This window comes from Quercus suber, unplaced genomic scaffold, assembly GCF_002906115.3.
Source record: "Quercus suber isolate HL8 unplaced genomic scaffold, Cork oak 2.0 scaffold_891, whole genome shotgun sequence".
Classification (NCBI taxonomy): Eukaryota; Viridiplantae; Streptophyta; class Magnoliopsida; order Fagales; family Fagaceae; genus Quercus; species Quercus suber.
The window spans coordinates 53,732-197,910 of NW_027070317.1; the positions used below are offsets into that span (position 1 = coordinate 53,732).

At 35.1% G+C, this 144,179-nt stretch overlaps 6 protein-coding genes, 2 long non-coding RNA genes and 1 pseudogene across 11 annotated transcripts; 5 read left to right on the plus strand and 4 right to left on the minus strand.

Annotated features, from left to right (window-relative positions):
* Positions 1 to 6,164: 6,164 nt before the first annotated feature.
* Positions 6,165 to 30,117, plus strand: LOC112018314 (putative pentatricopeptide repeat-containing protein At3g13770, mitochondrial; annotated as a pseudogene).
* A 1,291-nt stretch (positions 30,118 to 31,408) lies between these two features.
* LOC112018335 (NADPH-dependent pterin aldehyde reductase) lies at positions 31,409 to 42,746 on the plus strand. Its single transcript, XM_024050853.2, has 5 exons — positions 31,409 to 31,836; positions 32,232 to 32,301; positions 35,657 to 35,850; positions 39,930 to 40,102; positions 42,269 to 42,746. The coding sequence occupies exons 1-5, from the start codon at positions 31,600 to 31,602 to the stop codon at positions 42,336 to 42,338; spliced, it is 744 nt and encodes a 247-aa protein (XP_023906621.1). The 5' UTR covers positions 31,409 to 31,599; the 3' UTR covers positions 42,339 to 42,746.
* Positions 42,747 to 43,673: 927 nt separating this feature from the next.
* Positions 43,674 to 44,373, minus strand: LOC136065228 (uncharacterized). Its single transcript, XR_010626858.1, has 3 exons — positions 44,266 to 44,373; positions 43,915 to 44,106; positions 43,674 to 43,781 (listed from the first exon to the last, which is right to left on the minus strand). It is a non-coding gene; the product is annotated as an uncharacterized LOC136065228 (long non-coding RNA).
* A 20,127-nt stretch (positions 44,374 to 64,500) lies between these two features.
* On the plus strand, positions 64,501 to 66,588 carry LOC111992493 (L-type lectin-domain containing receptor kinase S.4). Its single transcript, XM_024024347.2, has one exon. The coding sequence runs from the start codon at positions 64,501 to 64,503 to the stop codon at positions 66,469 to 66,471; it is 1,971 nt and encodes a 656-aa protein (XP_023880115.1). The 3' UTR covers positions 66,472 to 66,588.
* Positions 66,589 to 77,139: 10,551 nt separating this feature from the next.
* LOC111992497 (uncharacterized) lies at positions 77,140 to 83,383 on the plus strand. The gene is made up of 3 exons (XR_002880850.2): positions 77,140 to 77,205; positions 77,293 to 77,465; positions 83,087 to 83,383. It is a non-coding gene; the product is annotated as an uncharacterized LOC111992497 (long non-coding RNA).
* A 1,558-nt stretch (positions 83,384 to 84,941) lies between these two features.
* Positions 84,942 to 95,439, minus strand: LOC111992492 (putative disease resistance protein RGA1). 4 transcript variants are annotated; one of them, XM_065768142.1, is made up of 6 exons: positions 92,084 to 95,439; positions 88,714 to 88,846; positions 88,530 to 88,621; positions 87,689 to 87,802; positions 85,737 to 85,824; positions 84,942 to 85,401 (listed from the first exon to the last, which is right to left on the minus strand). In XM_065768142.1, the coding sequence occupies exon 1, from the start codon at positions 95,351 to 95,353 to the stop codon at positions 92,087 to 92,089; it is 3,267 nt and encodes a 1,088-aa protein (XP_065624214.1). In that variant the 5' UTR covers positions 95,354 to 95,439; the 3' UTR covers positions 84,942 to 85,401; positions 85,737 to 85,824; positions 87,689 to 87,802; positions 88,530 to 88,621; positions 88,714 to 88,846; positions 92,084 to 92,086. The 4 variants fall into 4 exon arrangements, with proteins under 4 accessions (XP_065624214.1, XP_065624216.1, XP_065624215.1 ...); XM_065768144.1 differs by lacking the exon at positions 85,737 to 85,824 and having other exon boundaries at positions 88,795 to 88,846; XM_065768143.1 differs by lacking the exon at positions 85,737 to 85,824 and having other exon boundaries at positions 88,718 to 88,846.
* An 8,268-nt stretch (positions 95,440 to 103,707) lies between these two features.
* LOC111992523 (uncharacterized) lies at positions 103,708 to 112,040 on the plus strand. Its single transcript, XM_024024395.2, has 12 exons — positions 103,708 to 103,836; positions 104,355 to 104,504; positions 104,600 to 104,782; positions 105,462 to 105,544; positions 105,665 to 105,863; positions 107,577 to 107,698; positions 108,401 to 108,467; positions 109,177 to 109,227; positions 110,051 to 110,103; positions 110,271 to 110,481; positions 110,880 to 111,050; positions 111,652 to 112,040. Exons 1-12 carry the CDS (start codon positions 103,774 to 103,776, stop codon positions 111,736 to 111,738), a joined length of 1,440 nt encoding a protein of 479 aa, XP_023880163.1. The 5' UTR covers positions 103,708 to 103,773; the 3' UTR covers positions 111,739 to 112,040.
* A 1,500-nt stretch (positions 112,041 to 113,540) lies between these two features.
* LOC111992521 (dynamin-2A) lies at positions 113,541 to 130,609 on the minus strand. Its single transcript, XM_024024393.2, has 22 exons — positions 130,099 to 130,609; positions 128,822 to 128,872; positions 128,579 to 128,699; positions 128,295 to 128,387; positions 127,100 to 127,161; positions 126,784 to 126,901; positions 126,294 to 126,633; positions 125,143 to 125,290; positions 124,559 to 124,660; positions 124,337 to 124,456; positions 122,841 to 122,924; positions 122,597 to 122,724; positions 121,066 to 121,150; positions 120,775 to 120,910; positions 119,766 to 119,842; positions 117,990 to 118,046; positions 116,526 to 116,670; positions 116,252 to 116,403; positions 115,727 to 115,840; positions 115,569 to 115,636; positions 114,974 to 115,149; positions 113,541 to 114,298 (listed from the first exon to the last, which is right to left on the minus strand). Exons 1-22 carry the CDS (start codon positions 130,255 to 130,257, stop codon positions 114,060 to 114,062), a joined length of 2,775 nt encoding a protein of 924 aa, XP_023880161.1. The 5' UTR covers positions 130,258 to 130,609; the 3' UTR covers positions 113,541 to 114,059.
* A 3,257-nt stretch (positions 130,610 to 133,866) lies between these two features.
* LOC111992491 (chloride channel protein CLC-c) lies at positions 133,867 to 141,838 on the minus strand. Its single transcript, XM_024024345.2, has 7 exons — positions 141,461 to 141,838; positions 139,387 to 139,587; positions 138,177 to 138,354; positions 137,595 to 137,857; positions 136,547 to 136,816; positions 135,076 to 136,204; positions 133,867 to 134,281 (listed from the first exon to the last, which is right to left on the minus strand). Exons 1-7 carry the CDS (start codon positions 141,691 to 141,693, stop codon positions 134,192 to 134,194), a joined length of 2,364 nt encoding a protein of 787 aa, XP_023880113.1. The 5' UTR covers positions 141,694 to 141,838; the 3' UTR covers positions 133,867 to 134,191.
* Between the last annotated feature and the right edge of the window lie 2,341 nt (positions 141,839 to 144,179).

A 144,179-nucleotide genomic window follows, 5' to 3' on the forward strand; every position in this document is an offset into this window, starting at 1 on the left:
AAGCCATTTAGGGATTTTGTTCTGCCACTTCTTATGCTTCAAAGTATTACATCCCATTACTATATTGTTGTATATATAGGTATATACATAGATAGGTTGTAATAATGTTGTTTGAGTTTGAAGAATATTGTTTCATAAAGTTGTTAAAGTGAAAGTTCAAGTTCTGGAATTTTTTAAGTGAAAATTTGAAATTTAGCATTTTTGATTGGTCAAAACTTTGGCTCAATCGATCGAAATGGTAAGAAAATAATCCTGGAGCCTCAAGATTAGGGCTGTCCAGATTGATCTGGTAACCCGACCCACTATAAGAACCAACCGGAACCGACCTGAATTCGGCCGACCCAACTGCTCTGGCGGATCTTCACCACCAAAAACTGATTCTAGCGGGTCGGTTTCGGTTTTCCTCTCCTAGAACCTGAAAAACCAGAACCGACCGAATGTTTCCAGATCTCGGCAAAAAATTTCCAGAATTCGGCAATAATTTTCCAGAATCCGGTGAAAAATCTCAGATTCCGGCGGTATTTCCCTTAGATCCGGTGAGATTTTCGCCGAATCTGGTGAAAGCTCTTCGGATCTAAGGGAAATATCGCCGGAATATGAGATTTTTAGCCGGATTCTGGAAAATTATCGTAGGATTTTGGGAAAATATCGGCGGAATCTGGGTTTCTTTGCCGGATCTGTGTTTTTTTCATCGTTTTCTCGCCGTCTTCTCAGATCTAGGACTCGGACCGACCCGCCCGCCACCCGTTGATGGTCTGAACCGACCAACCCGATTACTTTAGCGAGTCGGCAGCGGGTGCATTTTTTTCCCACCTGATTCCGGCGAGTCGGTTTCAGGTTGGGCACAAACACGACCCGGACCGACCCGTGGACAGCCCTACTCAAGATGAATCAATCGCTATTCAATTCCTATTCGATCGATCGAAAGGAATTTTCGACTAATCGAAAGTCGTAAAACAGGATTTTTGTAGAATTTTCCGGTAACTATTCTGAATGTTTGAAGAGATATTAAGCTTTGTGAACAGTTTTATGAAACATTTTGACTCTCCATACTTGTCTTTTGATGAAATATAATCCTATGGGAATAAATAGAGGCTTATGTTCACTTGAAAAATAACAACTCCATAAAATAGTAAGTTAGAGAGAAACACAAAAAATTCTGTGGTCATTCTCCAGAGTTGCTATCTGTAGAACCCAACATCTTGGTTGTATTCTGGGAAAAAAATTGTGATAACTCTTTAGCAACAATAGTGTGGGGGAAAATATTGTCTAAGAAAAACGATATTATGCCTCCAAGTTATCTATTTTTTGTTTGTCTTTTGTGTTAACCTTGTTCTTTCATTATTATTTTGTGTAATATCTTCGACATATATTACACTCTTGTAGTCCCATTACTATATAACACTCTTGTAGTCTTGTAGACATACTCCCCTCCTCACATAAACTTCCATACAAAGATTAAATTTAGGGAAAAAGAAGTTTGAATGGATATGTTAATGGCAATGACTTCCTTGACAAAGAATGGGGATAAAAGAGAAGAAAAATATTAAATCTTTAAACCCCACAATCAAACCCCCAAATTGTACTCAAAAAGACTAAGTTTAAACTTTAAAGTGATATGAGTTTAAAAGTTCAAGTTAAATTTGAAACCAATAAAATTGTAAGGTTTAATTTGTAACAGTTTTAAACTTCACTCATAAATTTGAAACTTTTGAAATTAAAGGGTTTAATTTGAAACCACAATTATGGGTTTGATTTGAAACCAACCCAAAAATATATGCTTTAAAATTTAATTTACCCTAATCCTTTCTTTGTGACTTAAATTATTGAGTTGCGATTGCCACAATTTATGCGGTTGCCTATGAATTTTGCCCTTGTATTGATGTTATTAATTCAAGCTGGTGCTACATTTGTTCTTTGTAGTCTTGCTTTTAATTGACTTTCTTTTATCATAAAACAAGATCGAGATTAAGCTAACCTTCAAATGGTTGGAATATTGGAAATTAAGGTGAATAAATAGAGTTCTCGGTTAGGTGAGTGGCTTCCTCTCCTTGCTGTAGCATAGTGTTTCCCTCCTCGGTTTAGGGAGGAAGGTAAGGTTCCCTTTAGTAACGTAGCTTACTAGTAGGGATTGAGTTTCCAAACTGGTATGGTAGTATGGAGGATCTCACTCAGAGCTGGAAGAAATTGTCTCCATTAGAGGAAGAGGGTAGAAACGTGGACTTGACGAGCAATAAGAAGGTAGGGAAGTGTGTTTTGGCAGCGAAGTTCTTAACTCGACGAACCGTAAATATCGAAGTAGTGGCTTGTACCTTTTGACCATTGTGGAGAACTAAACGAGAATTTGAAGTCAATGATGCCGGGAATAATATAGTTTTATTTGATTTCATGCTTGAAGTAGACGTGGAGAAAGTTTTGATGGGTGAACCTTGGTCATTTGATAGATATTTGGTTGTGCTGGAGCGGTATGATGGGTCCATCCAGAAGCACATTTTTTAGGGTTCAAATCCATGGTCACCTTTATTCCCACTTGAACGTTGAAACTGCTCTCAGGCTCAGTGATTCTTTAGGTGTAATATCTAAACCTAAAGATATTAATGAGATGAAAGGGGGTACATTTATGCGAGTGAGAGTGGAGGTGGACGTTACAAAGCCAATATGCAGGGGGTGGCGTGTTACCTAGGACAAATCATCGGAGGGTTGGATTTATTTCAAATATGAGAGGCTGCCTAACATATGCTATTGGTGTGGTCATTTGTCACATGATGACAAAAATTGCATGCTTTGGCTTCAGAGTAAAGGATCTCTATTGATGGACAAGCAATAGTTTGGTGCATGGCTCAGGGCGAACCAATATAACCGAGGAAAGCTTCAGTCAGAGTGCAAGGTTATGAACCTTCCAGATCGGGCACACGTGATAGTAGGAGTCCGGTTAGTTCACTTCCATCTCTGGTGATGCCAGTATCTGATGGGAAGGCAACAACGATTTGCCCGAGTCATCTCGGCGTAGTGGAGGATAGCGGAATGGAGGCCAAGGACTCAGGTCTAGTAAGGACTTCGATGGCGGTGACGGTACCAAATTTTTTTGAAAATCAAACCAGGTCGGTTTTTGAGGAGGTTATCTAGGAGTTAGACAATGCTATCAACAAAGTTCTGATAGTTTTAAATTCAAATTCAAAGTTATCTCTAGCAGTAGGTGTGTTGGATGGATTGGTTGATAGATTGGATAACTTCAAAAACTTGGATAAGGTGTATTTGTTTAAAGAAGTGATAAGTGCAGAGAGGATTAAGATGGGAGATTCGGATTCTCAGCAAAGAAGTAACAACCCGTGTATCTTGGAGACCGGTTTTTCAATGGGTCTATCACCGTGTCCTTCGGGTAGAAAAGTTGGTGGCAGAAACAAAGGTAAATTTAAAGAGGTAAAAGAAGTCAAAGACTGGAGTGTGGACCTGAGTATTGGATTGGCCAATGAGTTCAATTTCCTTGAACCCACCTGTGGAAGCTTGTGGCCCAAAAAGGAAGAATAACGTATTAAGTACATAAGAATCTGAAGGAGAGCAGGTGAAGAAATCCAAAATGGAAGAGGAAATAAGAAAACTTAGTCATTTAATGGCTGCTCACCTTGGATTGGTGGAGGTTATGGAGCAACCCTACTAGTTGCAATGAGTCTTTTAAGTTGGAATTGTCGAGGGTTTGGGAACCTTCAAACAGTTCAAGCTTTGAAAAAGGTGACATAAACAGAAGAGCCCACAATTGTCTTCCTCATGGAGACAAAATCAGATTTGGATTGGATGGTCACGGTTCGTGATAAATGTGGCTTCAAGAATGGTTTAATGGTTCCAAGTAGAGGTAAAAGTGGAGGTTTAGCTATGTTTTGGAAGGAGGAGATTAAATCAGACGTCTAGACTTACTCACATCTGCATATTGATGCTTTAGTAGATGGTGGCCTAGAGATAGGGTGGTGGCACTTGACAGGGTTTTATGGGGAGCCAGATACAGCAAAACGAGGCAAAGCTTCAACACTTACATTGTACATCTTCTCTCCCTTGGTTAGTTATTGAGGACTTCAATGAACTCGTGGGGATCTCAGAAAAGGAAGGGGTAGTCTTTGGCCTAGACAACAAATGGAGGGTTTTATTGATACAATCAATTGGTGTGGTCTTTGAGATATTGGTTTTAGCGAGCCTAAGTTCACCTGGATATATCAGAAATCCGATGGCACTCAGATACGAGAAAGGTTGGATAGAGCCCTAGCTTCTGCAGATTGGTGTTCGAGATTTCCTACAGCAAAGCTCGTCCATCTAACTTCAATAGCTTTGAACCATTCTCCACTGTCTCTTAGTATGAATCCAAGATCTAGAAAAAGGAAGATGGGGAAAGTTTTATGCTTTGAATCAATGTGGTTGAAGGACCCACGTTGTGAAGATGTTGTTAGGGATGCATGAGAGGAAGGTTAAGCAGCCAATCAAGAGTATGTGTTGGGTAAGTGCTTAGAGAGTGGCAAAGCTAGGCTGGAAACTTGGAATAAAAAAGAATTTGGCGATGTAGGTAGGAAGATAGCTGAATTGCAAAAATATTTGAAATGGTTAGAGCTTCAACCAGCTTTTCCAATAAGAATCTAAGACATGAAAGCTACTAGAACTGAGTTGAATGGGTGGCTGGAAAAAGAGGATGCTATGTGGTTACAAAGATCTCGCATAGATTGGTTCCAATCTGGTAATAGAAACACTAGATATTTCCATGCTAGGGCATCAGCTCATTTGAAGAAAAACCTCATTGAGGGTTTGTTGGATTCTAATGATGTGTGGCAAGAGGAGGATAATCGAATTGAGGAGATTGTGGTGGATTATTATCGGAATCTTTTTACCTCCAATAACCCTGTGGAGTTTGATGAAATTTTACAAGCTATCCACCTGAAAGTTACCCCTGCAATGAATCGTGCTTTGTCCCAGTACTTCACAGCCAATGAGGTACGGAAGGCGCTCAAGCAGATGTATTCGCTAAAATCTCAAAGTCCAGATGGCATGCCTCCTCTTCTTCCAGCACTTTTGGTCTACCATGTGGGATGTGGTAACAAAAACTGTCCTTGATTTTCTAAATTCAGGTATTTCTCCTCCTGATTTTAATGATACACATATTGTGTTTATTTCAAAGTGTAAAGAGCCCAAAAGAAGAACCAATTACAGGCTTATAAGCTTATGTAATGTGATATACAAGTTAGCATCTAAATCTATTGCCAATCGGTTAAAAAAAAAGTTTCTACCTTCTATTATTAGTGATACCCAAAGTACATTTGTACATGGAAGGTTGATTACTGATAATATTCTTGTTGCTTTTGAGACTATGCATCATATCGGTCTGAAGAAGGCAGGAAGAACAGGTGAAATGGCTTTGAAGCTTTATAGTTGTAACATATAGAGATTTATCCTCAATTTTCTAGGAAACTTGCCCGATGCGTTATTGAACGAGGTTAACTTCTCCTTTTAAATTCCAAGAACTAATCAGCACGCCTAACTCTTTATGTTTTAAATAAGGCACTACCACCTTATCACCACACTTTAAATATATTTATAAAATTTTAATATTTTTTTACATGTGTTTAGAATAGTTCCTCCCTTTAAATGACTTTGCCCTTAAAATTAGTGCCTAATACATTAGGAAAAAGAATTCAATTCATACTGGTTTGGTGGAAATTGTTTTGCAAATATAATAGACCTTGTTTGGTCATCTAATTTTTGTTTTCCAAAATTATAAAACATTTTTTTCTTTCTAAATATTATATATAAATTTTTAGAACCAAAGACACACAAAAAGATAGGAATCAATGAGGTTTTAAATATGTATTCGAAACCAGTTTTTAAAAAATAATTTTGACATAATTTGTGTCTTTCTCCTATTTTTGAAAACACAAAATAAAATAAAGACTAAAATCCAAATTACATCATTTATATTTGACTGAAAATTATTTTAGTTCTCTAACTTTACTTTTGTTTAATTGAGTCATAGAAGTTTCAAATTTATTAAATTCATTTATTCCATCCAATTTCGTTAAAAAATTTTCATTAAATTTTTTTACATTAAAAAAATCTATTTTATTAATAAAAATATTTTATATTAAATTTTTTTTTTCATTAGTTAATTACATTCACAATTTGCATTTTAGCCCTAAAACAAATGTGGATCAAAATTTTATCTCACGGGGCGAGTGTGGATCCGAGTTGTTCCGGAATTGTCCTGATTCCTAATAAATCCACACCACGATTTCCAGGACACGTATATATATATTGGCCTCCACTCAAAACTTTGCAGTTTCCAAAAATACTCTGCGTTGTGTACATTTTATCTTACATAGAGAGAGATAGAGAAACAGAGAGAGAGAGGCTGTGTGTGTATGAATAGGAGGAGCAGTACGACGTCGTATAAGGGAATGAACGCGGTGAACGGAGCGAGCTCTCGAACCGTACTGATAACCGGAGTGGGCAGAGGGCTGGGGAGAGCCCTGGCCTTAGAGCTCGCCAAGCGAGGCCACACCGTAATCGGCTGCGCCCGCACCCAGGATAGGCTTAATTCTCTCCAATCAGACCTCCCTGACCCCTCCGACAAGCACTTGCTCCTCAATGCTGACGTGGTCAGTCCCTCTCTCTCTCTCTATTTTGTCATGTTGTTAAATGAGTGCTTTAGATTTTGACATTGAATGGATAGGATTTTCAGAAAATTATGTATGTAACTATGTATCTATGTATTGGTAACTAGTTTACATTTTATTTGTAGGTAATAAGGTAATTAAATTACATTTAATTTTGGCATTTTGGAAATTGTGGTATTTGGTGAATATCTATAACTGCCTCTTATGATGATGATTCTTGCTTGGCATGGCCAAACAGGACTCTCAATTGATTTTACACCTTGCGCGATGATCTTGAAACAATTTCATGGGATGGACATTCCCAGTGTTATGTAATACTAGCTTAATAGCCAAAATGACATTCTAAATTAACAAAATTTTGTGTTTATACTTTGTAGAGATCTAATAGTAGCATTGAAGAGCTGGCGCGCATTGTGATGGAGAAAAAGGGTGTTCCAGACATCATAGGTATATTTTTACTTCTCCTATTGCTGGTTAAATTCTTTCTTGACTGTGCTTAAACTTCACCCCATCAGTAGATTTTCCAGTTAAAGTTTCTCAGAAAATAGTTACACATATTTTTGCCATTCTGACTTGTCACTAGCAAAAAGATTTATTCTTGTATTATTTTTTGGATAAATAATGAATTTTATTGAGTCCCGAAGAAAATTAGAGTCACACAAGTATACAGGTATACAGGATGTATACAACTGGGGACAATACAATCAAGCACGAAAATTACAATGATATATCAAATCATAAACCGAACATGTAAAAATACTCCCCACAACAGACATCCAATCTAACAAGGTTTTTAAGAAAAATAGGCTAAATAGTTTTAGATTTGATAAAGACCACTCAGAATCCTCAAAGCATTGGTCATTTCTCTCCCTCCAAAGGGGCACCACATCAAACAATGGGGAGTAGCTATCCAAATGACACCATTTCGATGTTGACCAAACCTACCTTGCCAACAGGCTTGTAAGTCAATAACCATCCTTGGCATTGCCCAAAGAACTCCAAACGATCTGAACACCATAGCAATAGGATAATGAAGCAGCAAATGATCCACTATTTTCCCATTACATTTGCATGTATAACAATAATCCAATATCCAAATATTCCTTTTATGCAAGTCGCCAATTGTCAAGATTTTTCCCAAGGCTGCAGTCCAAACAAAGAAAGCAACTCTAGAACGGATCTTTGACTTCCATTTGCTTTTCCAAGGAAACAGTTGATCACTGGTGCGAATCAAGACCCGGCAATAGTCTTTAACCTCAAAGCCCCTCTTCTTAGATGGTTTCCAACACATCTTATCATCCCCACCCCCATGCAAAGATACACCATAAATAATATCTATAGAGTTTGACTTCCCAATCCTGTACAGCATGTGAAAGTTAATTCCCATTGAAGAATTCCATTGGAAAACTTAATAAGATCTGCCTCAGAAGCCTCCTTATCACAATTAATTCTGAATAACTCTGGGAGACACACCTGTAGAGAGCTCTCCCCACATTACAAATCCTACCAAAATTGCACTTTAGACCCATCATCTAAATGACTTCAAGTGTTGGAACAACCCCATTCTATGAGTGTGGTGTGTGATTTCAACTGCCTTTCACAATTTTATTTTATATTTTACCCATCCCATTGTTTTCATAATTCATGTGCTGTATTGTTTGTCTTTGGAGATACCAAGGTATTTTAATTGATTTAATACTTGCAAGTGATGGAACTTCAGGCTTCAACTTTGTAAAATGTGGTTTTGGAGATGACCGTCATTGCAGCATCACCTTTCATGTCAACTTTCAATATATGTATCACGCACATGCATACATTGAATTTGGAGCATTTTATGTCCATGGTCAAGATATTATGTTATGCTCTTTAGTTAGCCCTGCTCAATGCAAAAGTGTTTTTTTTTTAGAACCTTGGTCATTTGATAGATATTTGGTTGTGCTGGAGCGGTATGATGGGTCCATCCAGAAGCACATTTTTTAGGGTTCAAATCCATGGTCACCTTTATTCCCACTTGAACGTTGAAACTGCTCTCAGGCTCAGTGATTCTTTAGGTGTAATATCTAAACCTAAAGATATTAATGAGATGAAAGGGGGTACATTTATGCGAGTGAGAGTGGAGGTGGACGTTACAAAGCCAATATGCAGGGGGTGGCGTGTTACCTAGGACAAATCATCGGAGGGTTGGATTTATTTCAAATATGAGAGGCTGCTTAACATATGCTATTGGTGTGGTCATTTGTCACATGATGACAAAAATTGCATGCTTTGGCTTCAGAGTAAAGGATCTCTATTGATGGACAAGCAATAGTTTGGTGCATGGCTCTGGGCGAACCAATATAACCGAGGAAAGCTTCAGTCAGAGTGCAAGGTTATGAACCTTCCAGATCGGGCACACGTGATAGTAGGAGTCCAGTTAGTTCACTTCCATCTCTGGTGATGCCAGTATCTGATGGGAAGGCAACGACGATTTGCCCGAGTCATCTCGGCGTAGTGGAGGATAGCGGAATGGAGGCCAAGGACTCAGGTCTAGTAAGGACTTCGATGGCGGTGGCGGTACCAAATTTTTTTGAAAATCAAACCAGGTCGGTTTTTGAGGAGGTTATCTAGGAGTTAGACAATGCTATCAACAAAGTTCTGATAGTTTTAAATTCAAATTCAAAGTTATCTCTAGCAGTAGGTGTGTTGGATGGATTGGTTGATAGATTGGATAACTTCAAAAACTTGGATAAGGTGTATTTGTTTAAAGAAGTGATAAGTGCAGAGAGGATTAAGATGGGAGATTCGGATTCTCAGCAAAGAAGTAACAACCCATGTATCTTGGAGACCGGTTTTTCAATGGGTCTATCACCGTGTCCTTCGGGTAGAAAAGTTGGTGGCAGAAACAAAGGTAAATTTAAAGAAGTAAAAGAAGTCAAAGACTGGAGTGTGGACCTGAGTATTGGATTGGCCAATGAGTCCAATTTCCTTGAACCCACCTGTGGAAGCTTGTGGCCCAAAAAGGAAGAATAACGTATTAAGTACATAAGAATCTGAAGGAGAGCAGGTGAAGAAATCCAAAATGGAAGAGGAAATAAGAAAACTTAGTCATTTAATGGTTGCACACCTTGGATTGTCGGAGGTTATGGAGCAACCCTACTAGTTGCAATGAGTCTTTTAAGTTGGAATTATCGAGGGCTTGGGAACCTTCAAACAGTTCAAGCCTTGAAAAGGTGACATAAACAGAAGAGCCCACAATTGTCTTCCTCATGGAGACAAAATCAGATTTGGATTGGATGGTCACGGTTCGTGATAAATGTGGCTTCAAGAATGGTTTAATGGTTCCAAGTAAAGGTAAAAGTGGAGGTTTAGCTATGTTTTGGAAGGAGGAGATTAAATTAGACGTCTAGACTTACTCACATCTGCATATTGATGCTTTAGTAGATGGTGGCCTAGAGATAGGGTGGTGGCACTTGACAGGGTTTTATGGGGAGCCAGATACAGCAAAACGGATAGAATCTTAGGCAAAGCTTCAACACTTACATTGTACATCTTCTCTCCCTTGGTTAGTTATTGAGGACTTTAATGAACTCGTGGGGATCTCAGAAAAGGAAGGGGGTAGTCTTTGGCCTAGACAACAAATGGAGGGTTTTATTGATACAATCAATTGGTGTGGTCTTCGAGATATTGGTTTTAGCGAGCCTAAGTTCACCTGGATATATCAGAAATCCGATGGCACTCAGATACGAGAAAGGTTGGATAGAGCCCTAGCTTCTACAGATTGGTGTTCGAGATTTCCTACAGCAAAGCTCGCCCATCTAACTTCAATAGCTTTGAACCATTCTCCACTGTCTCTTAGTATGAATCCAAGATCTAGAAAAAGGAAGATGGGGAAAGTTTTATGCTTTGAATCAATGTGGTTGAAGGACCCACGTTGTGAAGATGTTGTTAGGGATGCATGAGAGGAAGGTCAAGCAGCCAATCAAGAGTATGTGTTGGGTAAGTGCTTAGAGAGTGGCAAAGCTAGGCTGGAAACTTGGAATAAAAAAAAGTTTGGCCATGTAGGTAGGAAGATAGCCGAATTGCAAAAATATTTGAAATGGTTAGAGCTTCAACCAGCTTTTCCAATAAGAATCTAAGACATGAAAGCTACTAGAACTGAGTTGAATGGGTGGCTGGAAAAAGAGGATGATATGTGGTTACAAAGATCTCGCATAGATTGGTTCCAATCTGGTGATAGAAACACTAGATATTTCCATGCTAGGGCATCAGCTCATTTGAAGAAAAAACTCATTGAGGGTTTGTTGGATTCTAATGATGTGTGGCAAGAGGAGGATAATCGAATTGAGGAGATTGTGGTGGATTATTATCGGAATCTTTTTACCTCCAATAACCCTGTGGAGTTTGATGAAATTTTACAAGCTATCCACCTGAAAGTTACCCCTGCAATGAATTGTGCTTTGTCCCAATACTTCACAGCCAATGAGGTACGGAAGGCGCTCAAGCAGATGTATTCGCTAAAATCTCAAAGTCCAGATGGCATGCCTCCTCTTCTTCCAGCACTTTTGGTCTACCATGTGGGATGTGGTAACAAAAACTGTCATTGATTTTCTAAATTCAGGTATTTCTCCTCCTGATTTTAATGATACACATATTGTGCTTATTTCAAAGTGTAAAGAGCCCAAAAGAAGAACCAATTACAGGCTTATAAGCTTATGTAATGTGATATACAAGTTAGCATCTAAATCTATTGCCAATCGGTTAAAAAAAAAGTTTCTACCTTCTATTATTAGTGATACCCAAAGTACATTTGTACATGGAAGGTTGATTACTGATAATATTCTTGTTGCTTTTGAGACTATGCACCATATCAGTCTGAAGAAGGCAGGAAGAACAGGTGAAATGGCTTTGAAGCTGGATATGAGTAAGGCGTATGATAGTGTGGAGTGGGGGTGCTTGGAGAAAATTATGGATAGACTGGGTTTTGTAGCAAAATGGAGGAACTTACTGATGCACTGTGTTACTTCTGTGACTTATTCAGTGAGAATAAATGGGAAGCCAAGGGGACATTGTTCAAACTAGAGGGTTATGTCAAGGAGACCCTCTGTCCCCTTACCCATTTTTGTTATGTGCGGAAGGCCTCTCAGCATTGATAAAGTCAGCTGTAGCTACTAGTCGAATGGGGGATTTGCGGTGTGTAGGAATGGACCTAAATTATCTCACCTATTCTTTGCAGTTAATAGTCTAATTTTTTGCAGAGCCACTATTGAGGAATGTGATGCCTTGCAGAGAGTCTTGCAGGTTTATAAGAATGCTTCTGGACAGCAGCTGAATCAAGCGAAAACATCCTTATTTTTAACAGCAACACCTCAAGGGAAATCAGAGAGGTGATTAAAAGTAAATTTGGAGCCCAAATGATTAAATAGCATGAAAAGTATTTGGGGCTACCCTCTTTGGTCGGACGGAGGAAACGAAATACTTTTAATAACATTAAGGAGAAGTTGGGTAAAAAATTAGTGCTTTGTAAATCGAAGTCTAAGGGTGGGATGGGTTTCAAACAGCTGAAGGAGTTCAATTTGGCTTTATTGGAAAAGTAGGGGTGGCCACTTCAAATGAGATATGATTCTTTGGTTTACAGTGTTCTTAAAGCCAAATACTTCCCACAGTGTGATTTTATACAGGCCCCTCTAGGGAATAATCCTTCTTTCACTTGGAGAAGCATATGGGCAGCACAAGACTTCGTGAAGTTTGGGCTATGGTGGAGAATAGGCAATGGTGACTTTGTACGAGTTTGGGGGGACAAATGGTTACCAACTCCATCGAATTTTAAGGTTTACTCGCCTAGATTATTTAAGCACCCAGATACAAAGGTGGGAGAGCTAATTAATAAGGAGGATGCTGGCTAGAAGTCTGAGGCCATCAACACTCTGTATTTGCTGCATGAAGCAGAGGTCATTCGAAGTATACCAATCAGTACGCGCCTGCCTGAGGATAAAATAATTTGGGCTCTTAATCCCAAAGGTTTGTTCACGGTGAAAAGTGCATACCATCGGGCTCTTGAATTAGCTTGATGTCAAAAGGATGGTAGCTGCTCTGATGGAAACTGAGAGAATCGGTTTTGGAGTTTTCTGTGGAGCCTTCATGTTCCTCATAAAATCAGACACTTCGCATGGAGAGTGTGTTGAGACATTCTGCCCATGAAGTCCATGTTGTTGCGGCGAAAGGTGGTACAGGATAGTAAGTGTGAGGGATGCGGCTTGGAAGCAAAAACGCCAAGTCACCTATTCTGATCTTGTCGTCGGGCTCGTGAGTTTTAGGGTTGTTCGAAACTAACCTTGCTGTTTGAATGGGACCAAAGCTACTCCTTTAAAGACTTGCTATGGAAACTGGCTATGCAGGAAGACACACGGACTGAAACAATAGTGAGGTTCGTAATAGGGGCTTGGTGTTTGTGGTCTCACCATAACGAAGTTCATGTTGGAGGCGATCGGAAGGAAGGAGCAGTGTTGATGAACTGGGCCATGCAGTATCTGGAAGAGTATAATGCAGTGTTGGAGCAAGTAAAGCCCGCTTCTGTACCAACTACACAAGAATTATCGTGGTGCCCGCCAATAGCACCCAAACTCAAAGTGAATGTTGATGGAGCTACATTCTCGGCACAAGAGTAGCAGGTATTGGAGTGATCGTATGGGATGACCAGGGTGAAGTGCTTGTTGCTTTAAGCAGGAGACTAAGTGAGCCATTGGGGGTGGTTGAAGCTGAAGTGAAAGCTTTCGAAGCTGGGGTGCAATTCGCAAAGGATATAGGCATTCAAGATTTTATCCTGGATGGTGATTCGATTATTATCCATTGTGCCCTGTTTGAACTCTCCCCGCCCCGTTCATCTGTTGACTTAGTGGTTCAAGGGATACTGGCTGCTTGTGGAGAGTTTTGCCAAGTGTCTTTCTCACATGTGCGTCGTCAAGGGAATAGGCCAGCTCACCTTCTAGCTAAACATGCCAAGGGCATTGAGGATTATTGTACTTAGATGGAAGAGAACCCTTGTTTCTTAGAACAGACTCTTTTCCATGATGTAACTTTTAATCATTCTTAATAAAATTAGTAGTCTTCCTATCAAAAAAAAAAAAAAAAAGATAGAGATTAAGAAAAGATGAAATATATTTGTGTAATTTACCAATTGACTTATTAAAAAAAAAGTTCTCAGAACATAAATATCATAAACTCAATCATACATTTTGTTAAGTAAATGAAATCTAGCTATGCATGTCATCTAGGCTTGTCACTTAACACACTCACCTGTCTCAACAGAACAAGCGGGTAACATGTCTTTGAACATGGTTGCCATACACTCCATTCCCATATTAGTCACAAGAAAGTAAATTTCATGGCTCATGAAACCCGTCAAACCCTTACAAGAAATTCTAAAGAGGAGAAAAATTCGAAGTCCTTGTTTATTGTGCATGTGGAACCCACCTACTCTTGGATTTTTTTTTTCCAAACTGATAAGTTACTGTCAAAACGAAAATTGAATATTCTTCATTTGATCTTAACAAACACAATGGGTGGACAAGTTAAAATCCAAGCTTCAAAGTTGGAAGCAAGACTGCTATCCCAAGTAGGTAGAGGTACTCTTATTACCTCTGTTCTCCAAACCTTACCCCTTTATACTTTCTCTTGCTTCATAGTCCCTAAAACTATTTGCAAGAGATTAGACTTAGTCATTAGAAACTTTTGGTGGGGCATGAGTAGGGTGTTAATAACTACACCTGGTCCATTGGGATAAAATGTGCCAAAATAGAAAAGAGGGTGGCATTGGTTATAAAAAATTCAACCTCATGACCAAGCAATGCTTGCAAAGCAATTTTGGAGGATAAGCCAAAACTCGCAATCCCTAGTTGCTAAAACCTTCAAAGCTAAGTACTTTCCAAGATGTTCTATTCATGAATGTGAGCCTAAATCTCACTACTCTTGATTTTGGAGAAACTTAATTAAACATGACAACCAAAAGTTGAAGGAAGGTAGATGTTGGATAGGGAAAGGAAGAGACATCCCTATACAACACTCAGATTGGTTTCAATGCCCTGCCCAAAATTTGCAAAACCTAAATCTGGTCACTGGCACTGTTGCTGTTCTCATTGATCACAATACTGGTATGTGGAAAGCTGACTTGGTTAGATCCATTTACGCAGCACCTCAATGTTCTAAAATTTTGAGTATTCCTATATCAAAGACTAGTGTTGTTTCAGATAAGCTTCTTTGGAAGCACTCAACCCTAGAAGAGTATGAAGTCAGGACTGCTTACAATATACTTCTCAAGGAAGATGTCTCAAAATCACCCATTCAACTCAGACCACATCAGATTCCAACAGAGGCATGGCAGCTAATTTGGAAGGTGAAAACTCCCCACAAAGTGAATCTCTTTGTGTGGAAGCTCATGCAGGACAACATTCCTACCTTTCTTACTCTAAAAAACAGAGGTATTAGTACTTATAGCACATGCCCTTTTTGCAATGAAGAGTATGAATCTACTTCCCATTTGTTTCTCCACTGTACATTCACTAGAGCTTGCTAGCATGGATCTTCCCTTGCCATACACACTTCAGACTTTAGCAACATATATGTTCAATCTTGGCTGAGCAACATTATGCTAAGATTCAGACAGATGGACCAAGGGAGGATGAATTATCTTTGTTCCATTTTCACATTCCTTTGGACAATATGGAACCACAGGAACATGGTGACTCATGATGGCAAAACCCCTAATGCCACTGAAGTCATTCTAACTGCTCAAACTTTGACTTACAAGTTTAAGGAAGCTTTTGAAAAGAAGGACAACGATGTCAGACATTGCAAAGGAAACCATACTATATACCAGAATATTGGAGGAAGCGAGGATCTACTTATCAAAATAGCAGGAGCTAGGAAGAATAGACCAAGGAGGACTGCTTTTGCTTATGAAACAACAAATCTGCAAGGAAGGATCATGTTTTCAGGTAGTGCCAGCAGTGGAGCTTCAACAACTACTGCAGCAACTCAAGAAGCTTTAGTAGAGGCTGCTGTTAAAGCTAAGAATCTTGGTTTCTACGGAATTTTGATCATGTGTTGTAGTAAAAGAACAGTTCATGTTTATAATATGCATTGTAATCCTAATTGGCAGGAAAAAGCTATGCTCTCTGACATGTTAAACTTACAGCAACAAGGCTTGTGTTGCAAAGCCCTTTTTGTTCCCAGGGCTATCTTATATACAGTCTGTAACACAGCTAAGATTGCTGTTAGAGTCCCTGGCCCTTGTAGCTGGGTTCACCTAGCCATTGTATAGTTTGTTTCCTTCCTTTCTGGTATCCAAAAAAAAAAAAAAAAAACAAACAAACAAACACAATGGGAAAAATTCTTAAGTTGGTGGCTGAAGACAACCCATTTGAAAACGAAATAAAAGAAATTACAACAGAAGAAGAAAAATCAAGTCTATTAAGGCCACTCATTCTCAAGTAAAAGATAGGGTGAAAAAACAAATAAAAAGCCATCAATATATTTTTCTCATTAATTTGCAATCCTCCCTCTCCATTTGGAAATCTTTATCACCTTTATAATTTTAAACTCTTCTTGTAAGCTCTCGAAGGGTGCAATTCTTCTGAAGAAATATTAAAGTAAGTTTTTTTTTTTTTTTAATATTTAAAAGCACATATTAATATTAGCAATTGGTTCTGTATTTAATAATTTGTTCTTTTGGACCTCCTGTGTTCGTAGTCAGGATTTATACTATTAGGTGCCATCATCTTAAGCAACAACTTGCTGAACCTTATTTATCAATCTGTTAACTTGTAGCAAAATATCAATATGATTGAATAATATTTCAATATGGTGAATTGATTTGTGAAGTTACACTCCGCTACAATTTTCCATTTGATAGCTAACAAAATCACCACAAAAGGAGTAATTTTATACAATAAAGCTAAAAAATTACACCATCTTTTGCAATTCTCAATTTCTCATCATCCAGAGAGAGAGAGAGAGAGTTCCATTAACACTTTTCTATATCATTCTATTGTGTCTACACGTTTCTTGAATAACACTATGCATTATTTGTATATTTCCAAGTTTGAAATAGTGACTTACTATTTCCTTGTAGATTACTAAATTGTGATGTGCGGTATAACGTTGAGAACAAGAGCATCAGTGGGATATAAACGCTGTCGTATTTAAAGGACTAAAGAATAGGAAATTAACTCAGCCTGCTCTCTTCACACGATTAGCACGTGTTGTATTTAAATAGTTAGCTTTTAGCTGTAGTACTATAAATATCTGTAGCCTATTGCAATTGCAATTTTACTTAACGCAATATACAATCAAATTTTCACTCATTCCCTCTTAGATTTTCTCTCTAGAATGCCAGTCCAGATTACTCTGTTTTGCTCTTTCTTTTTCAACACAGAGTAATTATCCATTCTTTTTTTCAAGATTTGAAGGTCTTCTAAATCTGTAGCTTGATCAATACAATAAACTTTGCTTCCTTCTTTACAAGGAGCGACAGTGGCTTTTTTCAAACCGCCATAAAATCTTGATCCATGGCGTTGAAAACTGAGTTTGTTTAAAACAAGTTGTTTTAGCCACCATCTTGTCATAAACACATCAAATTCCTTAGAAATAAAACAAATCAGTTTTTGGGTCAGACTCAAAATGCTGTGTTTGTATGTATTTAGGTGTGTATGCATGCATGAATGTGTGGTTTGTATGTGGGTAAGTCAAGCTTACCATATGTTTGAGGAAAGTCCTCCATGGACTTTGCTGGATTTTTTCATTATGCGTCTTTCACGCGTGTCGATTATCTAAGCTTGCATGTGATTTTCAATTGTATGTACATAGTTTTCTTAGATTTGATTTGGATATGATGTCTTATTTGTGGTTTAGAACATGTGTTTGTCTGTTGTAATTTATTTATAAATATATGTGTTTTCCACTTCTAAATTTCTAATTGCTTACTTTGCTTCTTGAATCAATCAGCATGAAAAGAGTTGTGACTAATAAGAGCAATTGGTCACAATATCTCACATTGGTCGAAGTTTCACATGATGATTAATTCTCAAATTAAAACAAAATTAAAGCGTGTTTTTTTTTTTTTTTTTTTTTTTTATACTTTCAACCAAAATTAAAGTGTGCTTTAGAACCTATGAACTCTTCAATATATGAACGCCACACTTTTTTGATACATGAATCTCAGTATGTGACTAACCAAAGATGCACGGCTCCCAGTACGTGACTAACACACTAACTTGAAGAAGATTGTTGGTTGAAAGTTCTTCACTTTCATCAATAATGAAGATCAAGAAGCACTGTGGTTACAAAACCCAAAGGTGCAAAAACACAGTAGCTTCTTTCAGAGAGAATATGGCATCGGTCACTTTTTGCATATGTTCTCCTTGTATTCTCTTATGTGACGGCCTCTAAAATAAGCTTTATATATGTCTAGGGTTGTGAAAAAAGAACCCTACACAATATACATAAGCATGGGCCGATCAGATCTGAAAATCTGAATTTTGTAATTCTCGATCGATCGAGAGGTGTCGAGGAGGTGTCGAACCTATCTGTTGCTAACTATCGAGAGCTATCGAGGAGTTATTGAGGGACAGAAAATTGCTCGATCAATTGACCTACCTATTGAGAGGTATTAAGATTGTGATAAAAAAGAAGCTAAAGAGCTCGATAGATAGCCTAGCTATCAAGAGGTATCGAGCAGCTATCGAGTTTTAAAAAATCAGCATTTCTTCACTTGTTTCTTAGAAATATTTGCATGGCTTCAATACTAGACTTGAACTCTTGTTCCTTGAAGTATTAAATACATCCTAGATCTACCCAATTACAAGTAAAGTGCGTTTTGTCAAAAGATTAGCCAACAACATAAAATATTGACATATGTTCCTAACATGATCCACATATGTCCTAACAATAAAGAAGAGTTTGGCCATGTAGGTAGGAAGATAGTCGAATTACAAAATATTTGAAATGGCTAGAGCTTTAACTAGCTTCTCCAATAAGAATCCAAGACATGAAAGCTACTAGAACTGAGTTAAAATGGGTGGTTGGAAAAAGAGGATGCTATGTGGTTACAAAGATCTCGCATAGATTGGTTCCAATTTAGTGATAGAAACACTAGATATTTCCATGTTAGGGCATCAACTTGTCTGAAGAAAAACTCATTGAGGTTTGTTGGATTCTAATGATGTTGTGGCAAGAGGAGGATAATCGAATTGAGGAGATTGTGGTGGATTATTATCAGAATCTTTTTACCTCTTTTAACCCTGTGGAGTTTGATGAAATTTTACAAGCTATCTAGCCAAAAGTTACCCCTGCAATGAATCATGCTTTTCCTAGTACTTCACAGCCAATGAGGTACGGAAGGCGCTCAAGCAGATGTATCCACTAAAAGCTCAAAGTCCAGATGGCATGCCTCCTCTTCTTCTAGCACTTTTGGTCTACCATAGGGGATGTGGTAAGAGAAACTGTCCTTGATTTTATAAATTCAGGTATTTCTCCTTCTAATTTTAATGATACCCATATTGTGCTTATTTCAAAGTGTAAAGAGCCCAACAGAATAACCGATTACAGGCCTATAAGCTTATGTAATGTGATCTACAAGTTAGCATCTAAACCTATTGCCAATCGGTTAAAAAAGTTTCTACCTTCAAAAATTAGTGATACCCAAAATGCCTTTGTGCACGGAAGGTTGATTACTGATAATATTCTTGTCACTTTTGAGACTATGCACCACATCAGTCTGAAGAAGGCAGGAAGAACAGGTGAAATGGCTTTGAAGCTGAATATAAGTAAGGCGTATGATAGAGTGAAGTGGGGGTGCTTGGAGAAAATTATGGATAGACTAGGTTTTGTAGCAAAATGGAGGAACTTACTGATGCACTGTGTTACTTCTGTGACTTATTCAGTGAGAATAAATGGGAAGCCAAGGGGACATATTGTTCCAACTAGAGGGTTACGTCAAGGAGACCCTCTGTCCCCTAACCTGTTTTTGCTATGTGCGGAAGGCCTTTTAGCATTGATAAAGTCAGCAATAGCTACTAGTCAGATGGGGGGACTTGCGGTGTGTAGGAATGGACCTAAATTATCTCACCCATTCTTTGCAGATGATAGTCTAAATGTTTATAGAGCCACTATTGAGGAATGTGATACCTTGCAAAGAGTCTTGCAGGTTTATGAGAATGATTCTAGACAGCAGCTGAATTGGGTGAAAACATCCTTATTTTTTAGTAGCAACACCTCAAGGAAAATCAGAAAGGAGATTAAAAGTAGATTTGGAGCCCAAGTGATTAAATAGCAAGAAAAGTATTTGGGGCTACCATCTTTGGTCAGAAAGAGGAAACGGAATACTTTTAATGACATTAAGGAGAAGTTGGGTAAAAAATTAGTGCTTTATGAACTGAAGTCTAAGGGTGCGATGGGTTTCAAACAGCTGAAGGAGTTCAATTTGGCTTTATTGGAAAAGCAGGGGTGGCCACTTCAAATGAGATATGATTCTTTGGTTTACAGAGTTCTTAAAGCCAAATACTTCCCACGGTGTGATTTTATACAAGCCCCTCCAGGGAATAATCCTTCTTTCACTTGGAGAAGCATATGGGTAGCACAAGACTTTGTGAAGTTTGGGCTACGGTGGAGAATAGGTAATGGTGACTCTGTATGAGTTTGGGGGGACAAATGGTTACCAACTCCATCGACTTTTAAGGTTTCCTTGCCTAGATTATTTATGCACCCAGATACAAAGGTGGGAGAGTTAATTAACAAGGAAGATGCTTGCTGGAAGTATGAGGCCATCAACACTTTGTTTTTGCTGCATGAAGTAGAGGTCATTCGAAGTATAACAATCAGTATGCGCCTGCTTAAGGATAAAAAAATTTGGGCTCTCAGTCCCAAAGGTTTGTTCATGGTGAAAAGTGCATACCATGGGGCTTTTGAATTAGCTCTATGTCAAAAGGATGGTAGTTGCTTTGATGGAAACTGAGAGAATTGGTTTTGGAGTTTTCTGTGGAGCCTTCCTATTCCTCAATGCAGTGAACGGAGCTCGCTCTAGGATCATACTGATAACCGGGGTAGGCAAAGGGCTTCAGAGAGCCCTAGCCTTAAAGCTCGCTGAGAGAGGCCACATCGTAATTGGGTGCGCCCGCACCCACGACCACTTGCTCCTCAATGCTGACATGGTTAATCCCTCTCTCATTGGCACATGAATCATTTGATTATTATTATTATTATTGTTATTATTTTTTGATAAAATGTGTTATCATTTGAATCTTACTAGTTAAATGTGCTAATTTTGTGGAGGCAAAGAATTTTAGAATTTCAAAATTCTCTTCCTATTCTTTGCTCATTTGTCTTCCTTAGTGAGATTTGTGCTTTGCAATCTGTAGGGTTTTATGATTCCAATAAAAAAAAGAGGTTTTATTTTACATTTTGAACAAATATAATGCAGGATTTTGGTTCATAAAATTTCATAGCTCCTCATATTAGTGTCTTTGAAAAAGACTAAATAGGACCAGAGTGGATTGAATAAGACTGAATGAACTGAATAGAACTAAAGTAGACAGAATAGATCAACTAGAGCCAAAATGAACCGAATAGAACTAAATTGGACCTAATAAGATCGAAGTGGACAGAATGGACCGAAGTAAACCCAAAAAGACCAAATAGGACTAAAGTGGACATAATGGACCGAAGTGGATTGAATAAGACCTAATGGACTGAATAGGACCAAAGTGGATAGAATGGACCAAATGGAGCCAAAATAAACTGAATAGAACTAAGAAGACCGAAGTGAATAGAATGGACCCAATTAGACCGAATTATATTGGAAAAGACCAAATAGGACCAAAGTGGACAAAATGGACCGAATAGAACCAAAGTGGACATAATGGACCGAATAGGACCTATGTAGACTAAATAGAATCAATGTGGACCGAATAAAACCAAAGTGGACCGAATAGAACCTAATAGGATGTAAGTGGACTAAATAGAACTGACGTAGACCAAAGTAGACAAAATGAACCGAATAAGAGTGAATGGACCAAACTGGGACCGAATAGGACCAAAGTGGATTGAAGTACACAACATAAATATAAGAGAAACATGTTTGTAGTGGTAAATTTTGGTTTAAAAATCGAATAAATAAAATAACAATGTCGTGAAACCTTCAAAGTAAGGTAGCAAATATAGATATAGAGTATATATGATATTAAGTTTTATTTATTAGTTTTTATTTAAACGCGCAATTCATGCATCATAAATAAATGTAGGACATTTAATGTTTGGCACTTTTTTGTCAATTTGGGTTTTGATATATTTGGCATCATAAAAAGAGTGCACATAATTATTATTGTAGCTGAATTTTTGTTTGATTGCATGGGCTCTACGCATATTTGGCATGTGAAGATTGGATGATCCTCCAGTACTTGGTCATGATGTGTTTCTTCTTCTATATGTTTCGCTGATGTTTTCCAAGGTGGGTTTCTTATGGCTTGAAAGTTGACTACAACTAAAATGTTGTTTAATTTTTTTTTTATGAGAGTTCTTGCTTCTTATATTGATGTATGGGTCAAGCTTAGCCTAATTCTTTTAATTGTATATGATATTTAGGAAACTAAGTCGACAACACATCATTTACTGTGAAGGAATTTGCGTTGCATACAACCATGTTTTGGAAGCAAGTCCAAAACTTGCACGTCACTCTAAGAAAAACAATTCCTAATAGAGTCTAAATACAAGCTACATATTGGGTATTAAAGGAAATGGTTGACATTTGATTAGTTTTTGTCAAATAAATAAGGAATTATAAAAATAAAAACTATGAGTCAAATAAATATAGAATTAAAAAAAATTATGTGAAAAATTGTGAGTCTACCAAAACTTATATGACATAATATAGAAGAGTCCAAAAACTAATATATGATTCGAAGCCAAGACATAAAACTTATATATGATTAACAAATAGTTGAAATTTTATTTTATATTATAGAAAGTGTAAAAATCCAAATTATAATGGCATTATATTTGCACTTTAAAATTAATTTCAAGTGATCATAAAATTTCATAGCTTCTCATTTTATTTGCACTTTAAAATTAATTTCAAGTGATCATAAAATTTCATAGCTCCTCACATTAGCCTGTTTGAAAAAGGTTGCTAATATCAATTTCTTAATATTAATCTATGATTAAAGACATTTTTTCAATTATTTAAGGCCCGTTTGGTAAGAGATTTCTAGTAACGTTGTTTAAGTTTTGTGGAAATACGTGTGAGAAAAGAATGTGTGTAAATAAGTATTATGGTGTTTAAATAATAATTTTCTTTATTTAAACACCGTTGCCAAACGGGGCCTCAAGAGTTTGTTTAGTTAGAGATTTCTAATATCGTTTTTTAGTTTTTAATATTGTGGAAATATGCGTTTGAGTGTCATACAAATGTGTTAAAAGTGTTATTGTTGTTTAGGCCCGTTTGGTAGAGAAATTTGAGTAATGTTATTTATATTTTTTAAAAATATATATAAGTAAAAAAGTATGTAAAAATACGTGTAATATTATTTAAAAATGAAAAACATGTACTTTAATACCCTACCAAACGGCCTAAACACTGAAAATTGTTGTTAAACATTGGTCACTTGTATTTTTTTAAAACAAACACAGATATAAAAAGAGAGGGAATGCGCAGAGAGAGAGAGGCTGTGTGTTTTTCTGTGTATGACTAGTAGTACTACGACGCCGTATAAGGGAATGAACGCGGTGAACGGAGCGAGCTCTCGAACCGTACTGATAACCGGAGTGGGCAAAGGGCTCGGAAGAGCTCTGGCCTTAGAGCTCGCCGAGAGAGGCCACACCGTAATCGGGTGCGCCCGCACCCAAGATAGGCTCAATTCCCTCCAATCAAATCAGACCTCCCTGACTCCTCCCACAACCACTAGCTCCTCAATGCTGACGTGATCAGTCCCTCTCTCATTGGCACATGAATCATTTGATTATTATTATTATTTTTGATAAATGTGTTCTCATTTGAATCTTACTAGTTAAGATGTGCTAACTTTGTAGAGGCAAAGAATTTCAAGTTTCTCTTCCCATTCTTTGCTCATTTTTCTTCCTTTTTTTATGATTCCAACAAAAGATAGAGGGTTTTATTACATTTTGAACAAATACAATGCTAGGTGGAAATTTGTTGGCTAGTGCAGCATTTTGGTTCATTCCAGTCATCATATCTTGATGCCGAGGTTTTACTATGCTTCTGGTTTTGGTTGTTACCCGTAATTTATTCTGAATTTTTCGTATATGCAGCGGACTAATATAAAGGTAGTTCCACTAAAAAATGCAGGTACCGTCAATGAAAACAACAAGATATGTCAATATGTAAAAGGAATAGCAAATATGTTGCGTCACTTCATCGCTCTGATGCTTACGAGGAATCGAGGAATTATTGTCAATATGTCTTCCGGGTGGGGAAGATCTGGCGCGGCAATGCCGCAATGGTATATTGCTTTTTAGCTTTATTAGACGGATGTAAACCTTTTATTTTTGTTAAATTACCGATTGTTCCAAAAGTTTAAGCTAATGGGAAATTGTGAATTTAATCATTTAACTATAGTTCTAACACTTCTTATTAAATATTATAACGTGATTTTTAAATCTGCTACTAGAGACATAGGCATTTCTTCTCAGAGAACTAGCATGAGTTTTAGTTAATCTTCTCAATAAAATGTGAAAATGCTTTAAAGAGAGAAAGGTCATTATTTTAATGGTGCCAAAACTCTTGGGCCAGTTGGCTTTGCTTTTGTAGTCTTTCAGAATGTGTCTTTCATTACCCTTGTTCCAAAGATTTCTGTGGCTTGGAACATATGAGATTCTAAACCAATTCGTTTGGTTAGAAGTATGTATAAATTGCTGGCAAAGGTTTTCCGTAATAGGTTTAAAAGAATGTTCGGGAAGATTATTTCTGAATTGTAGAATCTCTCTGTTGAAGGCAGTCAAGTTTTAGATTCTGCCCCCGGGTCGATTGAATGTCTGGAGTCTAGAATAAGAAGTCAAATTCCTGGAGTTATCTGCTGCATGTTGATACTGAAATGGTTTGTGATCATGTAAATTGGATTTTTTGCCAGAAGATTGACTTTGGTGAAAGATGTAGGAACTAGGTTTAATTTTTGCATATCCACTGTGAAGTTCTCAATTTTGGTTAATGGTTGCCCATCCAGCTTTGATAGTAATTCTAGAGGATAGAGGCAAGGAGATTCAATTGCATCAATATCCTCTTCAATGAAACTCTCAACAAAATGCCAAAGAGGGTGATGGGAGGAAGCTTCTTATTTGGTTTTAGAGCTCAGTGGAGTTGTGAGTTTTGAGTATTTCTCATCTTCTTTTTTTAAACAACACCATCATTTCCTATGATGTTAATACTGATCATCTTTTAGCTATCAAGTCAGTTCTTTTATATTTTAAATTAGATATGGGGTTAAGGGCTAATCTTAGTGAAAGTGAAATAGTTCTTGTAGGGATGGTGGAAGGAGTCAATGAACCGGTTGCAATTATGCGTTGTAAGGTTTATTCTTCACTTAATGAGTTATTTGGGCATGCCGTTAGGATCATCATACAAGGAAGTGGCAGTTTGAAATTTTGAGGGTCTGACCAGATCTGTAGCAAAGGAGTTGCCTGATGGAATGGAAGTTACTGCACTTAATTCAGGTGTAATAAAAATTGACATGATTGATTCATGCTCTAAGCTCCTCTCACAATGCACTGCTTCCAAATCTGTGACTTCAGGCATGGAAGTCCATGCTCACGTGATCAGATTTGGATTATCTGAGGACCCCAATCTTCAGAATCATTTGATTAATTTGTACTCAAAGTGTCGGTGTTTTGGGTATGCATGGAAACTGGTTGAGGAAAGTACTGAACCAGATTTGGTTTCTTGGTCTTCTTTGATATCTGGGTATCACAAAATGGGCTTGGTGAGGAAGCCCTTTTGGCCTTTCATGAGATGCATTTGTTGGGAGTTTAGTTCAATCAGTTTACGCTTCCGAGCGTTCTTAAGGCATGCTCGATGACAAAGGAGTTAGATCTGGGGAGGCAGGTTCATGGCATTGCAGTGGCAACAGGGTTTGAGTCTGATGTGTTTGTTGCGAATACCTTGGTTGTTATGTATGCAAAATGTAGGGAGTTTGGGAGTTCGAGGAGACTGTTTGATACAATTCCGGAGCTGAACTTTGTTTCATGGAATGCTTTGTTTTCTTGTTATGTGCAGGGTGATTTCTGTGGAGAAGCAGTGGATTTGTTTCAGGAAATGATTTTGAACGGAATAAGACCCAATGAGTTTAGTTTGTCCAGTATTCTGAATGCGTGCTCAGGTATGGGGGATGATAGTCAAGGAAAGAAAACTCATGGGTATTTGATTAAGCTTGGGTATGATTCTGATCCTATCTCAGAAAATGCACTTGTTGATATGTATGCAAAAGTAGGAGACATTGAAGATCCAATTGCTGTTTGTGAGGAAATAGCAAGACCTGATATTGTTTCCTAGAATGCTGTTATTGCTGGCTGTGTTCTTCATGAGTACCATGGTTGGGCTCTAAACATTTTTGCACAAATGAAAAGGTCAGAAATATGTCCAAATATGTTTACCTTCTCTTGTGCTCTTAAAGCTTGTGCTGGCTTGGGGCTCAAGGCATTGGGTAGACAGTTGCACTCTAGATTGATAACGATGGATATAGAATCAGATTCGTTTGTGGGTGTAGGACTGATAGATATGTACTAAGTGTGATATGATGGATGAAGCGAGGATGGTTTTTTATTTGATGCCAAAAAATGACTTGATTGCATGGAATGCTGTTATCTCTGGACATTCACACAATGGGGAAGACATGGAGGCTGTATCCCTTTTCACTGAGATGTTCAAGGAGGGAATTGGATTCAACCAGATTAAAGCTGGCTATGTTCCCATGGGAGAGATTGACCTCCATGATCTAGAACATAGTGAAAAGGAGCAGCTTTTATTCCACCATAGTGAAAGGCTTGCATTGGCTTTTGGCTTGATTGCTACTCCACCAGGAACTCCCATTAGGGTGAAGAAGAATCTTCGAATCTGTGTGGATTGCCATGCCGCCTTCAAGTTCATCTGTAAAATTGTCTCAAGGGAGATTATCGTGAGAGATGTCAACAGATTCCACCATTTTAAAGATAGTTTGTGTTCTTGTGGAGACTATTGGTGATTTCTGTGGGGGAGAAGTGATACCTTTCTATTCAACTAAGTATATCCCCTATGTATACAATTCCCTATTTTTATCTGACAGAGCATATTGGAGGCCTATCATGAACCTAAGGCCTTTTCTTACTGTGATTTGTGTTTTGATGTCTAGGTGACTCATCTTTTGGCGGTTCAAAAACAAACGCAAATGATGATAATGAGCTCTAGCTCAAAATTCAAATGGTGCATCCTACTTCCTTAGGCTTCGTTTGGTGAGGGGATGGAAAACTGGAGAGATAGAAAATGGTGGGAGATGAAAAAGTGGAGGGATAGAAGAGATTTTAGTTTTCATTCAACAAGTGTGTTTGGTTGGGACCCTCTAAAATCTCTCCCCATTTCCCTCTTAACCAATCACTCAAAAATACCATTTTCTCTTCCCTATTTTCCATCCCCCAATGATCTCCCCAACCAAATGCACCCTTAATGATGGGATAGAGGGTAAGGTTGCAGTTCCAGACCCATATGTTGTGTTTGTAACTTAAAAAAAATAAAAATAAAAATAAAAACAGAAAAATGCAAATGTCAAAAACTGGGATTTAAGATAATGTGATATGTGTAATTGCTGTTTTGATTCATAGAAAGCATTATATGCACCATTCCCTTATGTGATTTATTTTTTTGTTAATTTATCTTTGTCAGGTCCCCAAGATTTTTCCTATGTATATTGCTTGTTCTATGTGACTTTTGTTCCTCTTCGGTGGATATACTATCAGTTCAAGAAATGGCATTACTATCTTTTGGTAAGCTTTACAATATTGAGAATTTGTTATATTCCATAATTGCATGAGTTCATTTATTTATTGATTTATAAAACTTAATTGGTTTTTTTGGCAGTGGGGTATTGACTATTGAGTTCTGGTGGTGACTTTTTGTTTTTGTTTATGTTGTTACTAACCCTAGGTCCATGTGTCATTTCTGTTAGATATTTGTGTGAATTTGGAGGGTTGGAACCATATAAGAAGATAGAAAGGGGATAGGAAAATGAGTGGTAATTATGAGGGCTGTGTGATGTGGCAAAAAATTTCCTATTTCTATTTATATATATTTTGTTAATGCATCCCATTGAAATCTTGAGGGATTTTTACATTAGTTTTCAATTTTAATTTTGCCCCCATTGATTTGGAGACCATGACACGTGATCATTTTACATTGTTATATATATATTTCATTGTTGGAGTAACCTAAGATGAAAAATGAGGAAGTGACATAACTCTTCTTGTGTCCCAGCATGTTTACTACTATGCATATATAATCTTCTTGGTCAAACTTCTTTTGTATCCTAGGAATGAAAAGCTTTTTATGGTTTGCTTCTCATTTGCTGAGGTGAACGAGTACTCCTAGGGTGCTCTGCAGTCTGCACCTCTATTGGGAAATGATTCACGTCCAATATTTTGGCTCTATGTTACTGCAGGGAACATTAGCATGGGCATTAATTGCTTGGCGCTGTAGCTTGGTTTTCAGTTCTGTTGGCAAAATTGTTAGTGTTCTTATACGTCTTTTACCTGGTAGTTGGACCTTCTTTGTTTAGGTCACGTGCTTTATAAAGTACCTTTAAACAATGGTCTAATGCTTTCCTGTGGAAGGAAAAAGAAGTATGGTTTAAAAGTGAATAATTAAAAATTGTCAAAAACGAGTCAATTTCTTCATGGATGTTTGCACTCTATGTTAAAATATTTATAAATTTATAAAATACAATATAATAAATTTTAAATTGCCAATGAGCTTTAACTCAGATGGTACCTCCTCTCTTTATAAAAGTATGGTGGAAGTTGAGGTAGTGGGTTCAAGACCAACCTGTGCATGCGTGACTTACCAATCCACACATTTGGCTTTGAATGCTATCTTATATTTGTTAATCTGAATCTTTTAGGGTTCTTGAATCCTTTCATATTTCAGATTACAGTTGTTACATACACATTTTCTGGTTAGATAGAACTGAACCTTTTTTCACATGCAAGAATTTCATGCTAGCTTGACCCCAGGGTGGGAGTCTAGTGGTCAAGCACCTCGTCTTAGTGCTTGGATTCGAGTCATGTGGGACACATTAGCACCGGGGTTGGTGGGGCCATTTAGCCTGGGGGTTTAACTTGTTACGGTGGAAAATGGCTTACTCCCAAGATTTTTCCATTTTTTATTCCCAAAAAAAAAAAAAAAAAAAAAAAAAATTCATGCTAGCTTAGGCCATCTTAAGTTTTGACTGGCTTTAACAAAATGTAGAATTGTATGGGTTTCTTTGAGTAGGTTTGGTCATTGATACCCTGCTTTTTAGTTTATTGGTCTAAAACCCATGTCAACTATCAAGATGCCTAGACTTATTGATTGCTGAAATTCGACTTTGTTGAATTACTATATTTAGGTTTCAAAAAATTTGCATTGGTGATTGGTCATTGTTGCCTTTAAAGTCTCAAACAATATAATCGGTAACATTTAGACCTATGATTCTTTACAAATTACTTTGGAGGGTGAAAAAGTAGTGCACTTGTTGGCCTGAAGATTGTCCTAGTTTTTCATTTTGCAGTATTAATATATTTAGTCGTGTTAGTATTTACACCTGTGCAGATAGTTAGAGAGATCTTCCATAATGACAGTTAGAGAGTTCAAAGGATTTTGTATGTATATCCCTGTCTGATAATAGGCTTTAAACCCTTAACCCTTGACCAACCAACTAAAGCATCATAGGTTACTCATAGTCCAACCTTAGTGCTAACAATATTTTGGTAGGGAACTCTCAAAAAAGGCACAGAAAGCTAACAATATTTGGTGGTGCTTAAGTGGTTTTCTCGGGGATCAAAATTGCTTATTCATGTACATTGTGTGCCAATCCTTGTTTACTGTAGCACCCATGGCACTTACAGTCCCCATCTTGTCATATGAATTGCATGTGATTTTCCAAATACTAAGTGTATCTGCATCTGTATGGAATGGTGGAAGCTTTCTGCTAGATGTAATGCCTAGGCAGGTGATTCTCCAGGAGAAGAAGAAATCAGAAAACAAACTCAGCAAGATCAATCCTCAGGTGTGATGGAAGATAACACGATGACGAAACTCTACTGAGACAGACAGGTAGAGCTTTTTTTAGTCATACTCTGTAGAGGTTTTTTAATAGTATCAAGTGTTTCTTTAGCACATCAATGCTAACGATTTGTTTGTTAAGTTGGATCTTAGGGCTTTGTGAATAATTCTCATTTGCTATATGCACCTTTACAGATTGAAATTTTGTAGAATTCAGATTGGAATCTGATCATGGCAGTGTTTCAACTTTCAAGACAACAATGTCCCGCTGTGTATTGAGATAAAGTGCACCCCTGTATTACTATTTTTTTAGGTAGGTGAAGTTACTGCATTTTGAGCAGCAAACTTTGTTGGCTATAAATTCTTCCATTTTGCAAGCTAACGATAAGTTCATAATGGTAACTTTGTTAACTACATTACATTGATTATAGAGATAAGTACTAAGCAATAACTAAATTGATGGAGATGATATCTTGATCAAGCTACAATGCGCTTAAGAAAACATAACCACTTCAGTGATTTGGTAATAAAACTACAACTTATCCTACTTATTTACATTAAATAGATAACAAGACTTTATAGAACCCTAAACTAGTGAATTAGAATTTAGAGGTCAAACAACAAGAGAAGTCAATATGGAATTTATCTTTAATTGGGATGCGAGCCTTTGTTTATATTTTAGGTCTCGATGGTTATCAACGGTTACTTGTAACATATAGAGATTTATCCTCAATTTTCTAGGAAACTTGCCCGATGCGTTATCGAACGAGGTTAACTTCTCCTTTTAAATTCCAAGAACTAATCAGCACGCCTAACTCTTTATGTTTTAAATAAGGCACTACCACCTTATCACCACACTTTAAATATATTTATAAAATTTTAATATTTTTTTACATGTGTTTAGTATAGTTCCTCCCTTTAAATGACTTTGCCCTTAAAATTAGTGCCTAATACATTAGGAAAAAGAATTCAATTCATACTGGTTTGGTGGAAATTGTTTTGCAAATATAATAGACCTTGTTTGGTCATCTAATTTTTGTTTTCCAAAATTATAAAACATTTTTTTCTTTCTAAATATTATATATAAATTTTTAGAACCAAAGACACACAAAAAGATAGGAATCAATGAGGTTTTAAATATGTATTCGAAACCAGTTTTTAAAAAATAATTTTGACATAATTTGTGTCTTTCTCCTATTTTTGAAAACACAAAATAAAATAAAGACTAAAATCCAAATTACATCATTTATATTTGACTGAAAATTATTTTAGTTCTCTAACTTTACTTTTGTTTAATTGAGTCATAGAAGTTTCAAATTTATTAAATTCATTTATTCCATCCAATTTCGTTAAAAAATTTTCATTAAATTTTTTTACATTAAAAAAATCTATTTTATTAATAAAAATATTTTATATTAAATTTTTTTTTTCATTAGTTAATTACATTCACAATTTGCATTTTAGCCCTAAAACAAATGTGGATCAAAATTTTATCTCACGGGGCGAGTGTGGATCCGAGTTGTTCCGGAATTGTCCTGATTCCTAATAAATCCACACCACGATTTCCAGGACACGTATATATATATTGGCCTCCACTCAAAACTTTGCAGTTTCCAAAAATACTCTGCGTTGTGTACATTTTATCTTACATAGAGAGAGATAGAGAAACAGAGAGAGAGAGGCTGTGTGTGTATGAATAGGAGGAGCAGTACGACGTCGTATAAGGGAATGAACGCGGTGAACGGAGCGAGCTCTCGAACCGTACTGATAACCGGAGTGGGCAGAGGGCTGGGGAGAGCCCTGGCCTTAGAGCTCGCCAAGCGAGGCCACACCGTAATCGGCTGCGCCCGCACCCAGGATAGGCTTAATTCTCTCCAATCAGACCTCCCTGACCCCTCCGACAAGCACTTGCTCCTCAATGCTGACGTGGTCAGTCCCTCTCTCTCTCTCTATTTTGTCATGTTGTTAAATGAGTGCTTTAGATTTTGACATTGAATGGATAGGATTTTCAGAAAATTATGTATGTAACTATGTATCTATGTATTGGTAACTAGTTTACATTTTATTTGTAGGTAATAAGGTAATTAAATTACATTTAATTTTGGCATTTTGGAAATTGTGGTATTTGGTGAATATCTATAACTGCCTCTTATGATGATGATTCTTGCTTGGCATGGCCAAACAGGACTCTCAATTGATTTTACACCTTGCGCGATGATCTTGAAACAATTTCATGGGATGGACATTCCCAGTGTTATGTAATACTAGCTTAATAGCCAAAATGACATTCTAAATTAACAAAATTTTGTGTTTATACTTTGTAGAGATCTAATAGTAGCATTGAAGAGCTGGCGCGCATTGTGATGGAGAAAAAGGGTGTTCCAGACATCATAGGTATATTTTTACTTCTCCTATTGCTGGTTAAATTCTTTCTTGACTGTGCTTAAACTTCACCCCATCAGTAGATTTTCCAGTTAAAGTTTCTCAGAAAATAGTTACACATATTTTTGCCATTCTGACTTGTCACTAGCAAAAAGATTTATTCTTGTATTATTTTTTGGATAAATAATGAATTTTATTGAGTCCCGAAGAAAATTAGAGTCACACAAGTATACAGGTATACAGGATGTATACAACTGGGGACAATACAATCAAGCACGAAAATTACAATGATATATCAAATCATAAACCGAACATGTAAAAATACTCCCCACAACAGACATCCAATCTAACAAGGTTTTTAAGAAAAATAGGCTAAATAGTTTTAGATTTGATAAAGACCACTCAGAATCCTCAAAGCATTGGTCATTTCTCTCCCTCCAAAGGGGCACCACATCAAACAATGGGGAGTAGCTATCCAAATGACACCATTTCGATGTTGACCAAACCTACCTTGCCAACAGGCTTGTAAGTCAATAACCATCCTTGGCATTGCCCAAAGAACTCCAAACGATCTGAACACCATAGCAATAGGATAATGAAGCAGCAAATGATCCACTATTTTCCCATTACATTTGCATGTATAACAATAATCCAATATCCAAATATTCCTTTTATGCAAGTCGCCAATTGTCAAGATTTTTCCCAAGGCTGCAGTCCAAACAAAGAAAGCAACTCTAGAACGGATCTTTGACTTCCATTTGCTTTTCCAAGGAAACAGTTGATCACTGGTGCGAATCAAGACCCGGCAATAGTCTTTAACCTCAAAGCCCCTCTTCTTAGATGGTTTCCAACACATCTTATCATCCCCACCCCCATGCAAAGATACACCATAAATAATATCTATAGAGTTTGACTTCCCAATCCTGTACAGCATGTGAAAGTTAATTCCCATTGAAGAATTCCATTGGAAAACTTAATAAGATCTGCCTCAGAAGCCTCCTTATCACAATTAATTCTGAATAACTCTGGGAGACACACCTGTAGAGAGCTCTCCCCACATTACAAATCCTACCAAAATTGCACTTTAGACCCATCATCTAAATGACTTCAAGTGTTGGAACAACCCCATTCTATGAGTGTGGTGTGTGATTTCAACTGCCTTTCACAATTTTATTTTATATTTTACCCATCCCATTGTTTTCATAATTCATGTGCTGTATTGTTTGTCTTTGGAGATACCAAGGTATTTTAATTGATTTAATACTTGCAAGTGATGGAACTTCAGGCTTCAACTTTGTAAAATGTGGTTTTGGAGATGACCGTCATTGCAGCATCACCTTTCATGTCAACTTTCAATATATGTATCACGCACATGCATACATTGAATTTGGAGCATTTTATGTCCATGGTCAAGATATTATGTTATGCTCTTTAGTTAGCCCTGCTCAATGCAAAAGTGTTTTTTTTTTAAAAAAAAAAAAAAAAAAAAAAATCCTCATTGGTACATGAATCATTTGAATATTGATTGAATTTGGAGCATTTTATGTCCATGGTCAAGATATTATGTTATGCTCTTTAGTTAGCCCTGCTCAATGCAAAAGTGTTTTTTTTTTAANTTTTGGATAAATAATGAATTTTATTGAGTCCCGAAGAAAATTAGAGTCACACAAGTATACAGGTATACAGGATGTATACAACTGGGGACAATACAATCAAGCACGAAAATTACAATGATATATCAAATCATAAACCGAACATGTAAAAATACTCCCCACAACAGACATCCAATCTAACAAGGTTTTTAAGAAAAATAGGCTAAATAGTTTTAGATTTGATAAAGACCACTCAGAATCCTCAAAGCATTGGTCATTTCTCTCCCTCCAAAGGGGCACCACATCAAACAATGGGGAGTAGCTATCCAAATGACACCATTTCGATGTTGACCAAACCTACCTTGCCAACAGGCTTGTAAGTCAATAACCATCCTTGGCATTGCCCAAAGAACTCCAAACGATCTGAACACCATAGCAATAGGATAATGAAGCAGCAAATGATCCACTATTTTCCCATTACATTTGCATGTATAACAATAATCCAATATCCAAATATTCCTTTTATGCAAGTCGCCAATTGTCAAGATTTTTCCCAAGGCTGCAGTCCAAACAAAGAAAGCAACTCTAGAACGGATCTTTGACTTCCATTTGCTTTTCCAAGGAAACAGTTGATCACTGGTGCGAATCAAGACCCGGCAATAGTCTTTAACCTCAAAGCCCCTCTTCTTAGATGGTTTCCAACACATCTTATCATCCCCACCCCCATGCAAAGATACACCATAAATAATATCTATAGAGTTTGACTTCCCAATCCTGTACAGCATGTGAAAGTTAATTCCCATTGAAGAATTCCATTGGAAAACTTAATAAGATCTGCCTCAGAAGCCTCCTTATCACAATTAATTCTGAATAACTCTGGGAGACACACCTGTAGAGAGCTCTCCCCACATTACAAATCCTACCAAAATTGCACTTTAGACCCATCATCTAAATGACTTCAAGTGTTGGAACAACCCCATTCTATGAGTGTGGTGTGTGATTTCAACTGCCTTTCACAATTTTATTTTATATTTTACCCATCCCATTGTTTTCATAATTCATGTGCTGTATTGTTTGTCTTTGGAGATACCAAGGTATTTTAATTGATTTAATACTTGCAAGTGATGGAACTTCAGGCTTCAACTTTGTAAAATGTGGTTTTGGAGATGACCGTCATTGCAGCATCACCTTTCATGTCAACTTTCAATATATGTATCACGCACATGCATACATTGAATTTGGAGCATTTTATGTCCATGGTCAAGATATTATGTTATGCTCTTTAGTTAGCCCTGCTCAATGCAAAAGTGTTTTTTTTTTAAAAAAAAAAAAAAAAAAAAAAATCCTCATTGGTACATGAATCATTTGAATATTGTTATTATGATTTTTTATAAATGCGTTATCATTTGAATCTTACTAGTTAAATTTGCTAATTTTGTAGAGGCAAAGAATTTCAAGTTTTTCTTCCCATTCTTAACTCATTTTTCTTCTTTAGTGAGATTTGTGCTTTGCACAATGTAGGGTTTTATGATTCCAATAAAAGAAAAGAGGGTTTTATTACATTTTGAACGAATATAATGCTAGGTGGAGATTTGTTGGCTAGTGCAGCATTTTTTTGATAAATAATGAATTTTATTGATGGCTAGTGCAGCATTTTGGTTCATTGCAGTCATCATGTTTTGATGTGAGGTTTTACTATGCTCTTGGTATTGGTTGTTGCCTGTCATTTATTCTGAATTGTCGTATATGCAGGGCTAATATAAAGGTAGTTCCAGTAAACAATGCAGGTACCATCAATAAAAACAACAAGATATGGGAGGTTCCTGAAGAAGATTTTGATACTGTTATTGATACAAATGTAAAAGGAGTAGCAAATATGTTGCGTCACTTCATCCCTTTGATGCTTACGAGGAATCAAGGAATTATTGTCAATATGTCTTCCGGGTGGGGAAGATCTGGCGCAGCACTGGTATAATGACATGATTCTCTTAATACTTCTGTTGTAAATATTATTACTTCTTTCATTAGACGGATGTAAACCTTTTCTTTTTGTTAAATTATTAATTGTCCCAAAATCTTAAGCTAATAGGAAATAGTGAATTTAATTATTTAACCATAGTTCTAACACTCTCCTTTAAGTGTGGGCCTAAACTCTCCCTTAATAAGTGGGGCCTAGCATGTGTGATTTTTAACATTTTTATGGGATGTAGGGTAAAGCTAGGGATTGAACTCATGGTCTCTTGTTCTTATACTATGTTAAATTACTAATTGTTCAAAAAGCTTAAGCTAATAGGAAATGATGAATTTAATCATTTAACCATAGTTCTAACACTTTTTATTAAATATTACGATAATAATGTAATTTTTAAATCTGCTACTAGACATAGGCATTTCTTCTGAAAGCACTAGCATGAGTTTTAGTAAATATTCTCAATAAAATGTGAGGATGTTTTAAAGAGAGAAAGATCATTATTTCAATGGTGCCAAAGCTCTTGGGCCAGTTGGCTATGCCTTTGTAGTCTTTAGCATTGTTGGAATGTGGTGGAGGCAGATGTTATGAGCTTCTTTCAATAATTTTAGGAGACATGTAAGTTTGAGAAGTTTGAATGCGTCTTTCATTACCCTTGTTCTAAATATTTCTGTGGCTTGGAACATAAGATATTCTAAACCAATTCATTTGGTTAGAAGTGTGTATAAGTTTCTGGCAAAGGTTTTACCTAATAGGTTTAAAAGAATGTTCAGGAAGATTATTTCTGAATCGTAGAATCTCTTTGTTGAAAGCAGTCAAATTTTAGATTCTTCCTGTGTTGATTGAATGTCTAGAGTCTAGAATCAGGAGTCAAATTCCTGGAGTTATCTGCTGCAAGCTTGATACTGAAATGGTTTGTGATCTTGTACGTTGGATTGTTTGCCGGAAGATTGGCTTTGGTGAAAAATGGAAGAACTAGGTTTATTTTTTGCATATCCACTATCAAGTTCTCAATTATGGTTAATGGTTGCCCATCCAGCTTTAATAGAAATTCTAGAGGATAGAGGCAAGGAGATTCAATTGCATCGTTATCCTCTTCAATGAAACTCTCAACAAAATGCCGAAGAGGGTTATGGGACGAAGCTTCTTATTTGGTTTCAAAGCTCAGGGGAGTTGTGGATTTTGAGTATTTCTCATCTTCTTTTTTAAACAACATATTTTTCTATGATGCTAATACTGATCATCTTGTAGCTTTTCTTTTTTTTGATAAGTAACTAAAAAGTTTATTGAAAAAAACACAGCCCCATACATAGGAAATGTACGAAAGAGGCAAGAACATCAAGAAAAAAAAGTACAATGATCAAGCAACCCAGAAAGGGAAAAACAAGAAAAAAAAGGTAAAACCAAACACCATTCGAGAAGAGTAGAGAATAAAAAAGACTTAAACTCAAGAATGGACAGCTCACGATCCTCAAAGCTTCTCGAATTCCGTTCCCGCCAGATACACCACATCAAACAGTGCGGCACAATCCTCCAAATAACTAAATTACGATGTCGCCTGAAGTTGCAAGACCAGCAATCCAACAAATCCGCAACCCTTTGCGGCATCACCCAACAAATACCAAACAAGCAGAAGATCATACTCCACATTTCAAAAGCAAAAGGACAGTGAAGGAGGAGATGATCTACAGATTCCCCACACCCTTTGCACATAAAGCACCACTCAAGAACAACAAAGAGTCTCTTCCGTAGATTATCAATAGTTAAAATCTTGCCTAAAGCCGCAGTCCAAGAGAAAAAAGCAACCTGAGGAGGAACCTTCAATCGTCACACCATTTTCCAAGGGAAGGGAAAGACCGTAGATGGGGATAGAAAATGATAATACCCACTCACCTTGAAACCTCGACTGCAGGCAGGCTTCCAACAAAGTTTGTCAGCACCAACACCCCGGACCTTTGTGGAATAGATCAAGACCAAAAACGAATCCAAAGAAAGTGACTCTTGATCGTTCACTAAGCGACGAAACTGAATGTCCCAAGAAACTCTCCCATCTGCGTAGCACATAACCTCAGAGACCGACGCCTCCCTTGTCCTACTAATACTATATAAGTCTGGGAACTCCTCCTTAAGAGGACGATTCGTACACCACACGTCATCCCAAAACTTCACACGAGTACCATCACCCACATCATACCGAAGGCACTTGGAAAAAATCAACTAGCCACTTCTAATGCACTTCCACAAACACACACCATAAGCCCCCGACACAGATTTTGTGCGCCAACCACCCCACTCATTCCCATACTTCGCCCCAATGACCCTTCTCCAAAGGGCATCATTCTCCCAACCATAACGCCACAACCATTTGGCTAACAAGGCAGAATTAAACCTTCTTACGCACCGGATGCCTAACCCTCCATTCTTCACTGGCCTACAAACCTTAGACCAATTAACTAAATGAATTTTACGATCATCCCCAATACTAGCCCAAAGAAAATCTCTTTGTAATTTCTCCATCCTCTTAGCCACCTTAACAGGAATAGGGAGAAGAGAAAGGAAATACGTAGGTAAGCTAGAGAGTGTACTCTTAATAAGGGTAACTTTACTCCCCTTGGATAAATACAACCTCTTCCAACTAGCTAACCTATGCTCCATCTTCTCCAAGACAGGATTCCAAATAGTCTTATCTTTATAAGAAGCACCCAACAGGAGACCTAAATATTTCAACGGAAGAGCAGACTCCCTACAGCCCAAAATCTCCACTAACTCATGAAGATTAGACACATCCCCAACTGAAACCAATTCAGGCTTACCTAAATTGATTTTTAGCCCTGACATCACCTCGAATCTAGAGAGAATCCCACGTAGAGCTGTAAGATGAGTGCTGTCTGTGTCACAGAATACAAGAGTATCATCCGCAAACAATAAATGAGACACCGACAACAAGGAACCAGCTTCATTCCCAACTGAGAAACCCGAAAACTGACCAGCTGCAAGGAACCAGCTTCATCTTGTAGCTATCAAGTTAGTTCTTTTATATTTTAAATTAGGTATGGGGTTAAGGGTTAATCTTAGTGAAAGTGAAATAGTTCTTGTAGGGATGGTGGAAGGAGTCGATGAGCCAGTTGCAATTATGCATTGTAAGGTTTGCTCTTTACTTAAGAATTATTTGGGCATGCTGTTAGGCTCATCATACAAGGAAGTGGAAGTTTGAAATTCAATCTTGCGAAGACAGTTGGTAGGATGGAAAAGTTATATGTGTCAAGGGATGGAGGTTTACTCCCTGTTCAGTATACTTTCCCATGTGGCTAATAAATTGGAACTATTACATTGGGAATTTTTATAGGGAGGTTTGGGTGGGATTTATGACATCATTGTGCTTCTGGCTACCACCAGGGAGATGTGGTCATTTGTTCTCTCTTTGTTTGGAGTTCATTGGGTGATGCAGTTGAAGGTTGTTGATGTGTTTTTATTTGGAAAAGTTTGTTTTGAAGGCATGGAAATGGGTTGATTTGGAAAGTTACACCTCTTTGCTTGCTTTTGGCTAACTTAATTTCTTTTATGTTAGATTTCATAGATCTATTATAGAAGAATTTCATAGATCTAACATAGAAGAATTTCATAGATCAACTACTTATATAAAAAAAAAAAAAAAAAAAAAAGAGAGATGATTTGGTTGCTCAATTAAAATTTTTATGTCTTTTAGGTAAATCTTTGTATACATATTGTATACTTGAGGTTTTTATTCAAATAAAAGCTATTCATTACTTATCAAAAAGGTTCTAACTAATCCTTTTTCTAATATAAGTTATTTATCACTTATCAAAAAGTTCCAAGTAAAATATCTTGAAAAGCTGGATTTTAAGGATGAGTACAAGATCAGAAATACTTACATTTTTTGTTATATGTAGATTCGTAAATTATAATAATGATATTACTTTATGCAATTCTATTCTATCTGAGAGTTTTGCAATAGCCTTATCTTGGCCTGTGTAACTCTCTCATGGTGGTATTGGCATTTTGGACTCCTTTATCAACATCAAGTGTCTTCTTGCTAAAACCTGATCATATTTTGACAGGTTGCACCTTATTGTGCATCAAAATGGGCCATTGAGGGTCTGACCAGATCTGTAGCAAAGGAATTGCCTGATGGAATGGCAGTTATTGCACTTAATCCAGGTGTAATAAAAACTGACATGCTCGAGTCATGCTTTGGCGATTCAGCTGGTCTGTACCAGGAACCTGAAGCATGGTAAGAGTTTTAATCTAATTTCAGAATTTAATGCTTTCTTTATGGTATTTATGTTGTTTGTTATTGGAATGTTTTGCTTTCTTTATGGTATTTATGTTCCAATATCAGAATTTTTGCTTTTCTCTATGGTATTTATGTTGTGGATTGATGAATTCTCCAGAAGATGTCTTAACATGTTCTGATCTGAACAATTTTGTGGTGCTTACATTCTTATTAATCAATTATAGCAATATATACCTTTGCTTTGGCTGGTTCTATTTGCCTCCCATGCCCCGCCCAATAGGCTGAAAAACATAGAATCAGATTCCTTTTCTTTTCATTATTGAGAAATCTTCATTGAGAACAAATCAAGAAAATGTAATCCTTTACGTTGATCCTACAAGAAATCCTACTGTTCAAAAACTTTGAAATTGATTCATGCATGTGTTTCCCAGAATTTAGAGGAAATCCCTATTCTATCAAACAGACAAGGCAAACATCTTGTGTTGAAGAACCATGTAAGCAAGTGATCTACCCTAGAACTGCCTTTGCAGGATACAGCTTGAAAGCTCATACAATTTGAAAAACTAGCTGCCAAATATTTGAGGATGAGCTAGGTGTGGAAAACCTTGAATTCCCTTAACCTTCTTGTAGAACTGTGAACCAGATGGTGAAGGAATATCATTACCACTACATTCCTTGAACTTTGAACAATACTCTATCAATTCCTTAGGGTGTTCATGTGCTGGGTTTGTTTGGGTTGAGCCAACCTAGATTGGTAGCGTATAATGCCAATTGAAAAGGATAAGGTCTCTGACAGCACTTCCTTTTCAACTTTACGGAACCGACTGGTTCCACCGGGGTTTGCTCATTGATCACCACCAAATTCCATTGATGGCTGAAGAACCACACTTAACATCTCAATTTACAGCCACAAACTTTATTAAAAAAATCCCCAAACCAACAACAGTCATGCCTAGATTAGTAGTTCAATGCCTTTTAATAACATCAATGAAAAATTTGAATCCCATGTTACAAATTGTATCAACCACCACTAGGTTTTGGACATATTTCGAAGTTAAATTTCTCTAATGCAGTTTGGTAAGCTTAATGGTGTGTTTGGAAGTTCGGAGAGAGAGGAGAGTAGGGGGTAAGGGTGGGGAATGAGAGGAGAGGGGATGGGAATAATTACCCCTTACCCTAATTTGGACGTTTTAAAATTAATGGGAAAGGGAATAGATATGCCTCCTCTTTGTTTGGATGTTTTAAAAATTAAGGAGAGAAGAGGGGAGAGGAGTGTTCATATTAATTGATAACCATGACCATCTCTTGTTTTTATTTTTATTTATTATTATTATTTTTTTAAGAAATAGATATAAATTGAAGTCATAAAGGTGAAATTGACAATTTAATATTTTTTAAATATAAGTGAAACCCCTCCCCTCTCTTCTCCCTCCAAATTCCTCCAATTTGGGGAATTAACAAAGAGTTAGTAGGGGTAAGATACCCCTCCAAACCCCTTGCCCTCCCCCCTTAGCAAATAGCCAAACATGGTTTATTAAACCCTCCCCATCCCCTTACCTCTACTCTCCTCTCCTCCTCCTCTATCCAAACAAGGTGTAAGGGATGAATTGGTGAAGATGGGGCATCTTTAGTGGCACCACAACTGTTGAGAGATGAATTGCTGGTGAATGGAAAAGATGAGAGAGAGAGAGAGAGAGAGAGAGTCATTGGCGGGTGATAAGATAAGGAATAAAGAAATCCGTTGGACAATAGGAAATAGTCATGTCTCACCATATTAGGCCAGGACAGGTTTAATGAGTGGATTTTACTAAACAAAACTGCCACCCGAACATTTAGAAATTTCAGGCTATTGGGCCCAATACCGACTAGCCTATTTGTTGGGATGATTGTGCCTTGTTGGGTCCATCAGATTTATGAATGACAGTACCTGGTTTGTTTGTTCTTTTTTTGACAGAAAACAAATTTTTATTGAGTTTAAGCATAAATTTATTAGGGTTAGTTTGATGTTGGTTGCTAATTAAACCATGAAGTTCTAATTGCATCAATGTCTCCCCCATAGTTTCAAGTAAATTTATTACAATCTAGATCCTGAATGAGTCTGTGTTAGGATAGTAAAATTTATATTGTTGGACTCAAAAATTTATGTTTCTCATTTACAACCAGGGCTTTGAAGGCGGCTACAATGATACTCAATCTTACAGCTGCAGACAATGGTGCATCTCTTACTGTTTGATTAAAGTATCCACTTAACACATTTGCCTCAGATTATGCAATTACTGTCTGATTAGGAGCTTTGGAGCAATCAATCCAGAAATGTTTTCTCTACACATCAATTTTGAAATAAGATTGTAAGACACTCTAGTCTGTTTACAGTGTGCTTGACAGGCGAATGGAAATATTGTTCTCATTGATATATTTGCAATTTGTTTTATGCAATAGAATCTGATTATTAACAAGCATTGGGAAGTTTGACTGTCAGGGGTAGGTCTAGAAATCTGATTTCTCAGAGCTGTCAGGAAGATATTCCATCCTGTTCATGACTGTTGGTGACTACCAACAGTCATGAATTAATTAAGAATGTATGAAATTTCATGGGCATCACAATTATTCTGGCATCAGATATTGTTTTGTTTCAATTTAATTTGTCATCATAAGCTGCTGTATGGTTTTAGCAATTATTAGTCAATAAATTATTTAGAATGTTATTCTTTGCACTCCGAAATTTCTCTTCTTTGGACTAAATTACACTATTTATCCTTTTTATTTAGTGGTATTCATAGATACATAGGCTTTTGCTTTGCGTATCAAGGCATTATGAAACTATGAACAATCTATTGTACCATAATGGATTATTGGAATTCTCTATTAGTATTGGCCTTAGTCCAGAGGCTAGGATTTGATATTATCCTTTATGTGAAATTATACTTTTGTGTGTGTGTGTGCGCGTTCATGCGTGTGTATAGTTCTTTCAGCAAGGACCTACCTCTAATTATTATTAGGCGAAAAGCACATTTTCGTCCCTACATTTTCACGCGATTTTCATTTTGGTCCCTAAATTTTTTTTTTACCGCTTTTAGTCCCTATCCTGAAAAACGCGTCTCGTTTTTGTCCCTGCCGTTACATTAGAAACGGAAATTGCACAGGTGGCAAACGGAAGATGACGTGGTCATTAAAATAATAATAAAAAATATTATTTGACATTAAAAAATGCTACGTCAGCACCTAAATTAAAAAAAATTAATTTATTAATTTTAACTAAAGAAAAAAAATTAAAAACTAAAAAAAAAATTAAAAACAGAAAATGAGAAAACAACAAACCAAATTTACATACTTTTCTTTTCGTTAATTTTTTGGAAGAACATGTTCATGTTCTTTGTGATCTTTCCCAGAACATGATTTTACATGTTCTTTGGAAGAACTTGTTTTATTTTCTTTTCTTTGTCTTTCTTGTATTTTCTTTACAACCAAACACACTAAAATTCAAAACTCAAATCAAACAATAATCACATCAACAAATCGATAATCTGAAATTGAAACTAAAAACCTAACCCAGATTTAAGAACACATCATCACCATACAATCCAATCACAATCCTTTCGGCAAGCTTCCCTACTGGATTCCCAACGCTTATATCCAAATACACTTTCTGAGTAACTTTTGATTGTACAGTAGCTTCCTGAAATTTAGCAAAATATAAAATAAAATAAACACACACTCACATTGAGCTCTACATTTCGGAAAAATACTAAAATGTTAGAAACATAGATATTTTCGCAGTAACCAAACAGAGAGTAAGTGAAAACCCTAACCTCAGCACTGGCTCGAACTGGGCTAAGAAACCGGGGTCTTCTCCGAGAAGAAGGGTTCGACGAAGAAGGGAGGTGGCTTATACGCAACGAGGTGGAGAATGAGGATCTCCGAAGCTTGAGAGAGTTACACGTGGGAAACAGAACCCCCTTGTTCGACACTCCTGTTGGAGCCGAGAGAGACCCCACATTTGACTGCAAAATCGCAAGTTAGAAAGAGAGAGAAATGGGAAGAAAATTGAAATTGAAACGGAAACAATTATGTATGAATGTACGCCCTGCTTGGTTGCCGAGAAAGTGTGGGAAAAAGAAATGAAGAAAATAAATAAAGAGTAAAGGTTTTTGATTTATTACAAGGGTTGTAAGTGAAGACGCCATCGAAGGAGGGAGCGAAGAATAAGGTCAGGTGAGTGTGAGAGTGAGAAAGTGATAATAAAGCCAGAATGAAGGGGTTTTTTTTTTTTTTTATAATTTCTGGGTTTGTGTTCTTAAATCTGAGTTTGTGTTTTGAATTTTAGTGTGTTTGGTTCTAAAGAAAATACAAGAAAGACAAAGAAAAGAAAATAAAACAAGTTCTTCCAAAGAACATGTAAAATCATGTTCTGGGAAAGATCACAAAGAACATTAACATGTTCTTCCAAAAAATTAACGAAAAGAAAAGTATGTAAATTTGGTTTGTTGTTTTCTCATTTTCTGTTTTTAATTTTTTTTTAGTTTTTAATTTTTTTTTTCTTTAGTTAAAATTAATAAATTAATTTTTTTTAATTTAGGTGCTGACGTGGCATTTTTTAATGTCAAATAATATTTTTTATTATTATTTTAATGGCCACGTCATCTTCCGTTTGCCACCTGTGCAATTTCCGTTTCTAATGTAACGGCAGGGACAAAAACGAGACGCGTTTTCCAGTATAGGGACTAAAAGCGGTAAAAAAAAAATTTAGGGACCAAAATGGAAATCGCGTGAAAATGTAGGGACGAAAATGTGCTTTTCGCCTTATTATTATTATTTTTTGAATGCTTTGGACTTTGTATTACCTCTCAATAGCAACCATCTCCCATTGAAAAAGAGGCCTGACATCCTGTTAGGGCTTGGAGCTTTCAGAGACTGATATCCTGAATTACTCACATGAAAGCATGCATGCACATCTAAAAAAAAAAAACTAAACTAGCTAGTGTGCGTTTAGATGACTTATTTGCTTATTTATTGAAAGTAGATCAAGGTATTTTTATACCTTGAAAATTGAAATTTAGAAAAATTATATGTTAGGGAGAGAGCACTTTGAAAGACTTCAATTGAGTAGTTAATATAATATATAGAAACATCACTTAACCTAAAAATTTAAGGTTATAAGTTAGGCATAGCTATATTATATTAATCACTAATTTTTCTTATTAGTATTTAATTTGAGATTTTACTTATTTGTGTATACGCAACACTATATATAGGGTAAAAAGGTAAATAAACTAAAAAAAAAAACCTTGAATTCACACTTGGAATAAAAAGAAACAAAAATAGTTAAATACTTAGATGAGACCTCATGAACTATGAAGAACTTTTGAAGGGATCCTATGTCCTTATATTGCATGTCTAAATAATTATTCACATGAAAGCATGCTCATCTAAGAAAACAAAAATTGAATTATAAAGAAAAATAATTTCAGAGGATATTTTGTATATACCATGACAATGTTTGTTATTCTCCATTATTCTATTTACAAATAATAATAATAATAATAATAATAAATAAATAATAATAATAAATTAAAGATATTACATTAATCAAAAGGTCATTATTGCGTTGATTATAAGCGTAAAGTAGGAATGATAGGGGATCCGATCGAGTAAGAATAATGGAGGAACAATTTTTGGTGATGCAAGATATGCAAAGAAATAGAAAACCAGTCTACTATTTAGGCTGAGAACCGAGGTGGTATACTATGCATCTGATGCATGTTTTTTTCCCTCTCACATGAAAGTGAACTCTATACGTGTCTACCTCCATGTAAGAGAGAGTAAACATATATCCGATGTATAATATATTTTCTCCCGACAACCAATATGTAGGATTGCCACTGTAGCTGAAAAAACGTCCCATTCTTTGGGAAAAAGAAAAAGGAATCTTAGATCCATATAGTCCTTTATTGATCCATAGGGGCCAAAATGGCCAAATACCACAATTTTTTGAGATTTTTAGCAAAAAATTATTGTCTCGAAAATAAATGGCAATCTACCACTTTTTCTAGTACTCGAGTTTGGTGAACTCGAGTACCCTATTTTGTAGTTCCACTGTGGCTGTTGAGCTGGAAATTGGCGATTAAAAAAAATGAAGTGATACTCGAGCTTGGTAAACTCGAGTACCATGCAACACAATACTCGAGTATAGCAGGATCGAGTACCATTTATAAAAAAAATACAAATTTTTTTTTTCTACAATACTCGATTTTACCAAACTCGAGTACTGTGTAATTTTTTGTTTTTTTTTTTGCTTGAGGATAATTGAAAAATAAACATAAAGAAAAAAATAAGTAGCTTTTCTATGTTTTTATTTATTTAAATAAAAGCATTGTAAGATATAGAGATTTTAATTTCGAAATATAAATTAAATTTCTACATTGATTAAAATTGTTCATTGTTTTCTCATAAAAATTGTTCACTATTTTCTGTATAAACTATTTCGAAATATAAATTAAATTTCTACATTGATTAAAATTGTTCATTGTTTTCTCATAAAAATTGTTCACTATTTTCTGTATAAACTATTTCTACATTTTAGTTTATACAGAAAATAGTGAACAATTTTTATGAGAAAACAATGAACAATTTTAATCAATGTAGAAATTTAATTTATATTTCGAAATTAAAATCTCTATATCTTACAATGCTTCTATTTAAATAAATAAAAACATAGAAAAGCTACTTATTTTTATCTTTATGTTTATTTTTCAATTATCCTCAAGCAAAATGTAGAAATAGTTTATACAGAAAATAGTGAACAATTTTTATGAGAAACCAATGAACAATTTTAATCAATGTAGAAATTTAATTTATATTTCGAAATTAAAATCTCTATATCTTACAATGCTTCTATTTAAATAAATAAAAACATAGAAAAGCTACTTATTTTTATCTTTATGTTTATTTTTCAATTATCCTCAAGCAAAATGTAGAAATAGTTTATACAGAAAAAAAAAAAAAAAAAAAATTACATAGCACTCGAGTTTGGTAAAATTGAGTACTGTAGAAAAAAATAATGTATTTTTTTTTTATAAAAGGTACTCGAGCCTGGTATACTTGAGTATTGTGTTGCATGGTACTCGAGTTTACCAAGCTCGAGTACCACTTTATTTTTTTTAATCGCCAATTTTCAGCTCAGCAGCCATGGTGGAACTATAAAATAGAGTACTCGAGTTCACCAAACTCGAGTACTAGAAAAAGTGGTAGATTACCATTTATTTTCGAAACAGTAGTTTTTTGCTAAAAATTTCCAAAAATTGTGGTATTTGGCCATTTTGGCTTGATAGTAACTACTACTTACTGTTAAGTCTTTTACCTGAGCTATATGATTTGGTTCTGCATGTAGTTGTTTCCATAAGCTGGTAAATGGTTAAAAAATTAGTATATCTTCTAGGCTAGTGGTTTACAACTTGCTCACACTTGACTTAAAAGTTAAAAGTAATAGAAACATTACTGTTTACCTTTTTGTTTGTTTCGTTTGAAGTGGCCAAATAAAACAAAAATGTATTTAAGTGTCATTAACAAGTAATGGAAATTAATCAATTATATAGTTATTTTATATCAATTCTTTGTGCTAAACCTAGAATCGGATGTTTTTATCTCAATTTTGCCAGTGATTCAGTTTGAAACTGTGGGTAATTTTTTTTGGTTGCTTCTATCATGCCTGTGACCAATTATTTGATATCGTGTGTGTGATTTTTTTTTTCCTAATAAATTGGTCTAATAATTAAACAAAATCATACCATCACTTTGTTTGGTCACAATAAAAATAAGAAGAGATAAGATCACTTTGTTAGTATTTATTAATTAAATATATTTTATCAAATTTTCTAGTATGTTGCACAGGCCGGTTAACACAACAAACTTTATGGCATTATTACTCTCTTTAGTAAACCATACATTACCATTGGAATGTTGAAAAAATAAATAGGTATTATCATTATCATTCCAAATTATTGCGGCATGCAACTTTGTTCCACCAAGTGGGCCATCATGAGTTAGTGATTTGCCGTTGTCTAAAATGTCAAACACCACCTCTTTGTAATTTCTCTCAACATTTTTTAAAAGTGATTACGTAAAATAAGAAATATAAGTTTTATATTAAATTAGACAAAAAAAATTTGCGTTGGGTGATGTGAATGATTTAAGAGACTTAAACAAGATGTCACTCTACCCCATTTTGATATTTTTAAAGAGAGTAAAGATACTTGGATCAGGTGATACTTGATAGTAGTTAGGTCCATGCACTTCTCTTTCTGTGCATATGAGATGTCATGTTCAAATGCTTATCTACGTTAAAATATGTGGTAACAATAACCTTTGCCAGATGCTTGATCAGTTTCAATCAAAGTGGAGGAATCCATTCTTTATTGTGGCTCTGATATGTCTCTCTCTAAAACACATGGTCCTTGGATGAAATGGAAGTTCCAACTTCCTATTTGTCATTTTGTACTAACTTAACCTCATTTTGATGTTTTTGAGGGATAAGAGAGACTGAGGGAGAGAAGATGAAGGCAACTTACATGTCACGGCAAAGGGGCTTAAAAATATGAGAAGCTAATTAAACCATGAGACATTCAAAATCTTATGTATCCATATATTTCTGTCTATCCATAAATCTTACATCAAATTTCACATAACATGTTTATGTGTCAATTTGTGATTGGAGTTCAGCACTTACATAAGAGATCATCATAGGTACTTGCTGAAAAAAAGAAAAATAAAAAAGAGCACTAATCACGATATAATACTTAAGCATATTGTGAATTTGAGGGGAGACATTCTAAGCATTTCTTATTTAATATCCAATGTTTCAAGTTGATTCACCAGTGAAAAGTATCTCGTATATTCAATCAAATTTATATCACTCATTCGCTTGTGGAATAATGACAAATGCACGTTACAAAGACAATTCTATATACAAAGTTGCAAGTCGCAAGTTGCAATTCAATAATCAATAAGTATAGAGTAGTTATAGGCTAGAAAAAATGTGTTCTTAATGGTGGAATTAAGTCAAAACTAATTCTTTCTCAAAAAAAAAAAAAAAAGTAATTATTATTTTTAATAACATTTTATATTTTTCATAAAAGTAGTATCAAAACTTTTCTAAAATGGTTTATTAACGAATGTCCTAAGGGTATCTGTTAACCGGACCTATAATATTTTTATTCATTACAAAAAAGGGGAAATGTTAATTTAGGTCATTGGTTTAGGAACTCTTTTTAGAAACATCTTATTGGGAGAATAATAAAACAATAAATGTTGCTGACAGTTTTTTTATATTTCTCATAAAAGCAATGTCAAAAATTTCTTATTATGCTTTATTAACAATTGTTCTAAGAGCATCCGTTAACATGACAAAAAAAAAAAAATGCAAACCATACATATATATCCAAAAAAACTCAATATTGTGCATGTAAGCCAATGAATCATTAATATGTATATTTTATTTTTTAAAAAATGTGCATTACAATTCATAATTAAGCATTTATTAATCTTTAACCTGTGCCCTTATGACACTCATTAATAGGAACCTTCATAATAAGGCAAATACTCTTATGGCATCCACATGACATCATTCATGGTCAATCAATAGATAGCTTGGTTGCCATGAATTCCATAAGGGTAAATAATCACACTTAGTGTTTTCATAAACTGAAAGCATGACTTGAAATCACAAAGGTTTTGTAGCTAAATTGACACCTCCCCATATACAAAGTGCTTGGGGGTTTAGGGGGGAAAGAGTTCGAACTACGGGGTTAGTAGCATGTTGTAATTATCTCTCAATTTTTTTTTTTTTTTTGCAAAATACCCTATGTGTGTATCACACCTGTTTGAACTAAACATAATCCAATCCCAAAACCTAACATTCACTGCCAAGTGCCAACCTCTAACTCCAACTCCACTACCACCTTAAAACCTACGCATAGGAAACTGGCTTGAAAATTTTTAATTATTCTACTAAATCCATTATAGTCCGTGGATGAATCATTAGATTTGTTTATGTTGTTTTGATATTCCTCTTATTTCACAACACATTATTGGATGGAACTCCAATCAATTCAAAAATATTTGTGCTAATTTGTCATACAACCTTAAGGTTATGACTTATGTGTGTGATACTTAACCCAACATAAATTTCCCTTAAGAATTAGTAATCTTACTATATAATTTAGTTTTGATTTGATGGACTAAAAAATTTATGAATTTTAGGCTAGACATATTGTGGGGCCAGGAAATCGTACAGCCACGGCTCACTCCAAGCCAGGCCCAAATGGCCCAATCCGAGGAAGGATGACTACCCAAGGCCAATTTGGGGAGCAAACTCTTCTTTGGATCCACGCCGAGGATCCCCTCGTCCTCGGCGTACTAAGGATAACTGTAGGGGAGGGGGGACAGACCCAGAGCAAGTTGTCACCTCAGCACTTAATACGTTCACCTAACCCTTCTGGCCGCATTAATGGGGATGCAACCTCCGGGCAGGGCTACATCGATCAGGGTGAACCACTTGAGCACGGATACGACCTTTGATGGGACAGGCAGCCAGAGGGGAGGCCAATGAACGATCAACAGAAGGAGGAAGAGAGTAATATATAAGGGAGACAAGCAAAATGTAATAGGAGGTCTTTGGGGGGGTTTTAGAGTGAGAGGAAAAAAGCCTCATCGGCCATGGGCCGAAGAGCATCCCCTAGTTGTAAATTGTTCAAAGTATTTCTTCAATAAAAGGAAAAGATGTTCATGCTTCTAGGACGCCGGTCAGCGCCTAAACCTTCAACCTACTCTCTACAAATTCATTGTTCTGGGTTTGTTGGGCCTATAACCAATCTCTTTTGGGCTTAGGCTACAAACACCGACCCTACAATTGGCGCCGTCTGTGGGGAGGATTAGCGCGCCGGCCGGCGCAACAGGCAACGGTTCTAAATAATTGTTCTATGAAAGGTTGGTGGTGATGCAAAAAAAAAAAAAATCGCAGAAAGATAATAGTTCAAGACAAAAGATTCAATAGCAAAGAAAGGGAGCTTGGTATTATTTCATAGAAAGAAAAGTTACAGATTACAATAAGAGGCTCAGGCAGGCGTGCTTTACAACTATTCCTACCAGCTAGTTCTACAATCAGAGGCCCAGGTGGACCCGCCCTAAAACTAGCTAGAGGGAAGTGTCAACCCGTGCTTTTATTGGCATCAAGAGAATGGGAGAACTTGACACTAAAAGCAGGGAAGGGGGAGGGCCAGCTTGTTTCAAGGCCACCAATAACCCCTTTTTCGATGCGGCGGAGCTTGAACAAAGTGAGGAGCAGATGCAGGCGCACCGGGACACCCTCCCTCGTGATGTTCCCTTGATTCTCTCTAGCCCTCACGAGCGCTGGCCGTTGGAGACGGCAGCGCTCGGGCGCCATCCATGACGTGAATTCACACATCTCCTCCGTCGGGGGTGCGCTCCGAGGAGAGATGTTAGGTACTCCAACGACATCCCTCCGGGCCACCATGCATGGCACTATCAAGGTTACACCTAAAATCTGCCGCACCGGAAGCCCAGTGGGGGCTGCGGCCACGATGGCTCTTGGCACGGATGTCCTCACACTCGCCCAAAGCCGCCCCATATCTACTGACTCCAGTCACAATTCCGACGAGGTTATTAAAGGGGCTGGGGGAGCTGAAGGGGTGTGTTCTTTCTATTTGTGTTGGGAGGTTCATGGTGTGTGAAGAAACCTTCCCCCTCGAAGAGTCTTATATAGGGGATAAATGTTGGTGAGAATTAATTTACGCAGAATTCGAAAAGAGAGCTGTCAACAGTGCTAATTATGAGCCCACCAAATTCCAAGGGGACCGTAGACCGTTGGATTTATGCTAATTCACGAGGACATTAATGAGGGCGCATCTCGCGCACCGAAACGTCAAGCACGGAACACGAACGGCCAAGGGACGCTTCGTAAGTGAAGAAATGGGGGCTTGAGCTAGAGGCGAGGTCAACACCACGTGTAAGATCAAAATCCGACTCAAGGAAGAATCATCTCCAGTAGAGCGGTCTGAAGACAAACCCCTACTTACCGAAATGAAAGCGTTAGACAGAACCAAGGCACTGCATGGTCCTCGGACTTAGGCCTATGGGGAAACTACTCGCTCCTCTACACCTGGGTACTAGACAGAACCAAGGTATTGCATGGTCCTCGAACTCAAACCTATGGGGAAACTAGATACTTACAGAGAAATGAAAGCGTTAGACAGAACCAAGGCACTGCATGGTCCTCGAACTCAAGCCTATCGGGAAACTACTCGCTCCTCTACACCTGTGTACTAGACAGAACCAAGGTATTGCATGGTCCTCAGACTCAAACCTATGGGGAAACTAGATACTTACAGAGAAATGAAAGCGTTAGACAGAACTAAGGCACTACATGGTCCTCGGACTCAGGCCTATGGGGAAACTACTCGCTCCTCTACACTTGGGTACTAGATAGAACCAAGGTATTGCATGGTCCTCGGACTCAAACCTATGGGGAAACTAAATACTTACAGAGAAATGAAAGCGTTAGACAAAACCAAGGCATTGCATGGTCCTCGGACTCAGGCTTATGGGGAAACTACTCGCTCCTCTACACCTGGGTACTAGACAGAACCAAGGTATCGCATGGTCCTCGAACTCAAACTTATGGGGAAACTAGATACTTACAGAGAAATGAAAGCATTAGACAGAACCAAGTCACTGCATGGTCCTCGGACTTAGGCGTATGGGGAAACTACTCGCTCCTCTACACCTGGGTACTAGACAGAACCAAGGTATTGCATGGTCCTCGGACTCAAACCTATGGGAAAACTAGATACTTACAGAGAAATGAAAGCGTTAGACAGAACCAAGGCACTACATGGTCCTCGGACTCAGGCCTATGGGGAAACTACTCGCTCCTCTATACCTGGGTACTAGACAGAACCAAGGTATTGCATGGTCCTCGGACTCAAACCTATGGGGAAACTAGATACTTACAGAGAAATGAAAGCGTTAGACAGAACCAAGGCACTGCATGGTCCTCGGACTCAGGCCTATGAGGAAACTACTCGCTCCTCTATACCTGGGTACTAGACAAAACCAAGGTATTGCATGGTCCTCGGACTCAAACCTATGGGAAAACTAGATACTTACAGAGAAATGAAAGCGTTAGACAGAACCAAGGCACTGTGTGGTCCTCGGACTCAGGCCTATGGGGAAACTAACCGCTCAATCAGACCGTTGCGCCGAACAGAACAGAGGCGTCGCATGGCCCTCGGCTCAGGCCTACAGGGAGGCCAACTACAGAACATCCCAAGTTAGGAAAGGACCAAGCACCACAGGGCCCTTGAGACGCAAGAGAGCTTCCCATGCATACGTTCTCTCTCCTTATCATCGTTACTGGCGCAACTGACCGACATGTAATTTAAGCTAAAGTCATACAGATCTAAGGAAGAAAGGAAAAGCAGGCAGCATTTACACAAATAAACAACTCAAATAAAGGGAAATCAAATTCGTATTACAACGATGAGTTCGTAAAAATTGCATGGCGAGAGCCACAATACATAGAAGAGAAGTATAACAAAATAAAATGACAACGTGAAAGCAGGACGAGCCGAGACGCCGGGGAGCCTACTCCTCTTGCTCAGGCTAGACAGAGGCAACCCCTGACCCCTCCGAGCCCTGGCCTGAGGGGATAGTCTGCGGGGGTACGGCGAAAGCAGCTACTTCCTCAGTGGTGGGGGCTGGATCATCGGAAGGGATCTCCACTATCTCTGGGGGCACCTCCTCACTCGAATGCTCCCCCAGTTCAGCTACCCGCACCTCTTCAGCAACCTCCCCAACCTCAGGATCCTCAGGGGCGGCCTCACGGGTAGCGGGGGGATAATACACGTTCTTCGCCTTCCACAGGTCAAACGCAGCCTCCACCCCAGCTTGTTTGAGGGCCTCAGCCCAGACCTGGGAACAATATCGCCTACACACTCCCGGGACTTGAGCCTTGTAGTCGGCCTCTACTACAGCCACCCCATCAGCGTAAGCTGCGGTTTCGGCCTCCTCCTTGGCACGCTCGGCGATTTCCTTGCCACGATCAGCCTCGTCCTTGGCCCGTAGGGCCTGGTCCCTGGCCCATTCTGCTACCCTCTGATTCCCCTCAGCCTTAGCCACGTCAGCCCGCAAGTTAGTAATCAGATCCCTCGCGATCCGCAATTACTCCTCCGCCTCGCGTAGGCGCCTCATCTGCTCTGTGGCCTGGTTCTGGGTGCCCTCAAGACCAGACAACGCATTATCCCGCTCACTGGTCACCTCCTTCAGAGCCTTTCGGGCCTTGACGAGGTCAGCTTCGAAATTCTTCAGAGTATTGGTGGCCTGGTATCGCCAGTCGCGCTCCTTTTTAAGGGCATCCTTCTGGTCGTTTGCCGCCCCCTCCAACGCAAAGATAGCTTGGACAGCCTGTCAAAATGACCAGTGTGATGAGCCCTATAAGAGGAAAGGAGTGGGAGAAGAATTGAGGTTATAGCCCTTACCATCCCCACATATCGCTTAAGGCTGAGGAAGACCTGCTCGCTCGTCAAAGAGTTAAGCTCGGCCATGTTCGCCGGGAGCAGTAGGCTCCTCTCCAATGCGTCTGCCACGCGCGTACCCTCGCCCTCGTTGAAATCCCTAAGAGAGGCGTTATCCCTCAATGGCTCCCCGCGAAGCATCGGGGCTTGGAGCCAAGCGTCAGCCTCGGACGAGGTGCTGTCGGCGACCTGCCTATCTGGACTCCTCCCGCCTATCTTAAGCTGCTTGGACGGCCGCAGAGCAGTGTCCTCCTCTTGTGAGGACACCGTCCTATCCCCCACGATTCTTTTACCCTTATCCTTCTTCTTAGGGCCAGCAGGCACGGACCCAGAGGGCGAGCGCGTCTGAGAAGGAGAAGGAGGAAGCTTCTGCCGAGCGGAAGTCGACTTAGCCTTCGAAGGAGGAGTAGGAGTTTTTTGTTGGGACTCTCTCGGCTGGCCCTCAAGCAAGTCCAACAACTTGGTGGTGGGTTTCCTCTTGTAACCCATTGTCGGCTGAGGAGGGGTTTCTGAAGCAAGGAGGTCTACTTCGCTCAAATTGGGATCACCCAAGTCCCCGGGAGGATCCTCGGACTGATCAAGATGAGCGAAAACTTCAAATGCGTCCCTTTCCACCTCTGGAGCTCCCTCGGCAGCCTCGGCAAACAGTTGGGAAGAGGAGGGGACGGCTAATGTGACAGCTTCCTGGTCGGAGGGCCCCTCGGGGAACGAAAATCTGTCCTCGGTCACAGTAATCCTCTGGAGCCGAGGATCGTTGGCGAGGATGACGTGCTTCGGAACCAGGAATGATTTCTGGGTAGGTGTATAACCCAAAATTATGTGGGCAACCCTAACCTGGTTATCGTCCTCGTTTATGTACACCGGCGCCCTCAGTACCTTTTGCAAATCTTCCCGGTTGATCAGATGGAAGTGACGCTGGAAGGCGTGCGGGTCTGCAAACGAAAAGCACCAAGACGTTAGTAAAAAAGAAAGGGGGTAAAGAAAAAAGACGAGAGCTTGAAACCTTATCTGTCTCCCACTGCCCCACCTGGTGTTCCCTCTGTTGTTGGACAGTGAAGGCCTTCGTGCCACTCCCCTAACACAATGAGGAAATCCTCATAGAACCCCTTACTGGACTCGGGGAGGCACTGAATGAGCCGCACCCTGTCGTCCCTCGTCTTCAGGTAATATGACTTGCCCTTAAGAAGCTGAAGATTGTAACACCAGTTCATGTCATGGTGGGTCAACCTCAGCCCCATCTTCTCGTTCAGGGCATCCACACAGCCCAGAATCCTAAAGACATTTATCCCACACTGGGTGGGGGCCAACCGAAAGTGCATGAGGTAATCCCTCATCACCGGCCCCATGGGGATCGTCATCCCCCCTTCAAGGAAGGTGACTACGGGAATTACCACCTCGCCCTCCTGCCTGTATATGCGTCACTCCCCGTCCTTACAATGTCTCAGATTCACATTGCCGGGAATTTTATAGTCGGTGATGAATTTCTCCATCGCCTCCTCAGTATCGACGTATTTCTTAAACCTACCCATCCCCGTAGATGCCTAAAAGAACTAAGAAAGAACAGGCGAAGCAAAAAAAAGGGTAACGAGAAAAAGGGGCCAAAGAGAGAGCGACTTACAGGAAAGAGAAAGAGCTCCTCGGACAGGCTTTTGTGCTGGAGGTGCTAGTAAGGGTGTGTCCGAACTCGGGAAGGGCGCACGAATATCCTCGATTACAAATGAGGAACAGGAAGAAGTGGTTCGTAAGGGTATTTATACCCCAAATCGAGGAGCCATGCGGGTTTTCCCGCTCATGAATGCCAGACGAATCTCCACCGTTGGATGGATAACTCCTCCTTGGACGTGGGGAGCACAGAGCCGCCTGGATTTAATGATGGACACGTTACGTGCTCCGAAGCGTCAGCGATGTGCCCTTGGCAGGTGAATGGGCCCCAGCACTAACGAGGGGTGGGGGGGGATGAGGCCGGGGATGTCAAAATCCTCCTCCCCACCCAATGATGCGTGCAGCAAGATTTTGAGGAGCTATTGTGGGGCCAGGAAATCGTACAGCCACGGCCCACTCCAAGCCAGGCCCAAATGGCCCAATCCGAGGAAGGATGACTACCCAAGGCCAATTTGGGGAGCAAACTCTTCTTTGGATCCACGCCGAGGATCCCCTCGTCCTCGGCGTACTAAGGATAACTGTAGGGGAGGGGGGACAGACCCAGAGCAAGTTGTCACCTTAGCACTTAATACGTTCACCTAACCCTTCTGGCCGCATTAATGGGGATGCAACCCCTGGGCAGGGCTACATCGATCCGGGTGAACCACTTGAGCACGGATACGACCTCTGATGGGACAGGCAGCCAGAGGGGAGGCCAATGAACGATCAACAGAAGGAGGAAGAGAGTAATATATAAGGGAGACAAGCAAAATGTAATGGGAGGTCTTTGGGGGGTTTTTAGAGTGAAAGGAGGAAAAAAGCCTCCTCAGCCATGAGCCGAAGAGCATCCCCTAGTTGTAAATTGTTCCAAGTATTTCTTCAATAAAAGGAAAAGATGTTCATGCTTCTAAGACGCTGGTCAGCGCCTAAACCTTCAACCCACTCTCTACAAATTCATTGTTCTGGGTTCGTTGGGCCTATAACCAATCTCTTTTGGGCTTAGGCTACAAACACCGACCCTACACATATTATATACATATGTTTTATATATGTTTCAGGTAGGTTAATTAATGATTCTTATAAAAAGTTAACGTTTCAAGAATTTAGATTAAATATAGCATTACTTAATTATATTTCACGTGATATAAATATATGTCCAATTAATCTCTCAAAACTTGAATTCATCACTTTAGATATTTCGGGCAAAAATTATTTATTATAGATCCTTGTTGTTGAGATCTACCATGAGTCAATGAACTTTGGAGCTACTATTAAAGATGGCAACCAAAACTCCCTACAGAATTGCTTAAAAGCAATGATTTATATTCATTATCACCTCCATGAAGAATTAAAAATTGAGTACCTTAAAATAAAAGATCTATATGATCTTATTGAATAATTTAAAAAAGAAAGATATGAGCATCAAAATGCCATAATCCTCACCCTAGATAAGATGCTTTGATCAGCAGCTTAAACGAACAGGCGGAATCCATTCTCTCTCAGTGTCTCTAATATTTCTCTCTTTAAACAATGGGAAATGTTAATGAATGCCCTAAAGGCATTGATTTAGAATTATTTTTAAAATATTTTATAGGGAAATGATAAAATAATTAAATTTTTAGTCAAATTTTTATATTTCCCATAAAAGTGGTGTTTAAAACTTTCTTAATATGATTATTAAATATTGTTTTAAGGGCACTCGTTAACATGACCCTTAAATAATATGTCACTCTATCTCATTTTGATATTTTTAAAGAGAGTAAAGAAACCTGGATCATGTGATACTTGATAGTAGCTATGTCCATACACTTATCTTTCGGTGCATATGAGATGTCATGTTCAAATGCTTATCTACATTAAAATGTGGTAACAACTACCTTTGCCAGATGCTTGATCAGCTTCAAACAAAGTGGAGGCATCCATTCTTTATTATGGCTTTGATATGTCTCTCTCTAAAACATATGGTTTTTAGATGAAATGGAAGTTCCAACTTTCTATTTGTCATTTTATACTCACTTAACCTCGTTTTGATGTTTTTGAGGGATAGGAGAGACCAAGGGAGAGAAGATGAAGGCAACTTACACGTCACGACAAAGGGACTTAAAAATATGAGAAGCCAATTAAACCATGCCATGTTCAAAATCTTATCTATCCATATATTTCGATCTATCCATAAATCTTACGCCGAATTTCACATAACATGTCTATGTTTCAATTTGCAATTGGAGTTCAACACTTACATAAGAGATCATCATAGGTACTTGCTAAAAAAATAAAAATATAAAAGAGCACCAATCACGATATAATACTTAAGCACTAGTAATAGGCCCGTGCGTTGCACGGTTTTATGAAAAAACTTATAAAATAAATGTATAAAAAATTATATATTTTAATAGATTCAATAAAGATAAAAGAAAAAATTATCAAGTGTAAATAATTATTTCACTAAAATAAGGGGTAAGATTTCTCCTAAAACTAAATTAAATTGATAATTCCAAATTGAATTTTAAATTGATAATTATTTTAAAAGAAATGTACTAAACAATTGATAAATCTAAAATTAATATAATCTTGATAATATTATAAATTAAAATTAAAGTTGATAATTAAAGAATACATGTGTAGAACATCTTGATAATTTGATATAACATAAAAATCAAATAAGAAAATTGTTAAAATTAATCTATTAATTCTAACCATATTTAATCATTGATTCTAAGAATTGAATTTTCACGATTTGGTATGTTCAACAATTTTGATTTTCCATTAAGATTTTACGATTTTGTACGTTCGACAATTTTGAAATTTTCATCAATCCAGGATGATTAGTACATTAGTACATAGTTTTAAATTGAATTTTCACTATTTTGTACATTTGACGACTTCAAATTTGGAAACAAATTTGGATGATCTGTACATCTAATGTAATTAATTTTCCATTAAGTTTACTCAATTTAGTATGTTCTTCAATTTTCATTTGAATTTTCACGATTTTACACACTCAAAAAATTTGAATTTTTCAACAAATTCGTACTATCTGTACATCTAATGTACACAATCTTTCCCTTGAGTTTTCACAGTTTTGTACATTCAACGAATTCAAATTTTTAAACAAATTCATATGATCTATACATCTAACGTACATACTTTTTCATTGAATTTTCATTATTTTGTACTTTCAACAAATCAAATTTTTCAACAAGTCTAGACTAATTGTACATCTTATGTACACCTTCACGACTTGGTACGTTCATTGATTTTTCATCGATTTTTTCGAATTTCTACATTCAACTAATTCAAACTTTTTTACAAATTCGAATTTTTAAGGATTTACCATTAAGTTATTTATACGAATCATTCATTTTTCTTTCATGGAGTTTGTCCATTATTCATATGGTTACATATTTAAAAAACACAAAAACCATTTAAGTGCAATAACTGCACCAATGCTAAAACAGTTTATACAGAAAACAGTGAACAATTTTTATGAGAAAACAGTGAACAATTTTACTTAATGCAAAAAATAAATTTTATGAATGCAGTAAGCAGATTCGAATATACAATAAACATGATGTGTAGAGAGTAAATTTTATTAATGTAGAAACAGATTTTATCAATGCAGAAAAATAGATTCGATTATTGTGAAATTCAAAAATGAAAACGCATTTAGATTTGGCGTTTAAATTTAGAAAACATGATTTCACTAGGTGTTTTATGAGAAAACAACAAACAATTTTTTAAACAGTGAACAGAGAATAATTTCGCAGAAAAGAGAGTGAACAATTTTTTAAATAATGCTGAACAGAAAATAATTTTTTGCAGAATAATAGAATTAGTTTATGCAGAAATTAGTGAACAGTATATCATGTCCTACTTGAGCCAAATCCATCTTACAAACAGTTTTGAGTGTTATGGATCATAACATCAGCATTTAGTACTTTTAACAGGCACAACAACTTTCAAACACCCAAAAAAAAAAAAAAAAAACACAGAAACAAGTTCAAAATTACACACATAAATGGACACTCAAAACATGCTCTGAGGTAAAAGTCATAATAGAAAATTGACTATTGAGCTACATTTTATTTTATTTTTCAGGCACGATTGCAGCCATTAAACCAACATAGATTCTATTACAAACATTTTTTTTTTTGCCAGACATATAAATTCTATTCTCTCTCAGCCCCTAGACAGAGGGAAAGTATATAACAAATCTGATATTGAAAGGCTTTAAAGAAACAAAATATTTGGTTAAGAACTTACTTCGAAGTTGTATGTGAAAACTGAAAACCCAACCTACCACCTTTATTTGATCAGGTGGATGTAGTTTCTGTTTTTTTTTGTTTTGTTTTTTTTTTTTTTTGGTTGGTAATTTATGCTGCTTATGACGACTTATTTAAGTACAGCAACAATGCTGCTCAATTTTTTATTTTGGCAGTTCTTTGGTCTAGATTTCCCGCAATGTATTTTGTGGCATAGATTTTTGGATAAACCCAAAAATATTTAACTTTTTAGATAAACTAAATAAGGAGTAATAATAATAATAATAATAATAAAATGTAATAAAGGGAAATTTTTAATACATTACGATTCATTGTATTCAAATCATCTCTAATTTCTACTCATTTTGTCGCACTTGTTCTATACTTCTACATGGTAGACTGTAGGTGAGGTAGAAAAAATAGTGAGCTTATTAGAAAGTGATAAACAACTAATCACAATCTATCATTGTTGGATAATTTTGACAAAGTGTGTATCAAAATAGATTTTATCAATGCAGAAAAACAGATTCGATTATTGTGAAATTCGAACATGAAAAAACATACAAATTTGGATTTTCAATTATTGTGAAATTTAAACATGAAAAAGCATTCAGATTTGACGTTTAAATTTAGAAAACCCGATTTCACTAGGTGTTTTACGAGAAAACAGTGAACAATTTTTTTAAATAGTGAACAGAAAATAATTTTCGCAGAAAAGAGAGTGAACAATTTTTTAAATAATGCTGAACAGAAAATAATTTTATGTAAAATCGTAGAAATAGTTTATATAGAAAATAGTGAACAATTTTTATGAGAAAACAATGAACAATTTTAATCAATGTAGAAATTAAATTCATATTTCGAAATTAAAATCTCTATATCTTACAATGCTTCTATTTAAATATATAAAAACATATAAAAACTACTTATTTTTATCTTTATGTTTATTTGTCAATTATCCTCAAGCAAAAATAAAAAATAAAAATAAAAATTTACACAGTACTTGATTTTGATAAACTCGAGTACCGTAGAAAAAATGTTTTCTTTATTTTTTTTATAAAAGGTACTTGAGCCTGGTATACTCGAGTATTGTGTTGCATGGTACTCGAGTTTACCAAGCTCGAGTACTACTTTATTTTTTTTTAATCGGCAATTTCCAGCTCAGCAGCCACGGTGGAACTATAAAATAGGGTACTCTAGTTCACCAAACTTGAGTACTGGAAAAAGTGGTAGATTGTCATTTATTTCCGAAACAGTGGTTTTTTGCTAAAAATTTCAAAAAATTGTGGTATTTGGCCATTTTGGCCGATCCATAGGTCCATAACACTTTTTGTTCTTTTTTTTTTTTTTTGAAGGGAACACTGTTTCTTCTTTTTCTAAACAAAACATAGTGGATTAATTATTCAGCCAAAAAAAACAAAAACAAAGTAGTGGATTCCACTTAAAACCCACCAGTTTTTTTTCACGGAAATTTCAGCTTTGAATTAAGAGTCCCACATGATCCTAATAATAAACCTCTTTTTGTCCTTCTATGTCACAATGTCACGTTAAAACGCTAGCCTCCCCTAATTTTTTTACTCTTATCTCTGAACTTTTTCAAAGTTTCAAACTCTGTATTTTTATTATAAATCCAAATTTTAACTTTTAAAAAAGTATAGGAAGAAATTTTAAATTATGCATAATTTCTTAAGAGCATTCAAGTCGGGTACAACTTTGGTATATTGTTATATTTTTAATATTTTAATATTAATTTATTTTAAAGAATCAAACTACATAATTAAATTCCATATATTTATATTAATCTCTTAATTTAATCGTTATTAACTATTAATTGATTATTTTGTTTTATTTATTTTAATGATATGAAATATATACCGGGTTTGGCTTACTTCTAGTACTTTTTTAACTAGACATGTCCTTTTGTTTTAAATATATAATGTCAAGTGATAAAGTGTTTTAATCTCCACATTTTATTTAGTTAGTGGATAATATGACAGTTTTTCATTAAAATAAAAAGAAATTCATTTAAAAAAAAGTACTGGAAGTAAACCAAACCCATATATATCAATAGATCAATTGAAATTATAGAAATACCTAATCATAATGATGATTTCAATTCAAATTCTAAATCAATTCATATCGAGGTATATTTTGCAAATCTTCTAATTGAGTAAACTAAAGTAAATATGAAAAAAAAAATTACATTTTATATTAGATTTACATTACTATATGAATGTTTATCTATTTGGTTATTAATATTGATTAATATCATCTAAATTAATTTTACTTTCAAACTTCTTCTAATCTTGCTTCCTCTAATGTTGGTCATAAGCCTTTCAAATGTTAAATTAGGATAGAGTGAAATAAGAAAACTGAAAAGTGACAATCATAGTTAGGAAAAAAAAACACTTCTTAATTATTTGGGATGTGGTATTAATTATAGGCCCTTGTTATTGAGAATGTATTATATTTATCTCAGGAATGTATCACTCTCTCTCACAGGGGAACCACCATTTGGGTATAAAGTTAGGATAATGACTGGTGCATGCAAAGTATGTATACTCATATGCCAATGTGGTGTGCTACTTATTTCCTACCAATTTTACTTATGTCTATTTCTCACCACTTATTTTGTTATGTGGCATTTGTGTGTACAAATAGGTGTAATTAGTTGTGTGATACAGATACTTTGTGCTAACTAAACTTAAAACACCCCATCCATAAGATAAAGCAACTAATCAATAAATACTTCAGGAAAAGAAACAGCAGTACGTACCAGCTCTCAAGAAACATGTTTCCTAGGACATATGTACCATTTATAAATCCAATGAAACAAGGGAAGAACCTTGAACACATGCATATATACACATCTATTTTTTACTGCGCTTAGCGCTTAATAATCAAGGGGATCACGTGTATAGAGATGAACACATGCATGGTCCGTTCTTCGCAAGCCAAAAATGTCTGTTTCCCACCTTCTCATAGTTCAAGTTCAATTACTATAAATAAAATTCAATTACTATAAAAGGTCTTTTTAAAGATAAAATAAAATAAAATAACTATAAAAGGCCCTACCTAGTACCTACCCACCGTTGAAAATTTGAAAATTTAAGGGTCCTACTTGGTAAAAGAAAGCAAAAAAGAGGGGGAAAAAAAAAGAAGAAAAAGAAAGGAAAAAACTCTTGATTAGGATGATTATAAGTGTGAATCAATTGCTGGCCTTAATTTCTATGAAATGGACGGCAGTGATAGGATGGCTTTAACCCCAAAGTGAATACCAATGAAAGTCTACCGAAAATTTTAGTGTTTTATTTTAATATATATTAGCTATTATAAGGGAGGAAAAAAAAACATAATATAACATTATTAGTTGAGTATAAAGTGCAACGTTCATAATATGCTATTAATATTTTTTAAAATTTCAAATGAATCTATTTCATAATTTATAATTAATATTACAATTTTGAGAATGTATATGATGTGCCTTTTTAGTATATTGTTAGATTCAAATAATAAAATTTTAATCATAAAATATATTCTCAAATGGAGTGGATGGAGAATCTATATTCTTGAATTATGTCAAGTCAAACCATGCTCTTTCTCCAAAAAAAGAAAAGAAAAAAAGAAAGTCAAATCATGCTTGTCGGAGGAGAACACTGCATTGCATGGTAATTTCCTATCCTTCCCTTTTTTTTTTGTCCTATCCTTTCTTATTCATTATAAACAAGGACAGATAGAAAAAAGATGCAGCGTGATATAGGAACCTTGTGTATATATCATGGGTGGAATTAGGAACCTTGTGTGAACATGGAAAAGGGTATGTGAAAGAATATTTAAGGCTTTCTATATAAACACCCTAAGCCAGTAAGCTTCCTTTGCGTCAAAAAGGTCATTCTTATCTTCTCCTATGGCAGCAAAACTCATCTTTCTCTTCTTGGTTTTCCTTCTTTTCCAATACCGAGTAAAGCCTGACCTAGACAATGTTGGACCCTTGTTGACCCAACTCACTGATGGTTTCAGTGCCGAACGTAAAAATATGAGCTTAGAAGGCGATGCAGTGATTGATAACGATGGCATACTTCAGCTGACAAACGAGTCGGTTCAAGTTGTTAGCCATGCATTTTATAAATATCCAATCCAATTCAAGAACTCCTCCAATGGCAAAGTTAAGTCCTTTGCCACCACGTTTGCTTTTGCTTTGATCAATGAACATGGAAAACTAGGCGGCCATGACTTTGCTTTCACAATCTCTCCTTCTCTTGATTTATTCAACACCAAAAAGGATGGGAATATCTCGGGCCACATATTCAAGGTGGAATTTAACACTGTCGATCACACCAAGTTCGGTGACATTGATGATAACCGCGTTCGTGTCGGCCCCAAAAGCACACTATGTAACAAATCTGTTCCAGTCGATCAATCTAAGGGTAAAGATTTTATAAATCTAAAGAGTGATCAGGTAATTCAGGCTTGGGTCGAATATGATGCACGAATAAATCAAGTACATGTTAAGGTCGTGCCACAATTTCCTAGACCCAGTTCTGAAATTTTTTCTTATTATGAGGACCTCTCACCGATTTTTAAAGAATCCATGTTCGTGGGGTTCTCTGGTTCAACCAGCCTTCCATCCTCAAGTTCGCACTACGTCTTAGGTTGGAGCTTTAACATAAATGGAGTTGCTAAAAATCTCAATTTAGATAAACTCCCTAAGCTCCCAACAGTGAATGGGTCTAAAAAGAACCACACAAGCCTAATTGTTGGTGTCTCAGTCTGTGCTTTGGTTGTGATTTTCTGGATTGTTTTGATTTTTTATAATGTCAGGAAACTCAAGAAGGTTGGTGTGGTTGAAGCCTGGGAGCTTGATATTGGACCACATAGATTTTCTTATGAGGAGCTAAAGAAAGCAACAAAGGGTTTTGGAGACAAAGAGCTTCTCGGTTTTGGTGGATTTGGTAGAGTTTACAAAGGAACTTTGCCAAATTCAAATACCCAAGTTGCAGTAAAGCGTATTTCCCAAAATTCGAAGCAAGGTTTGCGAGAATTCATGTCTGAGGTTGGTAGTATTGGTCATCTTCGTCATCGAAATATAGTTCAATTATTGGGTTGGTGTCGTAGGCAAGGTGATCTATTACTTGTGTATGAATTCATGCCTAATGGAAGCTTAGACAAGTACCTTTTTGATGAGCCTAAAGCAATCTTAAGCTGGGAGCAAAGGTTCAAGATCATCAAAGGGGTTGCTTCAGGGCTTTTATATTTACATGAGGAATGGGAACAAATTGTGGTTCACAGAGACATCAAGGCAGGCAATGTGTTATTGGATTCTGAGTTTAATGGAAGGTTGAGTGATTTTGGTCTTGCTAAGCTATATGAGCTTGGCTCCAACCCAAGCACAACCAGGGTGGTGGGCACGTTGGGTTATTTAGCACCTGAGCTCACACGCATAGGCAAGCCAACAACAAGTTCTGATGTGTTTGCCTTTGGTGCTTTGTTGCTAGAAGTGGTATGTGGTAGAAGGCCTATTGACCCTAAAGCATTGCCTGAGGAGCTCATGCTTGTGGACAGGGTTTGGGAGAAGTGGAGATTAGGAGCAATCCTTGAGGTTGTGGATTCAAGGTTAGGGGTTGAGTTTGATGAAGTTGAGGCTACTTTGGTGCTTAAATTGGGCTTAATGTGTTCCAATGATGCACCTGAGTCAAGACCCACTATGAGGCATGTGGTTAGGTGCTTGGAAACGAAGCTAGTTTTAGAGGAGGAGGAGATAGTCATGGCAAATAGCAATGAAGATGGTGGTAAATATGAGTTTGAGGATTTTGTGCAATCTTATTCGACTACTTCGGCCTCAGTTGGTGATGATGGAGCTATTGCTGATGTTTTTTAAGTTTTCAATGGAGATGATGGTAGGTAGTCTTATTTCTATGGTTTGGGATTTTCAATTTCAGTTACTACTGCATGGTTATGTATGTATTTGTTTGGACATCAATAAATTAATCATCATCTTGTCCACCCAGCTTTTTCTTTCGTTTTGTTTTGTTTATGTTGGAAGTGTATAATAGTTTACTTGAAAAGTATGATATAATATTTTACATGAGAATTAATGCCATGCAACTCCATGCTTCAAGATCTCTTGTTCGAAGGTATTGATAATTATTAGGTATTCTGAGAATAGTAGAATGTTTTCTCAATAGTTCTTTTTGTTTGTTGAACTGGTTGCTTTCATCAAATCCCTAAAAATTTCCTCATAATTTGATATATCAACTCCAATCTTAAATTTTTAGGAGACTGTTGTTCTATGTGTTATTACAGTTTTATGCAAAGGAGGGCTTATTATTTACAGATGTGGCACATACATAGCCTTTAAAGTCATATTCAATGAGTTGTCCCTTAAACAAATGGACATTTGAGATGTGGATCAAGGGACATATATTTTCCAATCACAACAAAGTCTAAATAGATAAAAAAAAAAAAGCATTTTTAACAAAACGACATGAGCAACTAATATTGATATTAATAAAGGGAACCAAAACTCATAAAAATTGATAGCGTTGGTGGCTACTCTTCTTGGCAGCGTTTCTAGCTGTTGGAGGCTTCTGTCGTGAAAGCTAATGGGGTTTTGATTTTATGTAATGTAGAATAAGGAGGATTGCATGTGACATGTTAGCATTAGAGTGCATAAACAACAGAGTTTGCACCAAATTCTTATTGAATTTATTCTCATAAATTTAAGACACATAGAGTCCGTTTGAGATTCGCTTATTTTGCTGAAACTCAAAATTTTTTGATGAAATTACTATAGATAAAGGTAAAAGTTAGCTGAAATAGTATAGTAAAACCTATAAATAGTACCAAAAAGTGCAGTGGAGCCCATGAATTGTAGCAAAAATAAGCTGAATAGTAAAATAAGCTAGCAAAAATAATCTTTACCAAACAGACAAATAGTGTCTGTTTGGAATCCGCTTATTTTGTTGAAATTGAAAACTTTTTGCTGCAAGTATTATAGATAAAGGTAAAAGTTAGTTAAAATAGTACAGTATGACTCATAAATAGTACCAAAAAATGCAGCGAGAACCATGAATAGTAGCAAAAATAAGCTGAATAGTAAAATAAGTTAGCAAAAATAATTCATGCCAAACGCAAACATATAGTATCATAATTAAGTTTTTCATATTACTTTTTGAGTTTGTCTTTTTTATTTATTAAATTATTTGCATTTATTAACATAATTGATAAAATATAAAGTAGAATATACTTAGAATATGATATAGGATTTTTATTCCTCTAACAGTACCTAATCATTTTCATGTCTATTAACACGAGCAATTTACATGCAAATTTAATTAAGAAGTTGACTTCAAAAAAAAAAAAAAAAACTTGAGCTCGAGCAGAATATGCTAATTGAGATTTGGAGGAATGAAAGTGATTGTGATAAGTAGTTGACGAAAAAGACTTAGAAAAAAAATGCCAATCCTAATCACCTTTTGTGGGGATATTAAATATCAAAGTGGGAACGGAGAAAAAAAGAAAAGATTCCCTTCACCTCAACTAAAGAGAAGTGTTACATCTACAATATTTTCATAAATAATTTTAAATGACAAATTATTAATACTAGTTTTAATTTAAATCCATTTACCACTTAATTGTTGTAAAAATATTATGGACATAACATTTCACTAAACTAAAACATTAATATGCATTTCTTTTTCTTTTTTTGATACAATTAATATGTATTTCTAATTTCCCTACAACTTTGGCCTTTGGCCTAACATTTACATAAATGGTGACTTTGGGCGCGAGAATAATAAGAGCTTTGTTTTATTGACTTGGTTTTTTGCAAATGTGGGTGTAATTTTTTGTTAATCTCTTTTGCCATATAAGAGAAGGAGACGAGTGTTTTTGAGACTCACAACCATAAAATGCACATATATTTCAAAATTAGTTTTGAGTAATATTATAGCAACAAATTATTTTATAAACTGTTAATGTGACAATTTTTTATTAGTTTTTATTTGGGACTACCGCTAACATCTCTTTTCAGTTGTTTGTAAAAAATGTTATAAAATAATTAATATGTAACTCTGGTATTTACCTTAGTTTTTTAATACTCAAGGTAATTTAAGTATTTATAAGGTGACATGGAAACCCTTAATTGCCTACGTATCTTATTACTAATTACACTACACGTGGTGACATATTGATTTATATACCTTATTGAATTTTGACCTTTGATCTTTACTATTTATTTTCCTCATGATTTTGATTTTTTTTTTTTTTTAATTAAAAAAAATATTCTCAAAAAAAAAAAAAAACTAATCATTTATTTAATTCATTTTTTGTGTGGATATTAGCAGCACAATTTATTCAAAAAATTTAGACCAATTTATTGAATACCTAGTCCATCATTAATTATCTTTTTAAGGTTTGATAGTATTTCAACTTACCGTGCTCTATGATGATTGCTCTTTATTATCATATTAGGACATCAATAGATTTTGGGAATAAGCAAGTTTGAATCTCATATTTCTTATTTGACGATAAAAGACTTTATTAATTGAGTTAACTAAAATCTATTGTTGGTTATTAACACGAACGTATATGATTGTTGGCCCAATAGTTTTAAGGCTAAAGTGGAAATCGTACCTTCTTGGTGGTTTAGGTAAGGATTTGATTTTGATTTTGATCCCCTTTGTCTTAAAGTTTAAGAGAAAAATGATCGTAGTAGTAATGACTAATGACTAACATCAAATTTAAGGTAGATTGATACCTCACATACCGCCTTAGAGGACCAATAGGTCAGTCTCCAGGCCATTAAGATATTTTTTTGATAACGACATTAAGAATCAAGATCATTGTGTTTGTGGCATTTGTGGACCCAAAATTTGAAGCTGGTGTCACAAAGAAGACCAACAAACAAGCAATTAATGTTATTGTTCTCGGTTTGACGCTGAATTACCTGGTCGCCCGGAAACTTCAGAGTCCTATTGACTAAGTCCTAATGACTAATGAGGCAAACATCTTAATCCTAGGTCTTGAGCTGTACACGTTATCGGATACTTCCGATTAGTTTTTTCTTTTACTTTTTTTGGTAGAACCTCCGAGGCTCCGACCAGTTTCGTACCCTAAAATATATAGGCCATTTGACTGTAAAGTGTAAACATATATAATTAGGAACTTATTGAAAATACTTACTAATTTCAGAGAGGAAAAAAAAACCATACTGACTTTGTAGTATTTGGCTGGCAATTGTTAACATGACCTTGGCTCAGGCCTTCATGATTATTGCGTGGATTAAACCGGTGCATGGAATATATATTGAAGCTTCTTCTTTTAAGTTTTATATATTAAGTTGATTTTTTTGTAACCTATAGGTGTTATACTAATATATATAATCAATCATATCATTTGATTTTCAATAATATTATGCTTGTTAGTGTTGTTAAATGATTATGTTTATCACTTTTCATATGTTTAGGTTTTTGTGACAAGTGATATTATTAATAAATTTAATGGTTTATCTAATATATATCTTTATAATCATAAGCCTTTAAATCGTTAGTGATATCACATTATTACTTATTAAGAAGTAAAAGATATATTACATATTAAACCCCACAATTCTTTTTTTTTTAAAACCCCATAATTTTGGGTGGTTTCAAATTAAACTGTACACATGAAAAAAACATTCGATTCAAAGTTTCAAACTATAAATTCATTGTATGAAGAGTTTCCAACTTTCTGACAAGTACTTGAGCGAGGCTGCTATAGAGAGGCAAATGAGGATGCTATTAAAAGAGGAACTTTCTAGGGTTAGCTCCCTTGATCCTAGAGGCCTTGATGGGAGGTTTGCATCCTTATTTTTACGGAATTATTGTTAGAATAATGAGTGAATGATTAAATTCACAGTTTAAGATTTTGGATTATTTTCTCATAGTATCAAAGTATGCAATATTGAGTTTGAATTCTACATTTACTGTATCTCCCATTTAAAAAGTTAAAAATATCATATATAACTCTAATTATTAAGGAGAAATCTAAACCCACACTTGGGGGAAAGGATTGAAATAATAGTTGGACCATATGTTGGGTTACACTTTTTGGGACAAGTGATATTTTATCACTTTAGTATTGACCAAAAATCACACTTTATGAAGCAAAAGGTCCTTATTGGCCGGAGACTTCACAGAGTCCTAATGACTAATGAGGCAAACATCTTAATCTAGGTCATGAGCTGTACACGTTATAGGATGCTTCAAACCAGTTTTCTCTTTTTCTTTTATTTGGTAGAACCTCCGACCAGTTTCGTACCATAACATACATAGGTCATTTGATTGTAAACATATATTTTCATGAAAATACTTAATTACTAGCTTTCGGAGAGGAAAAAAAAAACCATACTGACTTGTAGTATTTGGCTGACAATTGTTGACATGATTTTGGCTCAGGCCTTCATGATTATTGCGTGGATTAAACTGGTGCATGGAATATGTACGACATAAGGCTTCGAGCCCACTGGGCATTGGGCCTTGGCCCAAGCACACTACTAAAACATTCTCAAGCCCAATCGGGGGCTAAATTTACCTGGAATAACCCATGACCTTGACAGCCCGATAATGCCTTGGGAAATATCGCTGCTGAACAACCTTTTAAAGGCAGGAACCAATTCTAAAGTCATCTCCACCATTTCCAAAGAAGCATATTTCACGTCAGGAATAATCAAATCGGACCCTTTTTTGGGTTATGCCGCAATCTGTAGTGGGGCTTCTAGCATGTTGGCAAAGCAGTTTTGGCCGTCATCGAAATAGGTGTATATGGTTGATGTTTCCCCATTGCTAATTGTGGTGCCATTGGAGGGAGAGAAATAGTCGGTGCTTTGAACATAAGGAGATATCCATATCAGACTTGAAGCTATTTTTCTTTACAACTTTAATAGGTTGATTGGTTGCTTTGCGGAACCAATCATTTTTATCTTTTCTTGATTTCTTAGATTCTTGTAATTTGTGTTCTTGATTATTTGACCCTTTGTACACTCCCTACGTACTAAGGTGTTTCCCCTTTTTTTGATATTAATAAACTTTTTACTTATAAAAAAAAAAAATGGTGCCAAAACTCTTGGGCCAGTTGGCTATGCCTTTGTAATCTTTAGCATTGTCGGAATGTAGTGGAGGCAGATGTTATGAGCTTCTTTCAATAATTTTAGGAGACATGTAAGTTTGAGAAGTTTGAATGCATCTTTCATTACCCTTGTTCCAAATATTTCTGTGGCTTGGAACATATATAAGAGATTCTAAACCAATTCATTTGGTTAGAAGTGTGTATAAGTTTCTGGCAAAGGTTTTACCTAATAGGTTTAAAAGAATGTTCGGGAAGATTATTTCTGAATTGTAGAATCTCTTTGTTGAAAGCAGTCAAATTTTAGATTCTTCCCGTGTCGATTGAATGTCTGGAGTCTAGAATCAGGAGTCAAATTCCTGGAGTTATCTGCTGCAAGCTTGATACTGAAATGGTTTGTGATCTTGTACATTGGATTGTTTGCCGGAAGATTGGTTTTGGTGAAAAATGGAAGAACTAGGTTTATTTTTTGCATATCCACTGTCAAGTTCTCGATTATGGTTAATGGTTGCCCATCCAACTTTAATAGAAATTCTAGAGGATAGAGGCAAGGAGATTCAATTGCATCGTTATCCTCTTCAATGAAACTCTCAACAAAATGCCGAAGAGGGTTATGGGAGGAAGCTTCTTATTTGGTTTCAATGCTCAGGGGAGTTGTGGATTTTGAGTATTTCTCATCTTCTTTTTTAAACAAAATATTTTTCTATGATGCTAATACTGATAATCTTGTAGCTATCAAGTTAGTTCTTTTATATTTTAAATTAGGTATGGGGTTAAAGGGTTAATCTTAGTGAAAGTGAAATAGTTCTTGTAGGGATGGTGGAAGGAGTCGATGAGCCAGTTGCAATTATGAATTGTAAGGTTTGCTTTTTACTTAAGAATTATTTGGGCATGCCGTTAGGCTCATCATACAAGGAAGTGGAAGTTTGAAATTCAATCTTGCGAAGACAGTTGGTAGGATGGAAAAGTTATATGTGTCAAGGGATGGAGGTTTACTCCCTGTTCAGTATACCTTCTCATGTGGCTAATAAATTGGAACTATTACATTGGGAATTTTTATAGGGAGGTTTGGGTGGGATTTATTACATCATTGTGCTTCTGGCTACCACCAGGGAGCTGTGGTCATTTGTTCTCTCTTTGTTTGGAGTTCATTGGGTGATACAGTTGAAGGTTTTTTTTTTTTTTTTTTTTAAGAAACCAGTTGAAGGTTATTGATGTGTTTTTGTTTGGAAAAGTTTGTTTTGAAGGCATGGAAATGGGTTGATTTGGAAAGTTACACCTCTTCGCTTGCTTTTGGCTATACTTAATTTCTTTAATGTTAGATTTCATAGATCTATTATAGAAGAATTTCATAGATCTAACATAGAAGAATTTCATAGATAAACTACTTATATTAAAAAAAGAGAGAAGATTTGGTTGCTCAATTAAAATTTTTATTTGTCTTTTAGGTAAATCTTTGTATACATATTTTATACTTGAGGTTTTTCTTCAAATAAAAGCTATTCATTACTTCTCAAAAAGGTTCTAACTAATCCTTTTTCTAATATAAGTTATTTATCACTTATTAAAAAGTTCCAAGTAAAATATCTTGAAAAGCTGGATTTTAAGAATGAGTACAAGATCAGATATAATTAATTTTTTGTTATATGTAGATTCGTAAATTATAATAAGTAGATAATATCCCGCGTGATTCGCGGACTACTTTACAATTTCATTTAAAATTATTTTTATGTATATTAAATTCTATATATAATACTTAATACTTTTTTTTTTTGGTATAATATTTATGTTTGCCCACAATATTGTTAACTTTGAAACTTGATTTTCTTAATTCATATTTTATTAAAAAAAATTGTATAACATTGTAAGATTATAATATAGTATAATATTTACTGTTAAAAGTAGATTTTATTTTTCAAATTGATTAAATGATTTTGAAATCTACAAATAAGAATTTAAAGTATAAAATATTTTTATATCCTAAAATTACATAAATAAGCAACCTACCAATCAATTTCTCAACCACTCTATTCTCACAACAAAATATGGAGACCTTGATTACAAACACCCAATTAATTATCTCAATAAAATTAAGGAAATAATTTGTAAGTATCAACACAAAGAGAACGTGATTAAACAAAGAGAAATTTGCTAAAACACATTTATTTATCAAAATTCAATTGTCTTTAATTGGGCTTTCGCATCCTTAAAAAAAAGCGAAAAACACTTTTAAATCACCATCGATTTTTGTTTTTATCACTATGGCTCATACCACACAAAATAACAATAAAAAAACATACAAAGAAACCAACAAATTATGAATTCTAACACAAATATTTTTTTTTTTTAAAATAGCTAACTTCATAAGTAATCAATTAGAATGTTTCTTTTTCTTTAGTTCTAAAAAAATACATTTATAACTTTTCCAAACCAAAATCTCAAATACCCAAGGACTCCAAGCAAATCAGAATCTTCACTAAATCTACAATGTCTGACTTCAATATCAAAACTGTAAGCTACCGTCATTGAATAAAAACGTAAGCCCCCTTCCTTGGTCATAGCTAATGACATCATTTTTTGTCTAAGTGTACTTGAGATGGGATGATATGAAAAGCTATGATCGTATATATGAAGGAGTAGAAGTGAAAAGGGTGAATAGAAATGCAAAGATTTTTTTTTTATGTGTGTGAAAGATGAAAAGTCTTGAAATATTGAACCAAATGAAACAAATAGTAGTCTTAAAACATTGAATAAATAATGTAACAAAAATAGTCTTGAAACATTGAGTCAAAGGAAATAAAGAGTCTCTATTTTTAAATTTGTTCTTATCTTTAATGTGGCTTAAGAGTATTTCAATTCTCTTCAAAAAATGCGCCACATGGCAGATTCTCATGCTCTCTCGCATGAGATCTCTACTTATATATATATATATATATATTAAATCTACATATAATACTAAATACCTATTTTTTTTGTATAATATTTATGTTTGCCCACAATATTGTTAATTTGGAAACTTGATTTTCTTAATTCACATTTAAAAAAAAAAAATTGTATAGCACTGTAAGATTATAATATATTATAATATTTACTATTATAAATAGATTTTATTTTTTAAACTGATTAAATGATTTTGAAATCTACAAATAAGAATTTAAAGTATGCAATACTTTTATATTCTAAAATTAAATAAATTTTAGTAACCTATCAAACGCTTTCTCAACCACTCTATTCTCACAACCAAATATAGAGACCTTGATCACAAACACCCAATTAATTATCTCAATGAAATGAAAGAAATCATTTGTAAGTATCAACATAAAGAGAACGTGATTAAACAAAGAGAAATTTTCTTAAAACACATTCATTTATCAAAATTCAATTGTCTTTAGTTGAGTTTTTGTATCCTTAAAAAAAAAAAAAAAAAAGCGAAAAACACTTTTAAATCACCATCAATTTTTGTTTTTATCATTATAGCTCATACCACACAAAATAGCAGTAAAATAAACTTACAAAGAAACCTACAAATTATGAATATTAACACAAATTTTTTTAAAAAAAGAAGCTAACTTCATAAATAATCAATTAAAATGTTTCTTTTTCTTTTTCTTTAGTTCTAAAAAAATACATTTATAACTTTCTCAGACCAAAATCTCAAACACCCAAAGACTCCAAACGAATCATAATCTACACAAAATCTACAATGTCTGACTTCAACATCAAAACCGTAAGCTACCTTCACTGAATAAAAAACGCAAGCCCCCTTTCTTCGTCATAGCTTACTCACATGAGTTCCGATCAAATGAAACTAGTGATACTTTATCACCATTGGTCATCTCTTATATGGCATGAAGAGGAAGGCTTTCCTTCCAATGTGGGACTTGAAGCCAAAAAAGATTACAAAGTGCAACTCTTGGTCTTGAGGCAAAAATGTCCCCACAGTCTCTATCTCATAGTAAGCTAAAAATGGGAAGTTAGGAAAAGTGGGAGGATAGAAATTTTTTTAAATTTCCCTCTTTTTTGTTTGGTTGGGGAGTGAAAAAGTGAAGGGATAAAAAAAGTGAGTTTGTATAAATTTACTCATATATCCTTGTTAAAAAACTAATGCTATCTCGCATGAGATCTCTACTTATATATATATATATATATATTAAAATCTACATATATTACTTAATACTTATTTTTTTTGTATAATAATTATGTTTGCCCACAATATTGTTAATTTTGAAACTTGATTTTCTTAATTCACATTTTCTTAAAAAAAATTGTATAGCACTGTAAGGTTATTATATATTATAATATTTACTATTATAAATAGACTTTATTTTTCAAACTGATTAAATGATTTTGAAATCTACAAATAAGAATTTAAAGTATACAATACTTTTATATCCTAAAATTACATAAATTTCAGCAACTTATCAAACACTTTCTCAACCACTCTATTCTCACAACCAAATATAGAGACCTTGATCACAAACACCCAATTAATTATCTCAATGAAATGAAGGAAATCATTTGTAAGTATTAACATAAAGAGAACGTGATTAAACGAAGAGAAATTTGCTAAAAACACATTCATTTATCAGAATTCAATTGTCTTTAGTTGGGTTTTTGTATCCTTAAAAAAAAAAAAAAGCAAAAAACACTTTTAAATCACCATCAATTTTTGTTTTTATCATTATGGCTCATACCGCACAAAATAGTAGTAAAATAAACTTCCAAAGAAACCTACAAATTATGAATATTAACACAAAATATTTTTAAAAAAGAAGCTAACTTTATAAATAATCTATTAGAATGTTTCTTTTTCTTTTTCTTTAGTTCTAAAAAAATACTTTTATAACTTTCTCAAACCAAAATCTCAAACACTCGAAGACTCCAAGCGAATCATAATCTTCACAAAACCTACAATGTCTGACTTCAACATCAAAACCGTAAGCTACCGTCACTGAATAAAAAACGCAAGCCCCCTTCCTTGGTCATAGCCTACTCATACGGGTTCAGATAAAATGATACTACAACGTTGGAGTTATGTATATGTCATTGAAAGGTTGAAAGTAAATGACATAGTTTTTTGTCTAAGCGTATTTGAGATGGAATGTTATGAAAGGTTATGGATGTGTATATAAAGGAGTAGAAGTGCAAATGGTGAATGGAAATGCAAAGAGATTTTTTGTGTGTGTGAGAGATGAAAAGTTTTGAAACATTGAACCAAATAAAACAAATAGTAGTCTTAAAATATTGAATAATAATGTAATAAAAATAATCTTGAAACATTAAACCAAAGGAAATAAAGAGTCTCTACTTTTAAATTTGTTCTTATCTCTAATGTAGCTTAAGGGTATTTCAATTCTCTTCATAGATTGCGCCATATGGCAAATTCTCATACTTTCTCACATGAAGTCTCTGCTTTTATATATATATATATATATATATTAATTGATGATATTACTTTATGCAATTCTATTCTATCTGAGAGTTTTGCAATAGCCTTATCTTGGCCTGTGTAAGTCTCTCACGGTGATATTGGCATTTTGGACTCATTTATCAACATCAAGTGTCTTCTTACTAAAACCTGATCATATTTTGACAGGTTGCACCTTATTGTGCATCAAAATGGGCCATTGAGGGTCTGACCAGATCTGTAGCAAAGGAATTGCCTGATGGAATGGCAGTTATTGCACTTAATCCAGGTGTAATAAAAACTGACATGCTCGAGTCATGCTTTGGCGATTCAGCTGGTCTGTACCAGGAACCTGAAGCATGGTAAGAGTTTTTATCTAATTTCAGAATTTAATGCTTTCTTTATGGTATTTATGTTATTTGTTATTGGAATGTTTTTCTTTCTTTATGGTATTTATGTTCCAATATCAGAATTGTTGCTTTCTCTGTCACGCCCCAAACCCAAAAGGGTCTAAAACATGAGAAAAACATTCCAAGGGTACCTATAGATTTTTATTTTTTGGCAAATCAAACTATAGAAGATCTTTATTTTCCTTTCTTTTCCACAGGATAAGAATATATAATCATACTAAAATCTCCACATTACAAGTCAGAGCTCTATAACACATTTACGAACAATAACTAAAAATCATGTGTCTCCACATAATACATGAATATAGTACAAAACTCTCATTAAATTACACAAAGTCACAATCTTATCAAGAATAAGGACCTTAACATCGAGTCTAGGTCTACCATGCCAAAGGCTAACAAACCTCAAGCGACCCACCTCCAATAGAATTAATTAAGGTCTTGTTGAACATAGTAAGATTGAGTCACCAACCATTTACAGCAAAAATCTCCAAATTTAACATAGCACTCTAATCATCACCAAAGAAGTAAGCTCCATACCCAAGGTATAGCTAGTAAATTTGAAAAACTGTTAGAGGGAGGGATGAGCTAATGCCCAGTAAGTAGCATAATTAATGGAGGTGGGGGAAATGTAAGTTTCATGATAATGAACAGTTTACAAAACATGTTTTAGTTTGGGAAATTGCTAACTGAATACTGCAAGATTATTTTCAATAATAATGTAACAAGAATGATTAAATGACGAAACACAAAGTTTCTCAAAATAATACCATGAAACTATATATTATAATCTGTGAGCATTAATAATATAATTCCAAAGCCATAAAATCCAACATACCGTAATTTATCACAAATATACCACACTACCACATAGACCGGTCAGGAGATCCACCCATCATAACTGGCATGATATTGTCCTATCTGGTATGCAGACTCTTGGCCCCATAGACAGCAGCCTCACTCATACCCTCAAAGTTTTTCTCTCCCCCCATGGGCAGCAAAGAGAACGTGTCAAATAGGACCTCTCTTGCATGTGGTCTCTTGGCCCCATGGGTAGCAGCCTCACCCATACACAATTAAGGAACCTCTTCCCCCCATGAGCAGCAGGGTAGAACGCATCATCCAAAGTGAAAGGGCACTGACCTGGATTTGATTTCGTTGTCACAAAGACTACGAAAACCAAATCAGGTGATCACCAGGAAATCACACGTGGCATGGTGTTAAAAACCACATAAGCTCATAGGTTACATTACTTTGAAACACACAGTTTATATCTAGGTAGTTTTAGAAAAACTTTAAATAATCTAACTTTCACAAAGTTTGTAAGGTTTTCAACTTCATTCTAGTCAAAAAGATTTTCTATCAATTTCCCTCATAACAAGACAAGATACGCATCTTTAAATTTTCTAATATACCATAAAATCCATGATTTCCCTATCAAAGGTTAAATAAAATATGCTCATTTTTCCATATCAACAATTCATGCATTTCCCCAAATGCAATATCAAATATGATGCATTTTCATATATATATATATATATATATTAAGGTTACGACACAATAGTTTTTAGAAAAATATAGTTTCCATAAGTAGTTTCCAAAAGCATGTCTAACCCAAAAACAACATATATACAACATGGTTATTTTTCAAAATCCCATTAAAAAGCTACTTACCTTGCAACCCATATAAAACCTAATTCTCCAACCTCCAAAGGAGATTAACTATAACTTAAACAATATCAAATAAAACCAATCACAATAAGCATAGAGCTTGAAATTGTATCTAGCTACAATTTAGGAATTGCCTAATAAGCACTCAATTAGGTAAGCCTAGTATTTAACCTCATCAATAATAATGTATTTCACTTCCAAAGTTTCTCAACAAATTGATTCACAAGGCATAAACTACAATTTATAAAGTTAACCCATTTAATATCATTTCCAACATTATCACTAGCTTCCATAAAATTTACACTACATCATTAAGAGACATGAAAGCAAAATCAAAATATCCTCCAAGAGAAGAAATTTAGAACTTCAACTAACTCCAAATAAACCCAGTGGCAATGGAAAATTAGATTTACCAACCATCACATGTTATAACTCAAAACTCCTAAATTTTCCATTATACACAAACCTTAAGTAGTCATCATTAGCACAAACCATATACCCACTCATCAAATAATTTCACCAATACAAAACTCATACATACAAACACATAAATATTACTTCCAATGCTCATAAATCATATGGGTATCATTATTAAAGCTTAGATAAACAATAACCTCAAGCAAAAGTGTAAAACTCACCAAAAATATTAGAAATTTTTATCTCAAAAAAAGGATGTGAAGGTGCTTATGGGTTCTCAAGAATTTTCCAGTGATTTTACCAAAAAATGATGGTAGAAATGGTGGTATGGAGGTACCGGCGGGTGAGATTAAGGGAGTGAAGAGAAGTGTTAGACGGGAAATGAAAAAGAAGAAAAAGAAAGAAATGAGAAGTGATGAGCCAGTCAAAGAGAGGATGAGTGAAAATGAGTGGTGGGGAAGGGTGTTAGGTGGGGGCGTGGGAACTTAAAAAAATCTGATCCTTACTTTTTCTTCTTTTTTTTTTTTTTCTTAACTAACTGGGGCGTTACATTCTCTATGGTATTTATGTTGTGGATTGATGAATTCTGCAGAAGATGTCTTAACATGTTCTGATCTAATCAATTTTGTGGTGCTTACATTCTTATTAATCAATTATAGCAATATATACATTTGCTTTGAATGGTTCTATTAGCCTCCCATGCCCCGCCCAATAGGCTGAAAAACATAGAATCAGATTCCTTTACTGTTTGTTAGGTTCTAAAGACTTAGGATTTGATGTATTTAGAACTCTAATGTGTAATGTTGGCAAACCATGATCAAAACAATATGTTTAGTCTTGTTTAGGCTTGCTCAAAGTTGTGTAATTCATGTAAAGTTAGAATCGAGAGGCTGCAGATGTATTAGTACATTTCGGCCTGGCTTGATCGATCGAAAGTTAGACTCGATCGATCGAAAGTCGGCCAGAATGTTTTTTTCTGTAGAATTTCCAACTCAGCCCTATCTCATTAAACGTTTAGGGTTTTATGTTTTTGCCCTAGGTATATAGGGCAAAACCCTAGCCACATTTTGAGAGTTGTTCTGGTTGTATTGTTGCTCATATTTTGCAGTTTGTGTGAATCTTTTGTGAGATCCTTGAGGAGATTTCCTTCATATAAACTTAGGGTTTTCAAGGTAGAGATATTATCAACACCTTGATGATCAACTCAGTTGCTACTATTGGAGTTTAAAGAAACACAAGCGGGAGTGCTTGTAATTGCTGGAGAATCCAAGAAAGAAGGAGTCCGTGGATTCGAAGTTTGCACATGGTCGTGTCAGTAAGTTCTACTGGTGGGTAGCATTAGGAAGTCGAGCATGGGTGCTTGTAAGTCCTTTTGTATGAACTTCGATTCTTTCATATAGTGGATTCAAGTTTACCTTGAAGATAACTAGGTTAAATCCTCCCCAGATTTTTTACCGGTTTGGTTTTCCTGGGTAATCATATCTTTATGTTCTTTATATTTCCGCTGCTTTATATCTTGATATGATTATTTGATTGTGTTAACCTAGATTTGCATAATTTGACTAAGTTAATCACTTGACTAAATAAACTAGGTTAATCCAATTGTTGTTTTAAGGGGTCTAAAAACTTAACACTGTTCATTATTGAGAAATCTTCATTGAGAACAAATCAAGAAAATGTAATTCTTTATATTGATCCTACAAGAAATCCTACTGTTCAAAAAATTTGAAACTGATTCATGCACGTGTTGCCTAGAATTTAGAGGAAATCCCTATTCAGACAAGGCTAACATCTTGTGCTGAAGAACCATGTAAGCAAGTGATCTACCCTAGAATTGCCTTTGCAGGATACAGCTTGAAAGCTCATACAATTTGAAAAACTAGCTGCCAAAGATTTGGGGATGAGCTAGGTGTGGAAAACCTTAAATTCCCTTAACCTTCTTATAGAACTGTGAACCTGATGGTGAAGGCGTTTCATTACCACTACATTCCTTGAACTTTGAACAATACTCTATCAATTCCTTAGGATGTTCATGTGCTGGGTTTGTTTGGGTTGAGCCAACCTAGATTGGTAGCATATAATGCCAATTGAAAAGGATAAGGTCTCTGACAGCACTTCCTTTCAACTTTACGGAATTGACGGGTTCCACCAGGGTTTACTCATTGATCCCCACCAAATTCCATTGATGGCTGAAGAACCACACTCAACATCTCAATTTACAGCCACAAACTTTATTAAAAAAATCCCCAAACCAACAACGGTCATGCCTAGATTGCTAGTTCAATGCCTTTTAATAACATCAATGAAAAATCTGAATCCCATGTTACAAATTGTATCAACCACCACCAGGTTTTGGACATATTTCGAAGTTAAATTCTCTAATGCAGTTTGGTAAGCTTAATGGTGTGTTTGGAAGTTTGGAGAGAGAGAGGAGAGTAGGGGGTTAAGGGAGGGGAATGAGAGGAGAGGGGATGGGAATAATTACCCCTTCCCCTAATTTGGATGTTTTAAAATTAATGAGAAAGGAAATAGATATGCCTCCTCTTCGTTTGAATGTTTTAAAAATTAGGAGAGAAGAAGGGAGATGATTCTTCATATTAATTGATAACCATGACCATCTATTGTTTTTATTTATTTTTTATTTATTTTTAAGAAATAGATATAAATTGAAGTCATAAAGGTGAAATTGACAATTTAATTTTTTTTTAATACGAGTGAAACCCCTCCCCTCTCCTCTCCCTCCAAAATTCCTCCAATTTGAGGAATTAACAAAGAGTTAGTAGGGGTAAGATACCCCTCCAAACCCCTTGCCCCCCTTAGCAAATATTCAAACATGGTTTATTAAACCCTCCCCATCCCCTTACCTTTACTCTCCTCTCCTCCTCCTCCTCTATCCAAACAAGGTGTAAGGGATGAATTGGTGAAGATGGAGCATCTTTAGTGGCACCACAACTGTTGAGAGATGAATTGCTGGTGAATGGAAGAGATGGGGAGAGAGAGAGAGAGTCATTGGCGGGTGATAAGATAAGGAATAAAGAAATCCTTTGGACAATAGGAAATAGTCATGTCTCCCAATATTAGGCCAGGACAGGTTTAATGAATGGATTTTACTAAAACAAAACTGCCACCCGAACATTTAGAAATTTCAGGCTATTGGGCCCATTACCGACTAGCCTATTTGTTGAGATGATTGTGCCTTGTTGGGTCCATCATATTTATGAATGACAGTACCTGGTTTGAGTGTTTTTTTTTTGATAGAACACAAATTTATTGAGTTTAAGCATAAATTTATTCGTGTTAGTTACATGATAAACCTCGAAGTTTGATGTTGGTTACTAATTAAACCATGAAGTTCTAATTGCATCAATGTCTACCCCATAGTTTCAAGTAAATTTATTACAATCTGGATCCTGAATGAGTCTTTGTTAGGATAGTAAAATTTATATTGTTGGACTCAAAAATTTATGTTTCTCATTTACAACCAGGGCTTTGAAGGCGGCTACAATGATACTCAATCTTACAGCTGCAGACAATGGTGCATCTCTTACTGTTTGATTAAAGTATCCACTTTAACCCGTTAGCCTCAGATTATGCAATTGCTGTCTGATTAAGAGCTTTGGAGCAATCAATCCAGAAATTTTTTCTCTACACATGAATTTTGAAATTAGATTGTAAGACACTCTATTCTGTTTACAGTGTGCTTGACAGGCCAATGGAAATATTGTTCTCATTGAAATATTTGCAATTTGTTTTATGCAATAGAATCTGATTATTAACAAGCATTAGGAAGTTTGACTGTCAGGGTTAGGTCTAGAAATTTGATTTCTCAGAGCTGTTAGGAAGATATTCCATCCCGTTCTTGACAGCTTGAGAGGTTGGAGTCACCAACAGTCATGAATGAAATTTCATGGGCATCACAATTTTTCTGGCATCTGATATTGTTTTGTTTCAATTTAATTTGTCATCATAAGCCGCTGTATGGTTTTAGCAATCATTAGTCAATAAATTATTTAGAATGTTATTCTTTGCACTCCAAAATTTCTCTTCTTTGGACTAAATTACACTATTTACCGTTTTTATTTGGTGGTATTCATAGATACATAGGCTTTTGCTTTGCGTATCAAGTTATGTTTCTTATAGACCCTTCCCATTTTACTTCATTATGAAACTATGAACAATCTATTGTACCATAATGGATTATTGGAATTCTCTATTAGCATTGGCCTTAATCTGGAGGCTAGGATTTGATATGATCCTTTATGTGAAATTATACTTTTGTGTGCGTGCGTGCGGGTATAATTCTTTCATCAAGGACCTGCCTCTAATTATCTTTATTATTTTTTGAATGCTTTGGAATTTGTATTACCTCTCAATAGCAACCATCTCCCATTGAAAAAGAGGCCTGACATCCTGTTTGGGCTTGGAGCTTTCAGAGACTCATATCCTGATTTACTCCCTTAATCTCTTTTTTCAGTGGGACTCATTCAAACTTCTTGTTTCAAACCTACCTTCTTTTGTGTAAGTCCTTCCAGATCTTGAAGCTAGCAGGGGTTGCTTGAATATAAAACTACCTAAAATTATTTAATGAAACACTTGTCAATCTCTTTTGGATCAGAAATCCAATCATTATACCCTACTTTAATTCTGTTCATTTAATTCCTTCTTCTCTTAATAATTGTGGATACACGGAAAAATTGTGTTTTTGCCTTCTATAAGTCACAGTTACTGTAGTTTTTTGCTTCCACACAAACTCCTGCCTGCTGATTGATTCATCCAATTTTAGTTGAAGAAATTATAACATATTCTGGGCTGTGAGATATAATTTTTTATATTCATTTAACTTCTGCAAATTTAACATTTTGGCTGGTACTATGTTTGTGCATTCTAGGCTTAAATGCATTGTCTGTCTTATATGTTTGATATGAATTTTCTCTTTGTTTAATTTTGATAATGATTTCTTAAGAAATTAATCTTAGTTTATTGTCAATTTTGATGTTCATTTTATTAATGAATGTTAGAGGTGGATGTTTATTAACTTTTTAATCCTTTATTTTGGATGTTTGTTATTAATTAGGGAAGGATGAATAGTTTGTATTGGTCAGTATACCCTATGAGACTTCCAATTGGGTGGGTTGGTTGTCTAATATCTTTCCATCTTGTAACTTCACACTTAAATTAGTAGGGGAAGTAGATCAGACTATTTGTGTTAGTAATGCACTCTTGTAATTTAGTTTTCTTAGATTATAAGTAAGACTATAGCGGTGTAATTTTTATATCTTTAGAATGTAACTAGGATTTAATATGATGTATAATGATTGTTGGGGATAATGGGATAAATAATGAAAGAACACAAGAAATTTAAAGGCCTAGAGGTATGAATGAATTGCTATCTTTAAGACAATATTTGCCTTCAGTCAAAGAGTTTGCTCAAGGGTTATAGACAAATCTAACTACAGGATACAACTAAGCTCGAATTCTTTCAAGAAGTTAACTTGGTAAATTATGTGAACATCTCTCTAATAGTGTAAAAATCTGTGAAATATTGAATATAGAGTGTGCCTTAGAAAGGTGCTTTGGAAAGTAAGTCACTTTGGTTGATACAAGTCTCCAAAATTGTGCCCTGGATGTTACTAGCCATTATAGACAGGACAATGTCTTACTTCCTCATTTTTCTGCAAAATTCAGTAGAATGGTGTGATCATCCTTCCTTGGAAGCAAATTGGTGGAGAAGCAAGATTGTTGTCCACTTCACATCCTACGTCTTAATACTTCTTCTGCTAAAGAAATTGAACCCATGAACCTAAGTTTAACAAGAAAAAAAATCAAAGAGATTTAGACATCAAATTGAGCACTAATTTTGATAAGATAATTTTAATTATAAAAATACAAAACCAACCTCAAGAATATCTCATAATCTCCCAATCTAAATAAAACTTGCTTAATTTAATGCGCATGATAGTGGCCCTTTTTTTCACTAACAAAATAAACATTTCCAAGATGCATGAGACTAAGAAAAAGTACGTAGTCCTTTCCTTACCTTACATAGACTATAGAAGTACCTTTAAAATTCAAATGTAAATATAATGTAAAGTGAAAAGTTCATCCTAGCAGTTTGATGTCATATTTGCATATTACCTGACTTGACAAAGAATTTTGGGATCAATCCTATTAGAGCCAACACTTCTTATACTGGTTAATAGACTTTGAAAGTCACCAATAGCACCTGCACTCACCCAGTCCAGAATTTGTTTGTTTTCAAAAAGTTTCTCAAGCTATTTGCCGGTTGAGAGCACAAAAACACTTAGAATTCCCATATGCTTCAAGAGTTACAAAATAAATAATAGATACAAAGGAAAAATTAAGTTTTCTTGACCTTTCAATTTAATTTAGTAACTCTTCTCAAATAGTAGCCAAAGGTCTTATAAGTCAAGGATAACTGATTTGCATTAACATGTGGGGGAAAATATATCATTGTAAATACAAAATTCCTAAGAAGAGTCAATTGAGGTGCTAGAAGCTACATTAATGATCGGTTTGCCAAAAAAAATGTACAATGATCATCATATATAATTTTGAGTGTAACTTTGCTTTAATAATAGAAAAAAAAAATTTTCCAAAGCCAAAGTAATTCTTCAAGCACTTTAATGGTTTGAGGGGGAAAAACTTAAATGCCATGAACATAATGTATGTTGCTTTCGGATTAGATTAAATGCCATGAACACCACAATTGAGAAACAACAACAACAACAATAGAGATACTTATAATGTGCCCCATCAAGATTGATAGGAAAATCATACATTCTTATCCACTTCATGGTTTCCCTAACAACACAAATTATTCAATAGACTACGGATGTTATATATAAGTAACAACAACATCAAAATAGGAACTTGGTGCTTCTTTCCATTTTTTTACCAGTATGTGTGTGTACACAATGTTATTCACCTTTCAAGCATATGTGAAAATATCAACCATTTGAATGATAAAAAGTAAACCATTGCATTTCCTAACAGAGTTATTAGTTCTATTAATTCTTTTCATTATTATTTCAAGTTCTTTGATTTTAATATTGTCAACAGACCTATCTTCAATCAATTCTTTTCACTACAAAATGCTTATAGTTTTATTACTATTATTACGCAAACATCAATGCTCGAATGAAAGGCTTAATTTTTTTCAATTAAAAAAAAGTAATTGAAAACTATAGACACTAACTTAATCTTATCAGCTTCTTCCTGTAATTTCCTCAACAATAATGCTTAATAAACTCAATGCAGTTCCTTTTAATTTTGTTTTAGAATAACCCAAACATAACATTTTCTATCCCAAGTTCTTTGCAGGATTTCATCGAACACCTAGTACTCATTTTAATAACCCATCTAGAACCCAATCGCTAATACAGCTCCCCAACCAAAAAAAAATCTAATTAAAACAAAATTAGTCAACATTTATAAGGTTCATCCACTTCTTTTGGATCTCTCTTTTGTTTAATTTTTCTTCCTTCTTTTTTTTTATAATTTTTTTTTATAATGGAAGTTCACTCAACATTCTCAAATTTTTGTTTTCAATATGCAACATTAAGAAGTAGGAAAGCAACAACAAAGCAGCACTGATCACATGAATAAGGACCTGAGTAGGCTTGCTCTTGTGACTGCATTATTAAGTCATGTTATAAATGAAAAGAAGTAACTACATAAACTAAGAAATCAACACAGAACATGTAAGGAAACCAAATGATTTAATTGATTAAATAGTTGTATGTTATAGCAAAAAGAGTGTTGAAATTACAACCAACAAAAAAAAAAAAAAAAACTAAATAATGAATTTACTATAAATTGATATATATACAAAATATAGAGATGAAGGATAACAATGCAACAACACTCATCAGGGTTCCAAAGGTAAGCATTGATTAGTCACATCAAGTGCAACAACAGAAACAAAAAGCTACATGATAATTTCTGGAATCTTGCAGAGAAAACAATATCGTATTTCCACATAATTGTCAAAAATCTGAACCACAGGACCCTTAGAACCTCTCTAAGGAGCAAGAATGATTCAAGGCAAGATTTCTACTTATAATCACCTGTCTGACATGATGAACAGCAGCTTTCTGCTGATTGGTTTCCCTTAGTCTTTCAATAGACTGAAACTTCCCTTCCAAACATCCTTCATGCATAACCATCAGTTTATAGGCTACCTGCGTAGTTAGAGAAAGTGCACAAACTCCAATAGTTAATAGTAATTAAATATTACCCTCATATTCAAATGAATAAGCAGAGACCTAGTATAGACATGCTTGCACAGAAAATTGATGACATGCATTACACAGAAAATTGATGACATGCTTGCATTCCAAAACCAATGGACATATAGACATGTTTGATGCAAAACAAAATGTCCTTAGCCTAAAATTCACTTTGGAAGTTAATAAAAGTTAACTAAGGATTATCTCAAAACCCGCAACTCTATTATCAGGTGATAAAATGGGCCAACAACCCTTAACAATTGGAAGATTACTGCAAACCCTAAGATTTTCACCAAACAAAAACACCCATCATCAAAAATATCCATCCACAAAGAAGAATTCGAGTGAGTGACTTACAAAAATCCTGACCAATAGAAAAAAGATTAACAACCATCAACTATGGTGATCTCCTAATATCAGGGCTACCCAAAAAAAGGAAAAAGGAAAAGATTGAATGCTGCACTAACCTGACTAAGGTCTTAAAAAACATAATTTCTTTACCACTTTATAGACACTATAATAAGACCGACATCTGAAGTCAAATTGCATAACATGAAAAAAAAAATCCTGAAAAATTATAAAACATAATATACTAATTGAATGTACTAACAAAACTCCATTATCACATACAATTATGGACTCTGCCAATTCAAGGTTGAATAATTTAGAGAGTGCATACCTCCTCAATGCTGCCATCCTCAACATAAGTACTAAGAGACTTGAGAAAAAACTCGTCAAGTATAGCTTCTAAATCATCAATATATGGGGGCCCTAGTGGGGAAAGAACCAATTTTATCAGTGAAAGAATTGAAACAACATTTCAATTGTGAAACCCATACCAATGGGGATTAAAGGTTCCTCACCTACATCTTAAACAAAATAAACAGAACAATCAAGCCCGACAACAGTGCCTTGTCATTAATAACACCAGAAATAGAAAGAACCTGAAGCATTCTATATCAGAGTCAAAGTCCCTTTTTCCCACGTACACACCACCTGAATGAGAAAAAGAAAATTAGAACCTTAAACAGGAGATATTACAAAAGCAGTCATCATATTCAAAATATTATCACTCTATTTTAAGTGAAAAGTTGAGATTCTTCCAAACAGAGGTATATTTTTTTTCTATTCCTTGTTTTCTTTGTAATTTAAATTTATCATCAATTTTCAGCTATTTTCCTTTCGTCAACTTAATTAACCTGAATTTTCATGGAATCAGATGGCTAAACGTAAAAATATCTTGCTAAATTACATGCTCTTTCTAAAGATAACTCCATCATTGCCCCACTTGTCATTAAGCTTTGACCTATATCACATTAAAAGTAAATCCCTCTCTCCCACCCTCAGCTTCACAATGATTATAAAATTAACACAGTTATTATATAATAAGAAGTAAATTACTAATTCCATACAAACAAAAACAAACTATAAAATAAACTGATACAAACCCGTAGGAGAAAGAAGCCAATGATTTGAAACAACAGCAGAATTTTATCAAACAATTTGTGAGCATATTACTAAAATGTATATATTGATTACTATCTTAGGCATTGCAAAACTAATCAGCGCTGTCAATTTCAAAAACTTAGCAGTCTCAATTTTGAAAAGAGAAAAAATACTAATTGTAATGAATTTCGTAAATGATCACTCAAAACCAAACCAATCTAATTCAAGCCAGAACTAACACAACAATAATTTAAAATGTTAAAAATTAAAAACTGGCCAAATTACCTATCAGCAGCATGCTAATGGAAGCCTAACTCAAAACAAAATCTAATTGAAATAACTAAATCTAAACCAATCCAACCAAGAAATTCAAACCTAAATCATATTCAATCCCCATATTTGAAAATGAAAAGGAAAAAACCAAAAACAATAAGGTATGTAGTTTTTCTTGTTATCTACAATGAAGTGTACCTAAACAGATCATCAGTTTTTTTTTTTTTTTTTTTGGTGGTATTCAAAAAAAAAATTAATTAATTAAAATGAGACACACCCGTTCAGCAATCTTGAACAACCATACTAACCAACCAAAACCTTCAAAACAAAAATAAAATCGCCACAAAATCCAAAATAGCAGCAGCCCCAACATAACATTGAATCAAAGAAATCATAATTACTTGTAATTATTTGAATAAACAATTACTTTGAATTATTATCCGAAAGATTGAGTGACTAAAAGTGTAGTGCCGTTACAAAGTCCATTACTTTGGTTTAAACTTCGAAGTAACATTATTCGCAGACCCACATTCAATCTGAGTTTATGGTTTGGAACATTAAAAAATCTTATCAGAGTAATATGGAATTGAAAAGAGTAGAAGTCAAATGGATAAGAATGATAGTTAGGCTGTCCTACAGCTGCAACCCATGTAAATGTCCAAGGTCTTTCTTAAAAACTTTCTCCTAGTTTAAGGAAAATATAATCATTTATCAATAAGTAATTTCTCTTGAGTATTTACCAGTCAACTTACAGATCAAGCCTAAGGCCTTGTCTGTGATCTGTAGTTTGAGCTCTTTTACAGATTCTGCTGCTAAATGGCATGCAATTTGGAAAAGATACTAACAACTACATGTTATTTTATATTGTAGATTGTAGTCATAACATTTTAGTCATTCTGGCTTTAGTTCTGTCATCTGTGTAACAATCCATTGGTTAATTTAGTTATTGCCCGTGAGAGTTGTGGTTAAGTTGTTAGATGTTTGTTAGCATAGTTGAGTTACTGTTCAGTTAATCCATTATAAGTAGTCTCTTGTACAGTAATTCAGAGGTTAGAGTGGAATAATACAAGTTTTACTTTCTCTCATACTCTCGGCTCTACGATTCTGCATTTCCCTCCTTTCTTCTAATTTTTCTTGTATCAAATACTTAACTATCAAACGCTTGGCTATAATTTTCACACCAACCAATTCTCAATTAGTAATCTCCAAAGGTGTCAAAAATTAAGAATTAATATGTTGTAACTTGGTAGTGCCAAAAATTATGAGCTCTACCTGCACTAAAAAAAGCAAGTTTAGATTTCTTAAATTCTAATACTTAAGAGTGGGGTGATTCAAGGAAGCAAAAGTTATCCTGTAGATGAAGTTACAGTTCACAATCCAAATGTCTAATTCACATGCAATCTTTAATATTAAATTCCGGAATTCTTCAAAACAACTTTAAATGACCACAAATATTTTCAAAAAGTTTGTCACAAATCCTGTTAATTTTTCATTGGGAGTAAGGGAAATAAAAAGAAAATCTGAAAAGGCCCAAAGCAAGCAAAGGACGGAGCTAAGCTTGACCATTTTTTAAAAAAAATATTAGTATATGTATAAGTATTAATTTTAGCAATTTTGTTATATAAAATTACACTTTGTCCTCTTACCAATAGCATTGATTCTTTTAAAAGCAATGCTATAACCACAAACTTTTCTATAACATTTTTATAAATTATTGACATAGTAAATTCTTATTAATTCGCATCCAGGCTCATTACTTAAATAATTTTTTTACTTACTAATAATCACTCAACGCATCAGCAATTTATAAACAAGTTTATAACTCTAACATTTTCCTCATTTTAAAATCCATAAAAAAATTTATAACTCTAAAATCTAAAACAAAATATACAAAGCCAAACAAATCACAATAAAATTTATCAATAGCAAAACTAAAAAAATTAAGTCCATCCAACAAATTTTATCCAAAACAAACAATCCAGCCCTATAAAAAATTTTAAACAAATAATTTTTTCCTTAACTAGAGGCAGACACACATTTAAGGGGGAAAAAAAAAAAAACCCTTATCAGCTAAACAGCAGCAGTGTCATTGGCAACACAAAGTTCCTGGTTGACTATCTCATGAAAAAAATAAAAAAAATTCATCGTTCTTTAAAGCTAGTGTCTTCTAGATATTTTGTAATTCACACATCAACACGCAATTATGCACATAATCATCTATTTATTCATGCTTTGAACAAACTTTTGCAAGCGGCTTTTTCCTTTAATATAAAAAGTTACAGAATGCAAAAAAAAAAAAAAAGAGAAAAAGTTACTCTATTAAATTAAATGTGCTTCCTCTCAATCAAATTAAATTTGGCCATCAACATGTCTCTTAGCCAATTGCAAAGCATCATTGGATTCCATTAGTAAGCTTTGAAAAATCTCCTTTGCATCTCCTTCTATTATAAACAGTGCAAAAATAGAGAGAGCGAAAGAAAGAGGAGAGAGACGTCCAAAAGGGCAATCAGTTACCTTTTATGTGGACCAAAATTTCAGTTTCTGGAGCGCCTTGCAACTATTCCTTGATTGTAATGGTGGAGGATAGATATGAATGTTGGGGATTCGAGCAATCTTATGCCAATCCTCGCCGCTGTCTTTCTTGCACCGCCTCTGCAGATGTGGACATCTGTTAATTCTCAATGTTTTGAGTGCCGTAAGATTTTGCAACTCGTCCGGTAAAGACATTAGATTATCGCAGCTCCAAATTTGCAAAGATGAAAGTGACGTGAGGCATCCTATCTGCTTCGGCAAGGAAACTAACTCCGGACATCCGCTAATAAATAAGTCCTCAAGGCTAGTTAAATATTGAATTCCTTCAGATAAAGAGCATAATTTGTCGCAGCTCAGAATCGATAACCTCTGTAGTGAAGATAAGCCCCGCAATCCATTTACCGGAAAGGACAAAATATTTCTACAGCCACATATATCGAGTTCCCGTAAAGAATGTAGGTACTGGAGTCCTTCTGGCAGACTTTCGAGTCCCTTACAACCCTTAAGTTCAAAGCATTTCATTGCAGTAAGATTTTGAAACAGTCCATCCGGAAGAAGTGTCGATTCATCCATTGCTGCAATATGAAGGGAAGAAAGTGAAGTGAGATTCATCACTGACTTAATTAACACTGCATTGCTGCAACGGATACTCAAGCTTGTAATGGAAGGAAAAATAGGCATTTCAACTAACTTCGGGCACTCGTAGATATTTAATGTGCTTAGGCAGGGAAAATTTTCTCTTCCATCCATTGTTCGCCATTCCTCCAAATTAGCCATCGTTTCTAAGTCCAATTTCTCCAATGATGGGAACGAAATTGCACTATCTCCATGTAACTCATTGCCAAGATACTTCACATAATCCATGCCACTTATTTGAAGAACCTTGAGGAATGGTAGTTTGCCAAGAGGTGGCAGATGTTCACATCTTTCACACTTAATTAGAGAAATTTCAACCAGATCATCAAGGAGTAAATCTTGCATCCATGTTGGAAATTTTGAACCCAAATAGTTATGAATGTGCAACACTTTCAGATTTGAATGAGGTTGGAGACCATCAAGAACATCTTCAACCTGTTCTGGTACAGGGCACTGACTTTTGTTCTGCCAAACCAGACTTAGTGAATGAAGACTTTGTTTCCCAATCAAATTTGCATTTTTTGCCTCCGCAAAATTTCTTACATTATCAAGTTCCTTTATTGACAACTCATTTCGAAGGTGTAGTCCTTTCAGCTCACTTATTTGATTACCATTTTCCTTGCCAACGATGAAGATGCTTAATGATTGGAGGCACGTTAGTTGTCCCATCCCTTCAGGCATGCAAGAAAGAGAATCACAATTTCTAAGCCCAAGATAGGTAAGGTTTTTCATGTGCCTCATACCATTGGGCAACTTATGAAGAGAGTGACAATAATCTAGTTTCAGCGTTTGCAGGTTCAAGAGGCAAGTTATTGATTCAGGTAAAACTTTGACGTTTAAACAAGACATGTCGAGATACCTCAAGTGTTTTAAACTAGTGATTGATCTTGGTGCGTGTTGTACGTCGCACACCCGAAGATACTTTTGTTTCAAAATGATGGATTGAAGAGATTTATACTCACCATAAACATTTGATAACGCAATGCATGAGCGTAGAGAGCGGACTTTGCATACTTCAACATCCCAAGAAGTGCCTTGAGTAAAAGACAAGTGACGAATCATTTTTTGAACTTTCACCCCTTTACCAGATTCCACCACAACGCATTCAAGCTCCATAATAGACTGAGCAAGGTCATGCATAAGATCATGCATTTTACATGTTATGCTAATAGAAGAATACTCCACAACATCTTGAAAGAAAGATCTCCGCACTAATTCATTGAAGATAAAAATGCCAACATCATGCGGCTTCAATGATTCCTTAACGGGAATAAAACCATTAGCCATCCACAATTGTATCAGCTTATCCCTATTAAGTACGTGATCTTTGGGAAATATACAGCAAAAAGCAAAACATTGCTTTAGATGTGGGGGTAAATGGTGGTAACTCAACCTCAACGCAGGCAAGATGGAATTTTCACCTTCTAATTCCCAAATTTGACTTTCTTTCACAGATAACCACTCACTTTCCGTACTTTTTAAGCTCATGAGGCTTCCAAGAGCCTTTATTGCTAGAGGTACCCCTCCACACTTCTTCACTATTTCCTTGCCAATTGATTCCAATTCTGATCTCTCCTTTGGCCTTCCCATCCCAAATGCACATCTTGTAAACAGGGACCAAGAATCATTCTCTGACAAACATCCTATGTGGTGTATAGGTAGTGTGGCCATCATAAGCGCTACATTCTCAATCCGGGTTGTCACTATAACCTTACTTCCGTTCGACCCACACCTCAACACATCATTTAAGCCATTCCATTTGTCATGGCATTCGTTCCAAACATCGTCCAAAACAAGCAAAAATTTCCTCCCACGCAATTTTTCCTGCAAGCGTTGCTGTAATGGGGCCAACTCTGAAAGATCACATGGACTACCATCAATGGACTCTATGATTGCTCTTACCAATTTTCTCATATGGAAATCATCTGATACACACACCCAAATTCTCATATCATAATGCCTCTGTACCCTTGCATCATTGTAGATCAACTGTGCAAGTGTTGTTTTCCCCAAGCCCCCCATGCCCCATACGGCATAAATAGCAAGATTATCTTGATCAGACACATCAGTGAGCAATACTTGAATGATTTTTTCTTTCTCTTCACCTCTTCCATAAATCTCACTTTCAATCACAACTGGGCCAGTTTGTCTTCTTTCTATATCAAAGACTTCAATGTTTATGTCTCCCTCTCTCAAGTGAAACTTAGATCTCTCCATAGAAATGGATTCCAGTCTATCCCTCACATTCTTCAGTTTAGGTGCCATCTTCATGCGAAATATAAGTCGGTTTTGAAGAGAAAAGAAGCTACTTACTTGGCTTATCACACCTTTCTCTTTCTCCGCCTTTTGTATTAGAGCTTCAGTTGCAAACTCGTCCAGAACATCATCTGCATCATAAGCTCCTTCTTTGAGCTTTCTCAGCCAATTCCTGATAGCCTCACTCTTCCACTGCTTCTCCTCTGCATCTTGCAGAACAGCTTGGATGGTGGAAAGCGTGCTCTCAAGGTTGTCAAGCTCATCTCTCAGCCCCAAAGCAATTCCCAATTCTCGAAGTGCTGAAGTATTCAAGTTACCCACCATAGAGCTCACCAGGGCAGATAGAAGTATGTCCGCCATTCCGTCTCTCTCTCTCTCTATCTGTGTCTCTCTTTCTCACTTATTCACTCACTCTGGCAACAAAATGCGGACGAAATGGCTAAATAACCATAAAATCCTAACAATATAATTAGTTGTCAACGTTTTCAAACTATTTTTTTTTTAGCACCTCGAGTCTCAGAAAATCGAGTTATGCGCTCATACCTCGAGTCTTTGATGCTCGATTTTTGTAGTTTGACCTGGCCTAGTTCCACGTGGCATCCCACGTGGAACTCGAGTCTCAGAGACTCGAGGTCTAAACCAATATTTACCCCACAGTACTCCAGAAAGAAATCAGAGCATGAAGAAAAAAAAAAAACCTGAAGAAGAAGAAAGAAGCCGAAAGCCAGAAGAAAAAAATTTTGGTATTTTGGTTTGTGGATGCTGCGCGACTCTGTGATCTGATTCTTTCTCTCTCTCTGTGATCTGATTTTTTTTTTTTTTTTGGTATTTTGGTTTGTGGATGAGAGAGTTGGATGCTGAAAATATTTTGAAATTTTTTTATTTGGACCTCGAGTATCTGAGACTCGAGTTCCACGTGGGATGCCACGTGGCACTAGGCCAGGTCAAACTATAAAAATCGAGCATCAAAGACTCGAGGTATGAGCGCATAACTCGATTTTCTGAGACTCGAGGTGCTAAAAAAAAAAATAGTTTGAAAACGTTGACAACTAATTATATTGTTAGGATTTTATGGTTATTTAGCCATTTCGTCCACAAAATGCTATTGGAATACAGGATAGCTCAGGGGAAGTGAATTGCCAAAAGGGCATTGCTTAGTTACTTTACGTGTAAAAGTCTTTCTAGCTTTGGCTCCACGCGGTGTGGACTTGACTCGAAGGGCCGTTTGGATACCGCTGAAAACTGAAATTGAAAATTGAAAAATACTGTAACAAAATAATTTTTAAATATGTAAATAGTATTATGAGATCCATTTTTAATGAAAAAATTGTTAAAAAGTGAAAATTATGGGTCTATAAACAGTAAAAATAGGTAGAAAAGTCACATGTTGCGGCTACTGTTCAATAAACAGTAGCCACAACAGTATTACTACAGTAACACTGTCTCTAAAACTGGGGACGCGTGGAAAAAAAAAAAAAAAAAAAAGCTGAAAACGTGCAACACTGGTCTTAAACGCTGAGGCCAAACGGTCTTTCAGGCAGCATATTCTGCTTTGGATGCTAAATTGTTAATGTCCTTTGATTGGCTAGAGAGGCTACATCTGGCTCCACGCGGTATTGACTTTACTACTGTTAAGGATAATATTGCCGGCCAAAACAGTGGTGACGTGTAGCTGTAGCTGCATAAAATTCAAATTTAAATCAGGTCTGTGTAGCAGCTGTAGATAAATATTTAGCTCTTGATTTGAATTGTAAGAGAGTTTAGATTATGTTCTACGAATATTTGCTATGTAAGTAAATAGAAAAATAATTATAGAAAACTAAAAGATAACAATTTAATTAAAGAAAATGATCTAACATTTCTAATAGTAATGAGAAAGAAATTTTTCAAAATTAAAATTGATAAAATTCTAGCTTAGATTGACTATACATATCATAAGAACGACTAAGTGAGTTAGTAATTATTTAAATAAACAAGGAAAAATGTTACCAAAGTTTGAATAAAATATCTTATTTAGTAATAAAATATCTCTAAAAATGATTTTTTTTAATATATAATTATAATATAAAAAAGCTAAATAAATAATATTTAATTGATAGATTATCAAAATAATAGTTAATTAATATTTAAATATAATAGAAAGACCTCACAATACTTTTTTTTTCGGGGGGAGGGGGGTGGTTAAAGTTTTGCAACCACTGAATTAGTTACATCTTTTCAAAGAGTCGTGGCTCTTCTTTAAATATAACTTTTAGCAACAATATTATAGATACACTCAATTTCATAACATGTTGAAATGATTTAAAAGTGGATATGTGACTATAAATAGGATATTGCACATTGTAGGAACTTGAAAATTGATGGCTCAAACCCACTAAGAAAAGTAGTTCATTGTCTTTCAAACCAAACTCAAACAATAGAAGGTTCTTATTGTAGAGAGTGGGAAGACAATTCTGGTGTAATTCTGAGCTAAGTTCAGGTCTAAGGCTGAAGAGCCCAAAGTAACAAAGAAAAACAATTCACATTATAATTGAGAATAAAGCTCTTCTCGGTCAGGTCCAAGATTTAGTTCTTAGTAAAAAAAAAAAAAAATGAATAAATAATAAATAATAATTATGTGGCAAATGGCATAGCGATAAGGTAGCGCAACCGGAGCTCAGTAATAATAAATGTCACGCTTCAACTTTTTGTAATATATAGATATAGATTGATTAATTATTGATTATTATTTTTTATATCATAAACAACTTGCATCTTAGGATAGAAATAGACATCCTAAGATAAAAGAAATTGAAAAATTGGAGGTTTTGCTTCTTTTGTTCCAGAAATTCATTCTTCATAAATAAAATCCAGTTGGTGAAAGAGAGACTTTCCCTTGAAACAACATCACTAAAGAGAGAGAGAGCTCTAATATGCTTAACTGTAAGATTCACTAAAAAAAAAATTCTTTCACCAATTTTCGTACACAATATTGGATACCTAATTACTGCCAACCTTGATTCAGAAACAGCTTATCCAAAATTGCTATTTACCATTAGGAAAAATTAATTTTGAGTGAAATCAAAAGGATATCATTTACCAATTATAAAACAAACTCTAGGAACCAATAGATTGGTGTTGCAAATTTTTAGCTCCAAACTAATTTAGAGTTATCTTGCTTCAACCTATGATTAGACATGGCAAAACGAGTTAGAATTTTCTAACCTAACTCGAAAAATATCCAACCCAAACCCGATTTTTTTGACCCAAAGCAAAAACAAGTTGACTCGTGACCCGAATCATTTTTTAAAACTTGTTTTTTTGGTAAAAAAATAATAAAATTAAGACAATATTGGTTTAATTGTTTGTTGTGAGTTCTAAGGAAACAATTGAGACATTTACATAACTGCATGCAAATGAATTGAAAAATGAATGATTGAGCATTCTGTAATGAGTAAAGATTTTTAGATATCAAATAGCAAAGTACATGCCAAGATAATCAGATTACCGTAGAGTTAAAAACATAGATTTAAAAATTGTAGACATGTGTGAGAAACATTCATAAATATGAAAATAGTGAAGTCAAAATATCAAATTAGCATAAATTATGAATACTTAGACCTATTTTTTAACAATTTATGTCCCAAATAAATGGCTTTTCAAAATAAATTATGATATTTCCTAAAGTATGTGTTGCTTAACAATGATATGATAATCATAAAAGAGACCATGTATAAATAAATAGACAATCAACTTTAATATATATTCTCAAATTGAAATAGAGTGTCAACTACAATTGATAATAGATTATAAAATTAATTTTCAAGATTGTAAATTTCTTATATGTTTCTATTCTTTATCAAACGAGTTATCCAATAAGTCATTTGTAATTATGCTTTATATTTTGGAATGTTGATATTGTGTAGAAATAAAATTTTTGTATTTGTTTTATTTTTCTTTGTGTTATTTTGTTTTAGTTAGCAATGTTGGGATTTGTATAATTTTAAAATTATTGAATAAATATTAATAAGTTTAACTGAGTTCATTTTTTATATAAGTGATGAATTCAAAGTAATGCATTTTACATCAAGTAATTTGTTGCATGACTTTCCAAATAGCAAATACATGTTGTTTTCTTTATTAAAAAAAATTCATGTGAAAAATACGGTCAACTCGACCCGACCTGCAACCCAATTAACCCAAACCCGTTTTTAACTTGCTTAAAATGACCCGTTTTGATCCGCAACCCATTTGACCCGACCTGAACCTGACTTGACCCACCCGTTTGCCATGTCTACCTATGATGGGGTGACTGAAGATACCATCAATATGTAGTTTTAGTCACATAAATTTTTAATGAGTCATGTGACTTTTTGAATAATACACATGGATAGTCTTATAAATTTTCTAGTAATGTGTTGGAAATTAAAGATTTCTTTAAACCATTTTGAAGCCAAATTTTTGCCACTGGTATCAATATTGTTTTTTTATTGACTAACCTACCCTTGGTTAACATTCTTAATTATACCTTGATAAATTGATGAAATCTCTATTTTGCATTTGAGTTATATGGTTTATTTTTTTTGGACAAACAAAAGTGTTCAGACCTCTTTAAGTATCTGACTATTTCTTTGGGCATGTGCACACATCAGATTATTATAGAGACAAATCTCTTAGAATGGCCCCAGAATGCTGGCAAGAGACTTTGAACTCAGGATATCATAGATATCATAAGATCTTAGGAAACACTAAGTCAACCCCTTGAGATTAAGTTATTTGGTTTACTTAAAAGTTAGTTCAATTGAATTAGTTATTCAAGTAACTTGGACAAAAAATTGAGATTTTAGCGCATCCTTTTTGCTTATCTCAAAGTTAAGGTGAGGCTGTCATTTCTATAAAACTTTAAGGTTTCTATGTTTCTTTATGCATCAAAAGAAGTAAGTATAATTCTCTTTAAAACAAAATATCCTCCCATAAAAATTTGTGAAGGTTAGGGTCATATCTTCAAAACCCACTTTATACATTAGGTAATTTTCTATCAAGACAAGCCTATTCCTCAGTTTGATCCATGGTAATGTTTTAAATTTTACTCTTTCTCTTTTATTTTTTATCTGCTACCCATTTTATCTTGCACTGCCCTTTTATTTCTTTCTTATACAGTAATTTTGTGTTTTCAAATGGCATATTTTAAAATTGCTATTTAAAAAAAAAAAAAAAGGAAAAAAAAACACTTAACATTTATTCTTTTGTTTAGAAGATGAATCGCTATTGCAAGATTCATCTTCTAAACAAATTTGTAATGCCTTAAATAATCTTCTTTTAGATCCAAAGCTATGAGAAAAGATCTCATATTTTCATCCTAATGACCAGAACGAAATAAAAATAACATATTACAAAGAGGTTGTTGGCAACCATTAGTTTGTTTAGACCCCTTAAAAAGTAGATTAGTTTAACCTAATGAATTAGCCAAGTAGCTATTTAAGTTAATTATGAGATCTAGGTTAAACTGCAAAATATCATATCATGCACTGTAGAAAAGCAAATAACACAACGATATGATTATCTAGGAAAACCAATGAAATCAAAAGTTTCAAGATAAAAACCTGGAAATGATTTAACCTAACTATTCTCAAGGTAAATAAATCCACTATGATAAAATCGAAGTTTACAAAAGAGTTAACCCTAAATCTGATGCTTCCCCCAGTAGAACTTATTAACACAATCACATGCAACTCCAACTCCACAGACTCTTCTCTCTTGAATTTGCAGCACACAAGCTTCCGCGCTTATGACTTTGAGATCCCACTCAAAGGTTTCAAATCACCAGTCGTTGTTAATCTTGTAGCAGCAACTAGATTCCACCAGCATTTAATTATAGATCTTGTTCCGGTAAACACTTGTAAAGTTAGAAGGTTACAGAACCTCTCAGATCTCACAAGAGTAACTCACAAGTCTTCCAAGAGTCTTCAAAACGTGGTTAGGGTTTTCCTTTTATGCTTAGAAGTGTTGGACTAAAACCCTAAACGTTTTCGTAGGCTTGGGCCTAATTTAAATTCTGCAGAATTTGATTTACTACGATTTTCGATCGGTTGGATCTAATTTTCGATCTGTCAAGCTTCACTGAACTTGAACTCTCCTTTCTATAGCTTGAATGTTCTTAAATATTGATTTATACAATTTTGAACAATGTCTAACACCTAATCTAGACATGTTTTTGTTCTCAGTTTGCCAACATACACAAAATAGAAATCTAAACATTTAATCTGAAATCTTTTGAACCTAACAGCAAGCTCTTGACCATGCATGATTTTCCTAAAAATGAAATTAGTGGAGCATTGCATCGATTTAGTCCTAATTACTTTGCCAAATACAAAAATTAGTTAGAACAAATTATAAATAAATAAAAAATATTATGCATTTTGTTTATATTGTTGCAATGAAAGATCAATAGTTTAACAATTGATTGACCATGTATATTGAAAAAGATGTAGTTGATAGAATTGAAAATAAACCTATCATAAAATGATTTCAAAATATGAAAACTTGTAAAACAAAATTCATAACTTTATATATATTTGAGCATGTTTTTTTTGTGATATCAATATATTCAAGTTTTATTTTTATTATTCTAAAAAAATGTTTTATTTTTATTAAATTTTTTTAATTTAATTTTTTTAATGATCACCCTAAGAAAAATTATAGAGCCGCCACTAGTACAAAGAGATTATTATTACCAAAAATAATAATAATTCAAAGGCTGCACCTGCACCTTCTGGTGTTGCTAAAGTAGATTGCAATGCTTCAATGACCACCAAACCAAAGTAGCTGATGAGAAATAGGTCTGATAGTAGTGAAAGAGTTTGTCGTCCTCAAAAAAAATACCAAAGCAAGTTATTGCATGTTCCAATTTTAAGGATAAATCTCTTTGTTTATATGAGAAATCCTCTATTGTTAAAAATAAACAAAATGATATTGTAGAAGATGAGGTTGCAGTGGCTTGACATCTGGGCCTAATGATCCCCGAGCAAATAGAAGGCTTGCGGATTTTACCCTCTACAATTCTAATGGAAAACCAGAGTTTGTAGAAATGGTGCAAGTTGATGATTTATTTTTTTCAAGTACCATCCTGCTTTTGGAAGAAAATTCCAAAAAAAGGGAAGGAAAAAGGTGTGAGATGTGAAGGCTTTGGGCGGATTGAATCGTGGGAAATATCAGGATATGAAGAAGGCACACCAGTGATTTGGGTCTCCACTATCATAGCAGATTATGATTGTGCTAAGCCGGCAAATGGCTACAAAAGTCCATGTAATCTATTCCTTGAAAAGGTCAATGCATGTGTGCAGGTCTACCAAAAACTGTCAAGGACTCCTGGTGGTGACCCCAATTTGACCCTGGATGAATTGCTTGCAAGGGTTGTCATCTCCATAAGTACTACTAAGACATTCTCACTTGAGAATATTAGAGAATTTATTGTTTCTCAAGTTGAATTCATATACAACCAACTAATTGGTTTAGACAGCACATCTAAAGAAAATGAGCAAACTTTTAGAGACTTGCCTAATCTACCCGATGTACCTAAGCCCTTCAAGCTCCTACTCCAACAAGACTTTTCAGAACCATGTCTTGTCTAGCTATCCAGATTCCGCAATACGTCTGATTGCATCCACCAAGCCTCACCGGCTTCTTTTGGCAAATCTCCAAAGCTTCCCAAACTCTAAAACACTCTCTACACTCTAAATAGGTGTGAGTTGTGTTTGGGTACAAATCTCCTCTCAAGGTATGACAATGGGAAAGGGAAGGAGAAGAAGCTACAATGATTTCTCACTAACGATGAGTAGCTCTCTCTGTAAAATATGGGTGTGTGTGTTGTAGAAAACATATCTAGGGTTTTTCTCTTTGAATGGCATCTTTTACATTTGTGGATAATAAGGGTTTATATAATATGAGTGAAGGATAAGAAAGTCACTCTCAAAAATCTTCCAAGCATAATGTTTCTCGACTACCTCGCGGGAAGGCCTTACCCGTGAGACACTCGCAAAATTAACAGCTTGGCACGACTCTTCAGCTTCCAGTCATGTACTTCTCACATGCCTTTTTCACGGGAACCCTTTTAGCGAACTAGTTGCGAAATGCACTGTTCTTTAATTAAGCTTGAGTCTTCGCCAATTTAATACTAAACTCAATACAATAAAATCCCACAATGAACAAAATTAAAACAATTGCAACACTTTTTGTTATGAAATAAAGCCAACATAAAATATAGTTGTAAATTACAACTTTACAACTTGTAAGAGAAAGTGAAATTGAGGGTTTGTTTAGGATCTGTTTATTTTGCTGAAATTGAAAATTTTTTACTAAAAGTACTGGAGATAAAAGTAAAAAACTAAAAATTAGCTGAAATAGTACAGTGAAACCCATAAATAGTATCAAAAAGTATAGTAAAGCCTATAAATAATAGCAAAAATAAACTAAATAGTAAAATAAATTGGAAAAAAATAAGCTATCCAAATGGATACTGTGAGTGCAAATTTATTCTCTTGTAACTTATTATGGCGAAGATAGCAATCTAACCGCTGTAAAAAGTCGCCTTAATAATGGACTTTCTTAACGAGATGCGCATTTATCGTTACTACGAGTGATTGTTAAGTCAAAAAGAGAGATTGTTTTAACGACCTTAAAAATCGTCGCTACAATATTATATTATATCTATCAAAAAAAGACCTGGCATTAGAGTTTGCCACGTTGAATGCAATTTGAAGAGAGGGAGAGAGAGAGAGAGAGAGTGAGAGAGAGTGGTGGCCATGGCAGTAGCAGTGAGCTACTGCAAGTCTTCTCCTTTTCTAGGCCAATTCCCATCCAATTTCGTAAGCAACTCTCGCTCTCTCTCTGTCTGTGAGTTTACATATTGCTGTGTATATACCAACTGGTGTTCTAAAATTGTGTGAAAAGTGATTATTTGGTTGGATGTGCCTCTCAAACTTTCTTTAAAATTCATTTTATGATATGGGTATTGGTTATTGTCATCTATTTTGGACTTATACACCTCTTTTTTTCTTCTTTTCTTCCCTTTTTTTTTCCTCTGGGGACCATGTTATTATTGCTTGCTATGTTTAGGAATAATGGTACAATGAATTGGATAGTTTGCTTTTTGAAGGAAAAAAAAATTTATCTTTTAAATATGGAGAATTAGGAATAGTCTAGGCAAAGAAAAATGATATTCCTTTTGTTCTGACTATTGCTTGGTGGTTCAATCAGGGCCATGACAATAAGAGAGGATTGAGATGTGTTTCTAGTTTCACTCAGTGTTTACTTTTCACAAATTGGGCATAAACTGATAGATGAGCTGAAAAAAAAAGTCTTTTTTTTTCTGTTGACTTTGTAGGGAAAAGCACAATGTAGGCATATAAGAGGAACTTCAGTTCAGGTGCATAGAATTAGTGCACTATTTTGGGGATCTAAGAAGTCTGCAGCACCACCACAGGAAGTGGACTTTTCACTTGGAGATTTCACTTTGACAGGGTCAACGCCAGAGGTCCCCCCCTCTGCTTTGGATTGCTGATTGCATATTTATCTGTTTGTTGTTTTTAGTTGCTGTAGCTAATGGCATTGTACTGATTCTCAATTCAGGGCATTTCAGCAAATGAAGTGAAATCTAAAAGGATATCAGTTTCAGTTGTTTCTTCAATCTTAGAGGTTTCACCTAACGACTGGGATGCGTGCGCTTTGGATGCCACGGGTCCTGAAAAATATAATCCATTTCTTACACATGGTTTTCTTTCGAGCTTAGAGGAGTCTAACTGTGCAGTGAAGGTTAGGAATCATTGCTTCATATCGGACCTCTATAATTTGTAATGTTATCTATTTCTCCTGGTGCCATTTTAGTCTCTCGCTTTTTAGCTTATCTAGCACTAGAAAATGAATGTCCTCTGATATTTTATTTTGCAAAAGACTATAACAGAGGCTTTGCCATGAGTATTACTCCAAGTAATTAGTTCTGCTTTCTTCGACTTTCCATTTTTCATTAAGAATTGTTCCCTTATTTACTTCCTTAACAAATATTGTAGTATTTATTGGTGAAAAGCTTGTCTACCTTTTTTTTTTTTTTTGATAATTAATAAAAAGCTTGTCTACCTCACTATAATACATATAATTCTGGGCCTAAATAATCATTATCTATAATTTCTGTGAGCATAAATGAATCTTTTGTTCAACTCACTCACTTTTGTGGATCCCTGATTGAGCAAATCCTTGATGCTACACCTACACATTTCATGTTCAAAACAAATCATTCCCACTTGGAAAATTTATGAGAAATCGTAACTTTCCCAGTAAACATTAATGGGTCTGGCATCATCAGGGCCAATGAGCTCTAGCTCAAATGGGACTTGCTCCTCTTGTAAGAGCAAGGTGGAGGTGAGGTCGTCGGTTGATGTACATGAACATGAAAATTCCTGTGTTAAATCAATTATGAGCTTAATTTTTCTTTCAGGAAACAGGCTGGATGCCACGCCACATGATTGTGAAGGATGAATGTGAAAATATTTTAGGTGTTGTTCCACTCTATCTTAAAAGGTTTAGCATCTACTATGTTGTCCACACAGAAAGTTTTCATGTACTTTCTTCTGCAATTGCGTAAAATGCTTAAACTTTTTCTCGTCCCTGCTGATAATATTGTTTTATTTACATTTGCAGCCATTCCTATGGTGAATTTGTTTTTGATCATTCTTGGGCCGATGCATACTACAATTTTGGGGCAAGATATTATCCAAAGTTGCAATGTTGTGTACCTTTTACTCCAGTAACTGGTCCAAGAATTTTAATTCGCAATACCTCTTTCAAGGATCAAGTTTTTGACGTTATGGTCTCTGCTCTTAAGGAGCTGGCAGCCAAGGTATTGGATGAATCAAATGGTTCTTTATTTTCATGCGTTAGTTTGTTTATGTTAAGCTATTTCTATACCTACTGTTTGTATTTTTTTTCATCTATTTGCTCCAAATTTATTTTGAGTACAGCTGTTGTTTCTCTGTCAATGTGAGAAACAAGGAGAAATGTTCTATTAATTGGGGTTAACTGAAAAATTCCTCTGTTTGTGTCGATGCGGGATAGATGATGTGACTTGACTTATTTTATTGTTTCTAAATCAGGCGTCAGTTTCCTCTTCTTTCCGGATTAGTACTGCTGAAGATGCACCTGCACTTTTACATGTTTATATGATTTAAATATTCAGGGGAACAGTATCTTCATATGAAAACTCAAATTTGATGTGTATATACTGTCTTTACTTAAAGTTCCTTTTGGGAACTTCCCTCACATATTTTTTGTTGATGAACAATTTTTTGTATTTCTAGTCAGATGTCTTTGTAGATATTGAAATTTTAGTATCCGTTTTTGCCTCTTTATGAAGTTAATTGACATATCACTTGGTCAAGCCCCAACAATAAGTACTGTTAGAGTTTTAGGAAGGTCAGAATAAGTGAATGAGAATGGTGAACTGCTTTGCAACTAAAACTCTTTGAACTTTTGGAGATTGATGATTACCAAAGTTTGTGCTGAAGCAACCTTATACTACATCAAGGCACCTGGTATTGTAGCTCAGTTCAGATATCTTGTTAAGAATTAGAGGCTTTGCCAAGACCAGGCTGCACATGGGATCTCTGTTCACAAAAGATTTTATTTAAGCAAATATACTCCGTATATGAGGGGGGGAAAATTAATTTAAGCCGCTTTTGCATGTCTTCAATGAATCATTTACTTAAAAAATTAAATTAAATAAAAAAGAAGAATAAGAGAGCATAATTGAATTGCATGGCTTATGTGGAATTTTCTTTGTGCCTGTGGAACCATGTCTAATGGGAGTATGTATATTATAGTGCTACAATATTAGACCCCTAGAAATTTAGAAAGTAGCCAATAATAAATACAGTAAAGGAAAAATTGGGAAAAAGGTATTGACTGCATATTAATCATCACAAGGAATAAAATCTTCTTAGTAGTTTTCTAAAAAGTTCATACAGATGAATAGAATAATTATATAATTTTTCTTTGTGTACATGCTTCTTGTGCATTGTATTTCTTAAGTGTATACACACACAAATATGTATGCTATGTATCTATGTGTGTAACATTTTCTAGGAGAGAAGAAACTGAAATGCTTCGGAGGTGGTGCCGAGATGAGTAAAGGTTTCTTGTGATATTGGTCTCTACTTACAATGGGTGGAAAAAGATAACTGATGGGGAAAATATCTGATATTTAAGTGAGGAAATCTTATAACTGCATTTTCCATCTTTTGGTCTTAGAACACACTCCACATTTTATTGATAAAAGGATTTGTTTTCCAATAGAGTAATATTTAATATTTGTTTAATGCAGGCTTTAAGTTAATTTGTAGTATGGCTCTTGTTCTAGTTGTATTGTGATTATTACTTTTTCCTTATTCAGGAGATTGGCTACGTTCTTGTGATTTAATATTTTAGATAATCTTTTTTGTTTTGGTACAATATTTTAGATAATCTAAAGAGCACTTATGGTGTTTTTATATTCATTTATGATGACACGCAAGAATTGACTGCTGGGTCACTTAAGGTTACCTTATATCTTTTACAGTCTCAGCTTTCATCATTGCATATTACCTTCCCGTCTGAAAATGAGTGGCAGAAACTGAAGGAAGGAGGTTTTCTGCAGAGGATTGGAATGCAGTACCACTGGAAAAATCGTAACTATAAGAAGTGAGTGATACTAAACAGTTTTTTGTGTCATGGTAACATGACTTTTATACTACAGTCTATTTGTTTTATATGGCACTCCATTATTGCATCATGACAAATCCCTTGAAGATTATATGGTGATTGTCATTTTCTTCATATATGCAACCAAGTGTAGCATCAAGGAAGGTAATGAGTAAGTCTAGGCTTGCTTGCATTGATTTAGTCCACTATTAGCAATGTTGTGGACCTACATGACCCTGGTCAAGCCACTCCTGAGCTTATTTGTCCAATCCTTATGATTTTGGCCACCCTTTTAGGAAAGATGCATCAGTCATATAAATTTTTTAATCTTCTCTCTCTCTCTCTCTCAAAGGTTTCCAGCTTGTTGAGTTTTCCTGGAATCTTTGAGCATATATTCTGTTGTTATATTCTTTGGGATTAATGCATCCCTTCTGGTTTCTGGTCCTTTCATATTTATTCTGTCCTCAAGGTTAAAGTCAAATTTTCAAAAAAAATACCTGACCACAGAAGGGGCAAATTTTATAAGCATAACATTATTAGCTCTTCCACTCTTAAATGCCAACATAAGTATATGCATTGTGTGATTAGAAAAAGTTGCAGTAGTAAATCCCTGAAATGCCTCAACTTATTAGTTGCTGCATGATTCAGTATTTCTTTATGCACAAATAATATAGAATGAATGAATCTCCTTGTGTGCTGCAGTTTTGATGAGTTTTTGATGGACATGAAACAAAGTAAGAGAAAAAATATTCGTCAGGAACGCAAAAAGGTTGGTTTGGTCCCTCCAAAACATTGTTTTATACACACACATATTATGAGAGACTTAATGGCCATAAGAAAATTCGTCTTCAAGCAAAAGAGGAGCTGGTGATTTGTTTGTACTGATTTAATTGACTGTCATCAATGCTGGTTAAGATTAGCTTCAAGGTTGAATCTTGGTAATAATCATTTGAATTGGACATTGATGGCGATGGATGACTCTAGAAAAGAGTGCATGGATGTGATTGGAATGGTATGAAGATACATAATCAATTTAGACAACACTAAAATACTTAAGGAAACTTTTTATGATACTGTTAGGAATCAATTGAAAATCTGAAAATAAAAGCATGGATTGAAAGCAGACAAAAGATGTAAATTGTTATAGTGTTTGCAGATTTAGTTGTCTTCTATAACTAATGGAAGAAATATCCAGAATTTGGGGCCCACGTAGGATATTGGTCATGAAACCTCTTGTGCATCTTAACCCAATTATTTTTTGTTTCCTGTTTTCATACAATTTAGAATCTCTCTCTCTCTCTCTCTCTCTCTCTCTCTCTCTCTCTCTCTACACACGCAAGTAGAAGCCAATGCCAATTTACTGAAAATGATTGCCTTTGCCTCTCACTTGGTATACTGTCAATTAGACTAGGATATCAGTTGACATGCTTTTGGACATGCAAGTTGTATGTTTTCTCATTGAATTTTCTATGGTGCAGATTTCTGTGCAAAATCTGACTATGAAACGGCTTCGTGGTTATGAGATAAAGGTAATGGATAATAGGGATAACTTCAAGTTATCATGTAATTACGTGCTTTGTTCATTGTCATTTTAATGTTTTGAGTATGATAACTTATGTCTGAAGCATATTTGATTATCCTGCTTCACATTTGCTTTGCCTGTATTTGTTCAAATATTTATATATGGTTAAATAAAATTTTAAAATGACATGTATACATAAATTTGCATGTTTTTGGTTAAAAATCTAAAATTATCCAAGAAAGAATTTTTTTTCTTCTTTTTTGTGTGTACTATGGTGTCAATCTACCTCTCTGAATTGTGGAATGTTTTCAATGTCTTTTCACCCATAGTAGTATGGCTTTTGTTTAGAAATGTTGTAACAAGCCAAAATTTAATGATGACTTCAACATGAACTACCTAAAACATGAATTCAAAGAAATTAAAAAAACATGAATTTGTTTTTATTTAATTATCAAACAGTATATTTGTATACTCGTTTAAAGATGGGATACATCGTCTTCATAATTTATTGGGTAAAACTCCAGAGATTGCAAAATGTTGCACAGTTTGTAAAGCAATTACATATGGTTTGCTTCTTCTATAAATTTCCTTCCTCTAACATAGACTAAGGTGGTAAATGGTGCCAAAAGATAAATCCGACGAAAGCTTCCCTTTAGGCCAAAATGATCTGGTGCTCCAAGTTGTCCATATTGATTCCCATCAATAATGGTGTGGCCAGTTTTATAGTAATCGCATTTATTTCTCTCCTATTCAGATATTATAGTTGAAAAATTGCTGGTGTCATAGAGTTGGGACTTCTTATCCTAATTATTTTATGGTTCTGTTGGCAGGCGAGGCACTGGGATTCTTTTTATAATTTTTACAGGAACACCACCAATAACAAGTTTGGTCCTTAACATTGGCCCCTTTTTTTTGGCTTTTTAGTGAAAGTATATAATTTACAAAACCATTTTCAATATGCTTTTTGTACCTTATTTTCTCAAAGATTTGTTGAATTATACAAAAATCTTGAGATGCTGCATCTTAGATATCCTTTTGATTCATGCATAGGTGGGGTACTCCTTATCTAACAAGAGAGTTCTTCCACAATTTGGGATCAAAGATGGGGGATCAGGTACTACTTGTTGTTGCTGAAGAAGGGGAAGAACTTGTTGCTGGAGCTCTTAACCTTATAGGAGGAGATACCTTATTTGGGCGGCTATGGGGATGTCAGCCACAAGCTTACTATCCAAGTTTGCATTTTGAAGCATGCTATTACCAGGTTCATGTCTAATTGTGAACCTAAATAATCTACAATTCTCAACTCCTCACCTTCATTTCTATAACCAGAGGAACAATCTATAAAAGTTTCTTTTTTCTGAAACAACAGCTATATCTATGATAATGTTAGGCTGTAACTATGAACATGAAACTATTTACATTTCAAAAAAAAAACTATGAATGTGATAGTGCACTTAGAACCCTTGAGCCCAGGGTGATTGTTCTCCCACTTAATCACAAAACTCAAGCTTACAGGCAACCATGAGTGCCTAGAATTTATAAACTATTTCTTTTGGATTTCATTATGCCAAGAATTCCAGTGTGTAAAGAACATCATTCTGCGAAGAAGTGCTTATTATTATTTTTTTTTCTTATGGGTGCTTTGATTTGATATAACAGGCAATAGAAGCAGCTATTGAACTCAATTTGAACACAGTTGAGGCAGGAGCTCAGGGTGAGCACAAGATTCAGCGGGGTTATATGCCTGTGACAACTTACAGCTGCCATTACCTTATGGATAAAAGTTTCAGGAAGGCCATAGAGGAGTTTCTAGTCCGCGAATCAACTCAGGTGATTAGTGTTATATTGCTGTATTTTAGGCAGAAACTTCTTTTTGAGAAATGAGGAATTATTAATCAGCCATCAGTATGAGAATTTCATCCTTTCAAGGCAACAGGGCTCCATCTTATGCCCAATTTATTTGTGCATGGAAACAATTGCATGTACACCATTAAGCGTAGGAAGCTTGAATATCAGGAAATTGGGTACATGGATACGCATGATCCAAACTGGCAATGATTTTATAGTGGATGTAAGACTACATATACATATAGTGTAGTTTTTGTGCATGAGTGCTGGTGTAGTTTCTTCTGTCACATGCATAAAAATCTAAGTGACCCTTCTTCTCCATAGGAGGTTATTTAATTTCATTTTTTCTCTAATCTCTTATACTCTTCCAATGCCCCTTCAAAATCTCCCTCTTTCCCCTCCCTCTCTCTTCTGAGAAGTGAAATTTCAGTGAAATTAATTGTCTATAAGGGAAGAAAAAATGCTGATAATATTTGTCTGCATAGAAGATTTAAGTATTCTTTTGTTGAAATAGAAGATTTCTTATTCTTACATACATGCTTTGTGTGATTTTACAGTATCTAATTAGTTAATCTGTTTACAGGTCAGGCTTGTTACGAAACTCTTGCATGAGTCTGGTCCCTTTAAGGAAGGAATACAGCAGATAGAGGAAAACGAGGCCCTAACTTGAAGGAAAATATTTGTGTTTTTATACCTGTAGATGTATTTTCATCATTTTGTGATAATCATAGTTATGATATTTTGCTTCAAGAATCAGGAGTATGTAAATAGTTTCATTTGACAGCCACCATTAGTGGATCATTCATCATTTTATCATGTTTCTCTCTAGTAGGCAACCAGCTAGCTGAGATATCAAATGCTGGCTCTGGACTGGTTTAAACCCATGTAAATCATGCCCTGACATCTATAAAAACTCCTGTAAATGTCTAGAAGGAATCATCTCGCTATAAATGCAGTCAGTATTATTCATAAGTTGAAAATTCGCTCATCTATTCAGCAAAAAGTTCTTTATATAAGAGCCTAAAAAAAAAGATGCTCTTTATATAAATTGTATAACACCACCAGATGCAGTGCTGATGAGTGTTGACTCTTTTGGAGAAAAGGGAGGGTGCTTGGAGTACTGCATTTAATCATTGAAACACATGTACAAACAATGGAAGCTCCTTAATTATTTTATGGCTTTTTGGGATATTACTCAAACAGTAAATAATTCCTTCCTTCAAAGAATAAATTTGAAAAATGTAAAGAAATTCATATTTTTCCCGTCTAAGTCTAACTATCAATTGCTACTTTTTATTACTATGAATGGTGATTATTTCATTCAAAGATGTACTTTGTTGCTACTCTTGTTGAGCTATACCCGCATAACACTTTGATCCATTTCATTACACTTTGGTCCTATTCAGTCCAGCTCAGTTCACTTTTGTCCATTTCCATCCATTTGATCCACTAAGCCTACTTTCATGATAATTTGGGAGGAGAGGTTTGCATAGAAAGGGGAGCTGTTTCATTGACAATTATGCCACCTTTTCAAGACAATTATGCCACCTTCTCAACGTAATGTTAGTAAGTTCTTAATAAAATTATATTTTTCTTATATTTTGTTAAAGTTTTGTATTGTTTTTTCTTCTAATTCCTCTTTAAGTCATTCAAGTCAATAGAGGATAAACCATTTGTAGAGAGTACTAGAAACAAATTCCAACTATACATTACATTATTTTACAAAATATTTCACCTTATATGGTAATAGAATGTAAAATAGTTTCATTGAAAAAACAAAAACAAACAAACTTACAAAATTTTAAAACACTTAACGGGTAACAAGTATAGATGACTTAATTTACAAAATTTAATATATTATATCGAGTATACTTTGTTAGAAAATAATCGCATCATATCATTTTCATATCATTTTAAGAATGTTTGGAACCAACACATAAATCTCATGTAATACTTTTATTTTTCACTTCAACAAAAAACAGATCATCAAATTTTTTTAGCATTCACTGGTCAGCGACGAGTTACTCTATAAAACATTTTCTCAGTTCCTGATTGGGGGCACTTTGAAACCTTTATAAACAACGAGAGTTCCGTTCTACTTTATTCGTTTCGCATCAAAGTTTAAATTTGATATTGACTGTTGTTAACTGGGAGTTCGGGACAATACCAGCGGTCTAGTGTCACAAAGCACCAAATTTTGAGTCCCTTAACATAAATCAAAATGCAATTTTGGAATCCTTATCTTTTAACATTCTGAGGTGGGCTAGACAAAGACAATTTGTATAGAATTGGCGTTCAAATACTCTCTTCTTGATCTTCTTCACGCTTGAGCAGATGCTGAGTGTTGCACTCTCTTTTTGGCTTGTGCAATACCTTGTTTTATTTTTAAGGCCAAAAGTTAAGCTCTATGGTTCACTCAATTGGAGCGTGCCAACAAAAAATGGCATTTAAATATGTCTAAACAACGTCAAATTTTACAAGAAAACACAATATTTCATCATTTCTAGGGAGAGAAATTGAGGCAGATTGTATCTAACCACAGATACCATACCTGCTATATAAAATTTTACAAATTTAATCAGATTCAGTACAACCAATTACAATTGTAGCATCTGAGGGTGAAAAAGGGATAAGGGTACCCCACCCTCATTAAAAATTTTCTTATGAGACCAACCGTCTCATGAAGCAACTCTCTCACAACGTATGGATCCCACGGGTTTGTGGGGCCCACCAAATGTTAGAGAGACACTCCGTGCCTCCTCCCCCTCCCCCCTTCTCTCTCTCCCTTCCCCTCTTTCCCCTCGTCTGTCCACCCATATGGGAGAAAGAAAATTTTACTTAGCATAGAGAAAATACACCGCAAAAATCACAGATGTAATAGCAAGATTTATCTACAAACCTATTCCACTTCTACAAAACCACCCTAACTTAATGTGAGCTTGGCAAAAGCTCAATCTGAGCAGCAGCAACACACACCAACTGAATAGATTGTTATTTATAACCTGACTGTGGCGGGGCAGGCGGAAACCGATTAGGTGTGCGGCGACTGCTGGAGTTTGAGGAGCTTGAGTTTGAATCACCGTTCTGAGCTGGATCACTGTACAGTCGACTGTGACCCCTGCTGAACCTAGATGAGTCATCATATGAGTCAACAGATCCATTTGCAGCAGCATCAAATGCTGATCTCCAGTCATCACCTGTTGGGGGTGCAGTGGTTCTTGGGCTGTTCTCTGTACAATGAATTGTCAGAAATCAGTGCCTAGTAATAAAATGAGAACTAATAGAGAAACTAACAATTTAAAATCTTAGTAAAAAGTAATTCTTCTAAATCAAAATGTTGAAATTTCTGATAAAACATTTTGCACTCACTACGGATATCATATTGGGAGAGTGCATTTCCAATGGGAAGGTCTAAATAAGGAAATGTCCCAAAAATCAAATCTCTAAGATCACATTGAATTTAACATTTTCACCCTCTTTGCCCATACTCCATACGGTTGAAGAACACATTTTCAAGTTCAAAATCATCATCTATAACATCCATCAGTTTTTAATTAAATTCATTTCCTTAAAATCACAGTCATGATTCAACATTGATGATATACAAAACGAGAGATGATTCTGCAACTAGTGTGAACAACTTGCAGAAATCTCTCGAAGAAGTTCAACTCAATAATAGAATGTACCAATAATTTTAAATTCATTCAACAAGTTAAAGATCAGCTGGCCACATTTAGATGAGTAACAAGGGGAAACACAATGGTAACAAAATGGAATAAGAATTTTGTATTACTTCACAAACGTGGAAAGCAAGTTTTTTATTCTGCATGCATTATTATCTGTCCAATTGAGATACCCAAAACACAGTAAAAATGGCAGTCTGCAACAAATGCAATTATATTTACCTGCTCCACCCCCACCATTGGACCAACTAGAGGCAGCAGCTGCTCGATTGTCATGAATGCTAAGTTGCCTGGTGAGTTTTGAAAGAAGAGAGGACTGCCTCTGGATTCGCTCCCTCCTATGCTTCACATTCTGATCTTCCTGGATCAGTTCTTCAATCCTTGCTGTGCTTAGGGCACTATCAACCAAGGAGTAATAAAAAAAATTTCATAATTAAGAACCAATTTAACAAGAAACATATTGGAAGAAAGAAACCAAAGGTTGTATTTGGATGACATATGCATGTCTTAAAGTTGCAAATGTTCACACTTCAATTGCAGAGTATAATATCGTATTATATCTCAAGGACACATCCAACCAGAAATGCATTTAAAAACATGAAAGGAAGCACATATAAGAATTTTTATTACAATTAAGAATTTTTCTCTTCCGTTGAAATTTTGTATAAATCTTCACACGTAAAGGAACAAACATCAGAAATATATACTATTAAAAATTAGAACACTTTCATAACAGAATTGGGAAAAAATATTATGCATCCATACATGAGAAACAGTATCATCAGTATGTCACCAAAGAGATTGATATGTTGCTAACCTGATAGAACTGTATAACTGATTAAGCATGTCTTCCTTGGCTTTCTCTACTTGGCAAAGAACAACTGCCTGCTCAGCCAGAACAGTTACTGACATACATTAGAGAACTATAGATAAACAGTTACAGAAAGGATGACCGGCACAGAAAAAAAAACTGACTTTTGGGACATTCGCAGCAAGGCTGTTAAGAACAGCTTCAACATAACCGCGTACTTCTTGGGACATCCATCGAAGCTCTTCCTCTGGATCAGCTGGTTTCCTCACCATTGAATCCTAAAACAAGTGAACACATCAGACATATGTTCAAAGACATGCGAAACAAGCTCTATTGGCCAGCAAGAAAAACCAGGAAAGACCACAAACAAGTTAAAAATTATTTAAAGAACTATTTTCACTCCACAAGGAGGCTGAAATATATATATATATATATAAACTACAGATTTCCATGTTCAAAACATGTCAAGAGAACAAATTGCTGAAGGGAGTTCAAACTTAAATATGGATACTCTTTAAATGAAGTAAAAAACAAGGACCTCTTTGATTTTCAAATCCCTAATGTATCACATAACTAACAAATTCATGGACTCCGAAAATCTAAAGGAAACTACAAGAAACTAAAACAGCTCCAAGATCAAATATGCTATGATATTGGATAAAAACAATCAACATTGTTCAGTAACTCACAAGAGAACCATCAGAAAAACTATGCCGCATGGGAAAACCAGATTCACCCTTTGCTTCACCTCCTTTATAAGGCCCAGCAACTTTTCTTAACCTATTTAACCACTCAACCTTATCTGCAACACTCTCAGCCTTTAACACAACGGCACTGTGAGCTGCAAAAATACATATTAATTGAAGCATGTATTGGCACACAACTTCATTGGAGAGGAATTTTTAAAAATAGAATTTTTCTGCAAACAATACTAGGAAGCAATTTAAAGAAAAATATTACTACCTTTCAAAACAGTCTTATATGGAATCTTGCTAGTTAACTTGAAAACAAGACTAGGTACTTTAGAAACAGGTCCATTGGCTTTTTTGTTCTTGGAACCTTTTGAAGGTGCTTCCTCTTCATCAGAAATTTCCTCTATATTGCATTCCTGAGTGATTCATTGAAATATTCAGAGACAAAGGCATTAAAGTGCAATGCATGCCAAATGACACCAATATGCTCATCAAGTTCAAACTCATAGTTGGGGAAGAAGTGAGTGAAAGTCAAATAACTGAAAATTCATTGAATATGAGTTAATAGTGGGAAAATTAACGACTTTCATAGGATCCAATTCAAGCTATATTTATATTATAAATAGTAAGAAATTGAGAGAACAGAAGAATCGCAACTTCAAAAGTGCTGAACTATATTTAAATTCACTTAAATCCATGCTCTTAAGACAAGTTGATCGTATGAATCATGATCAAATGGTTGTCATTTCTTCATCTTATTGATCTCCTTGTTCTTAGATTGTAACATTTGGAGATCTTGTATACTAACTTGTACTTTGTTCTGCTTTTTAAGAACTTCTTACTTATCAAAAACTAAATTCATAGAAAATTTACCCTATTGGCATTGAAGTTGAAAAATAAAATTCAGTGAAAATAACTCTCTTATTATGGACATGAGGAGCAAAGAAGGTTGTTCTTGGATATGACTCTGATTTGAATCCACCTCATTTTAATATACCTAGTTTATTTTTTAAAGGATAAGTAGTTTAATTTGTAAAAATAAATAAATAACTGGGACTTTTTGTTCCAATCCATGTCAAAGATACTTTTTTTTTTTTTCAGGTATTAAAAATCAGACACCACGTCCCCCAGGTTTGCAACAAGATTATACACTTTTTGCATGTGAGGTGTTGTAATGTTTAAATATTGATTTTAGTGTAGACTGGAATTTTCTTTTTGCCTATCACATTTTCTTCTAATAACAGGGATCTATCTAACAATTATGTGGATCATTAAAATAGTTGCATAAATCTTGAGAACCATGGAACTTCCATATATGAACTTGATAGAACCAGTACTTGCTACAGTATTTACAAAAACAGGAATAGAGATGCAACTACCGATTTGCAAAGAATACCGAGAACCAACTATGGACACACAGAACTGCAAGTCTGCAATATAACCTCATTTAAGTAAATGAAAACCACCAATTTTATATTAATATGTACTTGCAAAACCAGAAATTTACACAAATATATGATATATTCGGCTCAACATGTTCAGAACAAGAATATCATATAACAAAAAAGGGAAACTAAAAGAAGATAAAAATTTCTAAAAAAAATATTGCGTCTTTCTTTGGGGATGGCGGTGGGTCAAGAAATAGCCAGAAGATAAGTAAACAGTAAAACAAAGTCTTTGAATATGCTGTCTAACATCAGAATCCATTGCTGCAAGCATCCCAAGAAATTCATACCTCCAAGGTGATGACTCCACGAAAATCTCTTTCCTCTTGTTTTTTAGTGTATCCAAGCTGCAATATAAAGCTAAATTAAAACATATTACATCAACTAAAAAAATTTCTCCATATTACAAAACAATGGAAATGATAGAGATAAGAACAATTGAATTCAGAGTCCTAATAAGGGAGATGACACATTTTTAATTGAAGTCTAAAAGTGTGCCTAAGCACTAAGGTCTTTCAGAGCCTAACAAAACGCAAAGGCATAAGCCAGAGCTAAATGAAGTGCAGTTTGCAGGCATAAAACTAAATAATGACAGAAGGAGATGGAACAGTTTAACCTAACAAATGCAATAATCCAAACACTTATATTCCAAACTAAAAGAAATCAATTTAAATCACTCAAGCGCCTTGCTCTCTAATGTGTTCAGATTTAAAATGAACTAAAAAATCCAACAATTCAGACATTTGAAAATTAAAACTATGTGAACAGCATAATGCAGAGTAGAGCTAGGGTTAGTAGAAAGAAAATCAGGGTTTAGGATTCATTTCATTTACATTAATTCTATAACGTCTAACAACAATCATCATAAAATTGATTAAATAAAAATAATGCATGTCATAATGAAATAGTTAACAACAACCAATATGGTTACAACAGAGTTATACAAGTATTAGTCAACAGAAAACAAAAATGTGTGCAAATATTTGCACCTCGACCTTTTGCAAAAACATGCATCCCAGTGTGCATAAAGAATGCCTCATTGAAGGTGCCCAAGCTTTGAGTGGCAATATGAGAGCCTTATTTTTCCTTAGGCCTCAAACATTGTCTATGTGCACTTTGGATAAGTTTTTTAAAAGAAACCCATGAACATGAGTGTCACATGAAAAAACCAAAAGGATGCAACACCAAGAGGTGCCAACCAGTTGAGCTACAAGGCTCTTGGCAAAAGGATGCAACAAAATAATTAATAAACATAAGAGTAGGGGATAGATAACCCAAGAGTCAGCACCTAGGCTTGCTTGGAATTAGCATCAAGTAAGAGAGAACAAACCTAGGAGTCAATACCTAGGACTTGGCTTGGAGTTGCAAAAAGAACATTAGAAAATTCCTAGAAAACTTTCATTAATCAATCAAATTGTAAACTTTCTCCATAGGAGTACAATAATGTACTTATATAGACTAAGGCTTACTCCTAATTCTAGTTGACTTAAGAAAACCTAATTCTTGTTGATTTGAGGAATCCCAACTATTGACTACTAAGACTCCAAATTGAAATACAATTGGCTTCCACAATTAAATAAAACTAATTAAAACAATATTTTGTTGCACTTCCTGCATCAAGGAGACAATCTATTCTTCGGTTGTCAGAATTAAATACAATTCTAATTACACCATTCCTTACAAATTTGATCTTAAATTTTTATTAATAAATACAAGGATATCACAAGTGTTCTTCATTAAAGGTGCCTAAGAGTTTGAATAGAAATAGATGAGCCTTGTTTTACCTTCAGCTTCAAACCATGTCTATGTGCACCTTTGTCAAGCATCTTAAAGGAACAAATAAACATGAGACAATCTATCCACATGCTTTTCTTTTGTCAGTATTAAAAACAATTCTAATCATACCATGCCATAGAGATTTACTGTAAGGTTTTTGTTAATATACATGAATAAGGATAAAATAAGCATGGGAAAATCAAAGATTACATAAGAAACAGGACAAAAAATTGCAAAATATGCATGCAATATTAAGCAAGGTAATAAACCAAACAGATTAGACCACTAACCTTTCCAGTTTTCTCATTAAAAACAAACCACCGTCTACTCCACCCATTTGTTTTGGCACTTTTCTTCAATAAAAATCCTGAAAATACAGAGCAAGTATCAATTACAAGAACAGGATCTCCATAATCAAGAGAAGGTTGAAGGGTAAACCCTTAGGCCTTAGAAGAAACTAATAAATTAAAATTCCTTAGTCCTACATCCTTGGAATCAACATGTGCAACAAATTAAGCGTGTTAGAGAGAATACTCTGTTGTATTATTCTAAAAGATACCATTGGTGAGGTGTCCCTACCACTTGTCAGTAACATACTATTCTGTCATATTTGTAAATGCTCCTAAATAATGGAAGATCGATTGGGTGAGGGTGCGATATAGAAAAAAAGTTCCTATTCATATTTTCTGTTATTTTCTTCTCTTCTCAAATTTATTAACCGGTAGTGGTATCAGAACAAGTGATTTGAATTGTTCCCTTGCCTCTGGTTCTCATTTCTGTCTCCTTCTCATTTTCTCTTTCATTTCTTTCTTTTCCATTTATTGTCCCTTTTTCTTCAGACTGCTCTGTGGTTGATTTGGGTTAAAACGTTTGTTGATTTGTCTGGTGTTGGTAGGGGTATGAAGACATTGCAAAGGACTTCTGTCTTCATCACCATTGTCACCGTCAACATTTGGTAATGGAACAATAAAACCATTTCCTTGGTTGCTGTGTTTGTTGCTTCTTGATACTCTGAATATCACTCCTAGTTTATCAGCATTGCCTGGAGATTTCTTTTAGATTTGTGAAGGTTCACGGCAGTTTCAACAGTCAAAGTGGTTTATGATTTGAATGGCAGTGAGTTTGTGGGTTTTTCGGTCATCAATGATCTATGTTCATGCTGGTGCAGTAGTTGGAAGTTTCTGAGAGTCACTGATGTCAACGCTTGACAACTATTTATGTATAATTTAACATATTTTTAAGAAAATGAAAAACTTTTTAGATCAAAAGTTACATTTTTCATACTGATTATACTCATACCTGCTATTATCTCACCAGCAGGCCCAGCAGTCTTCAAGGCTGAACCCTGTTGTACATCCTTCTCTTGCTGACCAGATTTCTCTTTCATTGATTTTAAGCTTCCACCAGTTTGTTCCCCTGTTTGAGGACTGGTGGCCTATCCATGGAAACCAAGAAGACATAATCCATAAATCCAAACAAAAGGAAATTTCATCATGCATTTGATGGATATAAAACCATCAAAGAACTTATGTGAAATATCATAACTTATAAGCCTCCAATTTATTATAAACAAAGTCAATAAGCCCATACCCTATTCAAAATTGACTGCTCTGCATCGGGTGCCCTTTTGGAAGGTCGGTTTTTCAGCTCTTCTTCACGGCGTTGCCTATCCATTCTGGTCAAGTTAGATACCAATGCATCAGATGACATAATGCCAAACAACACAGAAGCCCAAATATAAAACAGAGGAACTCTTTGAACTTTGAAGTACACTAATTAGCAATTATACTACAGCAATGACATGTGCATTAATAATCTGTTCGTTCCAGTATATCTTTCATCAATAAAAATCACTCAAATCTCTGTTCATCCCCGAAAAATTGTGTGAAGTTGGTAACTGTATTTTTCAAAAAGATTCATTTTAATCTTTTTCCTTATGTCATCTATTTAAGTGATGGAATTTGTTGATGAGTCAATTTTTGATGATGTGGCACCTTTCTAAAATTAAATATATACCAGTCAGCAAAAAATTCCATGTGAGTTAGCCTCTCAACCACCATAACCCACTACCATGACGTCATCAAACATCCAATTACACCACAAGCTGAAGGGAATGAACGATCACCTTTGGAACTTAAGTTGATATTCTAACGCTCTATGCATGATTGGATGGCTACATTTCCCATCTACTTACAAGGTTCTTTACATCACTAACAATAAAATTTCTTCCTTATAAAAAATGTGCCATGTCACCCAACCCCATACTCCAGTAAATGGCATAGTTAAGTTGTATTTATAAAGAGGAAGGATTGCCCATATCAAGAGTACATGAACTAGTCTACCAACAAATTGTCATTTTTTATCAAGCCATTAAGTTTTCTAGAAATGGCTGTGGAGGTTTGGAATCAATAGGGATCAAATTTGGACAACTCGTGCTTTCCCAAATTGGAATTGGAAAATGTGGGCTTTTTGATATGCTATATTCTCATTTTCCTTTGAGTGAAGGTGCAGATCAAATGTCTTGGAGATTAATACAATCTGAAAATTTTAAAGTTCAACTGCTTTATGATGCTTGAGAGGATCTACGAGTAAAGTCTCCTTGGAAGAGTATTTGGACTGCTAAGGTGCCTCAGAAGGTTGCTTTTCTATAATGGACAGCAGCTTTAGAACAGATTCTAGCTGTGGATAATCTTCCAAAGCAGAACATAGTGATTGTTGATTGGCGTTGTATTTGCAAATGTATTGGGGGAATTGATTGATCATCTTCTACTACATTGCTCAGTGATAAGAGATATTTGGCCATTAGCATTTTCAACATTTGCTGTATCTTGAGTGGTGTTGAAGAATAGATCTGTCCTAGGCAGTGTTTTTTTGGGCTTTTTTCTTTTACTCCCCTCTTAGATCTGATTGGTTATTGTAATTTAAGAGCTTGATTGTGTTGTTCACACAGTATACCCTCTGTGTAATTGGTATTCTTTTTTAATAATGTTATTTAACAAAAAAATTGTAACCTTTTAGAATTATCTTGATCCACTTCCTGTATTTTTAAGGTTTCTCCTCATATCAATAAGGATTTCTTGACTTGTTAAAATAAAATAAAAGGATTTCTCATTGACCATACCGCCTTTGAACCAGACGGATGAAGTGCTGAGGTGGAACAAAAGCACGCTCCATATCCACTAGTGCTATCACCATTTTTTTTGCCTCATTCTTAAACTCGTCAAGTGCAGCACTTGCAACTGCCACAACCTGATTTTTAAATTTCACAAAAGATGAAACATCCATTGATGTAGCTACACAAAAAGCTTCTGTTTTTTTTCTAAGTACTCAAAAAGTATATGCAAACAGCTGTAAGAAATTATTACCTCTCTCTTAAAAGGAGGATATCTTCCAAGCCCAGGCGTCGCACTTGCAGCAGCAGAAACTATTTCCACAAGTACTCGATGCACCTATTTTAGTAGTCACCCACAAATTAGATTACATAGTAAAACTGAAATATAAATAGAATGTCTACCTTGCACCCAAAAAAAATGTATTATAATTACTATAAAAATACCAATTAAAATGGAAAAAAAAAAAGATATATATATATATAGGAAGTAGAACTAAAATCCATGCACAGCATGCTTAAAGCAAATGCACAACATTTATGCTTGATAATAGCAAACAAAAACAAAAACGAAATGTTATTTTCTAGCAACATGTACTCTTTTCTTCCATTCTATTCTATATAAAGTCATAGTTTCTATTACTTCCATAATTTACATGTCCTTTTTTATTACTTCTATTATTGTTATTTTTGGGATTTTGGTCTTCCTCTACCTTTAGTACCCTTCTCCCTCAGAAAATGTTCCCTGATGAGCATTGGAGGAAAACAAAAATCAAAAGATGACGTTTTTGGGAAATGAACAATCTCATTACAAGTTAGCAACTTATGGAATGCTCTCTCTGTTAAAAAATAAAAAAATAAAAAACAAAACAAAACAAAAAACCTCTTTCTCTTCTAGCTAGTTTAGCTAGTGTCTAATGATCAATTATACAGTGCATTCTCTTCACTATTTCGTTCATAAAGAGACACTCTACATCAAGCATAATTGAGTAAGATTCCTGAGAGGACACAAAAGTCCAAAAATACCTCTTAAGTGGCGTGAGATGAGGGACAACCAAATCTTAACTAAGTCGCACATTGCCTAAGTAAGGGGGGAACCAGCGCCTTATACAGAGGCCTTGGACTCTAATTGGTAAGAGTCCTTTTAAGAACTTGAGGAATAAGGCTATGTGTCACTCCCAAAGAGGAAAATTTCTTGCCAATTATGAGTTAGGGTGTGACAAAATGGAATCAAAGCAGACCCCAATGCAACCAGATGGTGGTTCCCAAATTTGTATGTTTTTAGTGTATTTTTCTTTTGGTTTGAATTGCACCCAAGGAATAAAAATAAAAATAAAAAAGCCATAGGCCATTTAATGAAATAAACACAAATTGATATAAATTCAAGGTAGGCCCTTCTTGTTATACCAAATAAAAATTTAATAACATCTACACATGCCATAATCACATGCTCTTAGTGAATATAGACACTTTTACATATCTGCAAGCCCTTGTATTTCCTGTTAAATTTTAATTAAAAATCACTACCAAATAGAGCTTCCTTTGAACCAAAGACTGAGTTACATGCCTAAAAAAAAATGATAGACCACAAACATAAGCCTAACATTTGCATACATTAACAAAACCTTTATTTTTTTTTATAAGTATGTAAATATTGTCCACATCATAAAAAGGAGTCACCCAAGTATACAGGAAGAATACAGCTAGGGATAGAGTAGAAACAAGAATAAACCCCACAGTACATCAGAGTACCTCATCGACACATAAACGAGATGGTTCCTTTGCCAGTTCTAGGACGCCTTTTATTAACGACCTCAAACCTTTCTCTGGAGATATAAGATAAGGTTGATAACCATCTGCTTCTAGGACAATCTAATAAAATTGAAAAGTTCCATATCAAAAGCAAAGCACCTGAAAACATTACAAGTCAAAAACAGAACAAAAGGAAGATGAAATAAGAAAAAGAGACTCTACCCTTTTGACATTGTTTATGTCAAAATGCCTGTCCAAGGGGAGCTGCTTGATCCTGTTAGGAAAATTTCCCTCAAAACTAGCAACAACTTTCCAACCACTACCCTGCAAAGAAAATTTGTGAACAGAACTAAGTATTTGTGGTAGGACACAATTCTTGCAACAGTACACATCAGTGGCAGTGTATTTGTAAAATTGAACATCAAAATTTCAAGATCATAACTACAAAGAAATGGCAGAAAAACAACAAATCAAACAACCATCCCTATGCACAGTAGGAATCAGGATAACAGATTTGTACCAATTAAAATAATGCAATGCCAGGATTACTGTTAGGCATATAGGAAGTCAAATGGAAACCTACGTTAACTTGAATAGCACTTTGATATTTGAGCAGGCACTCTTATTAGGCTGTAAAAATATCTAACAAGGAGGATGCATTTTTCTCAATTTTAGACACATATACTAGGCCTTTGGCATGACAACCAGTTGGAGATATATACATTCTTCCTTATGTGTCATTTGGCAAATATTTTGCATTACTGACATAAGATTATAAAGAGCTATATTTGAAAGAAACTACTGACCTCACCACCTGTGATATGTAGGAGAAATTTGTCCTCAAATTCACGGCACAGTTGCAAGGCTATAGCTCTTGTACCTTCAGCACTATTAACCATTTGCTCACCAAGTCTTACTAATTCATCCTGAACAAATTGAGACTTCCCCTGAAGACTGCAGTATTGTCAAAAGGATGAAAGTATCAATAAAGTAATGAAGGTTCCAAAACTCCAGTTACAAATAAAAACTATAGACAATAAGACCCCACCTAAGTACACCCATTCATAAGCTTTTTAACTAGATTGGTTTTAGAATGAGAATGATCCAGACCCACCAAACTTTAAAAAGGAAGAGAAAGTGGCAGTGTAACTATGCAACTACAGAACAAAAATTAGCTCTTCGTAACAGACCTGTCTCATAAAAGGATTAAGGGTACATAGAAAAAGAAATAATTCCATGTGCTTTGTCATTAAGCTTGCTGACCCAAATATCTAGGAAGTATCTGAGAAAAGACTCTGAGAAGCAGGAAAGAACTTCAAATTTGATAACTCACCTCTCAACTAGGCTAGCTTGCCCCTTGTAAATGATGATGATAAATAAATAAGTAATAAATCCTAGTTCAGCTTGCATTTAGTAACATATGAGCTAATGAAAACAGACAACTATCTACAAATCATAATTGAAACCCAACTTCAATCTGGTCCTCTGCATATTGTAACAATATATGCAATAGCATGGACTTCAAACCAGCACAACGGTACTAGTCTGGACATGCTGGATGACATTAATAGAATGTTATTTACCACAAAGATCATCCATAAAATTCTCACCACTATTCTTCGAAGACAGTCTTCCCAGAGAAACAAAAGCAAAAGGAAACAAAAACAAAGTAGACATACTTTATCAATGTAACAGATTTTAGCAAAAGCAGCACAACTATAATAAACTAAAGTACTGAACAATCCTCGCCCCAATCTAGCAATTATTAATAGTTATTCAAAATAATCTATTCATTTCCAGAAAAGGAAAAGTATCAATAAGAAAAATAAACTTAACTACAAAATTGTATGCAGCAATGAAAAAAAAGAACAGAGAACAGTTATGACAAACTTCTATCTTAACTGAACTTTAACTTCATGGACAGAAGATCAAGAGCAGATGAAGGGGAAAAACTTACCCAGAAAGAAGATTTGGCAGTCTGAGCTTCATACGGTTACGAATCTGGCCAGCAAGGGCCTCCACCAAAGCTACTCTACCCAGCTTGCTTTGAGGAGCTCCAGTCAAAATAGATTTTAAACTTTCACTCTCAGCTCGCCAAGCAGTTTCTAAAGAATTCTCAGAACCAGCACCAGACTGTGCTGAAGCTATAGAAACAGATTGACCAATTAAAGCAACCCAAGGGATATCAGATGTCTTCGGTGGTCCCTGATTCAGTAGGAGAGCCTGAACAGCTGCAAGTGCTTTCGGTTCTGAAGCTGCTTGATCAATTTTACTAATAATGCCAACCGTTCTAGTGCCTACAGTCAACCCAAAAATAAAAGGGGATAAAAATAAAAACTAATAAAATATCATTAAAAAAGGATGTGCAGAAGATAACAAACTTGAAATAAATGAAGAATGCTTTTTAAAGAAATTAGAAAATGCAAGGTTAACAATGAAAAACCCACTTTCTGCATCAAATTCCTTCACTATTTTGAGGGCTCGAGATGATGAAATTTCTGGCGCCTGAGTTGCAGGAATTACAACTAGCAAAATAGCATCATTGTGTTCAACATATTCGCTGATCTGAATAAAATAAGTAGAAAAGAAATAATTATTTAAATGAAGTTCCAAGAGAAACTTAAAAATTGAATATTCATCAGAAGCATTATTAAAAACAACTATACCGTGTTCAATCTACTCCAAGAAGAATTAGCAAGGACCCAAAAAAAATACCTTCTACTAAATTCGAAACAAAAGAGAAGACCACTTACAGCCACTCACCATTGAATCATCCATAATTCGTTGATCCAATCCCGGTAAGTCAATCAATTTCAATGGTGGAGCTGAGCATATAAAAGAAACTTATTAAAGAATGCAATGTGTTGTGATACAAGTACATTTGCACGCATAAGTACCCACATACACATACATAAAGAGTCACAGTCAGATATATGTAAGTACATACTACATGCTTATCTATAGATATAAATGTGTTACATATGCATAGGATGTACACGTGTGTGTGTACACAAACAACCAGCATTCATCCTAAATGAGCTATGCGCTTCAACGAAGGAATACTCTGGTTCTAACCAAGAGTGAAGAGTGGTCACAATATCTCACTCAATGCGACAAAGAGCAGTCAACAATTCAACCAGATTCAAAAAACAATTACGCTAGTGGCACACTCATAACAACAAAAACAACAACAACAAACCAAGCCTCAGTCCCAAAATTTTTGGGGTCAACAAGAGATCCTCAATACATGAGTCAGGAGATCGTTCTATTCTATCCGAAGTTAGTCTCTATTACTTCCTTAATTAACATAAATTTATTTACTACTTCTATTAATATTATTTTTGGTTTTTCTCTATCTTTTTTGTTCCCTCAACTTAAATAACTCACTCTTTTTCACTAATGCACTAACCACTCTCCTCTAAAAATGAAAAACCATCTCAACCAACTCTAATCGTCAATAGAGGTCACCCCTATCTTTAAGCGAATTTCCTTATTTCGAATCCAATCCTTCTATGTTTTTCCATTTGTCCATCTTAACAATCTCATTGCAACTACAGTTATTTTACCAAGAGTATAAATGTTGGTATTGAGGTTTGAGCGGTCCCAGGATGTTCAAAGCTTCTGTTTTGACCAAAAAACTTTAATCGTTTAGATCTGTCCTAACTGTTTTGACTAAAGGACAAATATTTCCTTTCTATGCTTTATAGTTGTACGATAAAGCTAATGAAGTTGTAAATAAATAAAAAGTTGTTCAAAGTGATGTCAAACTTTATTAAAGTTATTCCATGTTTCTCTTTTAGTTCTGACTTCTAGTAGTAGGTTCCCACAAATTACAGTATCAAGGGAAGAGGGGGTGTGTGTGTTTGGGGGGGGGGGGGGGGGGGGTGGGGGGGGGGGGGGGGGGGGTGGTGGTGGTGGAGGAGGGGGGGACAATATCATAATAAAAGCAAGGACCAACCTGTACTAGTACGAAGTTTCAGGTATATTTCATCACGACTCCTGCCCGATGAACTCTTGCTTAGCCTATCCTGTAGAGAATGCCGAATAGCACCTACAATCCATCAAATTGAAAAACTGAAAATTATCAGAGGCAGCACAAGACCAATCCATGACTCTCTTCTAAGGTCATAAATATGAAACATAAAAACAGTACCATTGACACACATTTACAACATAACAAATGCGTCCAAAACACATAACAACAGACAAACAACAAAGTAGCAATTTATTGAAAGACCTTACTTGCAGAAACCTGTTGAGATTTATTGTCAATCTGCAAGACGATTGATTTGCTGCTTAAAGAGCTATCCCTGTTTAAATCGATGCTTATGGGAGCCCTAGTAGCACCATTTTCACCAGTTGGCTGTTGATCATATGTTACAGCAAATAAACCAATAATGAGGATAAAAAAAAATACTCACATTAGTAGAAGTCCATCAAATAAAGATGAAAATTGTCATGCCACTCAAACCAAATACGACTTACCAAAACAGGATGTCCTATTAAACTGTTCAAAACTGCAGATTTACCAGCACCCTGACCATTGTGTCCACAGGAAAGCATATATTAAAATTCCAAAAGTAATGACTTTCAAAAGGGTATAAAAAATAATAATAAAAATAACAAAAATAAAAAATCACATGCTGCAATACTTTCTCCGTCATTTTTTTTCTTTCTCCCGATAAGTTACAAGTCCCATGCCTCTAGACTCATGCACCCATACAAGATAGAACATGTAACTTCACCCTACACATGTTATTTATGAAGAGCGAATATGCCATTTGGCCCAAAGACAATTGACATATTTGGAGCATCTTTTTAAGGCATTGGTTATCTAGCTTCCAGAAGAGATTTATATAAAATCTCGCCCTATCTAATTATGGAGAAAATAAAGGAAGGCCGAGTTAAGGAGGAACAAGTTAGTGCATAAGTCTGTTTATGACAGATAAGGAAAGGATGGGATAGATTAATCAACAAGAGCAAAAGCTCGCTACTGGCTGTATTTAGCTGCTTTAGTCCGAGATATAGAGAACTAGGATTAGAACTAGCCTTCGCTGTGTATAAGTAACAAACCTAAACATCGTGAAGTTTCAGTTTAAGCATGAACTTACCAAGTTAGGCTCCTCTCAGAAACAAACTCGACCCAAATAAGCATAAATCCCAACTAGCTACATAGATCTTTTTATACCACCAACCCTCTCTAGGATCGTGTCATCATTCACCTTTCTTACAACTATGTCTTTCCTTACAACTTTGACCAATATCGTTTTCGGCCTCCCTTTTTAACCTTTCTGCTCCTCCCTCACCAATATAATCATTCTCTCAAAAACAAAACTAAAAACCGAGCTAATGATATTACAAATTTAATGTTGGTTGTACAAAAATCCATTTTACATTTTGAAATCTTTACTCTCACAATAAAGATTCCAAAACATTACCATATCGCAATCTCTACTAGCTTACAACAAACATGGGCGCGCAGGCGCGCACACACACACACATAAAGCTTCAGAAAGCCACTGGATCACAAAGATCCATTCCCCTCACACACACACACACACACTACAAAATTCACAATCCATGTACGCTTTTTACGAGAATTCTTAGACTCTCACTCTAAGATTTCCCCAACTAGTTTGGTTTAGAAGGCCGTTGGATCCAGGGATCCATTCGGACCATTCCTCACATCACAAACACATATAACCTTATATACGCAAAACCTATATGTAGTTAGAGAGAGAGAGAGAGAGGAAGGTACATACGACATTGCCGAGAACGACGACGTTGAGGAAGGAGGAAGGGCGTTTGGATGAGGATGAAGACGATGAGGATGAGGATTCATCGACATCTTCGTCGGCGAGGAGAGCAGAGGCTTGGCGCATGGAGTCGGAGAGCTGAGCCAATTCTTCGATGGCCTCCATTTTCTCAGGCTGATTTTTTCAAAGCAATACAAATTCAGAGAGAGAGAGAGAGATCGGAGATTCGGAGACAGTGAATGAAATTTGGAATTGAAAATTTTCAGAGAGAGAGAGATTGAAATGAGAAAATTGGGATCGAAGTTTTTGGGGGGGGGGGAATTAGGGTTTGATGATGAGATTCAAAATGGAAAGTTTGGGAAATGAAATGTGAGAGAGAGAGAGAGAGAGAGAGAGAGAGATGGTTTTGCTTCTGTTGTTGCTGTTGTGGTTGGGTTGGTTGTGACATGTGAGAGTTGTGACTGGTTTGTGGGGTGATGGAACAGGAACTCTCTTTGAACCAAACTCTCACAAGGGAGCAAGAGAGAGAAGTTACTAAAATTAAATTTCAATTTCAATTTCAAACTCTCTCTCTCTCCTCGTTGTGTGTCCTTTTCCTCTCTTTTTTATTTTTTTTCTTTTACAAAAATATTTTTTTGATCCAAAAAAATAATTTTGAACTTTGAAGTTTCATATCATAAAAAATGGGGTATATAAAATATAAAATAAAAATCATCTCTAAACCATACTGTTGTACTTTTTGTCCACATTAAGGCTACGTTTGGATACTGCTTATTTTACTGAAAACGAAAAACAATAAAAAAATAATTTCCGGTTACTCGACATGAACAGTGCAAAAGGCACTGGTCAAAAAAAAAAGTGCAAAACGCAAAACGCTGAAACGCATCAGCTATCCAAACGCTACCTAACACCTCAAATTATGTAAGATTGAATTTTGAACTTGTGTGCGTTGTGCAAGTTGCAAGAATCTCCCAATTTCAAATTGGGAAAAGTTAATGGATGAATTATTAGTTTAAGAATTATTTTTAAAAAAATTATTAATAAAACAATTAACTTTGTTGATGAGTTTCTATATTTTGATTACCTTCCATGATAATAGTATTAAAATTTTCCTAAAATAATTTATTAACAATTGTCCTAATGATACACATTAACACGACTCTTACAAGTTTAATAAGTAGTTTTTTTAGGTATAAGTGCTAACACTTTCCTCAATAACAAGTAGCTCTTTTTTTTTTTGTTATAAGCGCTAACCATAATTCGTTACAAATGATAACAAAAGAACAAAGCAAACCTACTAACACCATGTGAATCGGCGCACTATTTATGCTAACACGACCCTTCCAAGAATATCAATTGTGGATACCCGAGGAAGAAGTGGAAGGGTCAAAGTATTGAGTTAAAGCCCGAAGAGGAGTAGGGAGGGGTAATGGAGATAATCCAGGCATAACACCAAACTAGGGCCGAGCAATAACCCGAGGAGTTTTGGCACCCGAAGAGGAAGATAGGCCGACCTAAACATTAGCCGGCGAGCTACAGGTCGAGCCGTCGAATAAATAGTAACAGAGGACAGTGGTAGACAAGCAGTCGCTAGATGGGAGCTGCTTGTCCCATCCGCATTAAATGGCATACTCCAGCTTTACCAGACACGTTAAATGAGGAGGTGACCTGAACAGTGTTGGCCACAGCTTTCTCAGCTACTGCCACCCCCTATTTCAAAAACGTCAGAAGACAGGTATTGGAAGGGAGGATGAATGCCCAATAGAGATGGACAGAGTGGATGCAATGGGGAAGGCTATAAAGGGAGGAAGCTGGATATTGGGGAGGAGGACGAAAAAAAGGAGAGGAACACCTAATAACAGATAAAAAATGGGCTCCTTTGGAGATAAAGAGTTCTCAAGGAAGATCCACACTTGCTGTGCTATCCCGTCTCTCATAAATTCTATTATTTTGGACCAAATTCAATCAACTCAGTTTATCATTCAAAGAGGGCTGCTGTGCAAACGAATTGTTGGTCCTTACATCAATAATTTAATGAGGGAGATTACAATACTCTAAATTGTGCGAATTTGATTTTTATTGTGCGGGTGGATCTCATATGGTGTAAATGTGTTTTGTGGTAATTTTGAACTTCCAAGTTCCCATGCCAAACTAATTAATCTTAATTTTAACTTCAAAAAAAAAAAATAGCATTTCCCATAATTTTATACTAATAGCTCCAATATTTATGCTGGATATGCATACTCAAACTCATCAAGTACCTTGCAATGATAACTCTAATCAAAAGTAAAATGCCCAATCTCACAACATTTTAGTGCTTCATGAGCCTGACACCAAAAAGAATTCAAAAATAGATATAAATTAATCATCAAATAATGTCACAATGACATTACCATAAACACAAATATAAAGTTGATGAAAGACGAAGGACAAAAAGTGTAACATGTTTAATAGTTACTAAAGAAAAACGAAGTTCAACCAAACTCTAAAGATGAAAGTAATATTTTTTATAATTTTTATAAGTACTTTTTGTAGTATTTAAATTTGATTCAAAATTAGACTTCCATCCCAAAAATTTCAAAATTACAATTGCATATTTGGAATATTTTAATGTTAGCAATTTCATCCTTTCATATATTTTCTATTAAATTTATTTAATGTCACATTAGCCTTTAGCTGTAATGAACAAAATATAAGCCTTTAAAATTGAAACTTCTTAAATTTGAATGATAAAAAAATCAAATTTAGAACAAGTTGTAATCACAAAAATTGTAGTTCAACAAAAATTCAGATTCTCTCTCTCTAATAATTTGGGCCCATTAAGTATATGTGTTTAAACACATGTTTTCTATTTTTAAACAATATTACACGCATTTTTACACACTTTTTCACGTACACATATTTCTAAAAAATACAAATAACATTACCACTCGGCCTCTTATTTTTGAATCCCAATGTGCAATAAAATAAAGCACAGCTTACAGCTTGGCTTCTTCATTTTTAGTTAATTATTGATGAACAGTTTCTTCAATTTGGGCTAACTTCTGTTTGCCCTTCGTCATTTACCAATAAGGCCAGCCGTGCATTCACATTATAAATACATGACCACCGCACAATGTTGGTACTTTCTTTTATAATTTTCGACGTTATTGATCAAATAGAAACAGAAATACATTGGTAAAATATGATGACTAAGGGTCATATTTGTGGGTTCCAGTTAATTCAATTACTTAAAAAAAAATTTGATAAAATATTTTCATAAAAATATAGTATAAAATAAAATAAAATAAATTAGTTAAGTTTCTTGTCGTCAAATAAGACGTTTTTTGTTCAATAAAAAATCTCCACTTACACTAACAAATCAATTGATGTCTTAGACTAATGATAAAAAATAACCATTAAAGGCAGACCCATAAATTGAAACTATCTCTCAAAATATATATACATATATATACACACATACATATATATATATATATATATAATATGTGATTCAGTAAACAATTATGTGAAAAGCTTTATAGCTCAACTAAAATTTTTAAGTGTTTTCAACAAAAATGTCTAAATTTCAAATCTTTCAACTCATTGATCAAATTATCCACACACACACACACACACACAAAAAAAAGAAAAAAGAAAAAGAAAAGAATAATCACTACTACTATGTACTTATGACTAATGATCAAATTAGTATCTTGTATGTTATAATTAAACTCAAACCAAATCAAATATAAAAAATAAAAAAATAAAAAAAAATAAAAAATTTAAACTCAAACACTCCCTCCTCTTTTCAGTTCAATTAAAAAAAAAAATGAGACAAAAGTTATCTCTCTTTTTAACTGTTTGCTTAATAACAATTATGCAGCCAATGACCTATATATCAACTGATACTTCCTAGAAAAAGAAGAAGAAAGCTAATGGTCATAACAGCTACAACAAAAACGCAGCTAATCCTTACACATGTTTTGATTTTTAAATACTTTCTTCTTTTGTTTGGTTACATGAGTCTTCCATTTCCAAGAAATGGCAATAATAATTATAAAAAAATGATAATATTTTTTAAAGTGATGATGCAGATCCATTGTGTAAATTGCTCACTCTACTTCTTAGTCTGAAATTGTGGGTAAAGTCCCAATACATGCTCTGACATGAAGTCATGCCGCGTCAAGATTCCAACAACTGGAGGCCTCTGCAAAATACAAATATTTCACAGTGGATATTACTATTTGTGTGAGCTTCAAATATATTTTGATGGGAACTTCTAAAAGATTGACAAAGGGACAAAAGATGCAAAGTCCATTTGAAAGTAACGCCACAAAATGCATATGTGTGTGTTACTGCAGCAGTTTCTATTCACAACTTTTAACTCCTTTTTGAAAATTGGAAAATTGAGTTACTGCATGAAGCTTGAGATCCCCAAGGCAAATAGATCAATTAGAAAGACAACATGTACCCACCTGTTACATGTTCCACATGCCATATTCACAAAAATTGGCGACTCTTTTGTGCTCAAGCTTATAAAAGTCGAACCCGTATAAAAATTCACACTTATATGGGGTTTAAGAGAGGCGATTGATAGATAGTTTTAACCCTCCCTCCTAAAATTATTTTTTGGAGAGGCTGATTCCCAGAAACACAAATTCTTGTTATAAAACTAGCTCTGAGTAATTGAGTATCCATTTGGCAAAGATTATTTTTGCTAACTTATTTTACTATTTAGTTTATTTTTGCTATTATTTATGGGTCTCACTACACTTTTTGGTACTATTTATGGGTCTCACTATACTATTTCAACTAACTTTTATTTTTATCTACGGTACTTTTAGCAAAAAAATTTCAGTTTCAACAAAATAAGCGAATCTCAAATGAACCTGTACACATACACACACATGCTTACAAGCTTAACATGAATGTGCTTCTACTAGACACGTATATTTGCATGAGAGAGAGAGAGAGAGAGAGAGAGAGAGAGAGAGATCTTACCCCGGGCATCCTTGGCGTAACCAACATGTGCCTGAGGCCAAGCTGTCGAAAGAGAACTGCAGCTTTTGCTAGAGACATTGTCTCAACTACTGCGTATGGGGATGTATTAACGATGGGATGGAGATCAACATACATCTCAAGCTCCTCTTCCCTGATGTCTAAATCCTCCAGCTTGACCCCCTTGCCTGATCCTGCCTTATCAAAATCTTGTGCATTGAACGTCCTCAACATGTTAGATCCAATTGCCATCCTCTGCTTTGTGAACTTCTTTCCTTTAAGCAATACCAGCAGATGAGACCTCAGAACAAGTCCACACAACTGGGGAGCATCTGAGAATGGTGGCTCATCAATCACAGGGAACCCATTATGCTTTGTTGTTTTTAGAGCATATAATATATTGGCCACTTTTTCAATCCCAGAAAATGTGACTAATGGACCAGAAGCAACATCACTTGCAATCAAGTTCCTCATGTATGGTTCAGCATGGGCTTCCAAAAAAGGAAACCCCTTCATTTCCACAATTTGGTCATAGACACCCTTGTTGAAACAATCAGCCACAGTTTTTGAAATAAGGAGAACTAGCATTACCAATGGGAGCATTAGTAGACCATTAGTAAGTTCAAGAAGTATCACACAGAGAGATACAGTCATTCTCATCGTGCCCCCCAAGAAGGATGCGGCTCCAAGTAAGGCAAAGAAGCCCACATCAAGATCAGAGAGAGAACCGAGGAGAGTCCCAATAAGGCGTCCATATGAAGCCCCGGCAAGTATGACAGGGATGAAGAGCCCAGAGGGAACGGCAATTCCATAGGTAATAATGCCTAAGCAGTATATAGCAGCAAAGAAAACTATAAGAGTAGAGAGCTGAAATTCCTTGTCAAAACCAGAGCTAAATAGGTTGCGGATAGCATCATCATTGGTAGTCATAAACAGGGAAGCAAGATCATTGTAATGGTTAGGTGGACATTGGAAACTTTTGAAGTTTCCATAGCGACCTACAGTGGGGCACTGATCCCCCAAGGAAGCAGGACAAGGAATGCACTTTGATAACCATGGAAGGCCATAAGAACAACAGGAGGTCAAAAGGGAGATGATGATGGCAAGAAGGATTTTAAAAACAGGACCTCTCCTGCAATTCATTCCCAACAGTCAGCAACAGCAAAGCTATAGAAATTCTGTACAGCCAAGATTTAGTTTAGTACTCATATTAGCATTTAACTTAGAGAGCAATTAATGTAGTGTCCCTAATCTGTTTCGTATGCATTAATAGCCAACCTTGACTAATCTGTTCAGGATCACTTGCCAGCCCCCAAAACAAATTGGGAATAAGGCTTGGTTAATGCAGTGTGCTTGTGTATGTATGTATTTATAATTATGTGCATGTGTGTGTGTATGAGATACAGAGGATAATACAGGGACGAATATAACCAGTCTTAAACTCATCAATATAAAGGGAATTTCTAGAACATACTCATTGATGATGCTGTAAGTGCGAAGGACCTTGTCCACAAGATAATTGTAAAGGCTCCCAAAAATGCCTCCAATCATTCCAAGGACTATTACAGCCAGTAGATCTGCAATTCTGTAAGTGGGATTCACTGAATTGACATCAAACATGATGAGGCCTCCTTCCCCAAATAGTCCACATTGTCCACCCCGGCAAAAAACAATGAAAGTCCTCAACACCACTGCTACTACTGCTGTTGTAAAAAATGTCCTCCAAAGAAGAGCACTCCTCCACCTAAAATTTAAATAGAAGAGAGAGGATACTAATTACCTCAAGAAAGAAGGGAGAAGAGAACCTTTAAGTCCATGCTCATCAAAATTTCAACAGAATCAGTGAATTTACCTCAACCTGGTAAAGTATAAAACTAAACTTTCTGCATTAAAATATTGGAATTGCTACAAAGCAAGGCAGCTGATTTTTGAATGCTAAAAGTTCTCTAAGGTTTCAAGAGAGATCAAATTAGATCAGTAAGTTAAAAGGAGTTATGGACCAATTACACGATGTTTGCAAGCGGTTCAATATTCAAACTAGCCCCTATTTGTTTTTGCTCAAGTACAGCATTTTCCCAATTTTGTACATCAATTGCATGAGAAAGAAACATGCCTAGCAAATTAGGCTCCAGGACTCTTAATGAAATAGCCAATATGAATTGAAAAAGAGGAAATGAGAGGAAAAAAAAACAAGAAACAGTTTCCTTTTCTTCTCTTTCCTTTTTTCCCTCTTTTTTGAATCTCCCCTTTCCTCCTTCCTTTGGGGCCAAAAATTAAATTATTTAAGCCAAAAAAAAAACTCTAATATAATTTGAGAAGGCCATCACGTGGTTGCCTTTCCCTTTCATATTATTTTTGTTCCAAACTTTAAGCTGGCATCTTTTAAATTTATATATCTGTGTGTATCATTCCACCAAAAAAAAACCTTACCAAGTAAATCTAACAACTCATATGTCTATTTACAGTCTATGTTGAAAATCTAGCATCCGCAAAAATAAGTTATATGAGAGAGAGAGAGAGACCAGGAAGCTATTTCTTCTAATGCAAAGAGGACCCCGCCTACTGGGGCACGGAAGGCAGCTGCTACACCAGCAGCAGCACCACAGGTGATTAAATCCCGCCGGTCCAGATCATTTTTGAAGTATCTGAGCCACTTCCAAGTCAAACCATACTTGCGAGAACCACCCTGTCCAAGTAAAGAGGCTATGCAGGCACCAGTGTGTACCATAGGTCCTTCCTTCCCCACCACAAATCCAGCAGCAACTCCAAAAATGGAACCAAAAATCTGCCATGTTTGGATGAAGCAATTATTACAAGCTTATTTTCATAATAACTTCTAGTTGGCAGTTGGCTCACAATCGTTATACGCCTTTAGCAGATAACAGCTTGACATTTGTGTTGTGATGATAATGAAGGCTTTATATTGATCTCTCTTTCTAACTTTTGGTTCCAGGGTTAGAGAATGAGAACTACTATTTCTGATAGTGATAACATTTTGAATTCCATGAAGTTTCTGATCTTCTAATTAAGTGGATGATCAATAAATCCTAGGTGTGTCCACATATCACACAGAGAGAGAGAGAGAGTTTCAGTTTGTTACTCACCTTCACAAAAAGGGTGCTTGGAGCCAATATAGAATGAGCATCTATACCATTGAGGTAAGCTTTCACCTCAGGTATGCCAGATCCTGCTGCTGCGGGAGAAATGTAGGCACAGAGGCCAGCAGCTGCAATGGCCAAAACCATGTTACAACCAGCATATGCTGCAAATGCCTGAAAATACCTGCACTGGAGTTTAAGATCATGCAATAGTTACCGAATATATGACAAGTATTACAACTTTATGGTATGGGGATTCCCCGACCACGAAATTTGTTTGAGGAACAAATGCTATTAGTAGGCAACCAGAAAAAAAAAAAAATTACACTCCAGGAATTTCAAAAATGTAGTACAGTAAACAATTTGTAAACAATTCGAGCAAAGAACTTCCATCTGTTTTCAAGCAAAAACATTTAACATCCATTGCGCATGAAACTCCTTCTAGTACATCCAAGAGAACCTAGAATAAACATTTATAAAAAAAAATAAAAAAATAAAAAAATAAATAAAAAAAACATCTAAGAAAAAGACATAAAATATTAAGCAAAGGCCCTTTGCGTCAAGTACCATGTGCTTAAAGTTGCAATATCTCATTTTTGGTTCCTGGTTTCCAGCTGCAGTCCTAAACTCCTATCTCAGTCTTGAAACATTTATTTTAATTATTAAGTCACACACACACCCAACAGGTTTTGAACCCGCAATATCAACCTCCACCTACACTAGGAAGAAGTACCATTTGTGCTAAGGCTCATTGGCAATCTCAGTCTTGCAAAATGGTCATAGCTAAACATAAACTCAAACATCAACACTGGAGGGTATGCCTCTGGGGTTTAAAAGCATCATAAATGTACCCTTCTATTTTCAGTAATGTTATTCTAGATGCATGCCACCAGACCACAGGCCAGTATGCAATTAACCTCAGAAAGTTAACACTAAAGAGGGCCTTGGTTCAAAAAGGATGTTCTTATAGTTATCACAAATGCATTCAAAATTCAAATTTTTTAAGATTTAGTACAAAGGACTAACCACACAAATATAACTATTATGTTATGCCAACAGAATTACAGGAAATACTACAACAACTTCATCCAAGCAAACAAGGAACCAAAAATAAAAGCACTTAAGCAAAATAAATTGAAGGATATAGTAAAGCAAATAAAGACTTGATTACACTATGAAACTTTGATAATATTTAGGCAATGATAGGTAGACCTACTTATCCTTAAGCATGAGGCTGTTGGTGAACAAAAGTTTGAAACCAGCTATATTCTCAACAGCAAGGTTATTGAAGAAGGCAACGAACCCTGTACCTAAACCGATAATGAGTACAAGGGTCCATTTAAAAAAAACATATTGAAGTATCTCATTTTTTGTTCTAGACCTCCAATCCTGCTTAAAAAGATCATTCTCGATAATCCTGCACAAAACACACAAAAACCAGTGAGACAGAGACAGAACCTGGACAATAGCTAACAATCCTTTTTCTTCTTCTTCTTTTTTTGGGGGGGATATAGCGAATATATCCCTTCTTCTCTCTTTTTTGGGATATAGGGAAGCAGCAAAGCGAATATAGCCCTTTGCTCTAGGAGGAATGGGGGGAAAAGAATAGATGCTTCAGGTCAGTATAAATATTGAAGAGCATATAAGTAGGGAGATAGCTAAAATGCAAAGTACATTCTAAAAATTTTGGTTCTCTAGAGCAAATCACAAACAAAAATTCAACTGGAATATGTTCCCAAATCCCAAAGCATAGTCCTGACCAACCCAAAGGCCAACATAGATGGTAAAATGAGCAAAAAAACATTAATACCAATGTACTTTTAACAACATTATTTGTTACGAAAATCATGTTTCTTCTGAATTGCAGGACTCATATTTGTCATCTTCGCGCACATGCACACCCATGTACAATATACATACTTCACAAACTTTTTCAAAAATAACAACAACAACTGAAAAATACAGTAAGCCCTTAATTTATATAGATTTAGTCCTAATTACTAGAAGATATACTGACATCAACCACTGGCCTTTCAAGGTACATCTACATGAAAATACAGGATTCAGAATCTAATCTAAATCCTTTTTCTGCATTTTCTTTGCAAATAAGGTTCTACTCATAATGCACAACATATTTCATGATTTTCAGAAACCCAATTACCCAACACAACATATGGTTACTTCTCCCATTCCCTGTCAACCAAAGGGCAAAGGGTAATGAAAATAATTGTATTAAAAAAAAAAGTAATATAGGAAAACAATACTAAAAAGCACAAAACTCAATTCCATTGAGACTAATATGATTAATTACCTAAATTTTGTAACTCTTCTTATTGTCTATTTTGTAACCAACAGAAAAGATGCTGAAAGATAAAGAAAATGCCACAATAAAAGGAAAACGCCAACATACTTTCCTCCCACTTTACTTCTTATTTTCATTTTTTTGGTGGCAGAACAATTTCCGTCTCTTTTGGTCTCCCTCCATCAAAAAACCAAACATAGTGTTAATAAAAGAACCCTGCTTAACTGAACCTCACACAACTTCTTCTTGGCTTGATCTTTAAGAACCAAAATACCATGATAACACAGTAGACTCAATTATGTAAATGTTTCGTTTACACATCTTCACTTCCTAGGTAGGCACCCAAAGACTTGCTAAAATAATAGATAATGGCAGCCCAAAGTCAAAACTTTCTTCTTTTTTCCTCCATTTTCTCCCCAACCAACCACACACACATATACATACATACATACATACATACATACATACATGTGTGTATATATATATATATGCATATATGCAAGTATTGTATAAAAGAGATGCTTAACCTATTAAATGATCTGGTATAACTTTTATCAATGTTATAACTTACACCCATCAATAACTTTCTAATTGATTTCTTAAAAAAAAAAAAAAAACCATTGAATTAATTATATTGTCTTCATATACCCTACATACTCACAAAAAATCAAAATAATCAAATATCAATATATAACATGCCATCCATAAAATGTTTATATTCAAATTCTTTGAATTGTAATATTTTTTAAATCAAACATGAGTTTAACGATCATATAATATATATCACCCCCATCAACACAAAATTTAACATAGAACCCAGAAGCTATAACAGATACTAAAATATTAGTTTAAGAAAATGTCATTAAGTAATGCAATATTACGTAAAAGTAAAAGCTACACATGGTGAAATATCTATCTTTACATGTGTGTGTGTATATATATATATATATATAAGAAATGGGGTTGATAAGAGAGAGTAGAATAGTACTCGTAGTCAAGGCTTTCAATGGGACAGACATTGGCGCCAATAATGGCGAGATGAGAGATTTGTTTGGTTCTCTTGGCATCATGAGGAAGAAGCAGCGGTTCTTTCAGTGAAGACGACGTGGTTCTTCTCGACTCGGGTGATGCACTTCTTGATGATGACAACGATGATGGTCCCCTTCTCTCCACACCTATCTCTATATCATTATTATTCTGGACCTCTTCTCTCTCTCCCATCTCTCTCTCTCTCTCTAAAACACTACTCTCATTTCATTCCATTTTTCTCTCCAGTACGGTGGAGGAGCAATGGAAAGTTGAGGATTGTTTGTTTGTTGTTGTTGTTAAATGCTTTGTTGGATTCTGACCGTTTTGGAAAGGCTTTACTTTTAATATCCTTAGAATGTGAGAGTTTTGTGTTCTGTTTTTGCTTTTTTTTTTTTTTCCCGGTGAGGGGTTTGTTTGAAAGTTATCACTACACACGTCAGGATTTGGACACGTCAGGATTTGAACACGTGTTCGCAATCTAATGTATTCAGTAATAACTTTTGCTAGATACAAGCTGTACCTTGTTTTTTAAGGATAAAATGTAAAATTTACCTTAAATTTCAACGGAATTTGTTTTAGCTATCTAACTTTGTTATTCAATTAATACATCTTAGTCAAATTCTTTTAAATTCATTTTTTTTTTTAAATTTGGAAAATATTATTCAATCATTAATTGGATTTTTTTAATTTAATTTTTTTTGAAAAATAAAGGTAAAAATTTGTAGAGTTAATTGTAACATTAAACAGTAGTTGATGAAAATGTTTTAATTGGATATACTTGAAAGTTAAGAGTGTTATATAACTGAAATAAATTCTAATGAAAGAATAAGTTTTGTATTTTAGCTAATTTTTAATTATAGCCATCAATTTTATCTTTTATTGTCTATTTTTCTTTTTTAGACAACAAAGTAATGTTGCTAAATTAACTCAGACATCTCACAAAATGGATAAAACCTAAGATCTTAGGATTTTCGGTACGGTTTTCACGTACATTGAAGATTGAAGACACCATCAATATTTGGAAAGGACAATTTTTATTTATTTTAGAAAGAAGTTTATTTAACATTTTGGATTTCGTGTTGTGTGATTATTCATTTGTGTATGATTTTGGGTTGGATATGTCAGATTAGTTTCATAAAACATCATGACATTGAAGATTGTTGACTGTATAATTTTTTTTTATTTTCAGAAAAGTTTTGGGATGGATGTGTCAGGCTAGTTTCATCAAAACACTGATTTTGTAGATTGTTGATTTTATTTATTTATCTATTTTTCATAAAATTTTAGCAGTGTCTTACTTAAGGTTGTTGATTTTCTTCACCATGAATGTTAGGAATAGGAACCAGTTGTTGTAATCCCTTTAGTTAGTAAGTTAGTAAGTTAGTTAGTTAGTTAGTTAGTTGAGATTAGGATGCGTTAGTTAAAATTTGAGTTAACTTATGGCTTAACTCATAAAGCACATGTTAAATTAATTAGCCAATTATCTTGAACCATGTGGACCAATAAGATTAGAAATAGTCTCTTATAAATATATGATTGTAAGTCAACATTAGATATTGAAAAATAAACCAATTATTTTGTGCATCTCTCTCTTTCTCTATGGAGGTCTAGGTCCCCTTAAAGTAGCCTACAACAACTATCATTCCCATTTACCATTCTTACTCTTCCATAATTTATATTCGTATTCCAGCAAGTTCTCATCATTTGGTATCAAAGCCATCGATCTTAAGATGGAAAAATATTGTGATCGACAAGAAATCTTGAAAGAATTACAGCACATGGTTAATGAAGTTTAAGAGAGTCAAATCTATGAAAGAAGAGGTTTCAACATTGCAAAAGAATGTTGAAAACATGTTCAATGGAACTCAAAAGAGAAAATTAAGTTCCAAAGAACCAACACCAATCATGGAGGCGAATAACCATTGTTGGGCTGTACACCGTAGAGATCATGATTACAGATATGTCTTATGCTAAAACACCCCCAACACCAATTATCTACCAACCACTTAGCTAGCTTTACGCCACCATGCAACCTTCTAGGCCTTGCATTATTTCTTCAAATTTTTAATTAATGAATCTAATTATATATTATTGATCATGGAAACACACTCTGCCCATTCTAATTTACTGTGTAATTATACTTAGCTAGCGTGTAATGCGTTCAGTGTTTACATCAGTCAATAAATAAATATTATCAAGATGTAATGGAGAACTTTAAATTTCAATATTTATATCGTAGTTGTCAAAAATCAAGAGTTTTATGGTTCAGGGCATTGTTCCATTTTTTTAGTGGAATATTACGTGGTTTCAAATTTTCCTTTCCCCGTAAGTTCCAATTAGTTCAACCGGTAAAATCTTTGATAATTGTATAAAATATATGAAGTTCAATTCTCACTTACACAAAAAACTGATTGATGTCTTCGTTTGATAATAAAGAACTGTCATCAGGAGCGGACGTCATAGGTTAAAACTCTCTCAAAAAAAAAAAATTCCCTTTCCCCTTGCCGTTGTATGCAAAACATATTAGATGTACATCTATTATATAATTTTTTATCGTCATGGGAATTGAAATAATAATAACATTTTTTTTAAGAATCTGAAACCATAATCTACTCTTACAGTTTACTGCACCAAAACTCTAGTCTCAAAACCATAACAATTACTAAAACAAGACACAA

What these genes read in the sequence shown, in the direction of transcription:
- LOC111992523 (XM_024024395.2), top strand. Translation starts at nt 103,774, where the DNA reads ATGGCAGTAGCAGTGAGCTACTGCAAGTCTTCTCCTTTTCTAGGCCAA. An exon ending in TGACAGGGTCAACGCCAGAG is followed by an intron (nt 104,505 to 104,599) that starts GTCCCCCCCTCT and finishes TTCTCAATTCAG; the next exon opens with GGCATTTCAGCAAATGAAGT. An exon ending in AGGAACACCACCAATAACAA is followed by an intron (nt 110,104 to 110,270) that starts GTTTGGTCCTTA and finishes ATTCATGCATAG; the next exon opens with GTGGGGTACTCCTTATCTAA.
- LOC112018335 (XM_024050853.2), top strand. Translation starts at nt 31,600, where the DNA reads ATGAATAGGAGGAGCAGTACGACGTCGTATAAGGGAATGAACGCGGTG. An exon ending in TGCTCCTCAATGCTGACGTG is followed by an intron (nt 31,837 to 32,231) that starts GTCAGTCCCTCT and finishes TATACTTTGTAG; the next exon opens with AGATCTAATAGTAGCATTGA. An exon ending in GAAGATCTGGCGCAGCACTG is followed by an intron (nt 35,851 to 39,929) that starts GTATAATGACAT and finishes ATATTTTGACAG; the next exon opens with GTTGCACCTTATTGTGCATC.
- LOC111992521 (XM_024024393.2), bottom strand. Translation starts at nt 130,257, where the DNA reads ATGGAGGCCATCGAAGAATTGGCTCAGCTCTCCGACTCCATGCGCCAA. An exon ending in TACATATCACAGGTGGTGAG is followed by an intron (nt 124,661 to 125,142) that starts GTCAGTAGTTTC and finishes TTTTCTTTGCAG; the next exon opens with GGTAGTGGTTGGAAAGTTGT. An exon ending in ACATAAACAATGTCAAAAGG is followed by an intron (nt 124,457 to 124,558) that starts GTAGAGTCTCTT and finishes CAATTTTATTAG; the next exon opens with ATTGTCCTAGAAGCAGATGG.
- LOC111992491 (XM_024024345.2), bottom strand. Translation starts at nt 141,693, where the DNA reads ATGGGAGAGAGAGAAGAGGTCCAGAATAATAATGATATAGAGATAGGT. An exon ending in CAAGCACCCTTTTTGTGAAG is followed by an intron (nt 137,858 to 138,176) that starts GTGAGTAACAAA and finishes CAAACATGGCAG; the next exon opens with ATTTTTGGTTCCATTTTTGG. An exon ending in TTAGAAGAAATAGCTTCCTG is followed by an intron (nt 136,817 to 137,594) that starts GTCTCTCTCTCT and finishes TTTAAATTTTAG; the next exon opens with GTGGAGGAGTGCTCTTCTTT.
- LOC111992493 (XM_024024347.2), top strand. Translation starts at nt 64,501, where the DNA reads ATGGCAGCAAAACTCATCTTTCTCTTCTTGGTTTTCCTTCTTTTCCAA.
- LOC111992492 (XM_065768144.1), bottom strand. Translation starts at nt 95,353, where the DNA reads ATGGCGGACATACTTCTATCTGCCCTGGTGAGCTCTATGGTGGGTAAC.